We start from the raw sequence: 121,896 nt of genomic DNA, 5'->3' as shown, positions 1-121,896 counted from the left end.
AGCCTCGACATCCAACACATCATTCCACGCAACTTTTGCGGCCTTCAGTGGGATCCCAGTGTGTGCGCACCTCTCCGCTGCCCCCACTCACACTCTCTGCAGGGATCGCACTCTCTACTGCTCCTTTTCCCACTCATCCCTCCCTCGGCCCAATCTCCTTAGTGGGACAAGTGCTACATCTATCTCTGCACCACCATTCAAGGCCTTAAACAGCCCGTCTCCTTTTGGACTACTCTCCTCTCATATCAGATTCCCCCTTCCTCAGCCCCTTACATCTTCCACTTATCACCTCCTAGCATCTCAATTCATTCCTCCTCCTCCCACCCACCTACCTAACCTTTCCCTCACCTGGAGTCACCTATCACCACCCCCAGCATTATATTCTGGCTCCTGAGCCTTCTTTTCCAATCTATCTGAAGGATTTCGGCTCGAAACTTAGATTGTTCATTTTCCCTCCACGGATACTGCCTGGCCTGCTGAGTTCTTCCAGCATTTTGTGTGTGTGTGTGTGTGTGTGTGTGTTGACCAAAGCAATTTGTTGCCTTGATGTCAAAGGCAACCATTCTCAATCATCCCTTTGGTTCACGTTTAGAATAAGAGCATAGTGAAAGAAATAACAGGGCGGTCCTGGTAAAACTACTTATCGGTGAGTAGATTATTAGCGGGTAAATTCTGTTTCCATCACGTTGCCAATGAATGAGATTAGACTGAGTTGGCAGAAGTCCTGCGATTCGTGCGTAAGACATAGGGCTTTCCAAGCAGATGTTTTTACAAAACTGGCAGAGCCTCTATCTAACATCCTTCATCATTTTTTATAAAGGTCACTTCCTGCTTATCTTTTTATATAAGCTCTGGTCTTTGATCCCGGAAGTATCCATCTCCATGGTGACAGTAAACTATTCGAAATGACGACATATTGATAGAACCAATGAAAGAGCCGGTGAACTGCCAGTTCGGAAGGGGAGGGGTAAATGTCGGGTGACTTCATCAGCATCCAATCGGAATTTGGGTTGAGTTGATTGACGTCAACGAAAAACAGTTCCACGCCAAGTTAACCGGGACCAAAGCTACGTAGGTGGCACAGGAGAACCAATCACTAGCAGCGTTTACATGATTGACGTGAGGGAGAACCCAATTGCCGCAATAATTAGGCCAAATATTCAAAACTGGGAATAGACTAACCCAATAAGACTCAGCAGCATTTTGATTGATGGGAATGTTGCCAAATAATATTAGCCTTATAAATGATTGACGTGAATGCCGGTGCTACCCACTTCCTACAGCCAATACTTGATTAGTTGGATGGAGATGATTGACAGTACTTGTGACCAATGGTCAAGGTCACAGGCAGGGTGGGAGCGGAAGCACAGGCCGCAGGCGGTGAGAGTCAACGAGTCCGGGTCCGGGGCCGGGATCGGGATCGCCGCCATGGGGAACCGGGGGATGGAGGAACTGATACCGCTGGTTAACAAGCTGCAGGATGCCTTCAGTTCCATCGGGCAGAGCTGTAACCTCGACTTGCCGCAGATCGCCGTGGTGGGCGGGCAGAGTGCCGGCAAGAGCTCGGTACTCGAGAACTTCGTCGGCAGGTGAGGCCCTGACGGGAGGCGGTGGGAGCTGCCACCCGCGGCCCTGCACCGGATCCGAGGTCTGGCGCCGGGGAGGAGACTCGTGGTTCGTCAGCGGTCAAAATAGGCGCCCCCCGCTTCCCGTTGTTAAATTCCATTCTGCACAGTGCACCCCTCCCATTCAACACCGAGCCCACCCACCTACCACCCGGGGAACTGTTCAGCCCCACACCCACCTACGCTCTCATTCATCCCTCGCCCCGCTCATTCACTCCCCATCCCCCTCATTCGATACCACACCCACCTCTCCTCCCTTCCCATTCAACACCACACCCAACTGCTGCACCCCTCCCATTCACTCCCCACCCATCCCCATTCAACACAGCACCCATCAGCTGCAATCCTCATCTTCACCCACCACCTCACCCCGACTCAACGCTTCATCCACCTGACAAGTTACCTTCAACCCCCATCCACCACACTCACCTGCTGCACCCCTCCCATTCACTCCCACCACACCCTGTCACCCTCTCATTCACCCACCCGTTTCTGAGTTCTAATACCCGGGGTCGCAATAAGCTGTCGCCCATTTAGCATTGAAAACAGGAGAAATGCCCTTGCTTATGAATTAAACCTTTGGGGTTCTGTTATTGGCTGTGAACGTTCAGTTTTCTGTGCATTGAAGAAATCTAGGAATTAGTACATTAACAGAGGAGAATGGTGTTGAGTAGGCTAACTCTTCCTTGTGTCAGGGTGTGCTTTGTTCTAGCTACTCAACTCATGTCGTGCCAGCTCTAGCCAGGGATAATTGTTTTGTGGGCAACCCATCAAAGTCGGAGATGGCGTTCATGTTTTGTGGTTGATGGGCCCTGTGTGGGAACAGGAGTGGCTGATACTGTGACTAGTTGGAAAGTTTAGGAGATGATACAAGGTCATTTTCTTCCTGGCAACTCTCCCATGGCAAAGATTAACACCAGTATTCCTCTAATTCTTTAGTTCCCTATTGTATAGTCAATGTCTCCTTGATGTGTGATTAGCCTCAAACAATCCCCAGGCAGCAAGTTTCATGGCATGGGTGTAGGAAGTTGATTTTCTTGTTCACCAGCTTGCCACCAGTGATATTCTCATTAAGAGTATAACTATTAGCGTCATACTCTTAACGAGAATATCACTGGTTGGTCAGTGCTCTTCCTTTAAGAGAAAGAGTAATATCTTTGAAAGCGATTCCAGAATCATTTGAATTTTTTGTCTTGCCGGACACCAGGCTTTGTGAATGGAATTTGCTATGTGCTTTGTCAGGGCTCTGCTGGACAAATGTAATGCGGAATCTGATGTCTAGTGGCGGACATTAAAATGGGAATTGTTGCACATTTACTGTCTCTGGGAAAGGATATTTTCCAAATGTACAGACGAGACAACAGTAGCAGGTGTATCAAATACTCTAGAGAACAGGTAATTGACTGCCGTAATTTTATCTGGGCTAATGAAGTATTTACTAAATGCTGAAATTTTAAAATGATTAGCCCAGCACACTTCTGTGTACCTCAGTGAGAGTGCAGAGGAAGTTCAGTAAAATTGTCCCAAAAGTTGGAGATTCAAACACAGAACACAGAACGGTAGCACACAAGAACAGGCCATTTGGCCCTCGGTGTTGAGCTGAACCAATTAAATTAGTAATTGGCTTAATTACTTTGATGAAAATTTATTCAAAAATCAAGGGGACTGAAGTGAGGTATATTTCTGAAAAGAGAAATGAGGAAAGCCACTCCAATTAGTGGTTAGAGTACAGAAATAAAATATAGAAGGGAAAAATTTAGAAATCTGTCTTCATTGGGACTTGGTGGTAAAACACTTTGACCTCAGTGCAATGATTCCTGATTTCTGAATCTATATTTGTACAGTAGAGAAGGATGAGTGAGGACCTGGTAATGCCTGGAACTATGGACAGTTGTTTTGGTATGATTTTACCGCAAGGTGTGCATTTATTTGTTTTTTTAATATCTCATCACTGATCTTGGTAATCTTTTAATTAATACTGATCCCTAAAATACAGTGTTACTGTTACGTTCGTCTCCATTACAGCAACAACCTTTCTTCTCAGATGTCTCTTGCCTATTGTTCTAATATGACTTAGGAGATAAGGAGTGGAGCCATGCCCTTTCTGGCTTTGAGCATGGAGCAGGCTTGAGAATATTGAAATTAATCCAACTCTGGAGGCTTACCAGCTTGTCGAGGAGTGTGACTGCTGACCCAAACTCTGTTGAGTGTTGCTGCAGCGTTTGGAGTGTGGCACTGATTGTTTGTTCACTCAGCAGCCCGTGTTGTGATCGTTGACTGCTATTCATGGTTTCAGGGAGCCGAGTCATTGACAGCAGGCGCGGCCACGGCCGCGGCCCCTATAAGGTTTGCGTGGGCTGCGTGTCGGTGTCACTCCGATGACCACGTGAGCGAGAGAGGGTGTGATGCTGGATGTGTTTTCCCCATGAGCAGAGGGGTTATATGTAGGTTGATTTATTGTCACGTTACTTGCAGAGCAAGTGTAACGCTTGTGATTCATCTGACACTACAAAAGGAGGCTGGTGGATTTGAGATGTGACACCACTCGTATTGTACTTCTCCATAATTGACTTATTCTGTGCACGTGCCTACCCTGAGTACGAATGTGTATGTGCAAGCTCCCTGTGGAGCTTTGAATCAGAAGCAAATCAAAGTAATTAAAAGTAAGGCAGTGTGTTGGAAATAATTTGGAAAATGTGGTTGATGGTTGGGCTCCATTGTTCTGTGATTCTTTGTTCCTGAGGCCACACAAATAACAGCGCACTGACGATGTCTCCTCGTACGGTGACGAAATGTTTGCAGGTAAGTTGCCAGCTCAGAGAAGAACTCAACCCAACCAGCAGAGCAATACGCTCTTCGTAAGTGCCATAAGGTTCTGAACTCTGTGGAGAGTGTTCTGGAATCCTGTTGCTCTGATGACACCTTGTGACCACCATTCAGTGGAGGAAAGGCTCACTGGGTCTCTTCTACTTTCAGGGATTTCCTTCCTCGTGGCTCAGGGATTGTCACTCGCCGACCGCTCATTCTGCAGCTGATCAATGCAAAAACAGGTACCTCTGTGACTGTGTCATGTAAGAGCTTCAGGAATTGGAGTAGGGGTTGTTCATGTGGCACCTTGAGCTGAATCAGCTATTCAGTAAGGCCATAGTTGTGATTGTTTCCTGCCTGATTCCATAATCCTCAACTCCCCTGCAGTCCAAACATCTATCTGTGTTGGCCTTGAATGTAGTCGGTGATGAAGTCTCCGCGTGGAGAATTTTAAACAGTTGTGTGTTTGTTTCCCTTTCCTCAGTCTCCATCTCAAATGGGCCACCCTTTTATTTTGAAACCATAGTTCCTGCTTCTAGGGAAGTAAATAGCCATTCAGCATCTACCCAGTCAAGCCCTTTCTTAAACTTGTACGTTTTGAAAAGATCACTTCTTTGAAAATCCATAGTCTACTCAAACTTTCCTTGTGGGATAACTCGTTCCTCCCTGGAATCAACCCAGCCAAAGCTCTCTGAACCATCTTCAAAGCAAGCATATACCCCTCAAATAAGGTGAAATCAATATTCCAAGTGCCGTGCAACCATGCAACTGGATTTCCCAATACCTACTGTCCACTTCAAGCCTTTTGCCATAAAGACCAATATCCCATTTACCTTCCTAATTACTGGACAGGCTGTGCGATCAGCTTTTGTGTCTAGTGTACGGTATGAAGACATTGAGCTGACCCTGTAGCACAGCATTCTGTAGTAAGTCTCCATTTAAAAATTATTCAGCTCTTGTGTTTTTTTTTATTCTGAGGGAGGGTCTGCCGTAGCTGTTGGCTCACCGCTTATTATTCCTATCACTGTAGCTCAGATTGTTTATTGTGCTGTTGCAAAGCAGTAGCCTGTCCGAACACAGCCTCCTCTTACTCATCATTAACCTTTGGCTCCTTGCATGCTGGCATCATTGTTGAAGGGTCTTTTATACTGTAGTGCACCCGCCCCCGCTATATTGGGTCCATTTCTGAGTCTGCATAATGGTTTGTTTTCTCTTCAGAACATGCGGAGTTCCTGCACTGCAAGGGGAAGAAGTTTACAGATTTTGATGAGGTTCGACAGGAAATCGAACTGGAGACAGACAGAGTCACCGGGAGCAATAAGGGCATCTCATCAATTCCTATTAACCTCCGAGTGTATTCTCCACATGGTGAGTGGGATCTTCGAGGTATTATAGAAACTCTGAAGCACGCCTGGTTTTTAGGACTGTACGTGGAGGGAGTGTTACCTGCAAGCTTGCTTTCTTGAGGCACTGTCGCCATCTGTAAAAGAGATAGACCAGATTAAACATGGTGAGCTTTTGATTCTTTGCTGAATGCAAGTAACGTTCATAAACTGACCTTTGTTGTGCATTGTATAGTTGCCGACTCGGCAAGTAAAAGATGTAATTGTTACCATATGGACTAAGTAACCACAGGAATTGGCTATAGTGCTTGAGAAGTCCTAGTGACCGAGCTACTAGCTTCAGATTAACTAACGGGTTTATGCACCAACACAGGAAAATGTGGAAGACAAAACCAGTCTCTCAGATCCCTATACGATTGTCAGTGTGTGCTCAGTACACAGTTATATCAGGGAAACTCTACTGACAGTTGGTGAAGGGTGTGCTTAACTTTATTCATACTTGTATTTGCAAAGATAAAGTACAAGCAGTTCCAGCTTCAACAGTGTACTACCCATCAAGTCACGTGGGTGACCAGTCCCAGATGGGTGATTTTCCTTTGTTCCCAAGTCTCAGATTCATGTTTTCTTCTTCGTCCAAAGTTCTCGTTGCATTAAGGTTCTCGTGTTGTTCCAGGGTTCAGTAACAAGTTCTCCCTCCTGCTTTTCTCCAGTGAGTTAGTCTGGTCCAGGTTGGACCCATTTGTTTCTGAGCTGTTGCTTTTTATGTTTCCACCTTCATTTTCCACTTCGGTTGTGTAACATCCCGGTTATTGGATTGACTGAATCAAGTAAACAGGGAGGCAGACTATTGATTTCTCCTTAGAGTTGAAGCAGGGGCTTCACACCTCACGAGTTTGATCACATCTCAACACTAGCTATTTTGCATCTTGTTATCTTATTACTATGTTTCGGCTAGCTTTTCTGATGCTGAGACCTTGGATGCCGTCAGAGAATTCATAGACTAAACCCATTGCTCCTTATCTCAGGGCAGCCAAGTAGCCAGTTTCCTTATTGCTAAATTTCTTTAATGCTAGAGGTTCCTACCTTCATTGAAGTTGTTTTTAAGTCTTGGTCATATTTGGCAATTTTGAAGAACATCCTGGACTGTTAACCATCTCTGTATGAAGTAATCTCCAAATATTGCTTCAGACTGAAAACATTTGTCATTCTGTTTCTCTGTGATTGTTTTAACCCTTTGACTGCTACACTAGAGGCAGCTGTGTGTGACTGTTCTGAGCACCCGATCCTGCAAAACGTGTGACAAGACCATAATTTCTCACTGGCGGGTAGGTGTTGACAGTTTGTTATCATGTGGGCTGCATTGGCCCTGAATAAGGCTGCCTCTAGGGTGAGGGTGGGTTTGTCTTTAATAGTGTTGACATTTTGTGGTTTTCATGTTAAGTTATTATTTTTCCTAATTCATCCCTTTGTGTTCTCTGTTGCTAGTTTTAAATTTGACTCTGATCGATTTACCGGGCATCACCAAGGTGCCCGTTGGTGACCAGCCTGCCGACATTGAATACCAGATCAAGGAAATGATCATGCAGTTCATCAGTAAGGATAACTGTCTCATCTTGGCTGTCACTCCAGCAAACTCTGACCTTGCCAATTCAGATGCACTGAAGATTGCGAAGGAGGTGGACCCACAAGGTAAGGGTGTTCTTCACCTTGACCACCTACAGTAGGGGTGCTGGTAATGGATTGATGACGGTCAACGGTGGCAAAACTAGAGCATTATTAATACATGTTCAGATCTGCCGCTCATATTGGCAGAAATTCCCAGCTGAGGCAAAGGCAAAAGGATTGCCTTAAGCCAGGGATTCCCAACCTTATTTATGCCGTGGACCCCTACCATTAACTGAGGGGTTTGTGGACCCCTACCATTAACTGGGGTGCATCTAGGAGCTTACTTACCTGTTTCGTGAGTGCATGGACCACAATGTCCCTAATGTCCTTGGTTAACGTTGAAGCCTCTCTGCGGTTACTGAATGGAGAACTGAAAGTAATGTTAAAGGCATGCAGTCTGCTCAGGAAGTTCATTTATAACACCACTTCACAGCTTCTAGGTTTGCATTCTCAAAACAATGAATCTGTCCTATCTTTGCTGGTTGTTTAGATAATGCAAACTGTAAATTGTTTCTCTCTCTGCATAGGCTTAAGGATCATTGGTGTGATCACTAAGTTGGATCTGATGGATGAAGGGACGGATGCAAGGGATATTCTAGAAAATCGTCTCCTGCCTCTTCGTAGGGGTGAGTGGAACACAGACCGTTTGATGCAACTGTCCTGTACCAGTGTTTATGCTTCAAATTGCTTTATCTTCTGAACACTACCCATTCCTCTTAATCTTACCCCATCATTGTGACTTCTGATCTTTTCTTTCCCTCTTTTTTCCAAATCCAGCTACTCCTTGAGTGTTTTCCCCTCAGTCACCTGTGTGACAGTGAGTTGACTTTCATTGGACAAGGCTCCACCAGAATTCCCATTGGATTTATTAAAACACATTCTCTACATGCAAGTGAAAATGTGTTCACCTCCTTCTGTCCAACCCACTTGCAGCCTTAAAGGGTCAAGAAAAAGAGATCCACTCAGTTCAATCATTCGTGAAGGATAGTTTCTCTTGGGTTCTTTTCTACAAGCATTTGACACTTGGGAACATAATGTACAATAACAAGAACTGGACCCAGTGCTTTGCCCTGTTGGTTCCATTGCCCTTCCCAAAACCCTGTTGCTTATGAATATCATAAACCAAAGGTTATGGTATCATAAGTTTATGCTAAGTTTCTCTCAAATTGCTCTGTGTAGGAGGTCATTCTGGCTTGAATTTCCCCACCTGCTGTAAAAGGTGCCATGTGCACCCTACACAAATGGAGCCATCGTTGGAACTCAGAGGTTCAGAAGTGACTGTGAGCTTGTTCCCTGTTTCAGAGACATCGTCATGGCCCTCATTGATGGGTCTAATCGTATCTTTCTTCAAATCGGTATATAATGTATGATCTATGGGATGCTTCAATTCAGATCCGCTCAGTAGGCATAAGCCACCCTCCCTTCCTGCCTTTTTACCTATACTTGCCTGGGAGCTGTTAACAGTAAGGTGAAGGACTGCGCAGCGCCATGTTTAATAATTACTAATAGGAAGAACACCTGTGTATTAGAAGATAAAGTAGGTTGACATCACAGATTTGCCCAGTGCTCAGAAATGTGGGCAAATCGAGATAGACATCTGGCTACAGATGAAAAACACCCCTCCTCAAAAAAAAAAGCCAATAAAGCCACACTGCACGGGCAAATAGTTTGTGAAAATGGCTTAGGGCTTGAAATGCATTTGCAAACATTGCAATTATTCAAATCGGATCATTTAGAAAATGATGTAAAACTTAAAGGTATAAAGTTTCTTTAAAAAAAAGCTCTAAGTTGCAATACAGAAAAGGCCCACTTATTTACACTTGTATGGAACACAGTTAAGTTTCTGGAAGCTTAACTATCAACTTTGGTTCCTCTGATTTCTGCTAGAAGACAGAACAAATGTTGGTGCTCCTCTTACTGGATACATAAGGAAGTCCAGCACCACAATATGTTCAGAATGAAAGCATGGAGGACTTCCCAAAGTTTTGGAATTGTGCCCTTGAAGTAACTTGGATTGTCCATTCACTTTTCCCATTATTCTGTACACCTTAACCTATTTTATACTAGTATCAGGAATATGCTGATACTGGCTGCTCAAAACGGGGAATGTTTCACTCAACAGCAAGAGCCTGCACGCATAGAGTAATAAAGTCAAAACATGAAAGGCGTTTTTCTGAACTATAATTCTGTTCCTATTGTTCACAGGTTATATTGGTGTGGTGAATAGAAGTCAGAAAGACATTGATGGGAAGAAAGATATTCGTGCAGCCCTTGCAGCTGAAAGGAAGTTTTTCCTGTCGCACCCCTCATACAGGCATATGGCTGATCGCATGGGGACTCCGCATCTGCAGAAAACACTGAACCAGGTGAATGGCATCATACACTCAAAGGCCATTTAATTCGGTACTTCCTGTATCTAATAAAGTAGCCCCTGGGTGTATGTTTCTTGACTTCTGCTGCTGTAGCCCATCCACTTCAAGGTTTAACGTGTTGTGTATTCAAAGATGCTGTTCCGCACACCATAAGACATAGGAGCAGAAAGTAGGCCATTCAACCCATCCAGTCTGTTCTGTATTCCATCATAGCTGATATATTATCCTTCTCAAACCCATTCTCCAGCCTTCTCTCTGTAACCTTTGATACCCTTTCTAATCAAGAGTCCAACAGCCTCCGCTTTAAATATGCACATTACTTGGCTTTCACAGTTGTCTGTGGCAATGAATTCCACAGATTCACCACCCACTGGCTAAAGAAATTCCTCATTTCTGTTTCAAAGGTATGTCAATCTATTCTGAGGCTGTCTCTGGGCCTACCTCACTCATGTAGGAAACTTCCTCTCCACATCCACTCTATCTAGGCCTTTCAATATTCAATAGGTTTCAATAAAAACACACCTCTTCCTCCTCCTCAACTGCAGCGAGTACGGGCCCAGAGCCATTAAATGCTCATTATATGTTAACCCTTTAACGCCTGGAATCATTCTTGTGAATCTTGTCTGGACCCTTGCCAATGCCAGCCATCTTTTCTTGATATAGGGCCCAAAGCTGCTCACAATACTCCAGGTGCGGTCTGACCAATGCCTTATAAAGCCTCAGTGCTACATCCTTGCATTTATACTCTTGTTCTCTTGAAATGAATGCTAGCAATTGCATTTTCCTTTCTTATCACCGACTTAACTTGCAAGTTAACCTTTAGGGAATTCCAAGTTCCTTTGCAACTCTGATTCCTGAATTTGCTCCCTGTTTGGAAAATAGTTTATGCCTTTATTCCTTCTTCCGAAGTGCATGACCATACACTTCCCTGCACTATATTCCATGCGCCACTTCTTTGCCCATTCTCCAAATCTGTGTAAGCCACTGTTGTGATGCGTGTATGTTTGTGGTACTGGTGCCTTCCTGTCAGCTTGAACTAGTCTGACCACTCTTCTCTGACTTCTCATTAACAGGGTATTTTAACCCACAGAACTGCTGCTCACTGGATTTTTTTTTGTTTTTCACACCATTTTCTGTAAACTAGACACTGTTGTGTGTGAAAGTCCCAGGAAATCAGCAGTTTTTGAGATACTCAAACCACCCCAACTGTCTCCAGCAATCATTCAATGGTCAAAGTCACTTGGATCACATTTCTTTTCCATTCTAATGTTTGGTCTCAACAACAAGTGAATTTCTTGGCGATGTCTGCATGCTTTTATACATTCAGTATCTGCCAATGAATGGTTAAATAGATATTTGAGGGCTGTAGTCATTAATGCAACATTACAGCTCGGGGCGCTGGTGTTCAGAGTTCAATTGTACGCGGTCTATACGTCCACCATAAGACATCGGAGCAGAAGTAGCCCATTCACCCCGTCAAGTCAGCTGTGCAATTCTGACAACTCAGCCCCAGTCATGGGTTTTCTCCAGGTGCACCAGTGTCCTCCCTCAGTCCAATGACATACTGCTAGGTTAATTGGTCATTGTAAATTGTCCCGTGATTAGGCTGTGGTTAAATTGGGAAATTGCTGGATGGCATGGCTTGAAGGGCCAAAAGGGCTTGTTTGCTGTATCTCAATAAATAAACATTTGCATTAATGCGCAGGCGTACTATTTCTCTATTAAAATGCTGTCCTTTTATTTTCTTCTGTAGGACAAAAAAGCCAATGATATGAATAACTATGTTGGGAATTTGCAAATTAATGTTGATATCTGAAATCTTGGAGTCCATCTGCAGGGGTTGGAAGTGTATCAGAAAGCTGTAGGGTTTTCTGAAGTACAAGATGACATTTGGTGGTATCTACAAATGCCACCAAAGGCAAGACGTGGCTGAGTGAAATGATCAGTAACATCATGGGGGTCTCGGATCGGGCCCCGTTTCAGTGGGAGTTTGAAGTTCAGCTGCGGCTGGGTTGCTTGATGGGGCGCAGTTTAGGTTTGTGCCCCAGTTCCCGCCACTGTAGTCTTTGGTTTTGATTTTGTTTGTATTCTCCATCACAGCAACTGACAAACCACATCCGTGAAACCTTGCCGGCATTACGAAACAAGCTGCAGAGCCAGATGCTTTCCCTGGAGAAGGAGGTAGAGGAATATAAAAACTTCCGACCAGATGATCCCACAAGGAAAACCAAAGCACTCCTCCAGTAAGTGGCACAGTGAGCCGGATAGGCTCTGCTGGTCTGTTCGCTCCGATGTATACCTGCCCATAGTTGCATGATTCGTGATTTCTGGTGTGAATGAATTCATTCCAGAGCAGGATGAGGTAGCAATTGATTTGCTGTGGGTTTGAAGTAATAACAGCGATACTACAGCCTCTCCGTGGTGTTGTAATCTTTTACAAACCAAGCTGTTCTCAATGTTCAAGTTGATACTACTTCTCATTTCCATCCATTAGCATTGGTAGGTTAAGCGTGTGATCCTTGGCCTTGGACTCAAGCTTTTAATCACACTTTAGCAGAGAAGGACAATGATGGTTATCATTACTGGGGTGGTTTTATATTTTTTGGGGATCTGAATGTTTTATACACCACCAGCATTTATTGTCCATCCCTAGCTGCATTTGCTGGGCTAGTTAAGAATGGAGCACTCTGCTGGTGTGGAGTTTCAAATATGTGAGGCCGGGTAAATATGGCAAATTCTCCCCGCTACGACCAAGTGCCTTTTCAGATCTAAAGGCCTTCTTCTGAGGTTATGAGTTCAGATGCCACCACGGTTACTGAGGGATTTAAACCGTGAAGGTGACTGTGAACTACTGGCTTGTTGCAGAAACCCACCTGCTTCGTCAGTCCATAAGGAAGGGAATCTGCTGCTGCTATCTGTTTTGGCAACCATGCTGCTCCAGCGCTACCAGTATGTGTAACTTCCTCTGACAACGCAAAGCAAGCCATTTGCTGCAAAAGTGTGCAGGAAAATATTTGCATAAAACAAATAATTGGTCACCATTAACAGGAACACCCAAGTCTTTACAGAAACAGGTTCTGTTTTTTTTAATTTTGTAGGGAGATGCTCACCTTTTGAGGTGTTCAATTAAAGCCCTTCAACACAATTAAACATGAAGTTGCAGAAGAGCTGACCTATGTCCTGGTTAATGTTTCCTTTTTAAGCTGGTTCCAATAAGGTTCGAGTGGTGGTGTGTAAGGCAGTCCTTCTCTCCGCTAACCTGCAGTTTACTTGGGCAAGGTGTAGAACCTGCTTAGCCACACCCCCCACCCCCACAACTGATCAGGGTCACGTGATGCCAGTGGGAGCAGCTGGTGGATGGTTGTATGAGCAGCCGGTGCAGATCACAAGTCCTGGTTATGCGACCGCCAGCACTAGGCAGCCTCTGAAGAGTATTGATAAAGGCTGGGGTTACCCGTCTTGTGAAGCCGCTGCCCAGAAGAAGGTATTGACAAACTACTTCTGTAGAAAAATTTGCTATGAGCAATCATGGTTACGTATAGAGAAAAGAGCAAGAACAACAGCAGAAAGGCAACAATCAGATGGAAGACCATGATCACCTTTTACATACAACACGGCACATAATAATGGTAATGATTGCCAATAAGGTAGTGAAACGAATATTGATGCTGGTTATAAGATTATAGTCTGAGAACTGCTTTGATTATGGGGCACCTAGGCGTGACTCGAGTAGCAGCAGTACTGTCAATGGATACAATTAAATATTCTCATTTCAGCCTGCTACAGCTAAAAAGCACAACTGCTTCCAAGGTCAGTACAGTCAACAAAGATGTCTTAATGCATTTAAACCAACTATCGCTGCTTAAAACTGACGGAAACAACACCGATTATGGTCAGAATTCCCCACGGAGATCTATAGAGTCTCTCAAAAGCAGAGGTGGAGGAGTGTGCCTCGAGATCAACTCTTCTTGATGCACAGATATATCAGTACTGTCCCAATTCTGCTCACCAGACCTGGAATAGCTAGCAGTAAAGTGCCGTCCTTTTTACCTACCACGGGAGTTCTGTGGGGTCATTTTGGTAGTTTACATTCCACTTCAGGCCAATGTCAAGCAAGTTTTAGATGATCTGAGTAATGGGATCAACATGCACGAAACCGTGCACCCTAATGCCTTCACCATCGTTTTGGGAGATTTTAACCAGCCAGTCTGGAACAATCACTAAGCAACTACCATCAACAGATCACTTGCAATACCAGAGGAAACAACACACTGGACCATTGCTACACCACCATCAAGAATGCCTACCGTGCTATTCCACACCCTCACTTCAGGAAGACTAATCACCTAGTTATACTTCTACTCCCTGACTATAGGTAGAGACTGAAGACAGCAGCACCAGCAGTGAGGACCAAGAAGGTATGGACAAGGGAAGCACAGAAGCGCCTTCTGGACTGCTTTGAATTGGTAGACTGGACTGTATTCTGGGATTCAACTTCAAACCTGGATGAGTAGGCTGCAATTGTTACCGACTTCAGTAAAATCTGTGTGGATGAGTGTGTGCCCACAAAGACATTCCCAAACCAAAAGCCGTGGATGAACCAGGAGGTACGTCTGCTGAAGGCTAGATCTGTGGCATTCAAGTCTGGCAACCCAGGCCTGTAGCAGAGAACCAGGTATGATTTGCAGAGGGCTATTTCAAGGGCAAAGAAGCAATTTTGAATGAGGTTGTTAACATCGGATGCATGGCAACTCTGGCAGGGTCTGCAAGACATTACTTCCTACAAAGTGAAATCCAATAGCATGAATGACAGCGATGCTTCACTATCAGATGAACTCAACACCTATGCATACTTTGAAAGGGAGAACACAACTACAGCTGTGAAGATCCCTGCTGCAACTGATGACCCTGTGATCTCCATCTCAAGAGGCCGATGTTAGGCTGTCTTTAAAGAGAGTGAACCCTCGAAAGGTCCCGATGGAGTACCTGGTAAGGCTCTGAAAACCTGTGCCAACCAACTAGCGGGAATATTCAAGGACATTTTCAACCTCTCTCTGCTATGGGCAGAAGTTTCCACTTGCTTCAGAAAGGCAACAATTATACCAGTGCCTAAGAAAAATAATGTGGGCTGCCTTAATGACTGTTGCCCAGTAGCACTCACATCGATAGTAGTGAAATGCTTTGAGAGGTTGGTCATGACTAGACTGAGCTCCTGCCTCAGCAAGGACTTGGACCCATTGCAATTTGCCTATCGCCACAATAGGTCAACAGCAGATGCAATCTCAATGGCTCTCCACACAGCTTTAGACCACCTGGACAACACAAACACCTACGTCTGGATGCTGTTCATCGACTATAGCTCAGCGTTTAATACCATCATTTCCCACAATCCTGATTGAGAAGTTGCAGAACCTGGGCCTCTGTACCTCTCTCTGCAATTGGATCCTCGACTTCCTTATCAGGAGACCACAGTCTGTGCGGATTGGTGATAACGTATCCTCCTCGCTGATAATCGACACCGGCGCACCTCGGGTGTGTGCTTAGCCCATTGATTTACTCTATATACACATCACTGCGTGGCTAGGCATAGCTCAAATACCATCTATAAATTTGCTGACGATACAACCATTGATAGAACCTCAGGTGGTGATGAGAGGGTGTACAGGAGTGAGATATGCCAACTAGTGGAATGGTGCCGAAGCAACAACCTTGCACTCAACGTCAGTAAGATGCAAGAGCTAATTGTGGGTAAGATGGAGAAACACATACCAATCCTCATAGAGGGATCAGAAGTGGAGAGAGTGAGCAACTTCAAGTTCCTGGGTGTCAAGATCTCTGAGGATCTAACCTGGTCCCAACATATCAATGTAGTTATAAAGAAGGCAAGACAGTGGCTATACCTTATTAGCAGTTTGAAGAGATTTGGCTTGTCAACAAATACACTCAAAAACTTCTATAGTTGTACCATGGAGAGCATTCTGACAGGCTGCATCACTGTCTGGTATGGAGGGGCTACTGCACAGGACTGAAAGAAGCTGCAGAAGGTTGTAAATCTACTCAGCTCCACCTTGGGCACTAGCCTACAAAGTACCCAGGACTTCTTTAGGGAACGGTGTCTCAGAAAAGCAGCGTCCATTATTAAGGACCTCCAGCACCCAGAGCATGCCCTTTTCTCACTGTTATCATCAGGTAGGAAGTACAGACTCAGTGATTCAGGGACAGCTTCTTCCCCTCTGCCACCGATTCCTAAATGGACTTTGATTCTTTGGGATCTACCTCACTTCTTTAAAAAATATACAGTATTTCCGGTTTTGCATGTTTTTTTAATCTATTCAATATATGTAATTGATTTACTTGTTCATTATTTTAATTATTATTTTTCTCTGCTAGTTTACGTAATGCATTGAACTGCTGCTGCTAAGTTAACAAATTACACATCACACGTCGGTGATAATAAACCTGATTCTGATTCTGAGAAGTGACTGCTCATTCAAATAATTATGTGTCCTGAAACCTGGGATGGCAATGATGTGAATGAAAGCCTCCCTTTCACTGCCACTTGTCTACTTTCAGGATGGTGCAACAGTTTGGGGTGGATTTTGAGAAGAGAATTGAAGGCTCAGGGGACCAAGTGGATACCGTAGAACTGTCTGGTGGTGCAAGAATTAATCGTATCTTCCATGAGCGGTTTCCGTTTGAGCTCGTGAAGGTTTGTGGTGCTGCGGAAGGATAATTAAACTCAGTGGTCACTTTATTAAGTACCTGTGTGGTCTCCTGCTGCTGTAGCCCATCCACTTCAAGGTTCGACATGTTGTGTATTCAGAGATGTTCTTCTTCACACCACTGTTATAGCATGTGGTTATTGAGTTCCTGTCAGCTTGAACCAGTCTGGCCATTCTCCTCTGATCTCTTTCAATGTGTTTTTGTCCACAGAACTGCTGCTCACTGGATTTTTTTTTTGTTTTTTTGCACCATTCTCTGTAAATTCTAGAAACTTGTGAAGGAAAATCCTAGGAGATCAGCAGTTTTTAAGATATTCAACAACCTTGTTTCATTCCATGGTCACTTAGAACTCATTTCTTCCTCATTCTGATGTTTGGTTTGAACTATAACTGAACCTCCTGATCATGTCTGCATGCTTGTATGCATTGAGTTGCCCCATGATTGGCTGATTAAATATTTGCATCAACGAGCAGGTGTACCTAATAAAGTGGCCAGTGAGTGTATTTCTTCATAGCATGCTTTGCTGATATTGGTCTGACTCAGCAAATTCACAATGTTGTAAATTCAAATTTTTCTGTACAGATGGAGTTTGATGAAAAGGATCTGCGAAGAGAGATCAGCTATGCAATCAAAAATATCCATGGCGTTAGGCAAGTATAATCGGCCACGTGAACTGTCACACAGAAAGGAGTCGGCCAAAACCAAGGGCCTCCTTGTAGCACTACGAGAGAGAGAGAGAGAGAGAGAGGACTAGAACAAGACACAAACCAGCTGGAACATTGCACTTTTGGGATTGATTCATTAATAGTGTCCTTGATCGTGCCTGGTTTGCACAGTGAGTGGTACTGTGTACTAGATCGTGTTTGTTCACGTAGTAAGTGGTGCAATGTCTTCGATTGTGTAGTGTTTGTGCAGTAGGTAGTGTGGAATCCTGGACTGCAGACTGCGTGCGGAGTGACTGTTCCATCATCTTGAATTATATACCCTTTGGACAGTGGGTGTTGCCACATCTAGGAATGTGTGCTTGGTACTGGATCACTAACTTTTTATGGTATGTGGGAAGCAATATCTTGTGTAATATTTGCACAGTGCATAGTGCTGTGCCCTTGACCAAACACTCTTTGTTCTGTGAGTGGTGCTGTGTGGTGGATTGTATTTCAGAGTGAGTGGTATTGCATTCTGGATCATGCATTCTTTGCACAGTGAGCAGTGCTGTGTCCTGGTCCCTAGTCTTTTATGTAGCATTGCTACTTGAACAGAACACACCCTTTCAAGCACCAGATTCAGGGGTGGGGGATGTGCTTGTGGTGAAATGAGTCACGCGCTTGTTATGGGGTAAGTTCATCTCAATCCTGCTGATCAGATCTTCAGCAGTAAAAAAATGTGTAAGTGGGTTTAGTGTTTTGCAGATAGGACTGTAGGAATCTTTTGTAAACTCAACAAGTGGCTGAAAATGGGGGGTGGGGTTGGGGGGGGGGGAAGGGAAAAATACAGCGGTTGTCTGGAATAAAATCACAAAATGCTGGAAATTCTCAGCAAGTCAGCCAGCACCTATGGAGTGAGAAACACAGATGATATTTCCAGCCAGCGGTCTCTCATGATCGGTGATGAAAATTCCAGTGAAATGTTATTGACCTGAAACGCGAACTCGGTCTCCTGAGATGCTGCCTAATGTTAGCAGTTCCCACCATATTCCAGTTTTGTTTACGTTGCAGGACATGTTCTTTAAACCCACAAGTTAATTCCTCATTTGGGTTTGAGCAAGTGATAAGTGTTGGGGGGGGGTGGTGTGTTCATGGTAAATGCACAGCCTCAGGGGACTGTGGATTTACAACTGCAGGATCACACACCAGATGTGTTGTGAGCGTGAGGCTCCTATGGCCAGACATGTGGATGTCTTTAGAATAAAATCCACCTTCAGGCCAATAATCGGATGAGCTAGAGAGGCTGCATTGTCATCACTCTGGCTCTCTGAATGCAACTAGCAATCTTAACCCAAACCTACGGATGTAGGTCCTCTTAAGTTTACAAACACTCAACTTGCATACGTACAAAAGTGCGTTTAGGAGACCGGGGGATAGATTTGCTAGGTGCTGTAGGGCTGCATGCATCTTCTACCACAAGCAAGCTCTGTTTATGGCAGTGTTTCTGATTTGCAAACCGCTCTGGTTGTGAACAACTCTCACAAGAACAGAACTCTTGTCATAACATGGGAAAGGCCCGTGAGTCTGTCATGTCTTTCCTGAAAGACTGGGAAGGTGCTTGACAGACAGCATGTTAATGAATATGGGAATACAGTGTACAGATCACTCTGAATTTCTGCTGCTCCGCATTTGCACACTGCAATCACATAGAACCGTGGTTGAAGAGCTTGCTGACCAGAAGACAAAAAGCCCCAGTCTCGTGTAGGAACAAATCTCCATGGCTTTGGGACCGTAGCCTTGTAGATCCTGCTCGTTCTGAGCTGGGTTCCCAATGTTCCAAATTGTGTTTGACTTTTTTTTGTTTTGTTTTGTTTTGTTTTCTTTCCCTTACCCGGCTTTAGAACGGGGCTGTTCACCCCGGACTTGGCGTTTGAAGCAATTGTGAAAAAGCAGGTGGTGAAGCTGAAAGCTCCGTGTTTGAAGTGTGTGGACATGGTAATCCAGGAGCTGGTAAACACAGTCAGACAGTGCACACTGAAGGTATTCCCCCCCCCCCCCCCCACCCTGGTTGCTCACGTGCACCAGCACCTTGTCCTGTGTAGTTGTGTGCATGATCTAACATGTAAACGGTCAGCTGTGCATGAGGACCAGTTGGGTACAAGGGGCTGCAGATGAAGAGTACAGTGTGGCTGCAGAGATCCTGACCTCTGCAAACATCCCCCAGTACCCTTTTTGGGTAGAAGGTATCTATTGTAGATTGCATAGTCAAAGGGCAACGTTTGCAGCATGTTACTGATGCTTTACAACCAAAATAGAGGGAGATGTAGCCATTCTGTCAGTTTGCATTTTCATGCCTGCTCTGTGTCCTATCTGGGGCAATGCAGATGGCTCTCATCAGCTTCCTGGAATCCTTTTCCTTCTCTCAAGGCTATGGAGACCTACAACGTGATTCACTTTTAACAGTCTGGGGAAGGGAAGCTTCCTGACTGGTGATGGCCACCGTGTTCCTTTGTTTTGGGGTGATGCTGATTTGATAAATTTACTGCTCTGCTCCTCCCAAGTGTTTAATCCTTGGTGTGGGTATCTGAATTAATCGCACTGACAGTAATGCATTAGACTTGCTGCCATGTTCCTTCAGCTGTCCCAGAATCTGTGGAATTCTTCCCCCTGTGCTGCGGTGGGTGAGGCTGGGTTTGGAGACTGAGACGTGGTGTGGTTATGTGCTGGTAAATCGTTACATTGATGTAAATAAATTCCCAACATTTTATTTTGGGAAAGATTGTGAGAAGGATTAACCAGATAGCCAATAGACTTTGGTACCACTCTAAAGATTTAAAGAACACACACTTCTCCGTGGCTTCATCCAACTGAGGGTACTTTCTGGTCTGTGTCTTAAAATTTAAACTGGATCAAAGCAAACCTGGCTGATGTTCTATTCCCTGGCCCATAGTTGCTGAATTCTGAGTTGTTCACTGACTGTTTAAATAGTTCATTTTCAGTATCCCATTTTTGGGGGGGAAAAGGGTTTCCTTACCTTTGTGAAGTACCCAGATTCATTAGATTCATCACTTTCGAACATAGAACAGTACAGCACAGGAACAGGCCATTCAGCCCTCTTTGTTCCAGTAGTGCTGAGTGAAAGCCATGGAGACTACATTTCAAGTGTAGTGTCACTTCCTACTCTGTAAGCTCCCTTACATAAGGGTCTGGTGAAAGATCTCCTTGTGTGCCTGGTGAACTGAATCAGTGTGGGAGGTGGAGGTGACTCAAACTTACACATAGTGGGTGCCACTGTTCTCTTGTTCTCCATGCATTCAGTGGACTTGAGCCAGCGGTAAATGTTTCCATTTTCGTACTCCTGTGGAAAGGGTCGCCACTGGGGGGAATCTTGTGGTTTTATGGTTGAGCTGGTAATGAGAGAAACTGTCTCCCCCTGTCCTACCAAAACCAGAACAGCTGAAGGAACACAAAGTGGGTGTAATGGTTTTGTCATAAGTAATGGTGCATGCATTACTTAGCAGCGAGAACCAAACTGAGCGGGCAGAGTGCTGTGTGAGTGCTGTGGATCATTAGGAGGGTTGAACCGTCTAGAGTACAGGTGTCTCCTGCTTTACGAATGTTCGCTTTACGCCACTTCACTTTTACAAAAGACCTACATTAGTAACTTGTTTTCGCATCAAAGAGGATTTTCGCTTTTCCGAAAATTTTTCCCATATAAATTAATGGTTCTTCGCTTTACGCCATTTCGGCTTAAGAAAGGTTTCATAGGAATACTCTACCCTTGTAAAGGGGGGGCGGCACCTGCATTTGTTTGAAGCAGACACCTATGATGATCTTAGGATAACCCAGTGGTAATGCCCCATAGTTCTCCTTGTGCTTGCTTTTGGGAAAACTATAAACTGCAGATGTTATGCCACCCATTGGGTTGAAGGTGATACCTCTTCTTCCCCCTCCCCGCCCCCCCTAATTCTTGCCACCTGCACACACGAGCACAGTTTGTAGCTGGTTTGGGACCTTCAGTCATGTACCTAAGCACCAGAGAGATGTTACTGTGGGAGTCGTTTAACTGATCTATGTTCTTGCAGCCTGGCTCGAGGCTCCTCACAAGTCCCACAACACTCGTCACTGCGCCCTACCAGCTCAGTTTGCTCATCTTGATGATGGACGTGCTAACTCTCTTGCATTCTGTCTGTTTTGTTTCTCCTTTCTACGCCTCTCTTGCTGGCTCTTGGTCCTGCTGTTCCCACATTGCCCCTGCCCCCCTCCCCCCTCCCCGTTCTCTCTGCTCTGTGCTTGCTGTGTGTAGGACAGGGCTGTTCACCCCAGACATGGCATTCGAAGCCATTGTGAAAAAGCAGGTGCACAAGTTGAAGGAGCCGTGCTTGAAGTGCATTGATATGGTGGTCTCCGAACTAGCTACTGTCATCAGAAAGTGTAGTGACAAGGTAACAATATAATTGAACTTGTGTGGGGCTGATTCATTAATTACTGAGCGGTGTAAGGCAGCCTGTACTTGCGGATTAATCTTATTTCTTCAGTCTCTCTGAGTGAAGTGTAGAGGTCATAAAGTACCTAATGGGCAGAAAGATCAATGTAAGGTCAGTGTGCTCTCCCGTGTCTCTGTATACCTGGTACAGGGCAGGAAGGATACAATAGCTCACTCACACCCCAAAGGTAGTAGAGAGACTAATGTAGCACTGAAAGAGGAGGCATGAGCTTAGTCTGTCTGGAAGCATACACCGTAGCATATCAGAGAATGTAAGGAGACTTGGCCTGATGCCAGCTTGCTTTTGGCTGTTGTCTTTGGCCTCGTTGAAGTGGAGGTTTGCCATAGTGTAGTTCCGTATTCATTGCTCGGTCATAGTGAGTTAATAGCTAAACCATCAGAAGCATAATGTTCCCATTTTAGTTTTCCCTAGCATTGACCTTGGGATTTGCCATTCTAATGGAGTTGTAGTGACCTTGGGGCTTAGGTTGGGAGGGACAGCGCAGTAAAGGTTGTATATTAAATGTTGTAGTGAAGCCTCCATGTTTAGTGTTTCTATTGTCCTGCAAACACCAAGCCTGTATATTGAATGTTGATGAAGCTCTTCCTGAAGAATGAGCCTTCTCAGGTTTCTTATAGGTAGATTCTTTAGTGAGTTTTGCAAATGACGAACCTGATACAGAGGGGCATAAAACAGTACCTTCATTCTCTCCAAAGGATGGAGTACTGGGTGCTGCCAGTTTACCTCCATGACTGTGACCTGACCTCCTGCTCCCATCTCTCTCCCCACCACTACTGTAGTTCAAGATTTAGATGGTGTTGACAGAGATCAACCTTTGCAATGTATTCTTTGCCCTGCAGGGTGTCCCTGGTCATTCCACACATGCTGCCCTTGATACTCGTCCATCTCTCTGCATCACCCTGTCTTGTCTTGGCTGTGTCTGATTCCATGGCTTGTGATGAAGTTTTGAATAAAGTTGCATTGTCACTCAAAACATTCTTCAGTTTAAAACTTGTCCTAACTTGTCTCATTATCGATGTGCATCGTGATGTGCATTTCATTCAAAACTTTCTCCACGGCCTGCTGGTTGTTGTTAGCTGATGTGTGGTGGCAGTGGGCTTGCTGTGTTTCATGCTGAATCTGATCTGCTCCAGGCCAGATTCCTTCTCACTATTACTGATCTGTTTGTGGTGCATTGTTTGTGACTGTTGGTTTGAGTTAGACCCCAGCAAACTGCAGTGCTGTCTGCTCTCCTCTCCTTGCAGCTGAACTCCTTTCCCAGGTTACGAGAAGAGACAGAGAGAATTGTAACCACTCATGTTCGAGACCGTGAGGGAAAGACCAAGGACCAGGTGAGTGAGTATTTTGTAGCTGGGACTGCGGGTTACATAAACCTGACCGGTGCATTTTGTCTATGGGTTGTTCCCCCAGGCTGTGAAGAGCCACTAACTTAAGCTCTGTTGATTGTGTGAATGCATAAAAAGGTATCATTTATAACAGTCCTACTCTCTCCTAGATACTTCTGCTGATTGACATCGAATTATCTTACATCAACACGAACCACGAGGACTTTATTGGATTTGCCAAGTAAGTTCTGCAATAATATTTTAAAACGTGTGCATGTATATGTGTGTGTGTATACATATATTTAAAAAATGTGTGTGTATATGTAACATATTAATTATAGTAGGCCATTGAGAGTGTCAAGTCTTATCTGCTATGAAGTGATAGTGGCTAAGTATCTAGTTTTTCCATTTTCCTGCTCTGTCCCCATATTTTTTCTATTGTATCAGTGAGCAAAGAATCTATCAGCCTCCACCAGAATTTTAAATCCACAAAACCACCTCGACTTCTACAGTGATCTGTGGTAGTTAAACACCATTACCCCAAGGGGATAGGCCGCTGACAGCAGCTTGCCAATGTCCTCTGTCCTGGGCTAGTGTGGTAGTGGTCCCGAATGATAGAAGGTTGATTTGACCCTGTGCCTTCCACAGACTCTAGGCTTTCACCAGACTACTTCATGTCTTCTAAGCGAAGATCCTTCCTCTCCCAGGGATGTGCTCTTTAGAGCTTCTGTTGGCATTTCTATAGCACTGGGTTTTTAACGGGATGGGGTTGCTAGCCCCACGCCCAACCCTCCTTTTGCAGTGGGGCTTGGGACTGTCCATGGCGAGTAGGTATGTGGTAGTACATTACAAGAGTTCAGTAATGTGAGTAAATAGATTTCACTTACCTTGGTCCTAAATGCCCAATTCCTTCTGTCTGTAGTCCAAGACCCTGTAACTAGGGAAAATAGTTCTTTTGTACTTATACCTGTAGTACTCATGTTTTAGTAAAGTAGCTCTCGTCCAGGTTCATATAAAACCACCATACTCTTGTTGCTGTGAACTTGCGCTTTTACAGGTTTCTGAAGCTCTGATGCTATTAAATAACAGGACTGGCTTGATTCAGCTGAAGGCTTTCCTGCTTTTTTTCCCCCCCAAAACGGAGGCATCCACGAACAGACATTACCAGTGTGAGATGGGTGGAAGGGAGTAGACTATTCCTTTATCACAGTGAGATGGTGTCTTGCTCACTCTGTGGAAGTTGATAAAGCTTCTGGTAATTTATCTGTGTGAATTCCCTTAGAAATGTTTTAGATCAGTGAGCTCCCAATTTGCTATCCTATTGGTGTTGGTTTATTATTCGTTTCAAGGGGACTAGAATATAAAAAGCAAGGATGTAATGTCAAGGCTCTATAATGCACTGGTGAGACCTCATTTCCAGTATTGTGAGTGGTTTTGGGCCTCTTATTTAATGTACTGACATTGGAATAGGTTCAGAGGAGGTTCACAAGGATGATAGCGGTATTGAAAGGCATCATATGAGGAGTGTTTGATGGCTCTGGGACTCTACTCACTGGAATTGAGAAGAATGAGGGGTGGCCTCAAAGGTTCGAAAGGATTGTTTTATTGTCAGAGTATGCATGTACAATACAACTCCAATATTTCTCTACTCCAGAAGGCAACTCAATACAAAAAGATCATTGGTGTTCATGAAAGTAAATACATCAACTCAACCCCCACCCCCATCCCCTGGTACGAAAAAGAAAAGAAACAAGACTTGCAGACCCCAACATCTCCCTCTCCCCGGCAGCTAAAAACACAGCCACAGTAACAATCACAGACCCCCTAAACGTAACGATCCCCGAGCCCCTCATTCACAGAAAAGAACTGCGATGGGAGCACCAAGCCCCAACACCCAAAAATGAACAGATCACCCACCTGCCAATCATCCACAAGAAAGAAAGCACCGAAAAACCGAAGGAAACCAATATATAGTCCAGTAATCAGATAAATCTCTGAATATGGTAAACATCTTATCGTCTGCATACAGTGAGAGCAGCTGCACGAACTCACTCCTTCCGTAAAGAGTGACCGCCGGCCCAGGTTCCAAATAGGCCGATCCGCAGAGACAGTCAGTCTCTGTTGGGGACCATTGCTGGCCCCATCCGTATTCACCTCAGTGCTTCGGACTTCCTCGCTGCTTCGAGCATGAGTTGTTCGTGACCTTGCGCCTCCTCTCTGGTCTTTTCCATGAGTCAGCTTGTGTTCTTGGTCCTTTTCGGCCTCCTGTCTCTGATCTCCGTGAGGTCAGCTCTCTGGACACAGCATAACACTGACCTCATTGTCGCCATCAAATGTGAAAGTCCTCGACAGAATGGATGTACAGAGGATGTTTCCTAGGGTGGGGGAGTCTAAGACTAGAGGCCACAGCCTCAAAATAGAGGGGTGTCCTTTCAGAGTCAAGATGAGGGAGAATTTCTATAGCCAGAGAGTGGTGAATCTGTGGTTCATTGCCACAGTTGGCTGTAGAGGCCAAGTCATTGGATATATTTAAGGTAGAGATTGATGGATTCTTGATTAATCGGGCATGAAAAGATATGGAGAAATGGCAGGAGATTGGATCTGCCACAATGAAATGGTGGAGCAGACTTGACTGCCAAATAGCCTAATTCTGCTCCTATACAGGCAGTCCCCGGGTTACGTACGAGTTCCATTCCTGAGTCCGTATTATAGTCGGATTTATACGTACATCGGAACAAGTACATCCAGTATTATTTAGCATCAAACGTTTGTTTTAGTATATAATATATATTTTACCTTTCTATGCATATAAAACTCTTAAGAAACGTATGTATTCCAAAAATGAAACCACTGCATTGCTTAGTAATAATTGTAGCTTTCATTGGGGCAGGGCCTTTCACATGCTCCATTATTCTCACTTTATCCGTTATCCTTTAAAATTGTTCTGATCGTTCACCGACTATAGCCTAATGCTTTTCTAATGACCGATGGCATTTCACCTCTTTCCAAACGCTTTATTATTTCCACTTTATTTTCAATCGCGATCTCTTCCAGTCAATGGAACAGAAACACTGCGGGCATCGGGTCCCAACCTCCACCGGCTCCCGAGGTCCGCTGGGTCTTAAGGACCACCGCACACTGTCAATGGAACAGAAACACTGCAGGCGTCGGTACCCGACTTCTGCCGGCTTTCGAAGTCCGTTGGGTCTTAAGGACCACCGCACTGAGACAGACTGAATGGGACAAGTGGGGGCTGTGCTGGGTTTGCGTATTTGATCATCCACAATATTCCACATGGGAATTTAAACTGGAGGTGGCAGTTTTTTTTACGAGGTCGAGTTGCAAGCTCGATATCAACCCAGCACGGATGGTACGGGAGTCACTGGATCAACATCAACCTGGCACGGAAACCTCCGTTCTCTAGGCCTGGCGCTGATCTCACTGTGCCACCAGCCGACCAGAATGGGGGGGGGGCGCGGTCAGGGTGAATCTTACTAAGAAAATTTTAAGCCAAATACAAAGTTAAACACTCAACACAGTGTCAACGGCAACGACTTAAAATGGCGAACGGCGTCGGGATCCAACTTAAAATGGCGGACGACGTTCTCCTTCCTCGGTTCTAAGTACGAGTTGTCCTTAAGTCGGACGTTCGTAACTCGGTGACTACCTGTATCTTATGGTCTTGTATGTGCCAGGATACAGTGAAAAACTTGTCTCGTACTGTTCATATAGATCAAATCATTACACAGTAGCAATGCTGAATAAAGTGCAAAAGCTACTGAAAATGTGCAGCACAGTTAAATGGTAAAGTGCAAGTTCATAAATGAGCTGGATTGTGAAGTCAAGAGTCCATCTTGTCATACAAGTTGTTATAACAGTGGGATAGAAGCTGTCTTCGAGCCTGGTGGTACGTGCTCTCGGGTTTTTATGCCTTCTGCCTGGTGGAAGAGGAAGGAAGAGTGGATGTCAGGCGGGTCGGGTGTTTGATTATTTTGGCTGCATTACTGAGTCCATTGAGGGGAGGCTGGTTCCTGTGAAGTGCTAAACTGTATCCACATCTCTGCAGTACCCTGTAGTTGTGTGCAGAGCAGTTGCCCTATCGAGCTGTTCTCTAAATGCTGCATCACTGCATGGTACGGAAACGGCGCTGCGGCAGACAGGTAGTTAAAACTACCCAACATATCACTGGCACCAGCCTACCCAGCATCAAGAACAAACATACAGAAAGGAGCTGGAAAAAGGCCAGTAATATCATGAAAAATCCCACCCATTTTGCTTATGAACTGTTTATCCCACTTCCATCAGAGAGGAGGCTTCATAGCATCCACAGCAGCACCACCAGACTTAAAAACAGTTACTTTTGTCAAGCGGTAAGGCTGATCAAAACGTCTACCCTCCACACCTCAAACCACCACTACTTCATAATTTCCTGTCAGTCACCTTATGTAGAGACACTCCTGTGCCTGGTGTCACTTTATGAACAAACGATCAATCTATGTGTACAAGGTATCTTATGAATTTAAGTTATAGGTGTCCCCCGTTTTTCAAACGTTCGCTTTACGACAGCTCGCTGTTACGAAAGACCTACATTAGTATCTGTTTTCGCTAACCAAAGAGGATTTTCACTTTTATGACAAAAAAGACGCCCGCCTTATACATGTGTTTACCCCGAGAAAGACTACAATGACCATGAAGCCTTGTGCGGGCAGTTGTTTGCACATGCGTGTACGTGCGTAGGCATGTATGTGCACATATGTGTACATGCCGATTTTTTTTTCTCTCTCCAGATTGATTTTGGCTCGCTGTCTTCCCGAGTTTGATAAGTGAAACTACACCGTACATACAATATTTCTACTTTATATAGGGTATATATTTATCATATCATTCCTGCTTTTACTATATGTTCATGTTATTTTAGGTTTTATGAATAATTTGGTTTGATTTGGTAGGTTATTTTTTGGGTCTGGGAACGCTCAAAAATTTTCCCTACATAAATTAATGGTAATTGCTTCTTCGATTTACGACACTTCAGTTTACAAACGGTTTCATAGGAATGCTGTACCTTCAGATTGCGGGGGAAACCTGTATTGTGTTCTTATTATTATTGTTGTGTTCTTTACCTCAGTGCTTTTTTGTGATACATTGGATCAAACTAACAATTACTTTGTTCTCCTTTACACTGTACCAGAAATGACATCTTGAATCTTGTGCATCTAAACTGAATGCTTTCTACAGTGCACTAATAAAAATTGGCGGGGGTCGACAGGGACATATCAAGTTTCTCATGAGGAAGTAGAGGCATTGCTGAGTATTCTTGGCTGTGAATCCTCATCCAGAACACAGCAAAAGGAGCAGATTATTCAAACGTTCACTTATATGGAGTATTAAAATGGGGAAAGAGGGGTTGGGGTCCAATCGGCCTGGAAGGAGATTCACATGTAAAGGAAAATATTTATTTGTTGGAGGCAGATCCTTTGTATTATGGGGATGGTTGGAAGACCAAATGTGTGAATAGCAGTGGTGCATGAATTTATGCAAAGTGTGAAGTGTTTACAAATTTAGCTGTTTCTTTCAGTGCACAACAAAGGAGCAGTCAGCTAGCAAAGAAACGGACAGTTCCCAATCAGGTAAGAGCAAGGATCCCCAGCACCAGACCACATGTCTAAATACAAGTGCACGTTTGCAACAGACTTCACTATGTACTAATGTGTGGTTCTGTAATATTTGAGTGCCTGTGTTTCACCATTGGAATGAATTTGCATCATTTTAACTGAGCTTTACAGACTAGATGCTGCTCACTGCATTCAGTTACTGTGGAATGGGTGAGATTGGGGACAACAGGTCATTGCCAGTTGTACATGTCTCCCCTCATTTCTTGGCCACTTAGGAGCTGCACCAGTTGGGAGTGCAAGGCACTGCTTGGACAATCCGTGGGGAAGCAACACTTCCTTCACTGACACACCTATGGATATGGAGATAGGTTGCTGCCCCTCCCGCCTCCCCATTCATTGTGTTGCCCCATCCCCTACAGTGCTACTCATTTATCTCTGGCCTTTGACCTGTAATAATGCCCTTGTACATCTGAAAGTAATGCTCTGTCCTCACTGTCCCCAGTGCATTTTACCCCTTGCCCCCACCTATGCCCACTCCAGTTGAAGTAACGTCAATGCGATGGATCATCAAACCTCAGCACTTGTTTCTCCTGCCTTTAAGCACACCTTCCCCTCCCTGCCTGTGCACTCCCTCCCTCTTCAGTTACCCTTCTCCCCTTGCCTACCTTTCCTCCTGGACTATTCCGTCACTTCCTTTGTTTCCCCCTACCTTCCCTATTGCCAGTAACATTAGTGGGAGACTGTGCCTGGTGTTATCCACAGGGATCTGGTGTTGTAGCAGTGATATTTCAGGTATTTGGGGCTCTTGACGGTTTAGTAACGGCATGTCCTTTTGTTTTCTCTCCTTACTGACCTCTGCTGCAACTCTTCACTTTCTCTTTGCCCCCTTTCCACTCCACCCCTCCCCACTTATGCATTTTCTCTCTGATATTCCAACTCCCTTAAACTTGTAACACTGCTAAAGGGTGAGATCTTGGTGAGTACTGTTTGTGTTGTGTGTTGCTGTAGCTTAGATATGAATCCAGCCTGTCTCATGGTGAGAGGAGGGTTTAGATTTCGGGCTATCCACAAAACGCTTCCCACTGACACCCTATCAACTGATCATCTTCTGGGTTTTGGTTTCCTTTCTGCGCTCTTGATATCAGATCATCCAATCATCCATGCTCTCAAATTCTCTCTCCAGTTAAAATGCAAAGCTGTATCTTTGCTAAATTGGCATGTTCTCTTCAGCAGTGGTGGGGTGGCGGGCCTGGACTCCATCAACATCGACTTGCTCCTAAGCAGCCATTGAATCGTGGAATCTGCTCAGGCTAATGAAACCACAGTCCTTCTGATGCCCAGTTCTTTGTTGGAGTTGGAATGCCACTAGCTCGCTCCACTCTTTGACGTGTGCCATTTAACGTCAGTGCTGTTGGACCAGTCATCAATCACTGAACCTGGATCTAGTTAAATTAATTCTATAATTTTGTCTTGAAAACTCATGCCTTTGGAGAAGGTCCAAAAACAAAACAGTACATAAGAGTGGCAGCTTTCTACACTTCTGCCCTGTCCGCAAATCCTGTTTGCCCTCCCTCTCAATTGTGTTTGGACTCCTGCATTATTTTGGCCCTTGACCTGACATCTATGCGCTCAGGATCTGCCCCCTCCCTCAGTGGCTTCCCACAGCACCTCCACCTTACTGTTTCCCCACCCACAGTTCTTCGGAACCACTTCTGCTTTCCCAGATTTTACTTCCTTCTCTGGTTACTCGGTCCTCCTCCTCCAGTTGTTAGTCTTTCTTTCTCACTGTGTCAATATCGCCCCCCCCCATCTGATTAAATTGGGGTGAAGTAGTGAGAAAGAAAATCTATCAATTGGGGGGAAGCATTGAGAAATTAGTGGGAGTTATCTGGGGGGGTTGGAAGGAAGGGAGAAGAGAAACTGTAGTTGGGGAATGCAGTAGAATGGGACTGTGGGAAGAAGTGACAAGCAAGATCTCAAGTGAATGGATGACAGGTCAGGGTCCAAGCTTTGGGACTGGTGATGTCATTGCTGTGAGCGGATTGGCCCTGGCCCTCCTCTGATTGTACCGAGGTAGATGACTAACAAAGTTTGCGTTGGATTAACCCATCTGTTTTGTATAACTTGTCTCTGTAAAATTGACAGGCACTCTGGCCTCTGGCTGGCGGTGACTATGGCAAGTGCTGGTGGTGGCAATCTGCCCATCCTGCACTGTTTAATCCAAATCTGATTAATTGTGTTGTTCTGATGCTTCCTAACCACTGTGAAGTCACTGAGAGTGTTGTCATAGGTTGAAGCTGTGTTTAATTGTTTGGATCTCTTCTACCTGCCTCCCCACAGTCCATTCTCATGTTAAGCCTATTGTGAAGAGGTATTTCCTGTGCCATGGGGTTATATTTGTGGGTCTGGGGGGTGGGGTGAGGTTGTTTGACCCGCATTGGAATAAATTGGTCACTATCAATTGCTCCCCTTGTGTAGATGAGTGGTAGAATATGGGGCGGGGGTGCAGTTAGTGGGAGTTTGGGGGGAATAAAGTAGATTGGGATAGGACTAACTTAGCAATGGGTGCTTGATGGTCAGCACAGTCTTAATGGGCTGAGGGGACTGTGTCTTTCTATGATCTAAATTAGTCATAGAGATAAAATGGCTGTTCTTGGATAGTGTCGGGGAGGCGGGGAGAGCTTATTGGAGGTGGTGGGGGGGGGTAGAAAAAGCAATGGTGCAGAGGCAGGTTTGTAACTTACGAGTGATCCAGGGAAGGGTATTCACAATAGGGGTAGGGCTGTGGGGATTTGCCATTCCTGAAATTGGGAAATTCATGGAAATGTGTAGTTCCAGAGATGCACCAGGGGAATGTGTTTGAGGTAGGGATTGCTGGGCCCAGACCTGAGGTACTTTCAGCACATACTGATAATTTTGCTGGCTGTTTCCAGGTCATCCGCAGGGGCTGGATCACTATCAACAACATCAGCCTCATGAAGGGTGGTTCAAAAGAATACTGGTTCGTGCTGACAGCAGAATCACTCTCCTGGTACAAGGATGATGAGGTGAGTTATTTACAACAATCTTTATTGTTCTCAGCGGAGGGTTGGCAGAGGACGCCAGATTTAATGACAAGATCACTGGTCACTTTTGGAAGCAGCCCTCCCAGACAAAGGAGGTTGAGGCAATTGCAGAGTTACTCCATTCTGCTTGGACAACTGAAACTTATCTCATGAGACTTTTGCAAGTTTTCGTTTGGCCCATTCTGCCTTTGCCTGTTGTAGAAAAGTTATCCAGCACTCTGTTATATTCCTGTTGATCAGGAGTATCAAGTGCTTTTCCAATGTGTTGAGTGTTTCTGCCCCACTATCTATGCATACCTGACCCTCACTCATCACTCTTTGGGTAAAAATATATTCAACTTCTTTTAAAATCTTCTATCAATTAAAGGCTCTAAGTTAATATTCATAATTTAATCATTTGCAGTATTTCTGTCCCTTAATTTTCATCATATCCTATATTTCACACATCATCTCTGTCTTTGCGTGAATGAATCACCAGAAAAAAGTACTGGTGGATATGAAGCAGCTTCTTTATTTGACAGAACAAGATATAGCAGGCTCCATACAGAGATGCTTTCAGTGGAAAGGTCTGCCTATGCCCAAATCCAGCACTACACACATTTTATTTGCTAAAGATTAAAAAAAAGATCAGGACAAGTCAAACAAATCCATATTTACAATCTTCCCAGCATCACACCAAAAACGAGCATTAATCGCTGTCGTATCCATGCAATGGAATGTTGATTGGACTCGCGCGTATGCTGACCATCAGCTAAGTGCCTGTTTCCTGGCCTGCCTGGTCTGTGAACCTATTGTTCAGAGCTATATTCAAATCAAATCCACAGTTCAGATCTGAGGACTGGTGGCCTAAGTTATCTACCTAACTGTGCCAAGCCCAAAAATCCCTTCAACTTCCATAATTAAATGGCCTATCCCTCTTTTGTGACAGATGCAGTGATGTCCACATACCCTTAGCAAATAATGTTCAGTAATCGTTCCCTGTGTTTTCTGCCTCACACGGGTTGACGTTTTGGGCTCTAAAGACTTCACCCTAATTAATTTGCAAAGTATCAGTGGTTTTTCTTGAATTTGTCTCTCTTTAAACTCCTCTCCCCAAAAATACTCTACTTCCCTAAGTTACTTCCTAATTTTACCCCTGAGCTTTCTAGACTTCAGGTGACCAGATATTTAAAACATTTCCCTTTTTGATATTTTCTTTTGCACATATTTTCCTTTTGTTTTGAATGCCCCACCATCATTTTGCTGAATGCCTTCCCCTTCTCTGGGAGTCATTTATGTTAAAATTGCTGTTTCCAGTCCATTTCTATAATTCACAAGAAAGGATTGACTGGTCCCAATTTTAGAATCTCTACTCCTGCTCCTTTTCCGTAACTTTGCTAAACCCAATTGTTATTAGCTAGTATTATTAAAATGCATTCCTGCTGATGCTCTTCCATCTGTCTAGTATTTCCTAAAACAAATGTCCTTTTGTTGAGTTTTTTTAAAGTTACCTTGAATGAACTATAAGAATCCTACCTCTAAATCATTTACAGTTTCTACCATATTTCTTCAGACCATAATTGAAATCCCCACTGTGACTTATTTGCATGTGCTTATCAGAACTTTGTCTATTTGCTCCCCTCTGGGAGCTATTTGTATGTCCTTATTCCTTTGTTCAACAACCCAAATGACTTCATTTGAATTTTCTAGCTTATCAACCATGTTTCAATCAAAATGTGAAGCCCTTTTTTTAAAAAACCTTTATCTCAAGTTAATATCATTGATAGCACACTGCTGTTTGCCTTTGATTTGGGAGCTTTAATCCACACCTCCTTGCATTAAGTACTGCTGAACCTCTGCATAAACCTCTGGTTTTATTTGCTTTCTCAACTTTCTAATCACTTACATCCTTTTTAACTTTGCACTTATCCTTCCTAATAGCAGCGATGCTTTTCCTCTGATAAGTTTAACTGCTATGCAATTGGATCAAAGAAGCTTCTCCCTGATAACTCTTGGCTTTGAGATGTAGTTTTGAATGTTTCAATGCAGTCACCTCTCATTCTGAAGTTTTACTGGATATCAATCTGCATTATCTCTTGCATGACAAGCCTACTATCCCAGAGATCAGTTTGTGGATTTTCATGGCATTACTTCCATTGCAGACATATTCTTCATTATGTAGGAAGACCAACTTCTACAAATGATGCGTCTCACCATGTTTTATATAATTGCTGCAAGCTATCTGTATCCTTTTGCTCAATTCTCTCACAATAAAGGTCAAGGTACCGTTTATCTTTAATTACTCGATAATCTGCACAGACACTCTGAACAAGTTTGAAATCGCTCACCATTTAAAAAAATCCCATCTTTATATTTTACCAATGTTATTTCATAATCTTGTATCTACTGTGCTCTTGTTAATAGATTCCAACATTTTCCTGAGTTTAGGGAGCAGCCCTGTGGTTTCATAGTTAAAGATACCCAAGACACACTTTTTGAGGTTTATTAAATGTAAGTTCTCCAGCTACCATTTGTTTTTGGATCATCAGTACAGACTCTGGCAATAGTCCAGTAATTTAACTGAGATCTTGTTTTTTTAAAAATCTATCTCCTACCTGCTTCCTTTCTTGATATTTGTCATCTTCACCCCTTCCAGCTGACACCTTTATACTGTAACGGAGCTGGTTCCCCTGGTGAGTCTAGTCAGCACTATTGCCCTCACTTCATGCACAGCTGAATACTGATCTGAAAGTAACATGCACTGGGGATTTTTGTACTGGCTGCTTCAAGCTCTTGTCTATCCTGCAGTCTCTAGTCCCTCTTTGCCTGCATGGACTTTGGCTGCAGACTGACCACCTCCTGAAAAGTGCTCAGCACGCAGTTCAGCAGCACTGCAGTGACACCAGCTGCCTGTCGAGCACAAAGGCACCAAGGTAATGGCGGAATAACTGACGGGCTGTGGGTTTGCTAATGATCGTATAAATGTTACAGGAGAAAGAGAAGAAATACATGCTGCCCCTCGACAACCTGAAGCTGAAGGATGTGGAGAAAGGTTTCATGTCCACTAAGCACATCTTTGCACTCTTCAACACTGAACACAGGTCAGTTCTCCGGTTTGCATCGCCCTGTGGGGGAGTAAAATGTTGTACACTATTCGGAATCTGAAGGATCTCGACGAAGAGTGTATTTAAGGCAGAGATCCTTGATTAGTCAGGGTGTGAAAGATTATGGGAAGAAGACAAAGTTCAAGGTAAATTTATTATCAAAGTACATGTATGTCATCGTATACAATCCTGAGATTCATTTTCTTGTGGGCATACTCAATAAATCCATAATAGAATCAATGAAAGACTGCACCAAATTGGATGTTTAGCCAACGTGCAAAAGACAGCAAGCTACACAAATGTAAAAAGAAATAATAATAAATAAATAAGCAATAAGTATCAAGAAACATAAGATGAATGGTCTTTGAAACTGGGTCATTGGCTCAGTAATAGGGCAAGTGAAGTTGAGTGAAGTTATCCTTTTGGTTCAAGAGCCTGATGGCTGAGGGGTAATAACTACTCCTGAACCTGGTGGTGAGGGTCCTGAGGCTCTTGTACCTCCTTCCTAATGGCAGGAGCGAGAAGAGAATTGTCCTGGGTGGTGGGGCTTCCCTGATGATGGATGCTGTTTTCCTGCAACAATGCTTTATGTAGATGTGGTCAGTGATGGAGAGCACTTTACCCGTGATGTACTGGGACGTATCCACTACTTTTTGTAAGATATTTTGTTTCAGGGCTTTGGCATTTCCATACCAGGCTGTGATGCAGCCAGTCAATATACTCTCCACTACACATCTATAGAAGTTTTTCAAAGTCTTAGATGTCATGCCAAATCTTCACAAACTCCCAAGGGAGTGGAGGTACAGCCGTGCTTTCTTTGTAATTACACTTGTGTGCTGGGCCCAGGACAGGTCCTCCGAAATAATAGCACCGAGGAATTTGAAGTTGCTGACCCTCTCCTCTCTGATCTTCCAGTGAGGACTGGCTCATGGACCTCGAGTTTCCTCCTCCTCAAGTCAATAATCAGCTTCTTGGTCTTGCAGACCTTGAGTACGAGGTTGTTGCTGTGGCACCACTCACCCAGATTTTCAGTCTCCCTTCTATGTGCTGATTTGGCTAACGATGGTGGTGTTGTCAGCAATCTTGAATATGGCATTGGAGCTGTGCTTAGCCACACAGTTATAAGTGTACAGAGCCTTGATTATCAACTACTTGTTTTTATCTTGGTCTCTGACTGATGCAGGGAGTGTAATGCTGATCTGGAGCTGAGATGTTTGGAAATGAAAATCAGACTTGAAACAGTATGAGAGTATGACAGGGAACTGTCGCTCTCATGGCCTCTAATGCTCTGCTTCCTGGTGGCTTAGTTTTGGGTGTTGCACAGTGATCGGTGGCAGGTGCTGAGGACTGACCATCTTTTCTCTTCTCCAGGAACGTTTATAAAGACTACCGGCAGATAGAGCTGGCCTGCGAGTCCCAGGAGGATGTGGACAGTTGGAAGGCTTCTTTCCTGAGAGCTGGGGTCTATCCAGAGAAGGAGAATGTAAGGTTCAGCTTGGTGCATGAGACAGTCAAAGGTTTCAGGGAGAAGGAAAATGAGATTGAGAGAGATAATAAATTGGCCAAGATGGAATGGCGGACAACAATGGCCTGATTCTGTTCCTATGTCTTATGGACTCTGCTCCACACTAGGCAGCTCAGATTGCTGCCTTGTAAAAATAGTGCTTTTTCGACATGACCGTTTACAGTCAGTAAAGAAAACTAAGAACAAAGGCAGTCCAAAATTTCCTCCTCCAAAATAATGTGGTTACGGGAAACTAGAGTTAATTTTCATGACCAGGATCAATAGATCTTTATTAGTCATGGATGTCAAAGGCTTGAGATCTGAGGTAGATGGATGGTGATTTAATGGCAGAAAGGCTCAAGGAAGTGTTGGAGGGGACCAGTATTTCATACAATGATTGGCATTGCTCTGATCATCATCATCATCACTGAGATTTCAGTTCAATGGCTTGGGTCAGTTGATGTACCGTACACATTGGGGAGCAGTGTCTCCAGCATCCTTTGGCTGGAAGATGAGGGATTTCGCTGAGCGTTGCAGCAAGGTCAGGCTGATTTGACTGAGCAGTGATAGTGTTGAGGTATGGGGTGTGAGGTATTGGGAAGGGTGGGATATGTCTTTAACTAGGGGAGTATGTTCTATAGAAGTATGGAATCAAGATCAGATTTATTACCACTGACTCGTGTTGTGAAATTTGTTTTGTTGCAGCAGTACAGTGCAATACATAAAATATACTAAAAATTACAGTAAGAATTATATATGTGGTGAGGTTAGTGTTCACAGACCATTCAGAAATCTGAAGGTAGAGGGGAAGAAGCTGTTCCTAAAACACTGAGTGTGTGTCTTCAGACTCCTGTACCTCTTCCCTGATGGTAGTTATGAAAAAGGGCATGTCTTGGGAGGTGACGATAGGGATTTCAGTGGCTTTTGGAGTTGAGGGGGCAGGGGTGTACTATGGAAAAGTGGGCTCTGGAGGGCTACAGCAGCTAGAGACAGGAAATGGGTTTTGTGAGGGGAGTGGGCACATTAACTGCTGGTAATGTTCCACAGGCAGAAGACGAGGAGAGTGGAAGCACTTCAGACACATTTTCGATGGACCCTCAGCTGGAGCGACAAGTGGAGACAATTCGCAACCTGGTGGATTCCTACATGGGCATTGTCAATAAGTCAATCAGGGATCTAATGCCAAAGACCATCATGCACCTCATGATCAACAATGTAATTTGGTTATGATCAATCATGGGGACAGGATTTTATTCATTTAGCGATACAGCGCGGAGTAAACCCTTCGAGCCGTGCTGCCCCAGCAAGCCACAACCCTGATTAACCCTAACCTAATCACAGGACCAATTAACCTTCCCAGAACATCTTTGGGCTGTAGGGAGAAACCGGAGCACCTGTGAAAAGCCCATCCATCACATGGGGTAGACAGACAGACTCCTTACGGAACAGCGCTGGAATTGAACTCCGAACTCTGGAACGGCCTGAGCTGGAATAGTGAAGCGCTAATCATTAGGCTACTGTGGCGCCCAATCTGGCTGGAGTCTATGAGAGGGGTATCTCGTGAGGAGTGTTTGGGTGCAAGCTGGGGCAGTGTACTGTGTGTGTGTGAGAGAGAGAGAGAGTATATAATGTATGCGGTAGGAATGGGGGTTGCGTATGCTTCCAGTAGTTAGAGCACAGGTGAGCAGGGGTGTGATTGATGGGGAAGAGGATAGAGTGTGCAGATAGGGGTTAGGGGAAGCTGTAGAGAGACCTAAGGAGGAGGAGAGGTGAGAGTGAAGCTTTGTAGTTAATATCAAGTTGGGGTCCCTGTAACAGTGTTTTTGCCTGGGTCATCACTGGGTGGGAGGACTGTTGGGAAGGGGCATCCAAATCCCCTGTGAGTGCAGGGCACCAGGAAACGTGTGTGAACATGTCCGTTCTTACGACAGACCAAGGACTTCATCCACTCAGAGCTGCTGGCCTTCCTGTACTCCTCCACGGACCAAAACAGCTTAATGGAAGAATCGGTCGAGCAGGCACAGAGACGGGACGAGATGCTGCGGATGTATCATGCCATCAAGGAAGCGCTGCACATCATCGGGGATATCAGCACCAGCACCATCAGCGCGCCCCTGCCCCCACCGGTCGACGACTCCTGGCTGTCCACTCAGTCAGCGGGGCACAGGTAGGGAAACCCCAGAAGCAGTGTCGGGCCTGGTGTGGGTCCCACGTTGCTCTGGACCACTGGGGGCAGTTGGGTCCCCCAGTCTGCTGGCCTGTTTACTCCCCATCCCAATTGGGTGGGGGCGTTGATGTAGGGTGACTGAGTGTGCCCATGGGTGGGTAATGGGGACGAGAGGGATTCATTGAGTTGGCAGGGAGATGAAGAGTGCCATGCTGATGTGGGAGGTGGAGATAGTATATCCATGCAGGAGGGATGTGAGATGTTGTCTGTGTTAGGGAGGGTGTGCTTGGCTTTGATACTGGAGTGTGGTTGATTAGTTTTGGGAGGGGGTTTGGGCTGGTAAGCCAGCACCAGTCCGTTGTGTTGGGGATGTCTCGGGAGGGTGTGTTTGGGGTTGAAGCCATTTGCAGCGTTGGGATTGTGATGCTGGTCTCCTGTTTGTCCGGCAGCCCGAAGCTTCAGCGCCGACCGCACCCTACAGCGGGGCCGCCCAGCAGACCACCCGGGGTACGAGGACCAACCCCAGGCCCGCCGCTGATCCCAACCCCAGTGCAGGCTTTCGGAGCTCCTCCCATTCCATCGAGGCCCGCTCCCACAAACGACGCCTTTGGGGCGCCGCCCCAGATTCCTTCCCGGCCGGTACGCATCCCACCTGGACCGCCGGGGCTGCCCAGGTAGGTATATCCCACTGTCTGTGGGGGGCATATCCAGAGATGGTGTTGTTGTGAAGGAGGGGTGTTTGCGACTGTTTTGGGGTTGCCTACTGACAGGATTACCTCTTTTGGAATTTTTATTGCAGCCTCAGTCCATCAGTCTTCCAGTGTGTGGAGTGGGGGGAATCTCCTCCCCACCCACACCTCCACCTGTATCCTGAGGGGGCACCAGTCTGTCTTGCGGTGTGCTGGGCAGTGGAGCATCTGTCCCACTGTCTCGAAGGCCTCTGTCTATCCACTTGTCAACCTGTGTGTTATGTGTGTCCCTCCCCCCCCCCACCATCTGTGTGCCTGCGAGGGTGGGGTGAGTGAGGGTGGTTGGTTCTGTGTGAGTGTATGTGAAGGTGGGTGAGAGTGATGGTGGGCTCTGTTTGTGTGTCTTGGTTGTTATCCTCTGCCCCCAACCCTCTCCCCATACATCTGTCTTTAGATCTCCCTCATCATATACTCCACAGTGAAATTTACTACCTGCACTCAATGTCTGGTCCTCCCTCACACTACACTCTTGTAACTTGAAAACCAGGCTATTGGGTTGCACTCACCCCCTCAAAAATATTCTCATGTGTGTCCCATTATTCCTCTCTCGAGTTCCCCGGTGAACATTTCAGCTGGTTGTAATTCATTTAAAATCCCCCTTTATTTGGGGTTCGGTAGGTTAGTCTCATTTTTCAAGTCAGTTTTGATTCAAACTCCACTTGAGAGTCTGAAGCATGAACTCCAGGCTGATACTCCAGTGCAGAACTGACGGAGCATTATGCTGGTGCTGGCATTGTCTTGCGAATGAGAAGTTTAACAGAGATCCCGAGGCACCACTATAAAGACTGGGGAGCTTCTCAGTAGTGTCCCGTGTTCAATATATATCCCTCAGTCACCATCTCTGAGGCTGATAACCCCATTTGATGGCACAATTTATAATTAGCACTTATGACTGCACTCCATAAATATTTAGCTACATAGGGCATTGGGGTGTTTTGAACCAGATGTGAAAGAAGCTATAAAAATTTGAAACTATTAATTTTGATTTCTATAAAAATAGTCCACATCTTTACTGCCTTCATCCACATCTCAAGTGAACTACTTAAGTAAGATTTTAGCAAACTCTATTTGCCACTACTGCCTGCCTTTGATTTCATTTTTGTCTAATCTTCCATTGTCTTTAAATGTTTCATAGTGTCCTGCATCTTACCTGGAACACCTTGTTTGAAGGGATTTTTATTAGATTTTGGCTGCTGTCACACAGAACAGTGAAGTGTTAAGTCACCAATGTCAAATACAGTTGTGACCTTTTCTCCCAAACTTCACTAATTGGGCCCTGTCTCTAACATTATTAGCCACAACGTCCTTGTCATCATTTTTCATCTGCATGAGACAGCATTTGCCTGGTTGCATTCATTCACAGCCAAAGAATCACTGCAACGGCTTATCTCCCTACACTTACTTCTGGTGTTGTTGAAAGATTTATCCTTCAACCTTTCTACATCTCACTTTTCCCCCCCCCCCTTAATGACACATTTTCGGATGATAGTACTTAACAATGGTGCCCCCCAGGATTACCCCTCCATTACCCTGATCTCTTAACTCTTTGGACTGGATGAGCAGAAATTTACCTTGACTAAAACAAAATAACAGGAACTTGGAGGGGATTCTCTTCCATGCTTCTCAGAGCCACCTTTATCTGTTTTCCAGTAGCAGACCCTCGCAGCCTCAGTGTCATGTTTGATTCCAAGCTCAGATAAGCTTTTTGCTGTTTGCTTCCATTTCAGTAACTCTGGTTTTGGGGCTGTCTCAGCTCGTCTACCATTATTAACTCCACCATAAATATTGCAATGCACCCTGGCCAGTCTCCCTTGTTCCTCCGTGTCCCCTGCAATGCCCCCAACCACCACCCCTGTAACCTCTGCTGTCCACATTCCTTCACTGGCAAACACTGGTTCCCAGTTTTTACTCTTTTTCTTGAACCACCACATTGTCTTTCCCAGACCGATGCCACTTGCATTCATGCCAGCACTTACTCTCTTCCACTGCCCTCATCGCACCAAACCAGCGTCATGTTTTCCCTCGGCCTCGAGCCCCTCTCCCTACCTCCCACTTGTTAACCCTCCCATATTGTTTTCCCTTTTGTGTACATTCTGGAACAATGTGTGTGACTGAGGAAAGTGCTGAGGCAGGTTCTGGCTCTGTACTCCAGCTATGCCGTGTTGAAATGAACCCTGATTTGCTCCTGTCTCTTCCCACTGTATTGACCCCCGTTTTGTTTTGTCTCCCTCAGCAGAAGACCACCCGCTGCTCCAAACCGGCCCACAATTATCCGGACAGCCGAGCATTCCCTACTGGATTAAACAGTGGGATTTATCCTGTGAAGCATTTTCTTATAGGCTATAGTTGATTAGCCCTACCTTTTTTGCGTATTTAACCGCTGAGGGGCAGTAGCGGTGTGAAGCACAGGATCCACAGGGCTGCATTTATCCAAGTGTAATCCCGACCTTGCCTTTTCACACAAGCTGGAAGCACTAAGATGACCTTAACTGAACTTTATTTAAACAAAGATTTACCTCTTGGTTTTGTTGTTTTCCCCCAACACCAGACTCTAGGAAGTGGTATCTCTCACTCACTGCTCCTTTGATGTGCCCTCTTGAGAAACTTTGCACTTGCCAAATTGTTTTATGCCTTTGCCCGCTCCCTGGTTTACAGAACCACTGTATGTGAATGAATTCTAACCACATGACTTGCTGTCTCCGGGCACTTGTGTTGCTACTGCCTCCCAAACCTAAAGCCAGTACTTGAGGCACCATGCTCCGTCCCATCGCTGTTCCACTGCTACTGGGTGTATGGCAGCCTTGAGGGCTCCAGGATCCGGAATGAGATCCGTGGTGTTTAATGATTTTGTACAAAGTGGATTTGGGATCATGACCGGAATGCTCTGACATTGGAGTGATCAGTAAGCAGGGATCGTGTTAGAGGAATTAATGGGATGAGGGAGTGTAGTAGCAAATTAACCCCTTTTGACATATGAGGGGTTGTAAGGCAGGAAGCACCTGGTGGAGGTTGAGGGGATGAGTGTGAAGCAGTGGTGGCAAAGAGTGAGTTCTCTGACTGGGATGACTGTTGAGGGACACGTGCTGGCAAAGATGCCCAGGTGTTGTGAGAGCAGACCCTGGGTACGCTGCTGTGAGTCATCACCAACTACAAGCACAGTTTTATAATTAGCTGATGAATTCTCTGCCAAGAGAGTACAGCAACATAAATCTGATTGTCATTTTAATCTTAGATTCCAGTCACCTTATATGTAATATAGATGAGTTTAGAGTTGTTGCTGCAGGTGAGGTTATCCTTCTTCCTCTCGGTACTGCCTTTGTGCCTGATTTATTTCTTGTTAAGCACTGCCTGGGAAGAAGATTAGATTGGTAAATTGACCCAAAACCACATCCTGAACCCATGCCATAGCTTCCTTTCTAGCTCAGTCAGCTCTGCAAGCCATGAAATGAATTTCATGTTGGAAATTACATGTCCACAGCGTAGGTGGGATTGGTGAACCTGTTTCTTAACCTGCCCTATCTCTGTGCTTTGTCCCAGTTTTTCTAGCATTGTTTATGAAGCTGGAATCCATTTTCCTGATTAAATTATTTTCACAAGCACATATTCATGATGTAAATAGCCTGTTCATTGATTGTAGCAAAATTCTGCTGGGGCTGTGTGGCCAGATGTTTGTGGTAGCTGCTGCTGCACAGTGAACTGGGCATTAACTTCTAATCTACAGCATTCTCTGTGCAAATTGTGGGAGTTAACTACCAGTCATCCAGGTAGGACAAAAAAAATTAGGAACAATCTAAGAGTAGAGATTCCTCTGGTCTGTAATCAGATCCTCCCCTCCTCTCCTCTCTCCAGCCATGCTCCCCCACTCACTATCCCTAAATCCCACCAAATTCAGAAGTCCAGGGTAAGATTGTCCAAAGCAGAATGGAACAGCATTTGAGAGTCCTCTGTGCATTCGATGGGAGTGGGTTAAAAGCAATGTTCATCCAGCCTTCCCCAAGAAATCATTCTCAAATATCCTAATGGTCTTACTGTCCTGCTGTTGGTGGGAACAGTTTTATATAAAAATATATATATTAGTTATTGAATCAAAACTAATTTCTCTCACTTTTAGAGGGAGAATTTGCTGGAGGCACTTGGGTATAATCCTTGAAACATTATCACCATTGCGATAAATGTAACTCATGCAATGTGGGACAGGGAGGTTTCCCCAGGTTTCAGGAGATTAGCACCAAACTCCTGTTGGTTTTTGTAATATAAATGGCAATTTCTGATCACTGATCTTTCCATAAACTGTAATTTCGAGGAAAAAAAATAACTGAATTAATTAACTATTTTACAAAGTAGTGACCGAGATCTTTTGCAATGATTATTTCATCAAATGTTCAGATCAGGGTTCTGCCTCAATTAACAGATACCTGAATGTTCTCTCTCCTGCTGTGTGATTCTATTGATTGTTAACTGGTTTGAAATGAAGTGCCTGCATTCTGTACGGTAATGAATTGAAATAAAGGGATCTACAGTAGAAGCAGCTTTCCTTGTGTCTCTTTGTCTTCCGTTTTCCTCTGGCTTTGGGTTCTAGGAAATGGTGCAGGTGCCGGTGAATAAAAATTTAACTGGATGATGGAAATTGGAAACAAAAGTTGCTGGAAACACTCAATGGATCAAGCAGCATCTGTGGTAGGGGAAAGTTAATATTTAGCGTCCAGCATCCACCACTTTCTGTTTTAGTGGAAGTTTGGGGTTGAGGTGAGACACATACTCAGTGGCCACTTTATTAGGTACAGGAGCAGAACCCGTTGTGGTGGTCTGCTGCTGTAACCCACCCACAAAAAGGTTTGACGTGTTGTGCTTTCAGAGATGCTCTTCCGCACACCACTGTTGTAACATGGCAATTTGAGTTACTGTTGCCCTCCTGTCAGCTTGAACCAGTCTGGCTGTTCTCACAAGGCATTTTCGCCCACATAACTGTCGCCCATTGGATTTTTTTTTGTTTCTCACGCCATTCTCTGTAAACTCTAGAGACTGTGGTGTGAAAACATCCCAAGAGATCAGTAGTTTCTGAGATACTCAAATGACCCCATCTAGCACCAACATTCCATGGTTAAAGTAATTTAGATCACATTTCTTCCCCATTCTGATCTTTGGTCTGAACAATAACTCTTGACTATGTCTGTAAGCCTCTATGCAGTGAGTTGCTGCAACATGATTGGCTGATTAGAGGTGTACAGGTGTACCTAATGATGTGGCCACTGAGTGTGTGCGCGAAGGAAAATGCTACCATGAAACATTCTGAGCCGGTTTAACGTGGTTTTTGATCTTGTTGACTACTTGGGTATTGGGACTGTTAATGCACTTTACTTTTCTAATCTCCACAGTCACGATTTTCAGAATGCACCATTTCCTGTGTTCGAAGTGTAGGTTGGTACTTCAGAAGAGTTGATCTAAAATGATAGTCATACTATCATACAAAGGGCCATTCAGTGCATCGTGACTGTGCTGTGAGTTTGTTTTGTTAGTTAGACTGCATCTGTTTCTGCATTCTTCTCTGGCACTTTATCTGAAACCTGTGTTGTGCGGTTACAGAATATCCTGTCACTGGAAAGATTCTCACTCATTCTGCCAGTTTGAAATGGCACCTAAACAACATTCAGTGTCACGGCTCCTCTCACTGTTCTGATGATTGGAGCAGAAGTTTACAGCCACAGTTTGGTTAAGTTGCAGCCAGGACACTACCTCACGTGTGAATATTTTCCTTTTTACAAATTAAAAAAAAATTAGTTTATTTATTGAGACAGCGCGGAACAGGACCTACTGGCTCTTTAATCCATGCTGCCCAACAATCCCTGATTTAATCCTAGCCTAATCACCAGACAATTTACAACAACTAATTAACCTAACAGCCAGTATGTCTTTGGACTGTGGGAGGAAACTGGAGCACTTGGAGGAAACCAATATATCTATATAACCGCAAGTTATATATTACAAGCTCCTTACGGACAGTGGCGGGAATTGAACCCAGGTCGCCTGTACTGTGAACATTGTGCTAACCACTACGCTATTGTGCCGCCCCATTGTATCACTCTCTGTATTTTGCATATTCAGTAATGTACGGCATACATATCTTAATAATCTTGAAATTCTAAACAATTTACAAGCTTAACATGAATAATTGCTCTGGAACTTTGTGTGCTCATCAACTTGTGAAGCACATCCTTTATTGTGGAGGCTTCAGTTTTCGGGTAAGCAAAGGCTTCTTCTGTATGACTGAATGTTTACTAAAGGTTCTAAGTCCCCTCCTTGGTTATTAACGTTCCTCTTTTCTCTTGCGTTTAGGCGTCCACCTCCAGCAGCACCTTCAAGATCTGGCTATTGATTGTGTCCCAATGTGTTTCTGTAATTACTTTTGCATGCTGGGGAACTATGAATACCTTGGCTCCAGACACTCGGCATCCTCCATCTAACGCTTCAGTGAATCTGAGTATCACACACTTGCTCCAGGAATCTAGGCACATCTTTCCTTCCCCAATTCCTTTGTCACTACTATTTCATCTCATTTAAAGGATGAATTTGACTTGTGCATGATATTTGAAACTTGCAAATTTAATGGACTTCAATATGGGTTTGTTTACGCCATATCAATCATTTCTGTATATGGTGGATTCTTGTATACAGGTTGTTTGAACAATGAGCTAAAATGGGTTTTAATTCAAGAAATTAATAGAAACATGGACAAAATTTATTTGTATTTTTATTATAGTTAGGTGTAAAGCACAGCAATGCGTCTTTCTACCCACCAGCCCCACCAACGTGCTGACCTTCCTGTCCACCTATACCAAGTCCACTTGCCCACATTAAAAGCTGTATTTTTCTACACCTTGCCCAATTAAAACATACAGTTGCAAGAAAAAGTTTGTAAACCCTTTCTGCATCTGTTGTCTGCATTAATTACTCATGTGATCTGATCATCATGTAAGTCACAATAATAACCAAACACAAATGTCTAAACTAGTAACACACAATTGTACTTTTCATGTCTTTATTGAACACCTTGTAAACTGGTAGAACCTTCTTTAGCAGCAAGGCCTCCCTCCACCAAACATTCCCATAGCTGCTGATCAGTCCTGCACAATGGCAAGGAGGAATTTTAGACCATTCCTCGATACAAAACTGTTTCAATTGTTCCTTCAACAATTGCAAGCTGTCCAGACCCTGAGGCAGCGAAGCAGCTCCAAACCATGATGCTCCTTTCACCAAGCTTCACAGTTGGGATGAGGTGTTGGTGTGCAGTGCTCCTTTTCCTCCAAACATAGCGATGTGCATTTCTACTAAAAAGTTTCACTTTTGTCTCATCTGTCCACCGAACTTTGTCCCAGAAGCATTGTCAAACATCCAGGTGGCCTTTTGCAAACTTGAGGCGTGCAGCAATGTTGTTGTTTTTTCTTTGGAGAGCAGTGTTTTCCTCCATGGTGTCCTTCCATGAACACCATTCTTCTTCAGTGTTTTTCTTATAGTGGACACGTGAACAGAGATCTTAGCACATTCTAGAGGTTTCTGCAGAAGTTTTCCAGTCACCCTTGTGTTCTTTTTCACTTCCTTCAGCATTGCACATTGTGCTCTTGGTGTGATCTTTGTAGGATGTCCACTCTCAAGGAGTGTAGCAACAGTACTGAATTTCCTCCATTTGTAGTCAATTTCTCGTATAGTGGACTGATGAACACTTTAGAAATGCTTTTGTAGTCTTTTCCAGCTTCATGCATCTCTACAATTCTTCTAAGGTCTTCTGAAAGTTGTTTTGATCGAGGTATGGTACACATAAATCTTTCTTAATAAGAGCAGGTTCTGTCAGTAGCCTGACTTTGTGTGTCTTTTTTTTAAATATAGGGCAGGGCCTCTCTACAACCCACACCTCCAATCTTATCTCATTAATTGGAACACCTGACTCCAAATAGCTTTTATAGAAGGCATTACCCCAGAGGTTCACGTACTTTTCTGAACCTAGACTGTGATTGTTTAAATGGTGTACTCAGTATTGACAAGTACAATTGTTTGTGTTATTAGTTTAGGCAGATTGTGTTTGTCTATTATTGTGACTTACAATCAGATCAGACCACATTTTATGAGTAATTAATGCAGAAAACCAGGTAATTTGCAAAGGGTTCACATGTAGAACATTACAGGAGAACATTTTTCTCCATATAGCACTCTTCATTTTCCTAATATCCCAAGTCCTTAAGAGTTTTTAAAAAATGTATCTGCCTTGACCACCACCCCTGGCAGGGTGTTGTATGCATCCATCACTCTGTGTAAAGAACTTACTTCTGAAATCCCTCCCCCCTCCCCCACCCACATCCATCTTCCTCAAATCACCTGAATCAATCAGCCTTGGAAAAGTCTCTAAGCTAGCCTCTCTATCTATGGCTCTCATCAGCTCTTTCAAGTCATCTCTCACCTTCTTTTGATCCAAAGAGAAGCTCAGAAGACATGCCCTCTAGTCCAGGCAGCCCCCTGGTAAATCTCCACCCTCTGAAGCTTCCACATCCTTCCTAAATGTGGTCCAACCAGGGTTTTCTACTCTACTTGCTGCCCATTACGCCACTGGCGTTTAGGGCAGCAATGAAGGACCTCTTCCTCTGTCCATGGCCACTCAGATGTAGAAGGATTCTTTATTGTTGTTTCTGTAACAGTTTTGTTTTACCACACAGGGTTGTTAGCCCCAAGCTGAACTCCCAATCCTGGATGACCATTGGACCACTCTTAATCTAGCCTCCACCCTTTGACCAGTTTGGTATAGATGAACCTACCAAGAGCCAAAGCATAAAGCCCTGACTCCAGCCACCAAGGCCCAGAACCTTCGATTGTGAGGTTCACAATTGCACCTGACTATTGGTGGAAAGAGTTTTTCCACACCCATCCTCAAAACATCAATAAGATTTCCTCTGCCTCTAAACTAACCACTGGCAGGCCAATGGTCCTCTTGATCCCTGAGGCATGGAAAGGGTCTTCACCATCCTTCCGAGGGTTCTCCCTAACCTTGGTGAGTACGAGCTCTGTCCATGATATCTAAATAAATGTAGATCACTGGTCCCGTCACCATTGAGGCCTACTCTTGATTTTTGTAGTGTCTACAGTTAGGGGTGAGCACTCTCCTCTGGCTGAGTGACAATTTCATTCATAAAACCCATATTTGTAGCCTTCACCTGTATATATTTTCTTTTAAATTATGAATAAATGATTATGTACAGGGTGGTTTGTGAGTGACTCATACATTTTTTAACTTTTAATTTGATGCGCTTTCACAGAACCAGTGTGCTTTTTAAAATGAGTTGTTAACTTCTGCCCCTTAAAAGATGAAGGTCTCTTGGCCTTCATTTAAAAGTGCTGAAGAAGACCCTGCCTCTTCTCACACCAGTGACCACAGGATCTGGGTCGGATTTAACCAGGTTTATGGTAATATAAAAGCTGCTATTTTCATGTAGTTTGAAGGAGACAAAGATATGACGGTTTGTGTAACATTATACCAGCAATCCAGGTTCACTTCCCACTGCTGTAGGTAAGGAGTTTTCACATTCTCCCCTTGACTGTGTGGGTTTCCTCCCACTGTCTAAAGAGGTACGAGTTAGGGATAGTAAGTTGTGGGCATGGTATGTTGGCACCAGAAATGTGGCAACACTTCAGGGCAACCCCTCAGCACTTTGAGTGTGTTGATTGTTGACACAAATAAAACAATTCACTGTACGTGTTGATGTAAATGTGACAAAGAAAATGAATATTGGCCAACTCCCAACATAATATTTTAACTGTACCAGCTTTTAAATATTTCATTGCCTTCTGCTAATCTTCATCCTCATCATAGACGGTCTCTCAACCCAACCAAATCCTCCTTGAGAAATAAAAATCTCATTCAATTGATCTGTTGTATTTCTTAAATCAAATTAATTCTTTATTTTTTGATACTGTACACTTCAAGTAGGATGAACTCCCTGACACCCAGAACCTCTGCTCTATTTTATTAACAATAAGCCCACTGGTATCAATGTACATATTTAACATTCTCAGTATTCTGTAATTTTTTTTTACAGCCACCGTAAGTACAATTTGCATCAATCTTCCCCTCATCCTCCTGTTTCCCAATTGCCCAAAGAATCCAGCATATGCCACGCATACCCCAAACCAAGGGAATAAGCTGCATCTAATCAGCCGTACCAGTTCACACCTCTGCTTCAACTTACAGTTTCTTAAATTACGTTTGGACTTTTCTCCGGTCATCGAAGAGACTTTTCAACATGTAGACCTGGACAAAGGACACCACCAACATCACTCCCAGATTAACGGCAGACCAAAAATTCACCCTGCCCAAGTTGCCCTCCTGCAGGTTGCGATCTCGTGCCTCAAAGGCTCGGAGGATGGCCTGGATCTGCACGCTCTTGTCTAGCTTGTGGTTCATATTCCCAATCGCCTCCTGAGGAATGAGTGAAGGACAGTCAGGGTGAATGTGAGCCATGAAAACCATGGGCAGCAATCAATCTATTCTATTTAAATCCTTCCTAAATGGCAAAACACAAGGAGGACTTCAAGTGATCACAAGAGGACAACAGACTGGATGGATTGTTAGGTGCCATATCAGTAAATCAGTTGAAAGGGTTTAGGAGAGATACCAGACAACGCATTGCATCGGACATATCACAAAGGTGGAGGACAAACTAGTAAAACAGAAACACAGGTATTAATTATGGTCTTTCTTTCTTTAGCCAGAGGGTAGTGAATCTCTGGAATTCATTGCCACATGCAGCTGTGGATGCTAAGTAATTGGGTGTGTTTACGATGGAGGTTGATAGGTTTTTGATCAGTCAAGTTGTGAAAGGTTACAGAGGGAAGGTAGGTTGAGAGGGAAATAGGTCAGCCACCAAGAAATGGTGGAGCAGACTCAATGGGCCGAAAGGCCTAATTCTGCTCCTACGTCTTATGATCTAATTATGGTAAACATGAGATTCTGCGGATGCTAGAAATCCAGAGTAACACAAAAAGTGCTGGAGGAACTCGTCAGGTCAGCAGTATCGAGAGAGAGAAATTTTCAGAAGGCATTTGGTAAGGTACCACATTGGAGATTGGTGGGTAAAATCAAAGGTCATGGCATTGGGGGGAAGACATTGACATGGATAGAAAACTGGTTGGCAGATAGAAAGCAAAGGGTAGCGGTGAATGGGTGTTTCTCGGAATGGCAGGTGGTGACTAGTGGGGTGCCAGAGGGCTCGGTATTGGGACCACAGCTGTTTACGATTTACGTCAACGATTTAGATGAAGGCATTGAGAATAACATCAGCAAATTTGCTGATGATACTAAGCTGGGTGGCAGTGTGATATGTGATGAGGATGTTAGGAGAATTCAGGGTGACTTGGATAGGCTGGGTGAGTGGGCAGATACTTGGCAGATGATGTTTAATGTGAATAAGTGTGAGGTTATCCACTTTGGGAGTAAGAACAGGAAGGCAGATTATTATCTGAACGGTGTAGAGTTAGGTAAGGGAGAAATACAAAGAGATCTAGGAGTCCTTGTTCTTCAGTCACTGAAGATGAATGAGCAAGTGCAACAGGCAGTGAAGAAGGCTAATGGAATGTTGGCCTTTATTACAAAGGGAATTGAGTACAAGAGCAAGGAAATCCTCTTGCATTTGTACAGGGCCCTGGTGAGACCACACCTGGAGTATTGTGTACAGTTTTGGTCTCCAGGGTTAAGGAAGGACATCCTGGCTGTAGAGGAAGTGCAGCGTAGATTCACGAGGTTAATTCCTGGGATGTCTGGACTGTCTTACGCAGAGAGGTTAGAGAGACTGGGCTTGTACACGCTGGAATTAAGGAGATTGAGAGGGGATCTGATTGCAACATATAAGATTATTAAGGGATTGGACAAGATCGAGGCAGGAAATATGTTCCAGATGCTGGGAGAGTCCAGTATCAGAGGGCACGGTTTGAGAATAAGGGGTAGGTCATTTAGGACAGAGTTAAGGAAAAACTTCTCCCAGAGAGTTGTGGGGGTCTGGAATGCACTACCTCGGAAGGCAGTAGAGGCCAATTCTCTGGATGCTTTCAAGAAGGAGCTAGATAGGTATCTTATGGATAGGGGAATCAAGGGATATGGGGACAAGGCAGGAACCGGGTATTGATAGTAGATGATCAGCCATGATCTCAAAATGGCGGTGCAGGCTCGAAGGGCCGAATGGTCTACTTCTGCACCTATTGTCTATTGTCTATTGAATAGTCGACGTTTTAGCCTGGACCCTTCATCAGGACTGGAGAGAAAGGGGGCAAGAAGCCAGAATAAGAAGGTGGGTGGGGAGGGGGAAGGAGTGCAAGCTGCCAGTTGAGGGGGATTGAATAGTCCTTCACATGCATAACATCCTGAAAGGCGATTGTTATGTTCATTGGTGAAGTGTGCTCTCTGTCATGCTCACTTTTGGGGGTTTTAAAACGTGTTTGCTCCAAAGCCGCCATGAGGTCTTGGTGCTATTAAAACTTAATGGAGACCCATATTTCCTTGAAAATGGCATCACGGGTCGTAAAGAGAGTTTTTGACATACTGCCCTGTATAGATAAAAGCATTGAATGCATTAATTAGAATGTTGTGTTGGAAGTTGTAAATGACATTGGTGAGGCCTAATTTGGAGTATTCTGTACAGTTCTGGGCACCTACTTACAGGGAAGATATCAATAAGATTGAAAGTACAGGGAAAATGTACAAGGATGTTGCTGGGACATGAGGACCTGACTTATAGGGAAAGATTAAATAGATTAGGACTTCATTTCTAGGAGAATGAGAGAAGATTTGATAGAGGTATACAAAACTATGAGGGGCATGCGTAGTTAGGGTAAATGCAAGCAGCCTTCTTCCACTAGGTAGATGAAACTAGAACAAGAAGTCACAGGTTAAGGGTGAAAGGTGAAATGTTTAAGGGAAATGTCTTCACTTGGAGTGGTGAGGGTGTGGAACGAGCTGCCAGCAGAAGCAATGGCTGCTGGTTTGATTTCAACACTCTTACAGAAATTTGGATAAGTACACGGATGGGAGGTTTAACTATGGTTCTATTGCAGGTCAGTGGGACTAGGGAGAATAATAGCATCGTCCAGATGGGCTGAAGGGCCTGTTTATGTGCTGCAATGCTGTATGAGTTTAATGCTCACTCTGAATATGTATTCATCGTCTTCCAGTCACACAGGAATTGTGGAGCCTTTTCTCCCAGCCTTGGCAGCACATCTGCCAGCTGACAGTTCCATGGATAATGTTGGACCGAAGACACGAAGGTTAATCTCCTTGGCACAAAGGGGATTTAGAGGGGATTTCATGCAATGCAGGACAATGACTGGTTTAGATGGAGTAGTCTCCATTAGTAGATAGCATAGGATAGTTTACATATTCCTGCACACACTACTCTAAATTTATTAACATACAGCACAGAATACACTCTTCTAGCCCCTGAGCTGTGATGCCCAGCAATCACCTAATTTAATCCTAGCCTGATCACAGGACAATCTACAATGACCAATAAACCTACCAACTGGTATGTCTTTGTAATGTAGGAGGAAACCAGAGCACCTGGAGGAAACCCACACGGTCATGGGGAGAACATACAAACTCCTTACAGGGAGTGGCGGGAATTGAACCCGGGTCGCTGGTACAGGCAGTCCCGGGGTTACGTACGAGTTCCGTTCTTGAGTCTGTTTTTAATTCGGATTTGTACGTACATCGGAACAAGTACATCCGGTATTATTTAGCGTCAGTCAAAAGTTTGTCTTAGTATATAGTATATATTTTACCTTTCTATGCATATAAAACACTTAAGAAACGTATGTATTCCAAAAATGAAACCACTGCGTTGCTTAGTAATAATTGTAGCTTTCATCGGGGCAGGGCCTTTCAAATGCTCCATTATTCTCACTTTATCCGTTATCCTTTAAAATTGTTCCGATCGTTGACCGACTGTAGCCTAACGCTTTTCTAATGACCGATGGTGTTTCACCTCTTTCCAAACGCTTTATTATTTCCACTTTATTTTCAATCGTGACCGCTTCCCGTCAACAGAACAGAAACACCGCGGGCGTCGGGCCCCGACCTCTGCCGGCTCCCGAGGTCCGCTGGGTCTTAAGGACCACTGCACACCGTCAACGGAACAGAAACACTGGGGGCAGCGGGTCCCGAGCTCCGCCGGCTCTTGAAGTCCGCTGGGTCTTGAGGACCACCGCAGACCGTCAACGGAACAGAAACACTGCGAGCAGCGGGTCCCGAGGGCCGCTGGGTCCTAACGACCACCGCACTGAGACAGGCTGAATGGGACAAGTGGGGGCTGTGCTGGGTTTGCGTATTTGAACTTAAACTGGAGGTGGCAGTGGGTTTTTTTTTACGAGGTCGAGTTGCAAGCTCGATATCAACCTGGCATGGATGGTACGGGAGTCACTGGATCGACATCAACCCGGCACAGAAACCTCCGTTCTCCAGCCCGGCGCTGATCTCACTGCGGCACCAGCCGACCGGAATGGTGGGGGGGGGCAGGGTGAATCTTACTAAGAAAATTTAAAGCCAAAAACAAAATTAAACACTCAATACAATGTCAACGGCAACGACTTAAAATGGCGGACGGCGTTCTCCTTCCTCGGTTCCTAAGTACGAGTTGTCCGTAAGTCAGACGTTCGTAACTCGGGGACTACCTGTACTGTAAAGCGTTGTGCTAACCACCATGATACCATGCCAGCCCAACACTAATGTGCTGCCCTAATTAGGTCTCACCAACGTCATATACAACGTCAACATAACATCCCAACTCCTGTACTCAGTACTCAGTACTTTGATTTATGAAGGTCAATGTGCCAAAAGCTCTCTTTACAGCCCTATCTATCTATGATGCCACTTTCAAAGAAATACTTAACATAAGGGGAAAAAGATTCAAGGGAGGTGTGAGAAAAATCTTCTCTCATTAATTAGAGTAGACATGATTTGGATCTCAGTGCCCGTAACGCTGAGCTTTCCAATGGGATTTGGATAGCTACTTGGAGAGCAAATTGCAGAGTTAGAGAAAAACAAGGATGTCTGATTACAGTACTTTAAAATAGCATAGACTTGATGGAGCAAATAGCCTTCTGTTATAATTATTTGATTCTGCTTTTAATGGACACAGCTCTGGGTCAGTATTAAAGCATTCAACATGAGGCAGAAATGCTGCAGCTCTCCTCGGTGGGTAGGGTCTGAAAGTGATTCCAACTTACCTTGATATCGTCAATCTTAACATCCAGCAGCTCCTCGGGTTCTACAATCTCGGACCAGTCCTCCTGGACATCATCAAATATTACCTCAAAGAAGATGACCTTCTCAGAAATGGTGCTGAAGGAATTGTCAAAGCAGATTTTATAATCCCCTTCCACCGTAGGTTCGATGCTATAAACCAAATATAGGAAACACTCAGCAAAAGATTTCACTGCTGGCCTGCCTTGGATTCATCATTCCTAGCGAAGTGTTGTGACACATCTAAAGCAAACGGAACAGCCTGCTTCAATCACTGCCTCTGAAAGTGTGTACCCAGATAGCAATTCCACCGAGACACAAGTCGTCATTCGGGCAAATTCAGTTGAGATTTCGAGAAAGAAGTAGAAGAAGTTTATCTTCAAATGACTGAAGACTCAGTCAAGAATAGTGGAGTGATCTAAATGAAGAGAGATGATCAGAGAGACAATAGTGGATGAACATCAAGAAACAAGGATGGGATGGGTCCGCGGCAGGAATTAAATACAGTAAGAACTCTAAAAATGGAGGCATTAACAGACCACAGGTCTATGGTATTTGAAATGTAAACAGAAGTAGTTAAGCTCTCAGTAGGTCAGACAGAATCCATAGAACGAGAGAGATGCTATCTGACCTGCTGAATACTGTAAGTTTGAAATAAAAGCAGAAAATGCTAGAACAATTTCTGCAGGTCAGATAACATCTCCCTCTATGGATTTTGCCTGACCTGCTGAGTTTAAACATGTCTGTTTTTCATTTCATATGCGATACAAATTTGCAGTAACCTCTTGAGGGCTGGATTATCTTTATGGAAAATAGTTCAATTTGTATAATAATGTATTGTATTTCAGTACTTATCCCACATTTCCAGAATCACTTCCAAATATGTAGTCTCCAGTTAATGTCCCATCAAATAGTCAAACGATAAATACTGCAAATCAGTTTTAGACTGGAGAAGCACAGGCATGGAAACAGTTTTATTGCTCTTAGTACCAGGCAATACTAAACTGCTTTTCTAGGGCTTCGGGCTCTGGACTCAGGATGTGTCTACTAGGTTAGTTGACCTGCAACCCAGGGAAAGGGGATGAAGCTGGACTCCAGATAATCAACAAAATTCAGCAGCTTTGTGAGTGAGTGCTGGGTGCCCTGCAGAGTCAGGTAGACAGCCATAGTTCATAAAGTGAAGAATGGCTATGATCAGAGATGCATGACATCACACACACGAAGCTGTATGATTAAACTCACGTGTGGACACCGTCGGACTTCCTGGATTCTGTGATCAGGTTTTCACCATTTGGGCCAAACACAGAGAAGTCAACGTCAAGGCCTGCTCCTCCAATCACCTGTAGGAAGATCACAAGGAAGGTTCAGCCACACCCAACCTGATGCTTCATCTTCACCCTTACAGCTTGGCAATGGAAACAAGCCAATGACCCTTAGAGAGACACAAGAGAATGCAGCCTTGGAATCTGGGTCACACGAAATGTTCTGGAGAAACTCAGCAGGTCAGGCAGCGTCCATGCAGGAAAATGTAAAGTCGATGTTTCAGCTAGACTGCCCATTTCCCTCCACAGATGTCGAGTTCCCCCAGCACTTCTTGTGTTCTTGCCAAAGCCACCTAAGTTATTAACAAAGAGGCAGAACCAGAAGTGAACACAATTCAAAAGCTGAAACAAGAAACCACAATAGGTTAAACTGACGGAAATGACTTTGCCACTTCAGCTGAGGCAAGTATTTTACTCCAATCATGTGCATCTTCTAGGGTATTGTCTCTGCCTAGGACTGGGAAATAGATCAGAAAAGGAGCAAATGTGCAAACGTCTCTGCTACTCATCTGGGCAAGCTCGTACAACTCTGGTCTGCCCACCTGTCTATGACTTTATAGAAAGCCAGTTTTTTTTTGTGGTGAAAGGCGGTAGGATCTGCGCATTTTTGTGTTTCAATCACAAGTTAATACACCCTCAGCAAGTGATTATGGAAGCAAGTGGTATGTTCCCTGTTACTAGGATTAGAAATATCTTCCTCTAATTAATAATATAGGGCGCTGGTGAGACCATGCCTGCAACATCGTGAAAATGTATGGCTTCCCTACCCAAACAGATATACTTTAGATAGAGGGAATGTAGCAAATGTTCATCAGATACAAAGAGATAAAATTCCTATTCTTGTTGAGTAGTTTCTCACTATTGGCGTAGCTACAACTGGAGATACAGTCACCTATAAAGGGACCCACTGTCCAGGATAGTTCTGAAGAGCTCCTTCACCCCAACAGGGTAGTAGAGCACACAACACAGAACGGTGCAGCACAAGGCAGGCTCTTCAGCCCACAGTGTCATGCCAAACTAATTAAATTAGCAATCAAACGTGCAACTAAAGGAATCCCTTCTGCCTGTACAATGTCCACATCCACCATTTCCTGCACATTCACGTTATTAGGCCAGGTGACAGAAGCTTGTGTAGGGGGGGCACTTTGCATCTCGTGATCACAATGCCTGTGGTTTCAAAGTAAATATGTAAAAAGTTTGGCAGGTTGAGAAAGGCCAATTCTTATGGCATCCGAAAGGATCTGGCAGGCATGGACTGGGTCAGGCTGTTCTCTGGCAATGGTGTACTTGCTAAGTGGGAGGTCTTCAAAAGTGGAATTTTGAGAATGCAAAGTTTGTATGTGCCTGTCAGAATAAAAGGTGAAGATAACAGGTAGAGGAAACCTTGATTTTCAAGCGATATTGAGGCCCTAATTAAGAAAAAAAAAGGAGGTGCATAAAAGATATAGGCAGGTAGGAACAAATGAGGTGCTTATGGAGTATAAGAAATGTAAGAGAAGGCTTAAAGAAATCAGAAGGGCTAAAAGAAGGCATGAGATTGCCCCAGCAGACATGGTGAAGGAGAATCCTAAGGGATTCTACAGATCTGTTAAGGGCAAAAGGATTAAGGGACAAAGCTGGTCCACTGGAAGATCAGAACGGTAATCCGTGTGTGGAGCCAAAGAGATGGGCGTGATCTTAAATGGATTCTTTTGCATCTGTATTCACTCAGGAGATGGACACAGAGTCTATAGAAGTGAGGCAAAGGAGCATCAACTTCATGGACCCTATAGAGATTACAGAGGAGGAGGTGTTTGCTGTCCTGAGGCAAATCAGGGTGGAGAAATCCCCAGGGCCTGACAAGGTGTTCCCTCAGACCCAACAGGAGGCAAGTGCAGAAATTACTGGGGCTTGAGCAGAGATATTTAAATCATAGAAACGTAGAAAACCTACAGCACAATACAGGCCCTTCAGCCCACAAAGCTGTGCCGAACATGTACTTTAGAAATTACCTAGGGTTACCCATAGCTCTCTATTTTTCTGAGCTCCATCTACCTGTCCAGGAGTCTCTTAAACGACCCCATTGTATCCGCCTCCACCACCGCCGCCGGCAGCCCATTCCACACACTCATCACTTTTTGCGTTAAAAAAAACTTACCCCTGACAACTCCTCCGTACCTACTTCCAAGCACCTTAAAACTGTGCCCTCTCGTGCTAGCCATTTCAGCCCTGGGAAAAAGCCTCTGACTATCCACACAGTAAATGACTCTCATCATCTTATACATCTCTATCAGGTCACCTTTCCTGAGGCGACCAGAACTGAGCACAGTACTCCAAGTGGGGTCTGACCAGGGTCCTGTGTAGTTGTAACATTATCTCTCCGCTCTTGAACTCAAACCCAGGGTTGATGAAGGCCAATGCACCATATACAGCTTTGAGTGTCCTATGGAATCAGACCCTAAGATCCCTCTGATCCTCCACACTGCCAAGAGTCTTACCATTAATTCTGCCATCATATTTGACCTACCAAAATGAACCACTTCACACTTATCTGGGTTGAACTCCATCTGCCACTTCTCAGCCCAGTTTTGCATCCTATCAATGTCCCGTTGTAACCTCTGATAGCCCTCCACACTATCCACAACACACCCAACCTTTGTGTCATCAGCAAATTTACTACCCCATTCCTCCACTTCCTTATCCAGGTCATTTATACAAATCACAAAGAGAAGGGGTCCCAGAACAGATCCCTGAGGCACACCACTGGTCACCAAGCTCCATACAGAATATGACCTGTCTACAACCACTCCTTGCCTTCTGTGGGCAAGCCAGTTTGGGATCAACAAAGCAAAGTCCACTTGGATCCCATGCCTCCTTACTTTCTCAATAAGCTTTACATGGGGTACCTTATCAAATGCCTTGCTGAAATCCATATACACTACATCTACTGCTCTACTTTCATCAATGTGTTTGGTCACATCCTCAAAAAATTCAATCAGGCTCATAAGGCACGACCTGCCTTTGACAAAGCCGTGCTGACTATTCCTAATCATATTATGCCTCACCAAATGTTCATAAATCCTGCCTCTCAGGATCTTCTCCATCAACTTACCAACCACTGAAGTCAGACTCACTGGTCTATAATTTCCTGGGCTACCTCTACTCCCTTTCTTGAGTAATGGAACAACATCCGCAATCCTCCAATCCTCCAGAACCTCTCCTGTCCCCATTGATGATGCAAAGATCATCGCCAGAGGACCAGCAATCTCCCCCCTCACCTCTCACAGTAGCCTGGGGTACATCTCATCTGGTCCCGGTGACTTATGCAATTTGATGCTTTCCAAAAGCTCCTACACATCATCTTTCTTAATGTCCATATGCTCAAGCTTTTCAGTCCACTGTTCCCTATGATCGCCAAGGTCCTTTTCCGCAATGAATACTTTGCTTCAGTGTTCACTAAGCACCTCCGCTTTCTCTTCAGGTTTCAAACACACTTTTCCACTGTCACACTTGATTGGTCCTATTCTCTCACGTCTTATCCTCTTGCTCTTCACATCCTGCTCACCAAGGCCTTCTCACAGCCTCTTCTAACTCTCCTAATTTCATTCTTAAGCTCCTTCCTGCTTGCCTTATAATTTTCTAGATCCCTATCATTACTTAGTTTTTTGAACCTTTCGTAAGCTTTTCTTTTCTTCTTGACTAGATTTTCAACAGCCTTTGTACACCATAGTTCCTGTACCCTACCATCCTTTCCGTCTCATTGGAACGTACCTACGCAGAACACCACACAAATATCCCCTGAACATTCGCAACATTTCTTCCATACATTTCCCTGAGAACATCTGTTCCCAATTTATGCTTCCAAGTTCCTGCCTGATAGCCTCATATTTCCCCTTACTCCAGTTAAACGCTTTCCTAACTTGTCTGTTCCCATCCCTCTCCAATGCTATGGTAAAGGAGATAGAATTGTGAACACTATCTCCAAAATGCTCTCCCACTGAGACCTGACACCTGACCAGGTTCATTTCCCAATATCAGATGAAGTACAGCCTCTTTTTTTGTAGGCTTATCTACATATTGTGTCAGGAAACCTTCTTGAACACACCTAACAAACTCCACCCCATCTAAACCTCTTGCCCTAGGGAAATGCCAATCAGCATTGGGGAAATTAAAATCTCCCATCATGACAACCCTGTTATTATTGCACCATTCCCAAATCTGTCTCCCTATCTGCTCCTCGATGTCCCTGTTACTATTGGGTGGTCTATAAAATAGACCAGTAGAGTTACTGAACCCTCCCTATTTTTAACTTCTACCCACAGAGACTCAGTAGACAATCCCTCCATGACTTCCTCCTTTTCTGCAGCCGTGACAGTATCTCTGATCAGCAGTGCCACGCCCCCACCTCTTTTGCCTCATCTTTAACAACAGAGGATTGCAGGATAGTACAGGGTTCCCTCTATTACTGGAGGCCTGTGACAAGTGGTGTGCTGCAGGGATCGGTGCTGGGTCCATTGCTGTTTGTCATCTATATCCACAATCTGGATGATAATGTGGTTAACTGGATTACCAACTTTATGGATGACACCATAAAGACTGGGGGTGTAGAGGACAGTGAGGAAGGCTATCATGGCTTGCAGAGATATCTGGACCAGCTGGAAAAATGGGCTGAAAAGTGGCAGATGGAATTTAATGCAGACAAGTGCAAGGTGTTGCACTTTGGTAGGACCAATCAGGGTGGGTCTTACACAGTGAACGGTCGGGCACTGAGGAGTGCGGTAGAACAAAGGGATTTGGGAATACAGGTCCATAATTCATTGAAAGTGGTGTCACAGGTAATTGGGTTATAAAGAAAGTTTTCAACAGATTGGCTTTCACTAATCTAAGTACTGAGTACAGGAGATAGGATGTTATGTTGAAGTTGTAAAAGACATTCATGAGGTCTAATTTGGAGTATTGAGTGCAGTTTTGGTCACCTACCTATAGAAAAGATGTAAATAAGGTTGAAAGAGTTGAAAGGCAAAATTTACAAGGATGGTGCTGGGTCTGGAGGACCTGAGTTATAGGGAAATACTGAATAGGTTAAGGCTTTATTCTTTGGAACATAGAAGATTGTGACATTTGATAGAGGTATTCAAAATTATAAGGGGTATAGATAGGATAAATGCAAGCAGGCTTTTTCCACTGAGGTTGGGTGGGTCTACAACCAGAGGTCATGGGTTAAGGGTGAAAGATGTAAAGGTTAAGGGGAACATGAAGGTCCTAATTGTGTGGAACAAGCTTCCCACACCAGTGATGCATGCGAGCTCGATTTCAATGCGTGAGAGAAGACAGGCACGTGGATGGTAGGGGTATGGAGGGCTATGGTCCTGGTGCAGGTTGACTGGATCAGGCAGTTGAAATGGTTTGGCACACAGATGGGCCAAAGCGCCTGTTTCTGAGCTGTACTTTTCTTTGACTCTATCAAAGATCCTCTTAACCACTTATCTCACATCTATCTCCACCACAACCCTAGGCATCACATCTGAGCACCCAGCACTTTCTGTGCAAAAACACAGCCCCGTAATCTCCTTTGAACTTAAACCCTCTCACCTTCAATGCACGCCCTCTGGTGTTCGACATTTCAATACTGGGTAAAAGACACTGAATCGTAAACACAAAATACTCTGCAGATGCTGGGGTCAAAGCCACACACACAACACGCCGGAGGAACTCAACAGGTCGGGCAGCATCCGTGGAAACAAACAGTCAACGTTTCGGGCTGAGGCCCTTCATCAGGATTGAAGAGGGAGGGGGCAGGGGCCCTATAAAAAAGGTGGAGGGAGGGTGGGAAGGAGAAGGCTGGTAGGTGCCAGGTGACAAACCAGTAAGGGGAAAGATCAAGGGGTGGGGGAGGGGAAATGGGGAGGGGATAGGCAGGAAAGGTGAAGGAGGGATGTAAGGGGAAAGCACTATGGGTAGTAGAAGGAGGCGGAACCATGAGGGAGGTGATAGGCAGCTGGAGGAGGAGGCAGAGTGAAACTGGGATGGGGGAAGGGAGAGGGAGGGAATTACTGGAAATTGGAGAATTCGATGTTCATACCAAGAGCCTGGAGGCTACCCAGACGGTATATGAGGTGTTGCTCCTCCAACCTGAGTTTGGCCTTATCATGGCAGTAGAGGAGGCCATGTATGGACATATCCGAATGGGAATGTGAAGCAGAGTTGATGTGGGTGGCAACTGGGAGATCCTGTCTGTTGTGGCGGACTGAGTGCTACACCTGTCCCTACACCTCCTCTCTTACCACCATTCATTCCAGGTGAGGCAACACTTCACTTGTGAGTCTGCTGGGATCATCTATTGCATCCGGTGCGGCCTCCTCTACATCAGTGCGAACCGACGCAGAATTCTCTGCCCATATCTGCAATTGAAATATATCCTGAAAAAGGATCTAGTGCTTTCCTGGTGTAAACTGTTCCCGGGCTTCCAGCCAGGTCCAGGTGTCGATTATGACCGATGTTTCGATGGCAATTCTGCCATCTTCATCAGGGTCATGTCTAGTCCGGTAGTATATATACAGTCGGCCCTCCTTATCCGTGGGATCCACATGCGCGGATTCAACCAACCGCGGACCGGGAAAACCTGGAAGTTCTCTCTCCGGCACTCGTTGTTGGAGCATTGTTCGCCTCGCGTCTTGTGTTGTGAGCGAGAGGAAGGAGTTTAAGGCTAGTGAGGGATGGCTGGCTAGCTAGGTGAAGCGCTACAGCCTCAAGAACTTAAAGATCACGGGGGAACTGGGATTGGCTGTTGCCAAGGCAGCATCAGCGTTCCCAGAAGAGCTACGATGGTTGCGTCTGTACTGAACATGTATAGACTTTTTTTTCTTGTCAATATTCCGTTAACAATACAGTATAACAACTATTTACATAGCATTTACATTGTATTAGGTATTATAAGTAATCTAGAGATGATTTAAAGTATACAGGAGGATGTGTGTAGGTTATATGCAAATACTACGCCATTTTATATAAGGGACTTGAGCATCCATGTTTTTGGTATCCGCGGGGGGGGGGGGGGAGGTCCTGGAACCAATCCCCCGAGATAAAGAGGGCCGATTGTACTCAGCTCCCCTCGTTCATCCCTCCTGAATGGTTAGTCCTCAACCACTCAAGTTCCTGCTATCCCATCTTGTTTAAAATCACATTCCAGTTCTTATTCCCAGAGAGACCTTCATCTTTGTTGAAATGCTTATTCTCTAGTTTTATTTCAATGGCTTCCTTCACCAGGCGGTCCCAAAAGCCACAGCACAGTACTTTGCTGCCGTCTAAGTCAATCCTGTGGTCATCGCATATGCAATGTTCTGCTACCTCCGATTTCTCCGGGTGACCCAAACGGATACACCCACTGCTCTCCTTGATGCGGGTTTCCACTGTGCGTCTGTCTGGCCGATACACGCTGCTCCGCCTTCACAGGGAATCCTGTAAACGCCAGCCGTCCTGAGTCCCAGGTCACCTTTGACCCGCACAAGCTGGGATTTCAGCTTCCTTACGGGTTTGTGGATGGTATAAATCTGGTACTTCTTCACTGTTACTGGTGAGGCTGACAAGGAACATCTCCAAAATTTCAAGACAGCGTTGAAAGATTAGAAGATTATGGGCTCAGAGCATGACATTGACAAGTGTGAATTCTTTAAACCAAGCATTACCTACAATGATCACACAAATGATGCACAAGATTACACAAATATGCTTAGAAAATTCGAGCAGTGATAGATGCCCCAAGGCCAAAGGATGTATTTCGATTGAGGTCCTTGTCAGGATTTGTCAATTACTGTAACACGTTCCTGCCAAACCTGGCTACTCAGCTCCAGCCCTTGAACTCAGATTTTGGAGAAAAGGCAATGGACAAAGCAGGATTTGGTAGCTTTCCAAAAGGCCAAAGAAATATAGAAACATAGAAAACCTACAGCACAATACAGGCCCTTCGGCCCACAAAGCTGTGCCGACCATGCCCCTACCTTAGAACTACCTAGGCTAGTGGTCGCCAACCTGTCGATCGCGATCGACTGGTCGATCTTTGAGACTTTCCCAGTAGATCCCAAAAAAAAAGAAAAATAAATACACGAATACTGTTGAGAGATTGTTTCCAGGTTGCGGGGTTTTAGTTCCATCCTTTCTGCCCAGTGCGCATGCGTGTAGCTCCCCCGCACTAATCAGGGTAATTCAGTGGTCCCCAACCACCGGGCCGCGAGGAAACGATATGAGTCAGCTTCACCTTTCCTCACTTCCTGTCACGCCCACTGTTGAGCTTGAACCCAGGCGCGGTCATCAGTCACCCGAACGCAGTGATACCCTCGCGCCAGGGATCACCCACCACCTCGCGGCCGGCGGGAAGTGCCGATGCTACAGGCCTGGAGCGCGGACAGATGGGCGCCACCTCTAAACCTGTTCACCACACCGAATGTTCGTGGGGAACCCGGTGCTAAAATATTCGCAGACAACCTAATTCGGGCTCAGGGTTCCGTAAGTATCAGAGCAGCTACCGCACTGCGATCTACTGAAACAAACTTTTGTCGGCCGATAGATCCTACAAGGGGGGCGGGCGCGCCCTATCGCACTCCTCGCTCGGTCGATCGCTCTCTCCGGACTGCGACCGCCGCGGCCCCGGCACGGGGACCTCCGACCCTGACCTTGTCCTCTCACCCCACCCACGACCAGCCGCACCTGGCCAAGGCGTCTGACGGTGGGCGGGCGGGAGGCTGGAGTTCGGGCCGGGAGGCTGTCTAATGAGGAAATGAAGCCCTCAAAACTGCTTTGGTACCCTGAGTCCAAGCACCCTGCACTTAAAGACAAACCCACTGAGTTCTTTCAGCGGAAAAAAACATGAGCAAGCGGGACAGAAGCTAAGTGCCAAGAGCCGCGAAAACTAAATTGCGGAATAGACTGGACATAAGGAACCCGCTTCGAGTATCGCTGTATTCCCATAGTGTTTAACACCCCCCACCCCCTGTCGGCCAGTCTGCAAGAATCTTATCAATATTAAACAGATCCATGGTGCAAAACAGGGTGGGTACCCCTGGTGTTTATAGATTATTTCTACTTCCGGGTTGCGGGGTTTTACTTCTGGTCTTTTCTGCCCTGGTGTGCATGCGTGTAACTAATTGATCTGGAGTCGATCTTGCCCTTCACTAAGGCCGAGGTAGGGGATCCTGGGCTTAAAAAGGTTGATGACCACTAACCTAGGCTTTACCCATAGTCCTCTATTTTTCTAAGCTCCATGTAGCCATCCAGGAATCTCTTAAAAGATCCTATTGTTTCCGCCTCTACCACCGCCGCCAGCAGCCCATTCCACACACTCTCCACTCTCCGCATAAAAAACTTACCCCTGACATCTCCTCTGTACCTACTTCCAAGCACCTTAAAACTATGCCCTCTTGTGGCAACCTCTGACTATCCACAGGATCAATGCCTCTTATTATCTTGTACACCTCTATCAAATCATCTCTCATCTTCCGTTGCTCCAGGGAGAAAAGGTCGAGTTTACTCAACCTATTCTCATAAGACATGCTCCCCAATCCAGGCAACATCCTTGTAAATCTCCTCTGCACCCTTTCTATGGTTTCCACGTCCTTCCTGTAGTGAGGTGACCAGAAATGAGCACAGTACTCCAAGTGGAGTCTGATTAGGGTCCAACTAGGGTCCTATATAGGTGCAACATTACATCTTGGCACTTAACTCAATCCCACGATTGATGAAGGCCAATGCATCGTATGCCTTCTTAACCACAGAGTCAACCTGCGTCGCAGTTTTATGTGTCCTATGGACTCGGACCCCAAGATTCCTCTGAACCTCCACATTGCTAAGTGTCTTACCATTAATACTATGTTCTGCCATCATATTTGACCTACCAAAATGAACCACTTCACACTTATCTGGGTTGAACTCCATCTGCCACTTCTCTGCCCAGTTTTGCATCCTATCAATGTCCCGTTGTAACCTCCAACAGCCCTCCACACTATCCACAACACACCTAACCTTTGTGTCATCAGCAAATTTACTAACCCATCCCTCCACTTCCTCATCCAGGTCATTTATAAAAGTCACGAAGAGTAGGGGTCCCAGAACAGATCCTTGAGGCACACCACTGGTCACCGACCTCCATGCAGAATATGACCCGTCTGCAACCACTCTTTACCTTCTGTGGGCAAGCCAGTTCTGGATCCACAAAGCAATGTCCCCTTGGATCCCATGCCTCTTTACTTTCTCAATAAGCCTTGCATGGGGTACCTTGTCAAATGCCTTGATGAAATCCATATACACTACATCCATGACTCTACCTTCATCAATGTGCTTAGTCACATCCTCAAAATATTCAATCAGGCTCGTAAGGCATGACCTGCCTCTCACAAAGCCATGCTGACTATTCCTAATAAAATTATTCCTCCCCAAATGTTCATAAATCCTGCCTCTCAGGATCTTCTCCATCAACTTACCAACCACTGAAGTAAGACTCACTGGTCTATAATTTCCTGGGCTATCCCTACTCCCTTTCTTGAATAAGGGAACAACATCCACAATCCTCCAATCCTCCGGAACATCTCCTGTCCTCATTGATGATGCAATGATCATTGCCAGAGGCTCAGCAATCTCCTCCCTTGCTTCCTACAATAGCCTGGGGTACATCCCGTCCAGTCCTGGTGACTTATCCAACTTGATGCTTTCCAAAAACTCCAGCACATCCTCTTTCTTAATATCTACCTGCTCAAGCTTTTCAGTCCACTGCAAGTCATCCCTACAATCACCAAGATCCTTTTCCGTAGTGAATACTGAAGCAAAGTATTCATTAAGTACCTCCGCTACTTCCTCCAGTTCCATACACACTTTTCCACTGTCACAGTTGATTGCTCCTATTCTCTCACATCTTATCCTCTTGCTCTTCACTTACTTGTAGAATGCCTTGGGGTTTTCCTTAATCCTGTCCACCAAGGCCTTCTCATGGCCCCTTCTGGCTCTCGTGATTTCCTTCTTAAGCTCCTTCCTGCTAGCCTTATAATCTTCTAGATTCATATCATTTCCTAGTTTTTTGAACCTTTCGTAAGCTCTTCTTTTCTTCTTGACTAGATTTACAACAGCCTTTGTGCATCATGGATCTTGTACCCTACCATCCTTTCCATGTCTCATTGGAACGTACCTACTCAGAACCCCACACAAATATCCCCTGAACATTTGCCACATTTCTTCCATATGTTTTCCTGAGGACATCTGATTCCAGTTTATGCTTCCAAGTTCCTGCCTGATAGCCTCATATTTCCCCTTACTCCAATTAAACGTTTCCCTAACTTGTCTGTTCCTATCCCTCTCCAATGCTACGGTAAAGGAGATAGAATTGTGATCACTATCTCCAAAATGCTCTCCCACTGAGAGATCTGACACCTGACCAGGTTCATTTCCCAATACCAGATCATGTACAGCCTCTCCTCTTGTAGGCTTATCTACATATTGTGTCAAGAAACCATCCTGAACACAGCAAAAAAACTCTACCCCATCTAAACCCTTTACTCTAGGGAGATGCTAATCAATATTTGGGAAATTAAAATCTCCCACCACAACAACCCTGTTATTATTACGCCTTTGCAGAATCTGTCTCCCTATTTGTTCCTCGATGTCCCTGTTACGATTGGGTGGTCTACAAAAAACACCCAGTTAAGTTATTGACCCCTTCCTGTTCCTAACTTCCACCCACAGAGACTCTGTAGACAACCCCTCCATGACTTCCTCCTTTTCTGCAGCCGTGACACTATCTCTGATCAACAGTACCACGCCCCCACTTCTTTTTCCTCCCTCCCTCTCCTTTCTGAAACATCTAAAACCCGGCATTTGAAGTAACCATTCCTGCCCCTGAGCCATCCAAGTCTCTGTAATGGCCTCAACATCATAGCTCCAAGTACTGATCCATACTCTAAGCTCATCCGCTTTGTTCATGATACTCCTCACATTAAAATAGGCACATCTCAAACCATCGGACTGAGTGCATCCCTTCTCTATCATCTGCCTTTTGCACAAATGGTGATGTCAGATACTACATTCACACATTACACGAAGATTGCCTGTGACAATTCATCTATGCAGTCATGTCACATGTTATGAGTGATAGAAGCAAACACCCTACAGACTTTGCATCATGTTCCCTTATAGAGACAGTTACATGCGATCCACAAACAGCAGTAGCATAAATTCAGAGACAGGCTCTGTTTCTTGGAAGACACAATTGCGAGACCGAATTCAGGAGAACAACTAATGATGGAAATTCTGACAGACTGTCCCTTTAAAAAGGAAATATCTGAAAAATTTACAAAAGATTGACACTTCTCTTGGCATATTCTCTCCAATGCAAGTCGAAAGTCTCACATACTAAGGAAACTTTATAAATATATAAAGCAGAATTAAAATATTAAATATTTAAATATCAGGAGAGATATTCCAAAAGGGAAAGCAGAAAAGATCCCACACTGTCTTTAGTCTACATGGCAACCCAAAATGGCTGGAATGTGCAACAGAAATTCCAGTCCCCATTTTTTTTTACCAACAGTAACAGTCACCATCATACCTCTTTCTACTTTGATTAACTATGTGAAAATTAATTCAGGCCCAGAGAGTCTCCATGAGGATACAAGACGATCATGCACAACATCCCTACAGAACTTGCCCCTGATGGGGGTCACCTTATGTGGGGATTGAGAGTAGTTGTAATATCCAAGCTGAAAGCTAAAGTGTTGGAGGAGCTACATGCCAGTAATCTTGGCGTGGTCAAAGTGAAAGCGTTTATCTGGTGGCCTGGGATAGATCAGCAGATCGAGCAGCTTGCCGTGCACTGTCCGAGATCTAACTCATCCAGAAGATGCCAGGATCAACGTTTCTCCATCCCCGGGAATGGCCTGCATTGCCCTGGCAGAGGATTCACGTGGATTTTGCCCGACTATTCATGGGCACAAATTTGTTGGCAGTAGTGGATGCAGCTACAAAGTGGCCAGAAGTTTTCCCAATAGTCTCCACTACAGCCTTGCTTTATGTATTGAGAAGCTTCTTCACAAGGACTGGTTGGTGACAATTCACCACCGTTTGTTGGGGAACAGTTTCAGTCATTCCTGAAAATGAATGGTTTAAGACACATTACATCTCATATTATATCAAACTGAGGGCTTCTCAAACAAGGTGGTTCAATGTTTCACTCCTGGACAAGCAGTCCTGGTGAGGAACTACAGAGGTGATCAAAAGTGGGTAATTGACAAGGCTTTTTCCGCTGAGGTTAGGGGAGAAAAAAACCAGAGGACATGGGTGAAGGGGGAAAAGTTTAAAGGGAACATTGGGGGGGGGGGCTTCTTCACACAGAGAGTGGTGGGAGTGTGGAATGAGCTGCCAGATGAAGTGGTAAATGCGGGCTCACTTCTAACATTTGAGAAAAACTTGGACGGGTACGTGGATGAAAGGTGTATGGAGGGATATGGTGCAGGTCAGTGGGACTAGGCAAAGAAATGGTTCGGCACAGCCAAGAAGGGTCAAAGGGCCTGTTTCTGTGCTGTAATGCTCTATGGTTAAGGACAGATCTGGACCACTTTCCTACACAGTGGAGATTGTGTCTGACGTCATCTGGAGATGACACATTGAACGGATGAGGAGAGCAGAGGCAATTGTTGGAGAAGTAAGGTGCCCAAAGCTGTCAAAACCACCTTCTGCAGTCTCAGAGTCAACTCCTGCAACCACCACGGAGGGGGCCCAGAACCTGAGATTGTTGTCACAGCCACAAGTCTCACCTGCCAAGCAGAGTGACTCCCTTGTCAGGAAAGATGTTATTCTACAAGAGTAAGAAATCCTCCACAGCCATTAAATCTTCAGGCTGAATGGGACAATTTAAAATTGACTATACAGTAACTGTATTATATAGTATACTGTGTATACAGCATCTATAAAACGTATTCACCCCCCCCCCCCGCCCCCCGGAGGTTTTCATGTTTTATTGTTTTACAACATTGTATCACAGTGGATTTAATTTGGCTTTTCTGTCTCTGATCAAGAGAAAAAGACTCTTTCGTCTCAAAAGTGAAAACAGATCTCTACAAAGAGGTCTAAATTAATTACAAGTATAAAACACAAAATAACTGACTGCAGAAGTATTCAACCCCCTTTAACATGACACACCAAATCATCACTGGTGCAGCCAATTGGTTTTAGAAGTCACAAAATTAGTTAAATGGAGATCTGTGTGCAGTCAAGGTGTTTCAATTGATTGTAGTAAAAATACACCTGTATTCTTGGCAACAACTACACCATGAAGACAAAAGAACACTCCAAGCAACTCCATAAATATGTTATTGAAAAGCACAAGAGATGAATATAAGAAAATTTCCATGTCACTGAATTTCCCTTGGTGTACAGTTAAGTCAATCATCAAGAAATGGAAAAAATATGGCACAGCTGTAAATCTGCCTAGAGCAGGCCGTCCTCAAAAACTGAGTGACCGTGCAAGGAGGGGACTAGTGAGGGAGGCTACCAAGAGACCTATGACAACTCAGGAGGAGTTACAAGCTTCAGTGGCTGAGAAGGGAGAGACACCCATACAACTATTGCCTGGGTGCTTCACCTGTCACGGCTTTATGGGGGAGAGACAAAGAGAAAGCCACTGCTGAAAAAACTCACATGAAAACTCAGCTAGAGTTTGCCTTAAGGCATGTGGGAGACTCTGAAGTCAGCTGGAAGAAGGTTCTATGGTCTGATGAAACCAAAATTGAGTGTTTTGGCCATCATACTAATCGCTAAGTTTGGTGTAAATCAAACACCGTACATCATCAAAAACACACCATCTCTACTGTGAAGCACGGTGCTGGCTGCATCATGCTGTGGGGATGCTTCACTGCAGCAGGCCCTGGAAGGTTTGTGAAGGTAGAGGGTAAAATGAATGCAGCGAAGTACAGGGAAATCCTGGAGGAAAACCTGGTGCAGTCTGCAAGAGAACTGCGACTTGGGAGTATGTTTGTTTTCCAGCAAGACAATGACCCCAAGCACAAAGCCAAAGCTACACAACAAAATTAATGTCCTGGAGTGGCCAAGTCAGAGTCCAGACTACAATTCAACTGAGAATTTGTGGCTGGACTTGAAAAGGGCTGTTCACTCATGATCCCCATGCAGTTTGACAGAGTGTCAGCAGTTTTGCATAGAAGAATGTGGAAAAGTTATGTTAATAAACAAAATGCTTAATCATACAAAATATTTACAAAATTACTGAAAGATTAAACATGTCCAGATGTGCAAAGCTGATGAGACCTATCCACACAGACTCAAGGCTGTAATCACTGCCAAAGGTGCATCTTCTAAATCCTGAATTGGAGGGGGTGAATACTTATGCAATCAATTACTTTGTGTTTCATTTTTGTAATTAATTTAGATCACTTTGTACAGGTCAGTTGACACAAAAGAGTCCTTTTCTGTTAATCAGTGTCAAAAAAAGCTGCATTAAGTCCACTGTGATTCAATGTTGTAAAACAATCAAAGATGAAGATTTCCAAGTGGGTTAATACTTTTTATAGGCACCTTATATGTGTGAATATATATATAGATGACTAGAGGGCAACATGTTGCATATTTGAGTCGAAGCATTTTATATTGAGTTGGAGTTTATAACTAAGCAGTGAGTTTAATCTTCCAGTAATTTTGTAAATATATTGTTTGATTAAGCATTTTATTTGTTTACATAATTTATTATGGGTTATATGTAAAAGTATATGAATGGCATATGTCATATGCCACCACGTGATATGTGAGCAAATACTAAAAAGAAACTAATCACTCACATCCTGGCTCCTGTGGTTTTTTTTCAGTTAGTTTTTGAGGTAATAACCTCAAAACATAACAACAGACACCAAGAATCCCAGTACAGATCCCCGTGGTACACCATTAGTTACAGACCTCCAGCCAGACTAAATCCCATTGACCCTTTGTCTTTTTACAGACAAGCCATTGAGATCCATGTAGACAACATCCACAGCCCTACCTTCATCACCTCCTGCAAAAACTCAATGCAGTTGGTAAGACACAACTTGGCCTGCACCATGCCGTGCTGGCTGCCTCTACTTAGGCTGTGGGTTTCCACATGTTCGTAAGTCCATTCCCTAAGAATCTTTCAAATTCTCTGCTCAAGAAGAGTGTGAGGCTCAGTTGCTTTGCATTTTCAAGAGGGCTGAGCAGTAGCGTAGTGGTTAGCTCAACGTTTTACAATTGCAGCCATCCATGTACAATTCCCGTTGCTGCCTGTAAGGAGTTTGTACATTCTCCCCGTGACCGCGCGGGTTTCTTCCGGGTGCTCCAGTGTCCTCCCACATTCTAAAGGCGTAACGGCCGGCGAGTTAGCAACTTTAATTTCTGGGTGTTACTATTTCGAGGACCTGCCCTGGACCAGCTTGTAAATGCATTGCAAAGAAAGCACGGCAGTGTCTCTATTCCTTTTGGAGTCTGTGGAGATTCGACATGGCATTCAAAACTTTGACAAACCTCTACAGATATGTATTGGAGAGTGTATTGACCGGCATCTCAGCCTGGTTTGGAAATACCAATGCAACTGAATAGAAAATTCTACAAAGCGTCGTGGATTCAGACCAGTGCATCACGGGCAAAGTCCTCCCAACCACTGAGAACATCTACATGAATATCTATAGTAGGAAAGCAGCATCCATCATCAGAGATCTCCACCACCCAGGTCACGCTCTCTTCTCACTGCAGCCATCAGGTAGAAGGCACAGGTGAGCCTCAGGACTCGCACCACCAGGTTCAAGAGCAGTTACTACCCCTCAGCCATCAGGCTCTTGAACAAAAGGGGTAACTACACTCACTTGCCCACCCATTGAGACGTTCCCACAACCAATGATCTCACCTTAAGGACCCTACCTCATCACCTCATGTTCTCGTTATTTATTGCTATTTATTTACGTTTGCATTTGCACAGTTTGTTGTCTTCTATGCTCTACTTGGTCCCTCATAGATTCTGTTTAGTTACTATTCTATAGATTTGCTGAGTATGCCTGCAGGAAAATGAATCGCAGGGTTATATATGGTGACATATATGTATACTTCGATAATAAAATTTACTTTGAACTAGAATTTGATACATTCAGCAACAGGAAACTGGATAAGACTCTGATTAGATTATGTTACTGTACTCCAGCCTCCCTCCTTTCTGACTTGTTGCTTTCTTCACTGTCTGTAGGTAAGTTACAAATTGACGTGTTAAATTACAGCCAGTCTGGTTACTATCTCTGGACCTTTCCAAATTGAATGCTCCCTGTTGTGAAGCCCTCAATCTTTTGTAATGACTGTGAATAGACCTCTTGCCACCCAGCACCTCCCCCCCCCCCCCCCCCCCCGAACGGCCACTGTTCCTCCGATATTTACTTTCTGCATTTTATGTACCAGCACTCAGGCCCTCTTGCACACAGTAATTTCCATGTCTAAATAATCCACTAGAGTACTTTGCAAAGTAGAATGTATTGTATTGTGCTGCTGCCGCAAAGAGAACAGATTTCACAACATATGCTGGTGATATTAAACCTGATTCTGAGTTGGCTGGATCAGTGCAGATGAAGGGAGGGTCTTAACTCAAAACGTTGACAGTTCATCTGTCTGCTCAGATTGAGCTTTGCCACCGAGTTTGTCCAGCGTTTGTTCTTAGAACACAGACAGAAAGCAAAAACTGGGAGTAATCATGTTGTTTTGGGCTATGACCAGTGAATGAGCCTCAGCCCAGACATGCATAATCTGCGTTGAAGATTAGCTGTGGGGACAATACTAATTTGGATAGGATTGCGAATACGGAAGAGGATGTAAAGAACCTGCAAGGGGATGGTTAAATGGGCAGGGACATGACAGCTAGAATGTTATCATCACCATTAGGTGCCATGTTATACCCTTCTAGACTGTGTGCTTAGGTGGCTGAGCCAATGGCACTGCCATCCTCAAGTTGGCCAACAAGACCACTGTTGTTGAACAACTCACAGATGGCGATGAATTAGTTTAGTTGATACCTGGTTGAGTGGTGAGGCAAGAACAACCAGTCACACAACAGTGTCAACACTAAAGAGCTGATTATTGACTTCAGGAAAGGAACGGAGGGTGAACACGTGCGGGGAGGCTGGAGTTTCAGAGATAAAGAGGCCTCACCATCATCACTACGCGCCATGTTGTGTGACGAGGACAATCGCAGCCTATGACCAAGGATTTGTCCGTGGTAAGTTTTTCCACAGAAAGTGGTTTGACCCTGCCTTCTTCAGGGCGAGTGACGCCAGCCATTTCAAGTCAAGTCAAATCAAGTCAACTTTTATTGTCATTTCGACCATAACTGCTGGTACAGTGCATAGTAAAAATGAGACAACGTTTTTCAGGACCATGGTGTTACATGACACAGTACAAAAACTAGACTGAACTAGTAATAAAAAAAAACAACACAGAGAAAGCTACACTAGACTACAGACCCACACTGGACTGCATAAAGTGCACAAAAACAGTACCGGCATTACAATAAATAATAAACAGGACAGTAGGGCAAGGTGTCAGTCCAGGCTTCGGGTATCGAGGAGTCTGATAGCTTGGGGGAAGAAACTGTTACATAGTCTGGTCGTGAGAGCCCGAATGCTTTCGGAGTCTGGGAAAAGGCAGAAAATGCAGGAGGGCATTTCCAACGCTCTTCAGAGATTGTCAGTGGTTGCGTAACCTGGACTGGTGATATGCACCAGCTAGAATAAAAAAGCGAAGTTACCTGCTTTGATCACAAAGCTGAAAGAGATAGGGGAGCGTTCTAAAGGGTCACCGGTAATCTTGATCACCGATAGGAGGGAAGCAAATGTTAAGACTTAGTCTATTATTCGAAGGATTTACAAGAATGAGAGATAACCTCTTTAGACTTGTACAATTCTCATATGGTTCAACACGCCAGTTAGTGGATATACCGCGGAGGGATCCGCTCACATACACGCTGGTGTCCAGAATGAGGGATCACGCTCTCAGAATGAAAAAAAAATCAACCATTAAGGATCAAGACAGAGATTTCATAGAAATATCTCAATCTTTAATGGTGTTGAAGCTTAGGAATCCCCTGCTCTGGGACGTTTGAGGGTCGCTGAGTTAAATCAGAACTAAGATCGATATATTCCCGTACATTAGGGGAATCAATGGATACGGGGACAGTGCGGGAAAATGGAGGCGAGGTAGAGGATCAGCTATGAATGATACTGAATGGGGAACAGCTTCCAAGGGCCCAGCAGCCTAACGGTACGAATGCAGTCCCACCTGGTACTCGAGCTCCATGGTGTTGTTGTGGGCAGCGCTTTGGTAGAAGCACTCCTCTCTCCCGGGCGGAAGCACGAAGGTAAACTCCGAGTCCGAGGGCTGGCCGAAAGTCGCCGCAGCGTCAGGCCAGTGGGACAGCAGGGTGAGCAGGAGCAGTGGCCCGCCAGCCCCGATCCCCGGCCTCCGCATCCACCCGGCGCCGAGCTCCATGACCCAGGCTCTGTAACTTCCACACAGGAAAAAAACTTTTCACTTCCGCACAACTTTCCGCTCTCTTGATTTGCCCACCAAAGTATACCAATAGGCGATCGGGAAAGTATTAACCAATCAAAAAGCGAGATTTCATAGAGTGACTGACTAGTTTCCATTCAGAGATAAGTAGAAAGCCAGTTAGGGCGGGTTAAACCAATCAGCATAAAGTACATCTTTCTGCCGGGTTATACATTTCCCTGGTCTTATTACTCAACCGGTAGATGAGTACAAAAGGAAGTATACGTATTTGCTATACGAAGTTGAGTATTTCCCTGTTCAGAATTAATATGCATGATACTGGTATCTGTAGGAAGTGCACTTGTCAAGAAACAGTATGGTATATATTGTTCAAAGCAGTTCCTATGAGGTACGAAGGAATTGAGATCTTTGGGACAAACAGTTTAACATAGAAAGTTTATTAGGATATCTACCATTATAAGGTATTTAAGTACGTATTGGACTTTCTGAAAAGCATTCACCACCATCATAATCCCTGGTGAAGGGTCTTGGCCCGGAACGTTGACTGTTTACTCCTTTTCATAGCTGCTGTTGGATCTGCTAAGTTCCCCCATCATTTTGTGTGTCTTGCTTTGGATTTCCAGCTTCTGCAGGTTTCCTCGTGTTCATCTTGTGCCGTGTCGTGTGACGTAGGCGATCACCGTCTTTGACTAGGAATCAGAATCAGGCTTATAAAAGAAATAATATATATTTAAAAAGAGAAAAACAATCTGAGGTAGCGTTCATGGGATCAATGTCCATTTTGAAATCGGATGGCAGAGGGGAAGAAGCCATTCCTGAATCATTGAGTGTGTGCCTTCAGGCTTCTGTACCTCCTTCCTGATGGGGCATGGCTCCTTGAAGATGTCTTGGACACTACGGAGACTAGTACCCAAGATGGAGCTGACTAATTTTGCAACTTCCTGTAGGTTCTTTCGGCCCTGTGCATCAGCACACCACCCAACCCGATACCAGACAGTGATGCAGCCTGTCAGAATGTTCTTCACAGTACATCTGTAGAAGTTTTCGAATATTTTAGGTGACAAACTCTTAATGAAATATAGCCACTGTCTTGCCTTATTTATAGCTGCATTGATACTTTGGGATCAGGTTAGAGCCTCAGAGATATTGACACCCAGGAACTTGAAGCTGCTCATTCTCTCCACTTCTGATCCCTCTGTGAGGACTGGTATGTGTTCTTTCATCTTACCCTTCCTGAAGTTCGCAATCAGCTCTTTGGTCTTACTGGCATTGAGTGCAGGGCTGTTGCTGTGACACCACTCAACTAGCTGGTATATCTCACTCCTATATGCCATCTCATCTCCATCTGGGATTCTACCAACAACAGTTGTATCATCAGCAAATTTATAGATGGCATTTGAGCTATGCCTAGCCACACAGTCATGGGTATGGAGAGAGTAGAGCAGTGGGCTAGGATTGTTCTTGGCAAATCTTTCTACAGAAAGTGGTTAGCCATTATCTTCTTCTGGGCAATGTCTTTACAAGACAGGTGATCCTCGCCGTTGTCTGCCTGGTGTCAGTGGTCACATAACCAGGACGTGATATGCACCAGTTGCTCATACGATGATCTGCCATCTGCTTCCATGGCTTCACATGACCCTGATCGGGGGAGGGGGGGGGAAGGCAGGGTGGGATGGGCTGGGATGGGGTGCTACACCTTGTCCAAGGTGACCTGCAGGCTAGCAGAGGGATGGAGTGCCTTGCACCTCCTTTGGTAGAGACGTATCTCCAGCCTACCACCCATTAGACTTTTTAATATTATTTGAGTTAGTTTTTTTTTGGGGGGGGGAGTGAATTTACTGGGAATTCTTCCTGAATCTTTGCTCCAGTCTCCAACTCAGTAGGTGGTGGTAATGCACCTTATGTTGGTCTCGTCGCCCTGGCAAGGTATTGTTGAGTAGTAATGGAATAAGTAGCCGACAACCAGGAAGAATATATAAACATTCTGCTCCGACATGAAATATGGTTGCCTGGGAATTCCTGAGTGCTCTTACATCAAATATGTTCATAGATCATCCTCAAGGACGTTGCAAGAGATTCATTAGATTAATTGAGGGTGTATTAGGAAAGATACCCTGGTATCCCAGACATTTCCAATGAGTAGATTGGAATTTCCAATTTCCAATGATAGGTTGCAGAAGTGGGCTGAGCAGTGGCAGATGGAGTTCAACCCGGAGAAGTGTGAGGTGGTACACTTTGGAAGGACAAACTCCAAGGCAGAGTACAAAGTAAATGGCAGGATACTTGGTAGTGTGGAGGAGCAGAGGGATCTGGGGGTACATGTCCACAGATCCCTGAAAGTTGCCTCACAGGTAGATAGGGTAGTTAAGAAAGCTTATGGGGTGTTAGCTTTCATAAGTCGAGGGATAGAGTTTAAGAGACGCGATGTAATGATGCAGCTCTATAAAACTCTAGTTAGGCCACACTTGGAGTACTGTGTCCAGTTCTGGTCGCCTCACTATAGGAAGGATGTGGAAGCATTGGAAAGGGTACAGAGGAGATTTATCAGGATGCTGCCTGGTTTAGAGAGTATGGATTATGATCAGAGATTAAGGGAGCTAGGGCTTTACTCTTTGGAGAGAAGGAGGATGAGAGGATAGATAGATAGATAGATAGATACTTTATTCATCCCCATGGGGAAATTCAACTTTTTTTCCAATGTCCCATACACTTGTTGTAGCAAAACTAATTACATACAATACTTAACTCAGTAAAAAAATATGATATGCATCTAAATCACCATCTCAAAAAGCATTAATAATAGCTTTTAAAAAGTTCTTAAGTCCTGGCGGTAGAATTGTAAAGCCTAATGGCATTGGGGAGTATTGACCTCTTCATCCTGACATGATAGAGGTGTACAAGATATTAAGAGGAATAGACAGAGTGGACAGCCAGCGCCTCTTCCCCAGGGCACCACTGCTCAGTACAAGAGGACATGGCTTTAAGTTAAGGGGAGGGAAGTTCAAGGGGGATATTAGAGGAAGGTTTTTCACTCAGAGAGTGGTTGGTGCGTGGAATGCACTGCCTGAGTCAGTGGTGGAGGCAGATACACTAGTGAAGTTTAAGAGACTACTAGACAAGTATATGGAGGAATTTAAGGTGGGGGGGTTATATGTGAGGCAGGGTTTGAGGGTCAGCACAACATTGTGGGCCGAAGGGCCTGTAATGTGCTGTACTATTCTATGTTCTTAAATATGTTAATCATGTAGCGTGGTTTGAAAAATTGGGGAGTTCTCTTCAGAGCAGAGCAGCTCAAAGATGATAATATCTGGGTTACACAGTGAGGTATACTAGTAATCAGTTATAGGTGAGGAGATGGAGCCACTTAGTTAGTAAAAGAGTATTTTGCTCTTTACCATGACAGAGGATGACTCTGTTTTATTCCATAGATGCTACTGAACTGATGAGTGTTTCCAACATTTCCTGCACCATGATTTTAGGAATAATAGAAGATTGACAGGATAGAGAGTAGTCAGAAATGGAAAGGAAAAGAGTGAACAGTCAACATTTCGGGCTGAGACCCTTCATCAGGACATCCGAAAAGTCTACTGTTTACTCTTTTCCATAGATGCTGCCCAGTCTGCTGAGTTCCTCCACCATTTTGTGTGTGTAGCTTTGGATATCCAGCATCTGCAGATTTTCACGTGTTTGTAGTCAGAAATGGTCCTTCTACATCACCAGTCATTCGCTGCATAACAATGCTTTTTTCTCATATCACTTTAGATACTTTTGCAAATCACCATAATGAGCGACCCTTCTGCCAAAGGTAACAGTTTAACTCTTGCAACACCCAGAAGGACTCATCAGGTCAGGCAGCATCTACGGAAAGTCAACGTTTCGGGGCAAGACCCTTCTTCAGGACAGGAAGGAAGAGGGAAGATGACAATAAAAAGGTGGGGAGAGGGGGTTAACAGGATAGCTAGAAGGTGATAAGTGAAGCCTGGTGGGTGGGAAAGGGCTGGAGAGGAAGGAATCTGATAGAAGAGTAGAGTGGACCATAGGAGGAAGGGAAGGAGGAGGGGCAGGTGAGATGAGGTAAGAGGTCAGAGTGGGCAATAGAAGAAGAGGGAAGAGGGAGGAAGTTTTCTCTTACCAGAAGGAGCAATTGATATTCATGCTATCAGGTTGGAGGCTACCCAGACAGAATATAAGGTGTTACTCCTTCACCCTAAGGGTGGCCTCGTCACGGCACAAGAGGAGGTCAGGAATCAACACGTTGGGATGTTAATGGGAATTGGAATTAAAATGTCTGGCCACTGGGAAGTTCCACTTTTGGCAGATGCTGCGGATATGCTCAATGAAATGTTTCCCAGTTTACGACAGGTCACACCAGTGTAACGGCTGCATTGGGACAGATGAGAGTGGATATAGGACCACTAGAAACTGAGGCCAGAGAAATAATAACAGGAGCCAAGGGGTTGGCAGATGAACTAAATGAGTATTTTGCATCAGTCTTCACTGTGGAAGACACTAGCAGTGTGCCAGGTGTTGAAGTGTGTGAGGGAAGAGAAGTGAGTGCAGTTACTATTACAAGGGAGAAGGTGCTCAAAAAGCTGAAAGACCTGAGGGTACCTAAGTCACCCGGACCAGATGAAATGCACCAAAGAGTTCTGAAAGAGGTAGTGGTAGAGATTGTAGAGGCATTAGTAATGATCTTTTAAAAATCATTGGACTCTGGCATGGTGCCAGAAGACTGGAAGATTGCAAATGTCAGTCCACTCTTTAAGAAAGGAGGAAGGCAGCAGAAAGGGAATCATAGACCAGTTAGCCTGACCTCAGTGGTTGGGAAGGTGTTGGAGTCACTTTTTAAGGATGAGGTTATGGACCACTTGATGACACAGGACAAGATAGGACAAAGTCAGCATGGTTTCCTTAAAGGAAAATCGTGCCTGTTGAACCTGTTGGAATTCTTTGAGGAGATTACAAGTAGGATAGATAAAGGGGATGTAGTGGATGTTGTATATTTGGACTTTCAGAAGGCCTTTGACAAGGTGCCACACATGAGGCTGATTTCCAAGTTAAGAGCCCATGGTATTACAGGAAAGTTACTGGCATAGTTAGAGTATTGGCTGATTGGTAGGAGGCAGTGAGTGGGAATAAAAGGATTCTTTTCTGATTGGCTGCCAGTGACTAGTGGTGTTCCACAGGGGTCAGTGTTGGGGCTGCTTCTTTTTACGCTGTACATCAATGATTTAGATGATGTGTTACGTACCCCGTAACTGGGTCACTTACCAGCAAAGATAGAGAGGTCCGTTGAAGTCTGATGGTACTATTTTTAACAGTATTTATTGATAAAATACACAGAAATAATATCAATGCAAACATACAGGTAATATTCGTCGTCAATACTAAATCTAAAAGCGCGGGTATAATAATAATCAATAAGAAATAGCTCTATCATTGTCTAGGGGATAATGTATTGTCCGATGGAAATATAAAAGTCACTCAAGTTCATTCAAGCTGCAGCTTTTGGTTGGAGAGAGACGGAGGTTTAGAACTTGCCTGGTTTTCCGTTTTATGATGTCGACCCTTCGAAATGACGTCGGTGGTGATCTCTTCCTTAGCTAAGCCGCCTTCCGTGGTAGGGCCTCAATCCCGGGGCAACGGGAAAGGACACACGTGGGCCCTCCACCGGCTATTGCTATTAAACGCTGTCACGGAACTTCTAGCGTTTCTCCTGGTGCGTGTGAGGGGCTGTTCCCCAGTCCCTCTTTTATCCTGACTCACAGGGTCTCAGATGTCAATCAGGGTGGAATGATGCCACCCCCCAACCAGCCCACATTGCCTGAGGGCTTTCCATGAAGTACAGTACTCAATACACAATTCCGTCTCCAAAAGACAATGACCTGTTCCATGGCTTTGTATCGCCGGGGCCAGGACATTCCAAACGTCTCTCTCTCATTTCCTGGGTCTCCTGACCTGACTCAATAGCGATCTTGCGATTCTCAAAAAGGAGGGGGGGGGGCACAGGCGTAACAGATGGAATAGATGGCTTTGCTGCCAAGTTTGCAGATGATATGAAGATTGGTGGAGGGGCAGGTAGTGTTGAGGAAACAGGTAGGATGAGGAAGGACTTAGACAGATTAGGAGAATAGGCAAGAGAGCGGCAACTGAAAAACAATATTGGAAAATGTATGGTCATGCACTTTGGTAGAAGAAATAAATGTGCAGACTATTTTCTAAATGGGGAGAAAATCCAAAAATCTGAGACACAAAGGGACCTAGGAGTCCTTGTACAGAACATCCTGAAGGTTAACTTGCAGGTTGAGTTGGTGGTGAGGAAGGCAAATGCCATGTTAGCATTCATTTCAAGAAGTCTAGAATACAAGAGCAAGGATGTGATGCTGAGGCTTTATGAGGCACTGGTGAGGCTTCACCTTGAGTATTGTGAACAGTTTTGGGCTCCTCATCTAAGAAAAGATGTACTGGCATCAGAGAGGGTTCAGAGGAGGTTCTCAAGCATAATTCCTGGAATGAAAGGGTTATCATGCGAGGAACATTTGATGGCTCTGGGTCTGTACTCGCTATTTAGAGGGATGAGGGGAGATATCTCATTGAACCCTTCTGAATGTTGAAAGGCCTAGACAGAGTAGATGTGGAAAGGATGTTTCCCATGGTGGCGGAGTCTAGGACAAAAGGGCACAGCCTCAGGATAGAGGGGCGTCCATTTAGAACAGATGCGGAGAAATTTCTTTAGCCAGAGGGTGGTGAATTTGTGGAACTTATTACCACAGGCAGCTGTGGAGGCCAGGTTGCTGGGTGTATTTAAGGCAGAGCTTGATAGGTTCTTGATTGAACATGGCATCAACAGCTACGGGGAGAAGGTCAGGGAGTGGGGCTGAGAGGGGAATAAAGGATCAGCCATGATTAAATGGTGGAGCAGACTTGATGAGCCAAATGGATAATTCTGCTCCTGTGTCCTATGGTTTTGTGGATACAACAGATTTACAGGTGAAGTGTTGCCTCAGCTGGAAGGAGTGTTTGGGTCCTTGAATGGAGGTGGAGGATGAGGTGAATGGACAGATGTAGCATTTTGTTTACTTGCAGGGCCAAGTACTGGGAGGGATATTAACGGGGAGGGATGAATGGACGAGGGAATCACAGACGGAGCGATCCCTGCCATATGCCGAGAGTGGAGGTAGAGGTAAAGATGTGTTTGATGGTGGGATCCCTTTGGAGTTCCTTAGTGATGATTAATGCCTCTACGACAAGTGATCCTAACCTTCTTTATGCCATAGACCAATACCATTAAGCAAGGGGTTGTGGACCCCTGGACGTGGAGATGCCCTCTCAGTCTCTTATATTCCAAGTGAACATCCGAGCTTCTCCTGTCAATCCACAAAACTATGTTTGGTCAGTAAACAGCAAAGTTCAAAGTAAATTTATCATCAATGTATGTAAATTTCACCATATACTACCAGGAGATTCATTTTCTTGAGGGCATTCACAGTAGAATAAAGTGATACGTTAGAATCAATGCAAAACTACACACAGATGGACAAACAACTAATGTGCAAAAAGATGACAAAATGTGCAATTGCAAAAATAAATAAGTAATACTGCGGACGTGGGTTGTAAAGTCTTCGAAAGTGAGTCCATAGGTTGTGGAATCAGTTCAGTGTTGAGGTGATTGAAGCTATCCATGCTAGTTCAGGAGCCTGATGGTGGAAGGGTAATACTGTAACTGTTCCTGACCTGGTGGTGTGGAACCTAAGGCTTCGGTACAGTACCTCCTTCCTGAAGGCAGCAGCAAGAGGTGTGGTCCTCGATGATGGATGCTGCTTTCATGTGGCAGTGATCCTTGTGATGTGCTCAATGGAGGGAGGGTTCAGGGGCTTTTCCTGTGAAGGACTGGGTTGTATCCACCACGTTCTTGTAGGATTTCAAATTCTTGGCACAATTGATAGGTCTTGTGTCTTTTGGTGATGCAACCTTTCCTTAGTTCTAAGACTAAGGGAAGATCTAAGAGAGGTATTCAAAATTATAAAGGCCTTTCATGCTGTTACAGCATTCAAACCATAACAGAGTACAAGTCCATCCTACACATCAATGGCAGTGATGCCTCTCTTCCTGATAGACTGAATATCTTTGGTGCACAGCACAATGTGCTGGCAAGGAAGGCCGCCCTCTCCCCTCGGAACACGCACTCTGTCTGAGAGGTTGATGTGAGGAAGACCCTAGCCGAGGTCAACCCCCATAAAGCTGTGAGGCCTGATAACTTTCCTGGTTGCTTGCTGAGGGACTGTGCAGCCGACTTGGCAGAGGTTGTAATGGACATCTTCAACATCTCTCTGGAACAGTCTACCGTCCTCACAGGCTTCAAGGCAGTAACCTGTCTTGGTGATTACCGTCCAGTGGCACTGACCTCAACAATATTGGAGTGCTTTGAATGGCTGGTGATAGCATTAAATCCCATCTTCCTCTTGCATTGGACCCTCTCTAGTTCACTTATTGTTCAAATTCAGATAGTGCTATGGCCTCTGCCCTCTGCTCATCCCGTCCCACCTGGATAATGGTGCCTCATACGTCAGGGTGCAAATGATCAAGTTCAGCTCGGCGTTTAATATGATCATCCCTCAGAAACTAGTGGGTAAACTGTCCATGTTGGGTCTTAAAACCTCTCTCTGTAACTGGATCCTGGACTTCTTGATAATATGAACTGGAGGATGTCCAGTTACCCATGGCAACCATGTTAACATTGAGAAATATGTGGATTCTGTGACCAGCTACATAGAGAAGGGTACTGAGAATATTACCATCACAAAACACATCTGGGTGAGGGAAAATCAGAAGCCATGGCTGACTGCAGAGGTCTAAGTATGGCTGAGGGATCGTGATGCTGCCTTTAGATCGGGGGATGCAACAGCTCTCAGGGAAGCAAGAACCGTGCTTTCCTGCTCCAGGAAGGTGAAATGGGGAGCAGACACTCTGTCTGACTGAAGCTGAGGTGAGGAAGGCCAGAGTCAACCCACACAAAGCTGCGGGGCCTAATAATATTCCAGGTCAGGTTCTGAAAGACTGCACAGCCCACCGGACAGAGGAGCTGGTGTACATATTCAACATTTCTCTGGAACACTCCATTGTCCCTCAGTTTTCAAGGTGGAAACCATCATTCCAGTGCCAAAGAAGGAGACAGTAAAGTGCCTAAATGACTATCGCCCAGTGGCATCAACATCAACCATTATGAAATGCTTTGAGTGGCTGGTCATGGAGCACAGTAAAGCCTCTCACTTGGTTGCACTGAACCCTTTCTAGTTTGCTTATTGATCAAATCGATCCATTGCAATGCAAAAGCCTCTGCCCTCCACTCTGTCCTATCCCACCCAGAATATGGGGTCTCATATGCTAGCCTGCTGTTTAAAGACTTCATTTCGGCACTCAACACCATCATACCCCAGAAGCTGGTGGGGAAACTGTCTTTGCTGGGTCTCAACACCCCCCATCCCTGCAATTGGATACTGGACTGATGAAGGGTAAGGCCACAGTCAGTCCGTGTGGGCAACAACATCTCATTACGCTGAGCATCGGCACTCCCCAAGCCTGGGTGCTCAACCCACTGCTGACACATGGCTGTGTCTGAGGATCCGGCTTAAACCATGTGTCAGGACGCTGGAGCAGGGATTGAATCGCAGACCCAGTACTGTACACACAGTGATATAAATGAGTAACAAATCCCAAGGTGCAAACAAAGTCGGTGTCAAAGTTCAGCCAGAGATCAAAACATCCAGAGAAATCCAAAAACCGGAATCGGGAAACAGGCAGAGTCGATATTCAGACGGACAGAGTACAGATACGAATGCTGGAAAGGCTCAGGAAAATTCCCTGGCACAATCTGACAACAAACAGCTGAAAACACAGGACTGAAATACACTGAGCAATAAACAGAGCGGCAGATGACAGGTGGAGCACAATGAGACACAGGTGGCAGCAATACAGGTAATAATGGGAAACAGGTGAGAGGCGGATAGTCAGTGATACAGGGGCCGGAGTTGAGCAGGAGTGGGGACAGGAGCACATGGGAATACAAAATCACAGACTGACGGCCAGGAGGAAACACACAAAACGACAGAATTCAATTGGAGGTACTGACACCGTGTCATCAAATTTGCGGATGACACAACAATGGTTGACCTCATCAAGAGTGATGAGGAGACAGAGTACAGAGAGGAAGTGGAGCGGCTGATGTATTGGTGTGAGAAGAACCTAAGTCTGAATGTGGAGAAGACAAAGGAAATGATTATTGGCTTCAGGAAGGTGCAGACAAACCATCCCTGTCTGTGAATAGATGGCTCCTCCACAGAGAGAGTTAAGTGCACCAAGTTCCTGGAAGTTCACATCATGGATGACCTCACCTGGTCCCTTAATATCACCTCCATTTCCTAAGGAGAATGAGGCAAGTGAGGCTCCCCCTACCACCATCTTAACTGCCTTTTATGGGAGCATCATTGAGAGCGTCCTGACAAGTTGCAACTCCATCTGGTATGGGAGCAGTTGAAAACTGCACCAGAAGTCCCTACAAAGGACCATGAGAACAGCCGAGAGGATCACAGGGGTCTCTCTACCATCCATCGGGGACATTTATCAGGAGCCCTGCATATGCAGGGTCCATATTATTATCGAGGATCCCACCCATCCAGCATCCTTTTTGACTTTCTACCATCAGGTAGGAGATTATGATGCATAAAAACAAGAATGGTGAGGATGAGAAACAGTTTCTTCCCCCAGGCCATTAGGCTTCTGAACTCCTAGCTGGATCGTATTCGAAGTGTCACTGGTTAACCTGTTCCGTACTTACAATTTTTAGTATTAATGCACTTTAGTTTGTTATTTATGTGTGATTCTTCTGTAGATTTTATCCTTATCTTCATAAGTTATCTTGTGGTATGCTTACTACTGTGCTTTACACCCTGGTTCAGAGAAACGTCTCGTTTCTATATACATTATATGGTTATATATATGTATATAGTTAAATGACAATAATCTTGACTGGACTTGGCTTGCAAGTCTACAGTCAGTCCATGTTGGCAGCAACATCTCCAGCTCCATCGTGCTGAGCACTGGCAACCCTCAGGGCTGCTGCTGAATCATAACTGTACTGACCGATCCGGTTTAAACTGAGTCATCGAGCTGACTGATGACACCTCATCAATCACCATGGTGAGACGGCTTTCAGAGAAGAGGGAGAGCGGATTGGTGCGAGCACAGCAAGTTGAGTGGAATCGTGGACAAGACCAAAGAGATGATGGTGGACCTTAGGAAGCTGCAGGCTGACCACTCCTCAATGAACATTAATGGCTCCTCCGTGGAGAGGGCTTGGAACACCAGGTTTCTCGGAGTGCACATAACGGGTGATCTCACCTGGCCCCTCAACACCACCTCTTTGGTTAAGAAAGCACAGCAGCCTCTCCAGTTCTTGAGGAGATCGAGATGAGTGAGGGCTCCCGACCGCCCCCACTCTGACCAACTTTTACAGGAGCACCATTGAGAGTATCCTGAGCGGCTACACCACTATCGGTACAGAAATTCCAAGGCATCTGACCCAAGGCCCTACAAAGGATGTAAGGACTGCTGAAAGGATCATTGGGGTCTCTCTTCCACCCATGGGAGATATTTATCAGGAGTATCGTGTATGCAGGGCACTTAGCATTGTCAATCATCTCTCCCATCCATCCAACAGTCTCTTTGACCCCCACCATCAGGTAGGAGGTACCGTAGTATTAGGACGAGGACCGTTAGGATGGGAAACAGCTTCTTCCCCCGGGCCGTAAGATTACTGAACTCCCTGACACCACCCAGGCCTCATCAGGTATGAAGCACCATTAGCGTTAAACTGTTTACATTTTAACTTGTGTCATACACACACCTTATCATTTGCTAATTTACTTCATGTGTTGTGTGTGAGTTATACATACTGCGCTGTGCAGCTTGGTCCATAGGAAAGTTGTTTCATTTACCATTCTGTGCAAAAATCTTAGGTACGTATATAGATCTAGGGTGCCTAAGACTTTTGCACATGACTGCTGCTACAAAAACAAACAGATTTCATGGTATGTGAGTGATGATAAGCCTGATTCTGATATGAGTCTCTATTGTGGATGCGAGTGGGAGGGGTATCATGGTTGGGGAAAAGGGGAAGGGAGCAGAAAACACCAGAGAGACATTTTGTAATGATCAATAAACCCTTTGTTTGGAATCCCCTCTCCCTGTCCCTTTGCCTGGTGTCTCAGGGCTGGGTCCGTCTGCACTCACACTGCCCTCTGTTGTTGGCATTCCTGGTCTCCCAACTATCCCACACCCCTCCCGCGGCGCTCCACCCTCGCCAATCCCAACATCCTTCGCTCCCGCCAGATTTACAAGCCCGCTCTCCGCTCCATGCTGATGAATACAGTACTGTGCCAAAGTCACAGGCACCTTGGTTACATATACAGTATGTGCCTAAGACTTTTCCACAGTCCTGCACTTGCATACGGTTACGACTACTACGCTGACTCAGGCCTAAGGGGCCTGTATACGGCTGGATGACAATAAACTTGAACAAATAAATTTAAAGGAAGGATTTCCTCAGGTAGCGGGTTGATAACTTAAAATGACAAATTTAAAATAGCTTGTCAAAAACTACAAGCAAAAGGAGGAGAGATTTATTCATACAGAATACAACCTCATATATTTTAAAAATAGTTGTTGTGGGGGGGGGGGGTGCTTCTGGCTCTCCTTTCCTACCCTCCCCTGACGCATGCTTTCGGCTTATGCTGAGTCAAGTCAAGTGGAAATGTGAAGGGTCGAGGAGCCGCAGTATCAGCTGTTGGACACTAGATTCCGGTTCAAGTTCACCTATATTCATCACGCGTACATTGAAACATACAGTGAACTGCGTCACTTGCATTAACAGCCAACGTAACCGAAGGATGCGCTGGGGGGCAGCCTGCAACCTGGCCAGCGCCAACCTAGCATGCCCTGCATGTTTGCCGGACCCACAATCAGCAACTACAACAACAGCAAAACAAGCATCCCTCCTTCCTTCCCTCCCTCCCGGTGCACACGTAGACAGTCCTCTAACCCCGTGACAGGCTCCAGCCTCAAACAGATGCAGATTTGCAGTTTTTAAAAAAAAAATTACTCATTTATGGGATGTGGCCGTCCAGCATTTATTGCCCATCCCTAGTTGCCCTTGAGAACGTGGTGATGAGCTGCCTTCTTGAACCGCTATAGTCCCTATTGCGCCTTCAGCTTCGCCAGTGGATTCGCAGACTCGAAGAACCAGGGCTTCGACCATCAGGCCTTGATTTCCAGCGCTGATTGAGCTTTGGGCTTCCTTCTTCCGCATCGGAGAAGTGGTGTACTGCATCACCTGTAGAGATCCCTTCTAAAGGTTTAAAAATTCCAAAGTTCAAAGTAAATGTATTACCAAGGTCACCATATTCAACCCTGAGATTCATTTTCTTGCAGGCATTCTCAATAAGTATACAATCGAATAATAAGCCTAGTAGAGTCAATGAAAGACCGCAACAACTTGGGCGTTCAACCAGTGTGCAAAAGACAACACAAAAAATAATACTAATGATAAATAAATAAGCAATAAATACCGAGAACATGAGATGAACAGCCCTTGTAAGTGAGCTCATAGGTTGTGGGAGCAGTTCAGTGATGGGGCAAGTGAAGTTGAAAGAAGTTATTGCCTCTGGTTCAGGAGCCTGATGGGTGAAGGGTAATAACTGTTCCTGAACCTGGTGGTGTGGGTCCTGAGGTTCCTGAACCTTCTTCCTGATGGCAGCAGTGAGAACAGAGCGTGACCTGGGTGGTGGGGGTCCCTGACTCTCCAAGATATTGAAAGATGATTGTTAAATCAAACTAAAAGAAGGGTACTATTTGACAGGATCATGCACATTTCAGTTAGCTTTGGTTTATTGCCACTTTTGATCAATTTTTTACTAAACAATATTGCAGTTGAGAGAGCATGGTCCCATGATCTTAAAATGGGCAAAAACAATACTATGGGAAACACTTAAGTTACGCTGACTGGCTTCAAGCGACTGGGGCACGGGCAGCCAGTTGCAACTATCCTAGTGTGGCATAAAGATTGCCATCTCAGTTCTAAGAAAGATTGTTCACGTTGATTCTATCTCTTTATGTACGAGGTGTACACCATATTTCCTTACAACACAGAGGAGATTACTTTGACCCATCAAGTCCGTGTCAGATCACAGAGCATTCCCAACCCTCCATATATTTTCCCTGTGACTATTCTCCCCGTATTTCCATATTCTACCGACGCCGGAGAGCCGCTAGAAAAGCTGTTGTCTTGCAACTCTAGAGACCTGGGTTCAATCCTGAGTGCCGGGGTTTCCAACCCTGGGGGTCCACAGACCCCTCGGTTAATGGTAGGGGCCCATGGCATACGAAGGGTTGGGTGCTGTCTGTGTGGAGTTTGCAAGTTCCTGCTGTGACTGCATGTGCTTCCTCTGGGTGTTCTGCTTCCCTCTGAAACCCAAAGGACATCCAGGTTAGTAGGATTATCGGCCACTGTGAACTAACCTCACTGTCTGGGCGAATGGTGGAACCCACAGGGAGTGACATAGAACACAGAACAGGACAGCCCAGGAACAGGCCATTCAGCCCACAATGTTGTGCTGACCCAGCTAAAGAGCAAATCAAGAACACCCAAAACTAATTCCTACCTACACAATGTCCATATCCCTCCATCTTTCTCACATCCATGCGCCAATCTAAACGTCTCTTAAAAGCCTCTAATGTATTTGCCTCTACCACCATACCAGGCAGCACATTCCAGGCATCCACCCCTCTCTGAGTAAAAATCTTACCCCTCACATCCCCTTTGAACCTACAATGCTTGCCCTCTGGTATTGGGCATTGCTACCCTGGGAAACAGGTACTCCCTGTCTAATTCTATCTATGCCTCTCATAATCTTATAAACCTCTATCAGTTAATGAGAAAATACGGAGAAATCAACGTGAGTCTAGGATTCGTGTAGGTAGATGTCTGATTTGCCTCATTGAGCCAAAGGGCCTGTTTCCACTTGGTACGACTGTCATTCTAGTTCCCTGCCTGGTTCTGCCACCTACCTGCTAGGGGCAATTTACAGCAACCAGTTAACCTACCCACCCATCCTGGGATGTAGGTAGAAACCGGAATACCAGGGAATTTCTCACATTGTTACAAAGAAAAATGCAGAAGCTTTGTGCAGTCGAGCGCCGAGGGTCGGGGTTGAACTTGGTTCACGAGAGCCATGAGGGAATCGCTCTCCTGGCTGTGTTGGCGTGCCACCCCCTGTATCCGAGAAGCAACTTGGGTCAACGTGAGAAGATGCAACGCAACGAAGCAGCGGGAGTACAAAGTGACGAAGTCAGGGGGGGCACAGTGTTCAACTGGAATGCGAAGGAGCCAAACAGAAATCCTTCCTGACTGCGTACATACTGAGAGATAAATTATTTGTGTGAGTAGTGTACAACCCAAGCTCTCTGGCTGTTGACAAAATTGGTATGATGTCAAGACACGAACCCTCGGTGTCAGCAAAACGGAGGAGCTGGTCGTTACTTCAGGAAGTGGGGTGAAGTAAATGCCCCCGTCTGTATCAACGGTGGTGAGGTGAAATGGTTAAAAGATCCCCTCACCAGCGATTGTCCTGGTCCAGTCACAGAATGGCCAAAAAAAAAAAGCACACCACTGCCTCTAATTCCTCAGAAGGCGAATGAAATTCAGCATGTCCTCAAAGACAATTTTTTACAGGGAGTATCCTATCCAGATGCATCACATCTGCCTAAGGCAAATACTCTGCCCAAGATCGCAAGAAATTACAGGGAGTAGCCCAATCTAATATGAAAATCAGACTCCCCTCCATGGCCTCCGTCTGCACTTCCTGCTGTCTCGGGACAGCAGCCAAAATAATCGAGGACTCCTCCCAGCCTGGTTCTCAGTTCCTCCACCAGGCAGAAGATACAACAGCCTGAGAGCATGAATCACCGGACTCAAGAAAGCTTTTATCCCACAGCTATCAGACCCTTCATACGCTAAATGAGGAACTGCTGATTTCCCGGTCTTTCTTGTAGCCACCCTTGCACCTTGTCTCCTCGCACTGGACTTGTTCTATAACTGCAACACTATATTCTACATTCTGCTTTACTTTCCTCTCTCAGTGGAATCTGCCTGGCATGCAGATCAGAAGCTTTTTGCCTTAGTACACATGACATTAATAAACCAATGCCAATATCACCCCGCCTTCACGAAATATTTTCTCAGCAAGTAACCAGCAGGAACTAGATCCTTGTGGGCGTCTTCAAGCAGTCTTCGAGCTCCTGGTAATATTCCAGAGTAAATATTTTTCATGACAAGTACACTAGGAGAGGTGGAGAGATAAGGGGTTCTTCAACAGAGTCTCTACCTGCATGGCTGAATAACTGTATGTCCTCCTGACATGTAATATTCAGTGAATGCAACGCTCGTCCTCTTCTCTCTCTGTTTCAGCCTTGGGTTATTTCAGAAATTGCAAATGAGAACCAGACCCATTCATGTCACTGATACACGTGCTTAAATATCTGATTTTTAAAATGATTTTCCAACAAAAATCTATCCGTTTAGCACTTTTATATTTTAAATATTACATTCTACTGTTTTCATGGCAGGTTTGTCCATGATTATCAAAAAGGGTTTCACATAAACCCATTCAAAGCTCAGTTATTGTCAGAGTACATATACGTCACCAAACACAACCCTGAGATTCATTTTCTTATGGGCATACTCAAAAAATCCCTAATAGAATAATAATGAATAATAACCGTAATAGAATCAGTAAAAGACAGCACCGCTCTTCCAGTTACTTGCTCGAAATTTTGGATTTGATCAGAAAGTTTCTCTTTTTACTTGCTTTTACTCTCAGTATCGGCTGCCCAGTCCCCTTTTCCCTCTTTTTCTTTTTGTTTTGTTTAGTGGGGTTTTTTGTGTAAATATAAAATTATAAAAGTTTCTTTATCTTTTTTCTTCTTTTCATGGAGTGATAAGTGGAGAATTGATTATCTTTATTACACACTATTAGATTACTACTATGTATGATCTTGATAATGTTTATTTTACCTTTTATATGAATTGTTATCGATATAGATATTTGGGATAGTTCTCCTCATTTATATATATGTACTTTTTTAATTAATAAAAAGATTGATAAAGAAAGACAGCACCAACTTTTGGGCATTCAACCCCGGTGTGCAAAAGACAAAAAACTGTGCAAATACAAAAAGAGAGAAATAATAATAAATAAACAAAGATATCAGGAACATGAGATGAAGAGAACTTGAAAGTGAGTCCATAGATTGTGGGAGTATTTCAGTGATGGGGCAAGTGAAGTTATCCCCTTCGGTTCAAGAGCCTGATGGTTGAGGGGTAATCACTGTACCTGAACCTGGTGGTGTGAGTCCTGATGTTCCTGTAGCATCACCCGATAGCAGCAGTGAGGAGAGAATGTGACCTGGGTGGCGGGGATATCTGATGTTGGATGCTGCTTTCCTCCTCTGGTCAATGGTGGGGTGGGCTTTACCCGTGATGGACTAGGTCATGTCCACTGCATTTTGTAGGACCCTTCCTGAACCTTGATAAAGGATCTAGGGCTGAAACGTTGACTGTTTATTCGTTTTCGTAGACGCTGCCTGACATGCTGAGTTCCTCTAGCATCTTGTGTGTTACTCTGCTATTTGTTCTGCCGACATTCCCATCAGGTCTTTCCAGATTCTACCACTAGGGGGCAGAATCCAAATCAGGTTTAATACCACCTGCAAATGTTGTGAAATAACTTTGTAGCAGCAGCATAATGCAAAACATAATAATATAGAAAAAAATTGTCAATAACAGTTAAGTATAGATATGTAAAATAGTTAAATTAAGTAAGTAGTGCTTCACTACCAGATGAACTCAACGCCCGCTTTGAAAGGGAGAATATAACTGTGAAGATCCCTGCTGCACCTGATGACCCTGTGATCTCTGTCTCAGAGGCCGATGTCAGGCTGTCTTTAAAGAGGGTGAAACCTCGCAGAGCGGAAGGCCCTGATGGAGTACCTGGTTGTGCCAACCAACTGGCGGCAGTATTCAAGGATATTTTCAAACTCTCACTGCTACGGGTGGAAGTTCCCACTTGCTTCAGAAAGACAACAATCATACCAGTGCCTAAGCAGAATAATGTGAGCTGCCTTAATGACTATCGCCCGGTAGCACTCACATCGACAGTGGTGAAATGCTTCGAGAGGTCGGTCATAGCTAGACTGAGCTTCTGCCTCAGCAAGGGCCTGGACCCAATACAGTTTGCCTATCGTCACAATTGGTCAACGGCAGATGCAATCTCAGTGGCTCCCCACACGGCCTTCGACCACCTGGACAACACAAACACCTACGTCAGGATGCTGTTCATCGACTATAGCTCAGCATTTAATACTATCATTCCCACAATCCTGATTGAGAAGTTGCAGAACCTGGGCCTCTGTACCTCCCTCTGCAATTGGATCCTTGACTTCCTAACTGGAAGACCACAATCAGTGCAGATTGGTGATAACATCTCCTCCTCGCTGATGATCAACACTGGTGCACCTCAGGAGTGTGTGCTTAGCCCACTGCTCTACTCTCCGTAAGCACATGACTGTGTGGCTAGGCATAGCTCAAATACCATCTATAAATTTGCTGACAACACAACCATTGTTGGTAGACTCTCAGGTGGTGATGAGAGGGTATAGAGGAGTGAGATATGCCAACTAGTGGAATGGTGCCGAAGCAACAACCTTGCACTCAACGTCATTAAGATGAAAGAGCTTATTGTGGACTTCCGGAAGGGTAAGACGAAGGAACACATACCAATCCTCATAGAGGGATCAGAAGTGGAGAGAGTGAGCAGTTTCAAGTTCCTGGGTGTCAAGATCTCTGAGGATCTAACCTGGTCCCAACATATCGATGTAGTTATAAAGAAGGAAGGACAGCGGCTATAGTTTATTAGAAGTTTGAAGAGATTTGGTATGTCAACAAATACACTAAAAAATTTCTGTAGTTTTACCATGGAGAGCATTCTGACGGGCTGCATCACTGTCTGGTATGGAGGGGCTACTGCACAGGACTGAAAGAAGCTGCAGAAGGTTGTAAATCTATTCAGCTCCACCTTGGGCACTAGCCTACAAAGTACCCAGGACATCTTCAGGGAGTGGTGTCTCAGAAAGGCAGCATCCATTATTAAGGACCTCCAGCACCCAGGACATGCCCTTATCTCACTGTTACCACTAGGTAGGAGGTACAGAAGCCTGAAGGCACACACTCAGCAATTCAGGAACAGCTTTTTCCCCTCTGCCATCAGATTCCCAAATGGACATTGAACCCGTGAACACTACCTCACTTGTTTAATATATATTTCTGGTTTTTTGCACAATTTTTATTCTACTCCTTATACAAATACTGTAATTTATTTATTTGTTTATTTATTATTTCTTTTTCTATATTATGTATTGCGTTGAACTTCTGCTGTTAAGTTAACACATTTCATGACACATGCTGGTGATAATAAACCTGATTCTGAAATGAAAATAAGAAAGTAGTGAGGTAGCGTTCACGGGTTCAATGTCCATTTAGAAATCGGACTGCAGAGGGGAAGAAGCTGTTCCTCAGTCGCTGAGTTTGTGCCTTCAGGCTTCTGTACCTCCTTCCTGATGGTAACAGTGAGAACAGGGCCAATTATCTGACCAATATTTGAAATTGGCATTGACTTATTGTCATACGTACTGAGGTACAGTCGAAAACTTGTCTTGCATACTACTCATGCAGATCAAATTATTACACAGTGTACTGAGGTGGAACAAGTAACACAATTACACAGTGGAGCATTAAGTGCAACAGCTACAGAGAAGGTGCTGTGTAGGAAGACAATAAGGTGCAAGGCCTGAAGATAGATTGTACAGTCAAGAGCCCATCTCATCGTATCAGGGGACCATTCAAAAGTCTTCTAACAGTGAGGTAGAAGCTGTCTTTAGGCCCGGTGGTACGTGCTTCTGTATCCTCAGGATGTGGGAGGGAACTGGGGAAATCCATGCTGGACAAAATGTGAAGAAGGGAAACTGTGAAAACACAAGAAGTCGGAGTAGACCCTGGATTGTTGGAAGCGCAAGGTGGCAGCTCTACAGCTCAAACTGCTGCCCCAAGCAAGTTCAGAACCTCTATTTAAATGACTGCTAATGTTGTATAATCTTTTCACCTTTCACTAGTTGCCCCTGGGCTATTTGAACATTCTGCCTGGAGTATCTTCTCTCTCACGTCGCCATCACTGGAGAAGGGGGCTCCGATGTTCTGCGTCCGATTTAAAGCAGATGCCTTTCTTCTCAAGCAAACTTTCTCCACACTGGCTCCACCTGCTGGTCAGATTCAGTGGTGTGGCCTCCTCCCCCCATGACGATTTCATCTGAAGTAGGAACAGTAGTTTATATGTCATTTTAAGCTTCCTGTGATAGTCAGTAACATCCCGGCTGACTCCCTACTTTGCCTTTATTGCCACCTGATCTCCAAAGCTTCTTTGCAAAAGGCAAAACACTGCAAACCTGAAATAATTAGCCTGATACGACACTGGAGGAACTCAGCAGGCCAGGCAGCCTCAATGGGAAAGAGTGAACAGTAAACAGTCCAGGTCTGGAAAGGAGGGGGAGAAGTCAAGGTCAGACGGTGTTGGGGGGGGGGGGGGGGAGGGGAGGGGAGAAAGAAGTACAAGGTGATAGGTGAAACCAGGAGGGGGGAGGGGTGAAGTAAAGAGCTGGGAAGTCGACTGGTGAAAGAGATAAAGGGCTGGAGGAGGGGGAATCTGATAGGAGAGGACAGAAGACCATGGCAGAAAGGGAAGGGGGAGAAGCACCAGAGGGAGGTGATGGGCAGGTAGGGAGATGAGGTGAGAGAGGGAAACAGGAATGGGGAATGGTGAAGAAGAGGAGGAGGGGGGCAATTACTGGAAGTTTGAGAAATTGATGTTCATGCCATCAGGTTGTAGGCTACCCAAATGGAATATAAGGTGTTTCTCCTGCACCTTGTGTTTGTGAATTAGCCTGAACTCTAGATATGTTGCCTGGCCTGCTGAATATCTCTAGTTTTTTCTACTTTTACCCAATATCTTCCTATTCCCTTAATGACAAAGACTCAATTAATTTTACTGTTGAATCTTCTACTTGGACAGTCCCTCAGGAATGAGGATGATTTGCTTCCACTCTGGTTTTGCACTTTTTGGGGTGGTTTATGAAGTCGATTAGCTGCAGGCTCTTCCATAGATCAGGTAGGAGGTGGCTGACGGAGTATCAGGTGGGTAAGTGAGGGCTTCTCTGAGGATTGTCACCTTGTCACGGTGGAGAAGCTTGTGAGTTCCTGAGATCCCGAGAGAGAGACCGTCTGGTAGGGTCACCCATGGTGGGGAGGTCAAGGACGGGGGGGGGGGGGGGGGGGCGTGTCAAGAATAAGTGCGTTCCAACCAGGACGTCAACGGTGGAGGTGGCAGAAGATGATGACACATTACAACGGCAGTGAAGGGGAAGGAAGGTTGTCACAGTGAAAGGTCCCTGGTCATCTTGCATTTGACCCTGACCCTGATCTACCAAGGGTTGTGTGGTGGCTGCCCATGCATCAGCCACCCCACATTAAAGAAAGTATACATTAGCATTCTCCATTAATGGTGAGGTGACGTACTCGTCCTGTTACTTGCACAGGGCTTCTGAAAGCTACTGATCTCAAGAACGTGTGGTTCTCAGTACCGTCCCGAATGTTCCTTCTGTACTTGGAGAGGTTGTAAGGCAGGCCTTCCCAGGAATCAGTGGGGATGGAGAACCTTTTCAAGCAGATTCTTGAATCTTCTCCTTTCTCTCTCTGTGGTACGGATGGCATTGTGGTGTAGCGGTGATGCACCATCAATAACTCACTCTTGAGACGTAAGAAGCGAGGTATCGGCTTTTATTGACTGGAAGAATGAACATCACTACATCCTGGAGAATGAGGCTGGGCAACAGGCCCCAGTCGCCTTTGTACAGGGGTCTGTGGGAGGAGCCACAGGAGCAGTCAGCAGGGGGGGTCTGTGGGAGGAGCCACAGGAGCAGTCAGCAGGGGTCTGTGGGAGGAGCCACAGGAGCAGTCAGCAGGGGGTCTGTGGGAGGGGCCACAGGAGCAGTCAGCAGGGGGTCTGTGGGAGGAGCCACAGGAGCTGTCAACAGGGGTCTGTGGGAGGAGCCACAGGAGCAGTCAGCAGGGGGTCTGTGGGAGGAGCCACAGGAGCCGTCAGCAGGGGGTCTGTGGGAGGGGCCACAGGAGCAGTCAGCGGGGGGGGGTCTGTGGGAGGAGCCACAGGAGCTGTCAGCAGGGGGTCTGTGGGAGGAGCCACAGGAGCCGTCAGCAGGGGGTCTGTGGGAGGGGCCACAGGAGCCGTCAGCAGGGGTCTGTGGGAGGAGCCACAGGAGCAGTCAGCGGGGGTCTGTGGGAGGGGCCACAGGAGCAGTCAGCAGGGGGTCTGTGGGAGGAGCCACAGGAGCAGTCCAGACAGGTATATGTAGTTCACCACAAGCGGTTAGCACAATGCTTTACAGCGACAGCGGTAGATCTTTGATCCCTGCCACTGTCTGTCTATTCTCCCTGTGACCATGTGGCTTTCCTCTAGGTGTTCCGGTTTCCTCCCACGTTTCAAGACAGACTTGAGACATTAGGGTAAGTTGTGGGTATGTTACGTTGACACCACTTCCTGGCACATCCTCGGACTGCATTTGTCAATGACGTAAGCAATTCAACCTGTATGTGACAGATAAAGGTGATTTTATCTTTATGAGCTTGGAAATATATCTGTTTTGACAGTCATTTATTTATTTAATTTAGCAAAGCTGTGTGGAGAAGGCCTTTCTGGCCTTTTGGACAGCATTGTCCTAACAACCCCTGACAACCTGATTCAACCCTGACCTAACCACAGGACAATTTACAAAATTTACAATTAACCTATACCCAGTATGTCTTTCGGATTAAATCATAGCACCCAGGGAAAATCCATCCGTTCTACGGGGAGGAGGGTCCTTACAGAGGATGCTGGGATTGAACTCTGAACCGCGATGCCCTAAGCTGTAATGGTGTTTCACTAACCTCTATGCTACTGTGGTGCCCTTGTGTTGGGCAAGTGGACAACGGGGCCTCTCCTGGAGAGCAAACTGAACGCAACTCAGGCCGCATTGCCACAGATGTTGACTTGTTTCATTCTGGTGAATTTAAAACAATTCTGCAGACGCTGTTGGTGTTGTTGGTTTGGTGCCTGGAGGGTCAAGTTCAAGGCAGACCAAATCTCAGAGAACATGGGAGGGCAGGCTTCATTGCTGCCTGGCATATTGTGACTTCTGTGCCAGGGCTCAGGTTTTCGTGGCCAGATAAACTTTTTCTCAGAGATTCAAGTTACACATATCGAAGGTTCAAAGGTTAATTTATTGTCACAGTAGGTACGCAGTATACAACCCTGAGGTTCGTCTTCTCCAGATAGCCACAAAACAAAGAAAACCATGGAAGCCATTCAAAGGAAAACACCAAACCCACCCCCACTTCGGAGAAAAGAACAGCAACAAGATCATCAACCCCAAACCCCGCTCCACCAAACAAAAAAAAAAGAACAAAATGCACCAATAAGAAAGAACAGGCAAGAACACAGAATATAAAAACCATAAGACTGATAAAGTCCAGTCCATAAATGCAGAACCTCGTTAGGTACTGGTGAATTACATTACTAACGTATGGTGACTGATTCCTCCCAAGGCATGGATTATGGTTCACATCTTCCCATCAATTCCCTCCAGATTCTACCACTCACCTGCAAACAAGGGGCAAACAACAGCGGTGCATTAACCTACCAACCTGCATGAATTTTTGGATGTCCAAGAGAGACACACCCTTGTCGTAGGGTTTGGCGGCTTGCGTGCCTCAATGACCCGGAGAGCGATGTCGACTGGAGTCGGGCTTTATGCCCTGGCTCTTGGTAGGGTCGCCCATACAGACAGGTCAAAGGGTAGAAGCCAGACTAAGAGTGGTCCACCGGTCCTCCAGGTTCAGGGGTCCAACCCTGGCTGGTAAAACAAAACTGTTTCGGAAACAGCAATGAAGAATCCTTCTACATCTGGGTGCGACGGTATTCCTGAGTCTCCACCCGGGATTTGCGCGACTGACAGAAGTGAAAACCGAGAGGAAGCCCTGAACACTATCGGAGCTGGAGGACCTTCATTGCTGCACTAAAAGCCTGCGGCGTAACGGGCGGTAGGGGAGGGCAAACTGGGGCATCTCAAAGAGTCCCATGTGGTGCTAACAGTGCAGAACAGGCAGTAGGGGTCAGCATTGAGCCTGGGTGAAGGAGCTGTCAGTTCAGCTGCCAGTTGGTGTGGCTGAGCCCTTGCCCGCAGTTGCCCTTGGATTTTACCTCTGCAAAACTGGGGGAACAATTTATCAGTAACATACTTGTCCCTCCCCCCCCCCCCCCCCCCCCACACAGAATCTAATTTCTCAGTGATAACATCTCACCACTTAAATCCTCATTTTAAAAAACTCGTTCACGGGATACGGCAGAACTGGCAGGAGAGCAGTTATCACCTGTTCCTAACCGAGGTTGACAAGCGGGCAAGTTACCTTGAACCCCTGAACTCCTTCTGGTGCAAGTAGTCCGACGGTGCAGTTTGGTGAGGAGTTTGCACCCTTACTCCATTCCAGGCAATTTCAATCTATAGGAAAATCCTCTTATGCCAGGAATTGATCTGATGCATCTAAGGTAGGTATATCCTTAGGCATGGAAATCAAAACTGCACACAACAGTCTCGGTCTGGTGTAGTCTCATTCAAAGCATGTACACGTTTGCTCTCCAAATTGCGTACTGTACCTTCACATTTACCTCTGCATTTTGCAATTAAACATATAAAAATCCCTGTATTTACTGGTTTCACATCAAGGGGGAATGTTTATCTTTTCCTCCAAACAAAGCAAATACCTGTAATATTTCTCACATTATGCTTTAACTCCTTGCTTTCTCACTTAACACATCGCATGCCCGTGTATCCTCCTCACAATTTAACTTTCCGCTCAGCTCTGTGGCCCCCGGAGCTCTGGGTATGTACCATGCGCAGCGATATAACAGTCGGAATTACAGCGATCCGGGTTCAATTCCCGCCACTGTCTGTAGAAGTTTGTACGTCCTCCCTGTGGCTGCTCAGATTTCCTCCCACATTCCAAGAAGACGTACAAGTTAGGGTTAGTAAACTGTGGGCCGGCCATGCTGGTGCCAGAAACGTGGTGACACCCGTGGGCTGCTCCTAGCAAACCTCGGACGATATTGGTTGTTGATATGAATGACGCATTTCTCCATGTGTTTCAATGTTTTGATGTACATGTGACAAATAAAGCTAATCTAATTTTAATATTTTCATATGCCATGACATAGCCTGTAAATAGCTTGATCAATATGAGGCGAGGACCTCCGTCAGTCAGATTTGGCCATGGGTATTGCCTCCTAGCTGTCTGGATACACAGGTCTGGGCAGTACGATATGGAGAGCAAGCTGTTACCCACCGTAACAAGCTACCCCTCTCCCTGCATCTGATGGACCAAAACGAACGGCAGAGACCGACAGGGTTTGGCACCAGCAGTGTCACAGGAGTTGCCAGTCTACAGTGAACTCGATGTAGGACTGCCTTAGGGACTCCAGCTCTGGATTCCTCCCTCTGGGTTTACACCCGAAGCCTTCTCCGTGAGGGGGTACAGCCACAAGGCAGCGGAGGTTTGAGATCAGAGTTTTCCTTCTCCTAGCTGAGCTGCCACGCACGGCTGATGAGCTTAATCTGCCCAAGTCGACTGGTTTTAAGGTGCCTGTAACCCACCTTTGCCCCTTCTCCTGTCAGTAGAAAGGGTTCTGCCAGGTTTGGAAGCTAAGGCACACGTGAAGGCCAGAAGGATGTGGTTGTCAGAGACCATTGGGAACATTTAATAGGTCATGGGAGCCTGCCCCCTTACCACCCCCGGCTATAACAACCAATGTGGCTCCCCACTAATAATACACTGTCAACTTGCTGAAGATTATTTATTCTCACTCTCAGTTTTCTGAACTTTCACTGATCTGCTCTCCCTGTTACCAATAATTCAGTGAGCCATTACTTTCAGTAATATCCCAAGCGGCATCTTAACAAATCTTACAATTTTCTAACTCTGCTCTGCTCTGATATGATACCATTAATTATTGACAGTGCTGACTAGTGCTAAAGATAAACTGGGCTTTTGTTTCCTGTATTCTTCCAAAACTTTTTCTGAATTAAAGAAATCTGCATTTGCTGCCTTATAATTTGGCGGGAGTGTATCAGATTCTTGTCGGTTTGGAAGATCACTGCATTCATTTTTAAAATCCTGATGCGCAATGTTCAAAGTTTCAAAGTAAATTTATTATCAAAGTTTCATTTTCTTGTGGGTATACTCAACAAATCTATAGAATAATAACTATAACAGAATCAATGAAATTCCGCCAAACTAGGGTGTTCGATCAGCAGTGAGAAGAGAGCACGTCCTGGATTGAGGGGGTCCCTGACGATGGATGCTGCTTTCCTGAAACAGTGTTTCATGTAGATGTGCTCACTGGTGGGGAGGGCTTTACCCGTGATGGACTAGGCCATATCCACTACTTTTTGTAGGATTTTTCACCCAAGGGATTTGTACGGTTTTAATCCCATTACTTTACTTTTATTTACTTTATTTACACTGTTAGCTTCATGCTGCTCTTTGTACATTTGCTGTGCTTCTTACTGTGAAGTCAAATTCAAAATATTAGCCATTCTCCTATTTTTGAAATCCATTCAGACATCGTGCTCTGCCATTTGAACCACCGCCCAAGGAAGCTGGCATAAACATTCTGAAATCACAGAATTCCCCAAAAGATCTATAAATTATCAACATGTCCATCTGACATTCATTTGTGAAACAGCTAATTATCTAAATCCGTAGTGTCTTCAATCACTAATTATTAATTACTCTGCCTTCCCATTATCAATGCTTCAAGACCTGGGCCTCTGTACCTCCCTGTGCAACTGGTTACTCAACTTCCTCATCAGCAGACCTCGATCAGCGAGGATTAGCAACAGCATCTCCTCCTCGCTGATCAACAGCACAGGTGCACCTCAAGGCTGCGTGCTTCGCCTCCTGATCTATTCTCTATACACACATGACTGCGTGGCTAAGCACAGTCCAATGCCATCTTCAAGTTTGCTAACAAAACCACCGTTGCTGGGCAACTCACAGGTGGCGATGAATTGGCTTACTGGATACCGGGTTGAGTGGTGCTGCAAGATAAAACGAATGGCACAGTGGTAGCAAAACTAAAGAGCTGATTACTGATTCAGGAAAGGGAAGGAGGAGAGAGGGTCCATCATCATCATTACGTGCCACGTCGTATGACATGGACAATCATGGTCTTCCATCTGTCTTTAATCTGATCGTTATCTGTGGGGAAGACCTTTCTTCATGCTGTTGTCCCTATTCTTTTCTCTATCCATGACCATAATTGCTCATGGCAAGTTTTTCTACAGAAGTGGTTTGCAAGTGCTTCTGGGCAGTGTCTTTACAAGATGGGTGACCCCAGCCATTATCAATACTCTTCAGAGATTGTCTGCTTGACGTCAGCGGTCGCATAACCAGGACTTGTGATGTGCACCGGCTGCTCACGTGACTATCCATCACCTGCTCCCAAGGCTTCATGTGACACTTATCAGGGGGCTAAGCAGGGGGTACACATTGCCCAAGGGTGACCTGTAGGCTAGCGGAGATAAGGAGCACCTTCCACTCAGGATCCTCTTCAGTTTGCATATAAGGAGAAGGTGGGAGTGGAGGATGCTATCACGTATTTGCTGCACAAATCACTCTCTCACCTAGAGGGGGTCAGTTGTGCTGTGAGGATTACATTCCTTGACTTCTCTAGTGCCTTTAACACCATCCAGCCCAAGATCTTAAGGCACAAACTAACGGAGATGGGAGTAGACTCTCACATGGTGGATTGGATAGTGGACTACTTGACAGATAGACCTCAGTATGTGCGGTTGGGAGACTGTAGGTCTGACACGGTGGTCAGCAGCACAGGGGCGCCGCAGGGAACCGTACTCTCTCCGGTCCTGTTCACCCTGTACACATCAGACTTCCAATATAACTCAGAGTCCTGCCATGTGCAGAAGTTCGCTGATGACACGGCCATAGTGGGGTGTGTCAGGAATGGACAGGAGGAGGAGTATAGGAAACTGATACAGGACTTTGGTGCAACTCAAACTACCTGCGTCTCAATATCACCAAGACCAAGGAGATGGTGGTGGACTTTAGGAGATCTAGGCCCCATATGGAGCCAGTGATCATTAATGGAGAACGTGTGGAGCAGGTTAAGACCTACAAGTATCTGGGAGTACAGTTAGACGAGAAGCTTGACTGGACTGCCAACACAGATGCCTTGTGCAGGAAGGCACAGAGTCGAATGTACTTCCTAAGAAGGTTGGCGTCATTCAATGTCTGTAGTGAGATGCTGAAGATGTTCTATAGGTCAGTTGTGGAGAGCGCCCTTTTCTTTGTGGTGGCGTGTTGGGGAGGAAGCATTAAGAAGAGGGACGCCTCACGTCTTAATAAGCTGGTAAGGAAGGCGGGCTCTGTCGTGGGCAAAGTACTGGAGAGTTTAACATCGGTAGCTGAGCGAAGGGCGCTGAGTAGGCTACGGTCAATTATGGATAACTCTGAACATCCTCTACATAGCACCATCCAGAGACAGAGAAGCAGTTTCAGTGACAGGTTACTATCGATGCAATGCTCCTCAGACAGGATGAAGAGGTCAATACTCCCCAATGCCATTAGGCTTTACAATTCTACCGCCAGGACTTAAGAACTTTTTAAAAGCTATTATTAATGCTTTTTGAGACGGTGATTTAGATGCATATCATATTTTTTTACTGAGTTAAGTATTGTATGTAATTAGTTTTGCTACAACAAGTGTATGGGACATTGGAAAAAAAAGTTGAATTTCCCCATGGGGATGAATAAAGTATCTATCTATCTATCTATCTATCTATCACTTCCTTTGGTAGAGATATATCTCCACCCCTTCATACAGAGGGTTAGTGGTTTTAAATTACCAGGTGTTAATGTGTTGATGTAATCATAACAAAAGCGTGCCAGGATCTTTACTTTTTTAGAAGTTTAAAGAAATTCAGTTTGTCACTGAATATTCAAACAAACTTCTGCAGATGTACTTCGGAAAGTACCCAGCATATAATTCTCTGTAACTTCTACCACCTCCTAGGGATTCCCACAGCCAAGCACATCTTTCCCTTCCCACCACTTTCTACTTTCCACAGGAATCACTCCCTACGCGACTCCCTTCTCCATTCGTCCCTCCCCGCTGATCTCCCTCCTGGCGCTTATCCTTGCCAGTGCTACACCGGCCCTGACACCTCCTCCCTCACTACCATTCAAGACCCTAAACAGTCCTTCCAGGTGAGGCGACACTTCACCTGTGAGTCTGCTGGGATCATCTACTGTATCCGGTGCTCCCGGTGTGGCCTCCTGTATATCGGTGAGAGCTGATGTAGATCGGGAGACCGCTTCGCCGAGCACCCATCCTCAGTCCGCTAGAAAAAGCGGGATCTCCTGATGGCTACCCAGTTCAATTCTACTTCTGCTTCCCATTCCAACATGTCAGTCTATGGTCTCCTTTACTGTCGCAGTGAGGCCACACTCAGGTTGGAGGAGCAACACCTTATCAGAGGTGATAAGTTCGTGGCCTAAAGTAGAAAAGTGTCAATTTTAGAAAATCTAGCACATTTATTTTTCAACATAGTCCCCTCCTACATTTACACACTTAGTCCAGCGGTCGTGGAGCATACGGATCCATTCTTTGTAGAAGTGGTCCACAGCAGGGGTGATTGATAAGTTCGTGGCCTAAGGTAGAAGGAGGAGTTATACAGCTCTCATTACAGGCACGTGTAGTTCAACACTTTGAGTGAAAATGCAGAAAGTTTGAAGTTAATAACTCATCTCCTTCTACCTTAGGTCACGAACTTATCAATCACCCCTGCTGTGGACCACTTTCTGGAGGTCCAAGATGCCGACTTCTACAAAGAAGGGATCCGTATGCTCCACGACCGCTGGACTGAGTGTGTAAATGTAGGAGAAATCAATGTGCTAGGTTTTCTAAAATTGACTTCTTCTCCCTTAAGCCACAAACTTATCAATCACCCCTCGTATATTCCGTGTGGGTAGCCTCTAACCTTTCACCATGAACATCGATTTCTTGAACTTATGGTACTTGCCAATCCCCTCCACCATTCCCCATTCCCATTTCCCTCTCTCACCTTATCTCCCTACCTGCCCATCCCCTCCCCCGGTGCTCCTCCCCCTTCCCTTTCTTCCATGGTCTTCAGCCCTCTCCTGTCAGATCCCCCCTCCTCCAGCCCTTTGTCTCTTTTACCATCACCCTCTCCCGTTTCACCTGTCACCTACCTCCTTGTACTTATTTGTCCCCTTCCCCTCCCATCTTCTTACTCTGACCTCATCTCTTTTCTCCAGTCCTGATGAAGGGTCTCGGCCTGAAACGTTGACTGTTTTACGCTTTGCTGCCTAGTTCCTCCAGCATTTTGAGTGCTTACCTTTGGACTTCCAGCATCTGCAGATCTTCTCATGCCGGAAAGTATCTGATTGCATCATGGTTTGATACAGCAACTCGAACGAGCAGGATTGCCAGAGGCTCTGCTCGATGCATCACGGGCACATCCCTCATCACTATTGGCAATGTCTACAGGAGGTGGGGCCTCAAGGAGGGAAGATCCATCATCAAAGATCCCCACCATCCAGGTCAGGCCATCTTCTCACAGCTCCCATTGGCAGGAGGTACAGAAGCCAGAAGCCCCACATCCCCAAGCTCGAGGACAGCTTAATCATTCTGTTCTTGAACAAACCAAACAAAATTCTAATCACTATAGTCTATAATCACGGCTATAAGCACTATAACCGTGCTGCACTAAAATTGACTTTACTTTGTTCTAGTTGTGTTCTTTCCTGTGAAAACCATGTATAATTTATGTTTTGCTTGTGAACGCTGTTTATCTGATGCGATGCGCCTGTGGTGCTGCTGCCCAGCTTTGATTTCTCTCCATTCTTTTCAAACTCAGCGGTGGCCAAGGTTTAGCTGAGCACTTGGGTTACTCCCGGGCCGAAGAACGAGGAGTCAGGCTTGATCTAAGATTGGAAAGGTTGGGTACGGGCCAACCTGAGGCGGTAGGGCCCGGGCCTGAGAGCGTAATGAAGTGGCAGGGCCCAGGTCCGAGAGCAAGGAAAGGAAGGAACGAACGGATGTTTGGTCAATTTAAGCGCTGAGCCAGAATGAAAATATCGGGGTGTCGGGGCCAGAGACAAGGACCGGCCAATGTTCGGCTTGTTGCTGCTCAACGCTTACTCGTCTCTGTGCCAAACTGAAGCTGTGGCCGGCACCTGGACCGGCCGCGGTGATGACTGGCTTTGTGGCTGTGATCCCACTTTTGTGAACTTTAGTTCTGAATGTTCTTTGCACATTTTTATTGTCCGTACGATTTGTTTTTTTGTTGGGTGTTTGAAGGTCTTTTTTCATGGGTTCTATTGGGTATCTTTGTCTTGTGACTGCCTGTAAGGAGGAATATCTCGAGGCTATATAAAGTACACAACTTTGATAATAAATGTTCTTTGAATATTGAACTTTGGTTCCTCAATTTAATATCATTATAAACATTGTTAGGAATAGGAAATACACATCAGATTAGAGAGGAGGTACACATCGAAGGGACCAGGCTTAACCCTCAACATTGAACGTTAAATTGAGCAATTTCAGATATTGGTCTTTCCATTTTGTACCAGAACTTATGTGAAGTTATCAACCTGCAGCACCCATGGGTGTTCAGGATATATGGATACTCTTCGTGTCCCTATCACAGTCAATCCCTCCATTCCCTACACCTCTCCCCCTTCTCTGTAAATCTAGATTCCCATAGGTGGTCAGGGAAGATAAAGGCAAATATATGAAAGCTTATGAAAGAGCTCGACATTTGACAAAGCCTAGTGGAATATGCAAGTTACAGGGTAGAATTAAATTTTAAAAAGCTGAAATTTAAAATCTCATTAAAAATATTGGCAAGTTAAATCAAAAGATAACTACTGCCCATCAAGCCGCTGGTGTTTAGGGCAGCAACGAAGATCTTCCATCTCTGCCGGTGTTCAGGGCTTCCTTCATCATGTCAGTAGCTTCCTCTCGGTTTTCATTACAGTCAGTCACACAAATCCAGGGTGGAGAATGAGGAATACCATTGCATTCAGATGCAGAAGGATTCTTCGTTGCTGTTTCTGTAACAATTTTGTTTTCTCAGTCAGGGTTGTTAGACCTGAGCTGAACCCCTGAACCTGGAGGACTGGTGGACCCTCTTAGGCTGGCCTTTGGCCTGTTTGGCGTGAAGCCCTGACTCCATCCAACCTAGCTCTCCAGGTCACTGAGGCATGCAAGCCTCCAAACCCAGAGACAAGGTTGTGGTCCTCTTGGAGAAAAATCAAAAGATGCACCAGGGTTACTAATATGTAGTGGACACTAGCGTAGTGATTATTGCAATCATTTTACAGCACCAATGATCAACGATTAGGGTTCGATTCCTGCCACTGTCTGTAAGGAGTTTGTACGTTCTCCCCTTGACTGTGTGGGTTTCCTCCCACAGTCCAAACTCACACAGTTAGACATAGGGTTAGTGAGTGTGGTAAAATACTGTTCTAGCGCCAGGAGCGTGGCAACACTTGCGGGCTGCCCCCAGCATAATCCTTGGGCCGTGCTGGTCATTGACGTAAAAGAATACACTTCACTGTACGTCTCTTTGTTTCGATGTACATATGACAAACAAAGCTAAGCTTTAATTGATTTACGCAAAGGAAAGAGGACGATAAAGGGAAGAGTCCATTCTATGAAATATCAAAACCATAACTAATATGCAAGTCAATTTCTGCCTAGCACGCACAAATGGGCCTCCTTTTGCGCTCTCTGTGTGTGATTATATGAACACCCTGTGCCACATTGCACTGGTTCATCCAAGTTGTATGGGGAACAGGATTGTGCATTGATACAACCAACAGCAGAAGATTGTAACCGGTGCTCCCGAAGCCTTGGTGAGACCCGCTGTAAATCGGGGAACGGCTTCTTTGAGCGTCTCTGCACCATCCGCCACAAGGGGGGCTTCTCGGTAGCCAAACATTTTAATTCCGAATCCAATTCCCATTCCGACGTGTTGATCCACGGCCTCCTCTTGTGCCGAGATGAGGCCACCCTCAGGGTGGAGGAGCAACATGTTATGTTCTGTCTGGGTACCCTCCAACCTGATGGCATGAATATCGATTTCTCCTTCTATTGAACAAATTCCACCCCCACCCCTAATTCCTCTATTCCCTAAATCTGACCTTTTCTATTTCCCATAGAAATGTGAATAGACAGTTAGCACAGAGCACCCCTGTGACCATTCCTCTCAATAGTAAGTATACCATTTTGGACACTGTTGTGGGGGATGACCTCCCAGGGGAATGCCACAGGGTCCGGGTTACTGGCACCGAGCACGGATCCATGGTGCAGAAGGGAAAGAGGGAGAAGAGGAGAACAGTAGTGATACGGGACTCAATAGTCAGAGGAACAGATGGGAGATTCTGTGCACGTGAACGGGACACCCGGATGGTGTGTTTCCTACCAGGTGCCACGGTCAGGGATGTCTCGGATCACATCCACAGTATTTTGGAGAGGGAGGGGGAGCATCCAGATGCCTTGGTACATATTGGTACCAACGACATAGGAAGGAAAAGCAAAGAGGTCCTGAAGAGAGAGCTTAGAGAGCTAGGTAGAGAGCTGAGAAGCAGGACCTCCAGGGTAGTAATTTCTGGATTGCTGCCTGGGCCACACACCAGGAAGGGTAGAAACGGGATAATTTGGCAGCTTAATATGTAGCTGAGAAGCTGGTGCAGGGGCAGGGCTTCAGGTCCTTGGATCATTGGGATCTCTTCCGGGGGAGGAATGACAAAAGTGACTGTTTGCACCTGAACCCGAAGGGACCAATATTCTCACGGGGAGGTTTGCTAGAGCTGTCGGGGAGGTTTGAACTAATTTGGTAGAAGGCAAGAACCAGAGTGACGAGACTCAGGATAGGACGGATGGTAAAAAAACAAAGATAATGCTCAGTCGGACTGTCAGGAAGGGCAGGCAGATGATAGGACAAATTTGCAGCCAACAGGGTGACTATCAATGCATTGGGGATGCAGAGTCAAAAAGGGTGGCAAATACAATACTCAAAAGTGTTATATCTCAATGCATGGAGTGGAAGAAATAAGGTGGATGATGTGTTGCACTTTTACAGATTGCCAGGTATGATGTTGTGGTCATCACTGAATCGTGGCTGAAGGATGGTTGTAGTTGGGAACTGAATGTCCAAGGTTACACGTTGTATCGGAGGGATAGGAAGGTAGGCAGAGGGGTTGGTGTGGCTCTGCTGGTAAAGAATGGCATCAAATTGTTAGAAAGATGTGACGCATGATCGGAAGATGCTGAATCCTTGTGGGTTGAGTTAAGAAACTGTAAGGGTAAAAGGACCCTGATGAGTTATATACAGGCCTCCCAACAGTTTCTGGGATGTGGACCACAGAATATAACGGGAAATAGAAAAGGCTTGAAAAAGGGCAATGTCATGGGAGATTTCAACATGCAGGTCAGTTGGGAAAATCAGGTTGGTAATGGATCTCAAGAGAGTTGGTTTGTTGAATGCCTATGAGATGGCTTTTTAAAGCAGTTTGTCGCCGAGCCTACCAGGGGATCAGCTATAGACAATAGACAGTAGGCGCAGGAGTAGGCCATTCGGCCCTTCTAGCCAGCACCGCCATTCACTGTGATCATGGCTGATCATACACAATCAGTACCCCGTTCCTGCCCTCTCCCCATATCCCTTGACCCCGCTATTAATAAGAGCTCTATCTAACTCTCTCTTGAAAGCGTCCAGAGACTTGGCCTCCACTGCCTTCTGGGGCAGAGCATTCCACATATCCACCACTCTCTGGGTGAAAAAGTTTTTCCGCATCTCTGTTCTAAATGGCCTACCCCTTATTCTTAAACTGTGGCCTCTAGTTCTGGACTCACCCATCAGCGGGAACAAGCTTCCTGCCTCCAGTGTGTCCAGTCCCTTAATAATCTTATATGTTTCAATCAGATCCCCTCTCATTCTTCAAAATTCCAGTGTATACAAGCCCAGTTGCTCCAATCTTTCAACATATGACAGTCCCGCCATTCCGGGAATTAACCTTGTGAACCTACACTGCACTCCCTCAATAGCAAGAATTTTCTTTTCTCAAATTTGGAGACCAAAACAGCACACAATACTCCAGATGGGGTCTCACCAGGGCCCTGTACAGCTGCAGAAGGACCTCTTCACTCCTATACTCAATTCCTCTTGTTATAAAGGCCAGCATGCCATTAGCTTTATTCACTGCCTGCTGTACCTGCATGCTTGCTTTCATTGACTGATGTACGAGAACACCCAGATCTCGTTGTACTTCCCCTTTTCCTAACTTGACTCCATTTAGATGGTAATCTGCCTTCCTGTTCTTTCCACCAAAGTGGATAACCTCACACTTGCCCACATTAAACTGCATCTGCCATACATTTGCCCACTCACCTAGCCTGTCCAAGTCACCCTGCATTCTCATAACATCCTCCTGACATTTCACACTGCCACCCAGTTTTGTGTCTATAATAACCCAGCTATACTAGACTGGGTTATTATGTGATGAACCCGAAGTGATTAGGGTGCTTAAGGTAAAAGAACCCTTAGGAGGCAGTGATCACAATATGATTGAGTTCAACTTGAAATTTGCTAGGGGGAAAGTAAAGTCTGATGTAGCAGTATTTCAGTAGAGTAAAGGAAATTACAGTGGGATGAGAGACGAGTTGGACAGAGTAAATTGGAAGGAGATGCTGGCAGGGATGACAACAGAGCAGCAATGGCATGAGTTTCTGGGAAAAATGAGGAAGGTGCAGGATAGATGTACTCCAAAACCAAATAAATTCTCAAATTGCAAAAGAGTATAACCTTGGCTGACAAGGGAAGTCAAAGTCAGTGTAAAGACAGAGGGGTGGGCATACAACAAAGCAAAAATTAGTGGGAAGACAGAGGATCGGGAAATTTAAAAAACCTACAGAGAGCAACTAAAAGAATCATTAGGAGGGAAAAGACGAAATATAAAAGCAAGCTAGAAATAATATCAAAGTGGATAGTAGAAGTTTTTTAAGTATGTAAAAAATAAAAGAGAGATGAGAGTGGATATAGGACCGCTAGAAAATGAGGCTGGAGAAATAATAACGGGGGCCAAGGAGATGGCAGATGAACTAAATGAGTATTTTGCATCAGTCTTCACTGTGGAAGACACTAGCAGTGTGCCAGATGTTGACAGGTGTCAGGGAAGAGAAGTGAGTGTAGTTACTATTACAAGGAGAAAGTGCTCAAAAAACTGAAAGACCTGAGGGTGGATAAATCACCCGGATCAGATGAACTGCACCCGAGGGTTCTAAAAGAGGTAGCGGTACAGATTGTGGAGGCATTAGGAATGATCTTTCAAAAATCATTGGACTCGGGCGTAGTGCCAGAGGACTGGAAAATTTCAACTGTCACTCCACTCTTTAAGAAAGGATGAAGACAGCAGAAAGGAAATTATAGACCAGTTAGCCTGAACCCCCTGAAACCCTTCTGGTGTAAGTAGTTCTACAGTACTGTTTGATGTTGTTCAGGATGAGGTGATGGAGTCCTTGGTGACACAGGACAAGATAGGACAATGGGCAGCACAGTTTTCTTAAGGGAAGATCTTGCCTGACGAACCTATTGGAATTCTTTGAGAAGATTACAAGTAAGATAGATAAAGGGGATGCAGTGGATGTTGTATATTTGGACTTTCAGAAGGTCTTTGACAAGGTGCCACACATGAGACTGCTTAACAAGTTAAGATCCCATGGTATTACAGGAAAATTACTGACATGGGCAGAGCATTGGCTGTTTAGTAGGAGGCAGTGAGTCGGAATAAAAGGATCCTTTTCTGGTTGGTTGCCAGTAACTAGTGATGTTCTACAGGGGTCTATGTTGTCACCGTTTCTTTTTATGACAGTTGTTGCCAAGTTTGCGGATGATATGAAGATTGGTGGAGGGGCAGGTAGTGTTGAGGAAACAGGCAGGCTGCAGAAGGTCCTAGACAGATTAGGAGAATAGGCAAGAGAGCAGCAAATGAAATTCAATATTGGAAAATGCATGGTCAGAGATATTTCTTTAGCCAGAGGGTGGTGAATTTGTGGAATTTATTACCCCAGGCAGCTGTGGAGGCCGGGTCATTTGGTGTATTTAAGGCAGAACTTGATAGATTCTTGGATGGACATGCAATCAATAGAGGAGTATCCATGATTGAATGGCGGAGCATCGATGGGCCAAATGGCCTAATTCTGCTCCTATGTCTTATGGTCTTTTACTTCTCACCTGCGTATTACTTGCCCCCGGGTCCCCTCCTCCTTCCCTTTCATCTATTGTCCACTCTCCACTCCTATCAGATTCCTTCTTCTCCAGCCCCTGACCTTCCCCACTCACCTGGCTTCACCTTTCACCTTTCAGCCAGCCTCCTTCCCCTCTCCCCACCTCTTTATTCTGGCGTCTGCCCCCCCTTCCTTTCCCGTCCTGATGAAGGGTCTCGGCTCGAACCGTCGCCTGTTTATTAATTTCCACAGATGCTGCCTGGCCTGCTGAGTTCCTCCGGCGTCTTGTGTGTGTTGCTTTTTAATTTCCAGCATCTGCAGACGTTCTCGTGCTTGTGAGAAAATAGAGGATCCTATTGTGTGTTTGATGGTGTTGAGTGATAAATGAAAGTGAAAGACAAGTCAAATACCCTGATAATGTTGAACAAGCAGAGGCAACTTACCTCCTCAGGGTGAACACCTGCATTTCATTTCACGATCATGCACGAGTAAAGTGCTAACGTTTGTAAAAACATTAAGTGTGATCATTGATAGACAGACTGCGCACTCCCAGTGAAGAATGGGGCAGGTGTTGTATACTGGGAGAGGGCAAGCCTTGCTTTGTTCAGTTCACTCAGTCAGCTCCATCATGGGCACTAGTCTCCGTAGTATTCAGGACATCTTCAAGGAGTGCTGCCTCATTAAAGACCCCCATCACCCTGGACATGCCCTCTTCTCATTGTTACCATCAGGAAGGAGGTCCAGGAGCCTGAAGGCACACACTCAGCGATTCGAGAACAGCTTCTTCCCCTCTGCCATCCGATTTCTGAATGGACACTGAGCCCATGAACACTACCTCACCACTTCGTTATTTCCTATTTTTTGCACTACTTATTTAACTATTTTTTATATATACTTACTGTAATTCACAGCTTTTTTCTCTCTATTATCGTGTATCGCATTGTACTGCAGTTGCAAAGCTAACAAATTTCATGACATATGCCAGTGAAAGACGACCTGATTTTGATTCTGAACGGTGAACTGGGCTCTGTGTACGAAGTGATCAAGCTTTATATATGTGGGATACCCTAAAGGTTAACTTTCAGGTTGAGTCAGTGGTGAGGAAGGCAAATGCAATGTTAGCATTCATTTCAAGAGGACTAGAATATAAAAGCAGGGTGTAATGCTGAGGCTTTATAAGGCATTATTCAGACTGTATCTGGAGTATTGTGAACAGTTTTGGGCCCCATATCTAAAAAATGGAAGTTTATAAGAATGATCCTGAGAACGAAAGGGTTAATGTATGAGGAGCCTCAACTCACTAGAATTTAGAAGAATGAGGGGGAGTATCATTGAAACCAAACAAATATTGAAAGGCCCAGACAGAGGTTTGCTGGAGAGGATGATTCCTGTTGTGGGATAGTCTACAATCTGAGGACACAGCCTCGGAGTAAAAGGATGTTCCCTTTAGAACGGAGATGAGGAGAAATTTCTTTAGTCAGAAGGTGGTGAATTTGTGGAATTCATTACCACAAATGGCTGCGGAGGCCAATCGTTTGGGTCCTTTTAAAACGGAGGTTGATAGGTTCTCAATTGGTGAGGGCATCAAAGGTAACGAGGAGAAGGGAGGAGGCTGGGGTTGTGAGGAAAACAACACGTCAGCCATGGTGGAATGTTGGAGCAGACTCAATGGGCTGAATGGCCTAATTCTCCTCTATGGTCTTCTGGGGTATGTGTGTTAGCGGTGGGTGTACAGAAGAAAAGGCTTTTGCTAAAAAGGACATAAACAGCACTGAGCGTGAGGATTGAAAATCCTGAGTGGAGCTCTGCGGGGTCTGCAGTGAAATGAGGTCCGGAGTCAGTCTGCTGGAGAGCGAGAGTTCTGGGGGTGGAGAAGAATCTCTCACATCCGGTTTGTTTACATTCCCATAAACACTAATTTTTAGTTTCAGCCCCTGTGTTTTTTTTTTCTGGTTCACTACTCTCAAGGGTAGTTCCATCTCTGACTAAAATGCAGTTTTCACATTTACAAGTTCTCACTTTAACTGGAGCTTGCGGTTTGAATGAGCGATAACAGCCTGAAGCAAGTACCTTCAGATGGAAGGGAGGAGGGGGTTTCACTAAATTGCCAGGGCCTCGTTGCAGACTTTTCCCCAGTAAACGTTCTTACTGCCACCACACGAGGAGGGGAATGGAAGTTTGTGGCTGGGGGGACCCACAGTTTCCACGCTGGGTGTCAAAGGAGTGAAACAAAAATGTGATCGATCTATTTGTAGTGTGCACACAAATTTTCCCCACATGATCACACAGGGAAATATCCAGTGAGTTAAAGGTATCTAGCCTCCTACTAATACTGTTCACCTATAGCCCAATAACTCACAAGAACAGGCCAAGGGTTGAGCAGAAAAGTACAACACAAAAACAGGTCGTCCATGACAAACCATTTAAACTGCCTAGTCCTATCAACCTGCACTGGGACCTTAGCCCTCCATCGCTCTACCATCTATGTACCTATCCAAACTTCCCTTAAACATTGAGATCGAGTTTGCATGTACCACTTGCACTGGCAGCTTGTTCCACACTCTCACGACACTCTGGGTGAAGAAATTTCCCCTCAGGTTCCCCTTAAACTTTTCACCTTTCACCCTTAACCCATGACCTCCAGAGTACTTTCCCTCTGTTCCCATAAACTGGACCTGGTTCTGAGTTTCTGGTCCCTTCACGAGACTGTCAGTCTCCCCTTATGCTGACATCTCTCTGTGCCCAGTTAGTGAGGGAGAAGGAGAGCACGTCGAACCGTTGGGTGAACAATAGTTTGTGTTGACTGCAGGGCACGGCCTCTCTTTGGGTGCTTTGCTGTTGCGTGACGGGTGGTGGGCGCTGGCGCTTTTTGCTGAGACGGGTGGGGGAAGGAAGGAGGCCTTTGTGTTGATGTTTGTTGCTGCTTGTGCGGGGAGGGGGGGAGAGGGGACTTTGGGGTTCTAACATCCTTTCATTCATTCTTTCGGGGTCCTTCTGTTTTTCTTCTGTGGATGTCTGCCAAGACAAGTATTTCAAGTTGTATGCTGTATACGTTCTCTGATAATAAACTGAACCATTTGAAGAAGTGACAGACTCGGAACTCACTCCATATCATGAAATACAAAATCGAACGCAGTGGAAGGTGGGTGGGAGGAAATAAATTGATGCTGAACTAGAGAAAAAGAGACTAAAAAGAAAATATCGCTAAATTAAATGGGAATGTCGGCTGATATTCCATCTTGGTAGTCTCCAACCTGACGGCACCTACCGTACATCGATTTCATTGCCCCTTGCTTCCACCACCCCACCCTGTTTACCCTTCCGATTCCCCTGCCCATCACCACCTTCCTTGTCGAATTGAGGTGGCAGGGTGCAGCGACTGAACCCGATGCTTGGACAACGATTTAGGCTCCGGGCCGGAATGAGAAGGTCAGGTTGTTGGGGCCAGACGGAGAGGCCGGATCGGCCTCACTGCTCCTGGACGTTTACAGGGTTCTGCTCTCTTGACGGTCTTCAGTTTAGAATGGTATTTGCTGGTGTTTATAGTTTGCAGGACTTGTTTTCTTTTCTCTGCACATCGGGTGTTTGATGGTCCTTTTCTTACAATGGGTTCTTTCGGGTTTCTTTGCTTCGTGGCTGTCTGTAAGGAGACGAAACTCAAGGGTGTATAATGTATACATACTGATAATAACTTTTGAGCAATTGTGAATCATAAATAAATCAGTTAAAATGATAAAGTTATAGGAGAGTAAAGAGACAAAGGTCACAAGGTAGTTAGCATTTCACTGAGCTGTAGAACAGACCCAAGATGCTAAGTGACCTTCTTGTACTGGGCTGGATACAGCTGAGGTCAGTAATCAAAGTTCAAGCTGATTTATACTTCTGCGTAGCAGCCTACGCCGCAGCCTTCGTAAGTGGCCTGTGCCGTTGTGAGCTTTTACACCAGTGCGTTGGTGTGTCTGCGTCGCTCTGCAATTCACCACCAAAATGCTAGTTGGCGGCGGGGTTTCTGTGCTACTGCGTTGAGCCTCTTCGTGTACTTCAAACAATGGCGACTGAAACTGAGCGCATCATGTTGGAATTGGAGCTAATGAATGTTGAACAGGGGTTACTTTTATTGGAATTACTGCCACACAGAAAAGAGAGAAGATGCCGGAGGAGATGGTGTGTACGACCATTGGACGGATTGAGGCAGAAGGAGGGTGAATTTTCTGTGCTTGTCCGGCCACTGAGAGACAAGGACCGGGAAACATGTTTCAAATACTTTTGGATGTCGGCAGGTAGATTTGACAATTTGGTTCATCGGCTCCAACCATTTTTTTCGCATCAGTGTACGCACAGTATGCCGATAGACAGGAGGAAATGCGATGCTACCAAGCGGACCAATCACAGTTGTTGTGGTCTTTGTCACCGCGACGCGCAGTTACATTTTTGGAGAGGTGCACGTCGGGCGTAGGTCACGCGGCTACGCCGTACGTACGGTGTTCATTTGACGCAGAAGTATAAATCAGCCTTTAAGTGGTACGATCCTGCCATTTGTTTGTTCATTCAGTGACTTTCTGCCGAGCTGTGCTGTGCATTTCACCAGAGCTGATGCAGACAGTAAGGAGGAGCTGCCCTCGCGTAATTCACATCTTGGACTGTGTGGCGGATCAAGGAAGGGTTACAGTGGTGCGCTAACAGAACAGAGCGCAGATACTTTGTACAGCCTTTCTATGTGGGGACGTTCACTAAGGCCACAGTCGAGATGATAAGCTGTCGCAGATAGTGTGGAGACATAGTGCAGTCACCCTGGCTGAACATGGCTCTTGAAAACCTTTGTACAGCCTTTCCGTCTAGTGATCTGAAGGTTGCTAGTTCGAGCCTTGGCTGAGGCTGTGTGTGTGTCCTTGAGCAAGGCACTTAACCACACATTGCTCTGCGACGACACCAGTGCCAAGCTGTATGGGTCCTAATGCCCTTCCCTTGGACAGTATTGGTGGTGTGGAGAGGGGAGACTTGCAGCTTGGGCAACTGCTGGTCTTCCATTAAAAAAAAATCCTTGCCCAGGCTTGCGCCCTGGAAACTTTCCAAGGTGCAAATCCATGGCCTATCGAGACTAACAGAGGCCTACACACAGCCTTTCCGTTCAAGTCAAGGGCCAGAGGTCACCGAGCATACCAGGAAAAGATAAAAATGCAAAATGTTACTTTACTAATTTTAACCTCCTCACTACTTCTTTTTCATATCTCTTTGCACTACTTACTTAACTTTTTAACTATTGGACCATGAGATACAGGGGCAGAATTAGGCCATTTGGCCCATCGAGTCTGCTCTGCCATTTCATCATAGCTGATCCATTTCCCTCTCAGCCCCAATCTCCTGCCTTCTCCCCGTATCCCTTCACGCCCTGACTAAACAAGAATCGATCAACCTCTGTCTAAATATATCCAATGACTTGGCTCCCACAGCCGCTTCTGGCAACAAATTCCACAGATTCACCACCCTCTGGCTAAAGAAATTACTCCTTATCTCCATTCTAAAAGGATATCCCTTTGTTCTGAGGCTGTGTCCTCTGGTCTTAGACTCCACAACCATAGGAATATATTTATACATCTTACTGTAATACTGGATATATATTAGATATATATTTAAAAATGCAAACACGAGGAAATCTGCAGATGCTGGAAACTCAAGCAACACACAAAATGCTGGTGGGACACAGCAACCCAGGCAGCATCTATAGGGAGAAGCACTGTCGACGTTTCGGGCCGAGACCCTTTGTCAGGACTAACTGAAAGAAGAGATGGTAAGAGATTTGAAAGTGGGATGGGGAGGGGGAGATCCGAAAAGAGGGGGATTCTGACTTGTAAGTATTATGGGCCTTTAACACATAGATTTAATGGGTTATTAACACCCAAAATTGTATTATGATTGAATTGACTACATGAGGAGTAAAAATCTGATGGCCTGGTGGAAGAAGCTGTTCTGGAGCCTGCTGGCTGTGGCTTTAATGCTGCGATACCGTTTCCCGGACGGTGGCAGCTGGAACAGTTTGTCGTTGGGGTGACTCGGGTCCCCAATGATCCTTTGGGCCCTTTTTACACACCTGTCTCTATAAATGTCCTGAACAGTGTGAAGTTCACATCTACAGATGAGCTGGGCTATCCGCACCGCTCCCTGCAGAGTCCTGTGACTAAGGGAAGTACAGTCCCCATACCAGGCGGTGATGCAGCCAGTCAGGATGCTGTCAAATGTGCACCTGTAGAAAATCCTTAGCATCTGGGGACTCATGCCAAACTTCTTCAACCATCTGTGGCTGTTGTGCCTTTTTCACCACACAGCCACAAATAAGATCCTCGGTGATAAGTATACCAAGGACCTTGCAGCTCCTCAGGTATTTAAATATGCAAATGATGACATTCAGAAGTGCAAAGAGTTTCTATTGAACCAGTATTTGCATACAAGTTGCAGATTCCTGCATAAAAATGCATTTGTTTATTCAGTCTTCAGAGCAGTGTGGTGAAAGGGGCCACACTCCTCTCCTTGTGCACAAGTAAGTAAAGTCTGACAAGGATTGAGTGCAGGACGTCAGAGTCCCATTAGTTGGCGACCATAGGAGCAACTTTTACTGAAGAAAGACAAGTGAACTCTGACGATCTCTGTTGCATTAATAAAGCACCTTGTTAAATGTGTAAAACATGTCTGCATCAGTGTTATCTTGTATTTCCATACAATGTTACATTAGGCTGGTACACATCTATTGTCAGAGAAGCACTTGCATAAATAGGTAAACCACCTTCATACAAGCAAGGACAGAAAACAGGGCAAAGTGAGTATACTTATTTATTCAGTAAGTTATGGGTCAAAGTATTTGGTGAGTACATTTCTAACTCTTCTGGCTTCAGTCTCGTTGCCGTCTGTTCTGAAATTGTTAGGTTGCGTTCAAGAAAACAATTAAATGGCGCGCTGCCATCTGACAGCGTTTTCAAATCTCACCGGTTACCCTGTCCACACTGATCAGCCCAAGCAGTGTTTTCAAAATTACACACACTGGAAAGTGTTTCTGAAAAGCTCTGGTTTCGGGGGACGAAAACGTTGTTTTAGTGTGGACGGAGGGTAAAAACGAAGAGAAAAAGCTTCGGTTACGGATTTATCTGGCGTAGTGTGGACATAGCCTGAGAAGGACTGTGTTGGGTAAGGAGGGAGAGAAGGAGAAATATTGGAGTGAGCATGTATTTTTTTAAAAAAAATTCTAATGCAACTTGTAAGCTTAAGTTGTAGTTTAAGAGCAAGTGAATATGATCCTAGAATAATATATTCACAGCATTTTCAAAAAGGAGACTGCAATGGGCACTAACAGCATGAGGAAATAAATGTTATGTTTCTGGGTGAGCAGCTGAGGGAATGCTGCCTCAGTTGGTCTCTTTCCTTCTTGGTCCCAAGTATTGAAGTTTAGACAACACAAGAACTGAATCCAAACTACAGAGTGCTTTGTATGCATCCAAATGGAGCTGCTGGTCTGTCCCTACCCCCACCACCATATCAACGATGATGCAGCAGTTTAATGTGGAGCAGTTGTGGGAGAAAGTCTTTTCAAATTCATCAGATTGACAGGTTGGTTGGAGCACCAATCCTCCTTTTCACTGACCATCTTTATGTTGGCGCGCTCACGCACAAACATACGTGCGTGCGCGCGCCAAAGAGTTGAAACTTCCTTCAGAATTTTTCTTCATGAAGTTATGGTTTGAGATAGTGATCTGCTCCTTGTAAGCAGGTTTTCTCTAGATGAGAAGTTAAGCAGTTTAATTTATGTATTTTTAATCTTAAGGGCATTTGGTCAATATGGCCAGGACAATTGGTTTTAATCATATCGATTAATCGTATGATCATATCATTTGTTGTCACTTTTTTCAGACGTAGTCTTTAAAAATTTTGCAGATCAAGAACTGAATGAACCAAACCACAAGGTCATTGTTTCCAAGAACATAGATCGTAGTTGTCCATGCTAAACTGAAGGCAAATGGAGCATAAAGCAAGGCTTAATTTGGAGTATTGTGCGCAGTTTTGGTCACCTACCTACAGTAAAGAAGTGAATAAGGTTGAAAGAGTACAGAGAAAATTTACAAGGATGTTGCTGGGTCCAGAGGACCTGAGTTATAAGGAAAGATCAAATAGGTTAGGAAAAAGCATTTCAGGATATATATTGTAGGCATTTCTTTATCATTAAATTGTATCTTTATTCCTTGGAATGTAAAAGTTTGAAGGGAGGTTTGACAGTGGCATACAAAGTTATGAGGGTGTATAGATAGGGTAAGTTCAAGCAGGCTTTTTCCACTGAGGTTGGGTGGGACTACAATTAGAATTCATGGGTTAAGGGTGAAAGGTTAAATGGTTAAGGGGAACATGAGTGTAAACTTCTTCACTCAGAGGATGGTGAGAGTGTGGAGTGAGCTGCCAGCGCAAATGGTGCATGCAAGCATTTCAGTGTTTAAGAGAAGTTTGAATAGGTACATGGATGGTAGGGGTATGGTCCCAGTACAGGTCGATGGGAGTAGCCAGTTTAAATGGGTTGGCATGGTTTAGATGGGCCAAAGAGCCTGTTTCTGTGCCGTAGTTTTCAATGGTGTGGGTTGAAAGAGCAGGAAGCTGAGTCTGGGGATCCCAGAATAAACAATTTCCATAGCAGGACGGGGAACCTGCTTGGAGTCTGCGACACACTGCAGTACTGAAAGGACTCTCTTGTGACATGTGTGTCAGCACTCAGTGATTGCACAAAGTCAGAGAAATGTCTCGTTAGATCAGCTACGATTCACCAGAAATCAGGTTGCCTTTTCACGTACAGCGATGCCTCGTCCACAGTCCTGAGTAAGTGAAACCGTGCAGAGCATCTGAGAAAAAATCTCTACTTGGGATCTAAGTGCAAGTGTGTATCCTTTGCAAGCGACTGTGAATCTAGGTTACTCCACCAAGCAGAAACAACTTTGGCTGGACTAGACTACATGAATGCTATCA

At 45.1% G+C, this 121,896-nt stretch overlaps 2 protein-coding genes across 12 annotated transcripts; one reads left to right on the top strand and one right to left on the bottom strand.

The window, feature by feature from the left end:
- Positions 1-1,346: 1,346 nt before the first annotated feature.
- Positions 1,347-43,721, top strand: dnm2a (dynamin 2a). Of its 11 annotated transcripts, none has more exons than XM_073069280.1 (21): positions 1,348-1,589; positions 4,602-4,675; positions 5,652-5,801; positions 7,262-7,465; positions 7,969-8,067; positions 9,647-9,807; positions 11,914-12,056; positions 16,387-16,522; positions 17,119-17,186; positions 21,487-21,625; positions 22,933-23,019; positions 23,184-23,254; positions 28,589-28,640; positions 29,590-29,601; positions 31,559-31,672; positions 34,661-34,770; positions 36,145-36,256; positions 37,325-37,492; positions 38,209-38,444; positions 38,894-39,118; positions 41,430-43,721. In XM_073069280.1, exons 1-21 carry the CDS (start codon positions 1,429-1,431, stop codon positions 41,494-41,496), a joined length of 2,589 nt encoding a protein of 862 aa, XP_072925381.1. In that variant the 5' UTR covers positions 1,348-1,428; the 3' UTR covers positions 41,497-43,721. The 11 variants fall into 11 exon arrangements, with proteins under 11 accessions (XP_072925386.1, XP_072925385.1, XP_072925381.1 ...); XM_073069278.1 differs by having other exon boundaries at positions 41,427-43,721; XM_073069279.1 differs by lacking the exon at positions 21,487-21,625 and adding an exon at positions 19,082-19,220.
- A 5,383-nt stretch (positions 43,722-49,104) lies between these two features.
- LOC140740218 (transmembrane emp24 domain-containing protein 1-like) lies at positions 49,105-75,320 on the bottom strand. The gene is made up of 4 exons (XM_073069289.1): positions 75,071-75,320; positions 55,704-55,801; positions 54,446-54,614; positions 49,105-49,652 (listed from the first exon to the last, which is right to left on the bottom strand). Exons 1-4 carry the CDS (start codon positions 75,278-75,280, stop codon positions 49,434-49,436), a joined length of 696 nt encoding a protein of 231 aa, XP_072925390.1. The 5' UTR covers positions 75,281-75,320; the 3' UTR covers positions 49,105-49,433.
- Positions 75,321-121,896: the final 46,576 nt, after the last annotated feature.

This window comes from Hemitrygon akajei, chromosome 16 (genome assembly GCF_048418815.1).
Source record: "Hemitrygon akajei chromosome 16, sHemAka1.3, whole genome shotgun sequence".
In the NCBI taxonomy this organism is placed as follows: Eukaryota; Metazoa; Chordata; class Chondrichthyes; order Myliobatiformes; family Dasyatidae; genus Hemitrygon; species Hemitrygon akajei.
The sequence above is the reverse complement of the archived record's forward strand: the minus strand, read 5'-3'. Positions and strand labels throughout refer to the sequence as shown.

Bases quoted from the DNA above. Each gene is read 5' to 3' on its own strand.
- dnm2a (XM_073069278.1), top strand. From the start codon at position 1,429: ATGGGGAACCGGGGGATGGAGGAACTGATACCGCTGGTTAACAAGCTG. The intron at 34,771-36,144 runs GTCAGTTCTCCG...TCTCTTCTCCAG, and splicing joins CTCTTCAACACTGAACACAG to GAACGTTTATAAAGACTACC. The intron at 37,493-38,208 runs GTAATTTGGTTA...TTCTTACGACAG, and splicing joins TGCACCTCATGATCAACAAT to ACCAAGGACTTCATCCACTC.
- LOC140740218 (XM_073069289.1), bottom strand. From the start codon at position 75,280: ATGGAGCTCGGCGCCGGGTGGATGCGGAGGCCGGGGATCGGGGCTGGC. The intron at 54,615-55,703 runs GTGAGTTTAATC...TTTGGTTTATAG, and splicing joins AAGTCCGACGGTGTCCACAC to CATCGAACCTACGGTGGAAG. The intron at 49,653-54,445 runs GTAAGTTGGAAT...CTCATTCCTCAG, and splicing joins TTAAGATTGACGATATCAAG to GAGGCGATTGGGAATATGAA.